Genomic DNA, 144,179 nt, shown 5'->3' with positions numbered 1-144,179 from the left:
TGCCTGCCCCGCACGCGTTTGGAGGCGCCTTTATCGACTGCGGCCTCTTAGGTTTGCCTTTGTCGGCCTCCTGTGGCCGCACACTGCGTACCCGCAGCGCGGAGAACCCCGGGCAACGCGCACTGAGCACTAAAGTATATTATTTAAAAGCTAATATATAATTTTTTATTTATATGTAGCCTGTATTTTTTTTTGTGAAATTTAGTTACACAGCGCGCGCGCGCATCGTAAAAATTCACTCATTTTTTTCATAACACGCCTAAAAAAGTATAACTTCAAAAAAAAAATTTCAGAAATTCAGTTGTAAGTAAAGATTTTTCATGCATTTTATAGAACAAATTTCATATTTTACTGTATGAATTCTGTTTTCATGCAAATTTCTGGGAGATACTTCTTGGCTTTCATGGGGGTATAGCTTCATATTTTGTTGAGGTCGATAGTTCCAGCATTTTTAAGTGATAAAGTAGCGAGCCGTGACTTAGTTTTCCACGTTTTGGCAACTGACGAGTCTCACTGTTAAATGTTAGTATATTTGGTGCATCAAAAGACGTATAATTAAGCCAATATAGAAGTTTAACTTCAATTCATACATATTGGTGTTCGGTTAGCCATTTTCCTGTACATCATCGGCGAGTTAAGTATTAACTTCGCAAAGTACATACATATTAAAATTAAAATAAAAAATCAAATTAAATAAAACAAACTTTATCTTTTAGACTATCATCAAGTAATAGAGCGATTTTCATTGCTAATTTTTACAAATAATCAATAAAATTACGTACGAAAAGTTTTAATTTAAATATTAAATTCAAATTTAATGAACTCCTTTGCTCTTTAGCGAGTTCATCAAAATCATTTATCTAAAGCACAATTTTAAATAAATAGTATTTTTAATCAGTATTTCGTGTACATTATATTAAAATGTTTGTTATAATCATCATGTTTCAACGGGAGCCTAAGGTGCCTTCCAACTCACTAGTTTCATATAAAATTATGCTGTGAGGGAAAAATAAAATAAAAGCAAAAGAAAAAATACATTCCTAGTTATTATCGGGAGATTTATTTCGGTCACACACACACACACACACACACACACACACACATATATATATATATATAAAATCTGCGTGTGTGTGTGTGTGTGTGTGTGCGCGCGCGTGTGCGTGTGCGCGTGCGTGTGCGTGTGCGCGTGCTGCTATGTTTTGTAAGTAAAGTAAGTTTTACTGGATATAAATAAAAAATTAATATAAATTTTCCTTCTTAATATTTGCATTCAAAAACTGAAAAAAGGTAATATTGATTATTTGTAACTAAACAGTAAATCAAAATGGAGTTAAAACAAATAAAAAATTAGTTATTTGTAAAAAAAAAAAAGCTGTATTCCAGTATAAGATATTTTTAGGAACATGCACATCAGCTGATTCAATATAAATTATTTCAAATACTATAGAGCTATGGAGTTCTGTAGTGTTTGGTTATTCTAAAACCAAATAATGAGAATAAACGTTGTGTTCTTAGAGAACACAACATGGAGAATTCATAAATAGCATCTCAATAAAAGGGGCTTGTATTGGCATGCGTCCTTTTTTAAATGTTTTTCCAGTGTGAACATTTTAGTGGCCACGCTGATATGCATTTTTGTTTCTGTAAAAAGGCACTCTCGACACTTAGGGACTTCCCCATGCTGCTTCGCAGACCAGGGACTCCCCATTCACACAGCTGCAGGCTGACCTATTATCTCGTTAAAGAGGGGAGGGGGATTCCTATCGTTGTCATTTTAACAGATAATGATGCTAGTCTCCATCCGCGAGATCCGTAACTTTTACTCTGTGAATCATAAAGCATTAAATATATAGTACGCAGGTTTTTAAAGCATTTTTTTTTAACATTTACAATTTATCACAGCGTTTTTTTTTTTTTTTTTAAATATATTGGTATCTCAGGTTATTAAAATTTCCCAGCATTCGGTTATTTATTACCTTAGCACATTTTTGACTAAGAAAAGGTTATGGTTATGAAATACGTAAACGTCTCAACGATTACGTTAACTATGCTGTCCAACCTAATTCGATTTGGATTTTTGAATGATTAGGCAAGAAAATAGAGTAATTAAGAACTACCGTTTTACGATATTTGCTAGTAGGCTTTGGCAGGCTAGCCTATGGTTCGAAAGGCCTAGTAGTCGTGAAATTTAACGTTTGAATTTACACTGCTTATGCAAAATTATAATCAAAACACAAAATTCACCAAATCCAAATATGATTGTCAATATTATTATTATTATTATTATGTCATCGTTACATTAGCAACTACTGTTAGAAATTTTCACCTACAATTTTGAAGAACGTTGGTTACAAATTATCCAGGGATCATCGTAAATTTACGGTTAACTTCATAAGTTTACAAGTGTTGATTTCACTAACTTTTAACATGAATCAACAATAATAATCTTATTATTTTAAAAAACGTTCAAAAACTCTTTGTGTTTACATCAAAATCTTTCTTTTGTTCTTCCGCGTGTGTGTTTACCTTGTTTACAACGGAACACAGAACTCTGAAGTTGATCACAGCGCTGTTTCTAAGTAGTATATAACCTAATTCCTTTTGTTAGAACCTCTTTGACTGCCTGTTTGCTTTCTAATTCTTTATCTTTTTGGGAGGAACGGTAGATTTTTTTAGTATTTTAGGATTTCTAATACATCTCTCCTCTCTCTCTCTCTCTCTCTCTCTCTCTCTCTCTCTCTCTCTCTCTCTCTCTCTTCCCCACCCCCCTCATTTTTAGCGTACGCACTTGTAAAATTAATTTTGGCATTTGATGTAAGAATACATAAAAATAAGGTTGGAAAAACATAGCAAGAATTTCAGAAATGCTCATTTTACTGTTTTGCAATCGCTATGAAATCTATAACGATGTCAATGATAGATAATGATGATCTTTAACGTAAAGATTATTTTTACAGTTCTAATGAATGAATGATTGCTCAGGTGAGTCAGTTGTGCAGAATGTTAAGGAGATGGCAGATTTACTCCTACATATTTTTACGAACGCAAGAGTCATACCGCGATGCGCGCCAAGTTCGGAGCTGGCTGGCGGCACCGCACGGCCACTGACGTCACGCACCATCCATTGATGTAAGCCATCCTATGCGTGCCTGGCCAGATTACATGGGTCGTCGCTACCCCTTCCCCCCACCGGATCCATGCAACATTCTGCCTCAGCGCTGTTATCTATTTCGGAGTGGCCTTAAGGATTTCGCGGGCCGCCGCGCGGAGCAGCATGAATTGACGCCGCCCTTCTGGACTGTTCGGGCGTCGGGTCGGTCCGGGATGACGCGACTCGTCATAAGCCGCTCTCGTCCCCTCGAGAAGGACGCCCCTAGGTAATTAAGCCGTAACACCGACCTCCGCGGCAGTTCCGAGCGAGTCCCGCGACGAGTTTCGCGAGGAATGTGGCGAGAGTTCTGCGAGGAAATCGGTGGAGTCCGGCGACGGAGTTTTGGTGACCGAGTGCCGCAACAGTGAGTGCCGTGAGGAGTGCGAACTGCGGATCTTGCAAACATTGAGTGACTTGATAAACATTTTTAAGTGCCAGTGGTTTGTGTTTAGTACAATTATTAGTAATTAATAAAACTGTATCTTAATTGGGCTATCCATTAAGAACCCAGTTCTCCCCTCATTGATAAATCATAACAATATAAAATTTCTGAAGTAAAATGTGTTTATATAAAAATGATTCAATACAATACAGACTAGCTAGTTGAGCTAAAATTTTAAGAAAGTTTTCTTTATTTTAAAATTTAATTATGGAATTTATTTTGTTATGTCAACAAATTTATATCTTTCTTGATTTATTTCATAGGTATTAAAGCTATTTCTATTTTATATCCGGTAAGGTTGAGTGGCCGTTTACAACCTCTTATATATAAGATATATTCATATAAAGTTATAAACATATAAGAGAATACAACAAAGTTCAAAATTTACTTTGTATGTAATCGGTGACAAAATAAAGAAAATCCAGGTGGATGACCAGCTAGAACTTTGCAGTTAATAATGTTAATATGAAATAAATGCTTACTCTGAGAGAATTAAGTAAATAAAATATTACATTTAAGCGAATGATTAACTAAGCGCATCTAACATAAATATCATTATCAGGAAAATAATTTTTTTGTGATTTACCATATTTTATTTTAACAGTTAAATAACACATTTCACCTATCGGAGGGCTGTATACAAAAATATGGCTCTAGAAGCCATATTTATATCCTTGCCGAATCTGCATTTAGCTAGGTTTTTTTTATCTTTGCTGATGTAGCCCTCAGAAAATTACTGGTATAGTGAGTAGGTCTAAACATTGTGAATATACATCAGCATTCTTTGCCGTCGTCCGGGTTCTCGTGTTCGAGGCCGGGTGTGTATCCTAATGGGAAACTGGCTCTTATTGAAATTGTGTTCCGGGAGGGCTCCAGGTTAGCTTAGCATCTAACCAAATTTGTGTTTCGTGGGTGCGTTGCCCCTGTGTGGCTCGCTGGACTGTCGGCGAAGTTCGTGGTTGGAGGGGCCCCTATCTGATCTCACATCACAGGCCCTGTGCAGCATAATACACTGATTCCTAGCTGGGGTAGGGAAGATCAATACAATAACGAACACGAACTCGAGATTTATACTGTCGCTGACACTTCGCGCACGGAGGGTGCAGAGTGGTCGTTTAATCAGGTGAACGATTACAGTCGCAAATTACACTGACATTACACTTGCACGGAGTACAAGGAATTACCCTACCAAATTACTCTTGATTCAATATGAGTGCTCTGACGCACTGGCACTAGTTAAGCCCTCACGCCAGCAGAGGTTAAGGGGGAATTTGATTGGAGGCGGCCAATCCCAAAAATTGCTAATTTGGCAGCGCCCTTATTCACCTGTGTGAACTGCAGCCCTCAGTTAAATTAGATACAAAGTTTACATGTAGTTGTCGTCGGTGCCTGTGCACTCGACGTTGAATAAAAGTTCCTTGGTAGAGGGAGTCGCTCCGTGCCATAAGGCGAACTACCCCGTTTAATGTCTCATGCGGGGAGTTTAAAGTTAAGCGGCTGGGTTAGCCCTACACCATAAAAGGACCAGGGACGCACGGGGAGTTAACGTAAACGAAGAAAATAGGTTTGGGTTGTATGACTATAATTACCAGAAGTACTGTTCAGTGTGGACTAAGGATGATGGTTCCCCGTGGAACGCACGTCCGCCCCGGTCCGCGAGTCGCTCGGTACTGGCGTTTGGCCTTGGTGCGAGGGAAGGTCTCAGCGTTCTCTCGCGCCAAAGTTTCTATAGTTCTGTTATTCGAAAATTATTTTAATAATAAGAAGCTGAGAGCAGCTCTAAATTCATACATTAATTATTCGTAAATAATCTGATTGGCAGATGCTCTTTAATAATTATGGTTAATTTACGTAAATTAAGTTTAAATGTTAAGAGTCACACCAGAGACTGTTTCTCTCTTGCTGACTGCTCCAGAGGCTGGTTAAAAATAAAAAGGGGGAGGTAATACTTACGTAACACAACACTATAGTTAATTAAGGCTGAAAGCCGCAAAAGAGGCACTCACAAACTTATTATGGTAAGTTCACACGTGAGTGACTCGGGCACTCCTGCGTCGCACTTTCCTTGGGCATGGGTTTTAATTAATAGTGGAGTTACTATTAAATTATTTTTGATTGTTAATGAACTGTGGTCGAGGTGTTTAATTAATTAGACACGGCCCTTGGTTCTACTTTGGCATCGGAGGCTCACCTGACTCGGGTGGGCCATGGCTAGGGATGTGTTCCATTAGCAGGGTCGGATACTGGCGGGTGCAGGTCGAGCTTTAGGTGGCCTTAGGCTGGACGATGTCAAACGCCCCCCCCCCCCCCTTGAGCAGCCGGACCTTGCGCCGCTAGTGGTGCCGCAACATGGGGCACCCCTAGCTTCAGCAGCAGCATCATCCCGGCAGTGTTCGCGGTGGCTGCAGCTGGTATGCTCTGTGCTCTGGCCCCAGGTCGTCCCACGTCGAACACCCGGGTGGTGGTCCGTTGGCGAGGTCCTTTGGTGCCTTCCTCCGGTTGTAGTCGGCCATGTATCCTGGTGGTCGGCGGGTCCTTCGTGGTCGGCCACCGAGGTCGTCTCCCGGGTTGGGAGGTCTGCTGTGAGGCTCGGATACGCCGGGTATCTTGCTCTCCGGTGCTTTGTATGGCGTGGATTGGTACGGCCTCCTCTCCCGTTCTGGTATGCCGGGTGGGTTTGGATAAGAGGCCTCCTTGTCTTCGTCGTCCGGTTCCGTCACCTCTGGGGTTGCATCGGCATTGTCAGTTTCTGCGGTTGCGCCGGGACTGTGGGAAAGCTCGGTGATCGAGAGTATCCACAGTCTGTCTCCCTGCGGTTCCGGTTGCGTTGCGGATTCATCGGTGTCCGGGTCGGAGGGCCACTCGATGATGGTGTCCTGGGACTCATCCTGCCCTGCCATCTCCTGGTCGCATGTGCAATCGGGTGCCAGGTTACTCGGCTTTCTCTCGTGAGGGGTATTTAAGACGTATCCCTCAAGATGTCATGGTGGCTGTCTGCGTCGGAGCGGCTGGGCCCTAAGGGCATCCCCAGACTCATCCTCGGGGGGTGGTGTCCTGGTGGGCTCGTGGTTTCCCGTCCTTGCCGTTTGTTCGACATGTTCGTGAACATGAGCGTGTGTGGTCATTCATATTCGGTCCGGCATCGTGCCGGGGTGGTATCAGGAGGGTGCCTTCTGCTGGTGTCCCATCTTTGACATGTTTTCGGAGGCCCGAAGGCCAACGTACCCGCCTTCTGCCCCTCCCAAATGTGCGCCCTTTAAGGGTAGATTGGGAGTCTGCTTTCATATCTGTATAGTCCAGGGCCCCTTCCTACTGAAACTACCAGATCCAGAAAACATGTCCCCTCCACCACTATGGGACCCATAGTGGCTTCTTAGGAACCTGTTGACTGAAATCCCCACATGGGGCTATATGCAGGTAAGGGTTCAAGTCAGGCGCATTCACAGTCCAGCAAAACCAACACCATAATATATATATATATATAAGTCCATTACATGTCCTTTATATGCCATTATATATTGATTATATGTCCATTACATGTTATTTATATATTGATTATATTCCTTATATTGATTATATATCCATTATATACCCATATACAAATTACCAGACATGCTTCAGCACCTGCTACCCATCAGTCATCCAGGTATTGCCATAGATTGAGAACCATCCACTGGGGCCAGGTCCCCCATTAGGGCCCTGACTAACCAGTAGGTAGTCAATGATCCTGTGCGTGCCTTATCCAGGAGTACATAATCCAAGTATCTCAGTAGTAGTTGAATACTACTCCGCTGACAGTTGCAAGGGAGAATGCTCACGGAGCCAGTGTCTCAATTACGTCTGCCACTTGAAGTCTCACTATGACTCTCCGAGCAAATTCACGGAAGAGAACCCAACTCTCTTTCCGTGCCACCACATTTGCTAGGTCATAGTCTCACCCAATCAGACCCAGGTGGAACTTCAGCTGTTCACGAAGATCCTCAACTTTTTCACAATCATGCAGCACATGTCTGACATCATCCACTGTGTGGCAGTGCCCACACAGCGGATTCTCTGCTAGACCAAATTGGTGTAGTTTGGCCTTGAAGTTACCATGCCCAGTTAGAAGTTGAACCATGGCTCGCATCAGTTCTATATGCTTGCACTGAAGTCGATCTTGTACATTCGGGAAGATCTCATAGGTATGCCTACCTTTTTCACTTGCTTCCCACTTGCGCTGCCACTGCCCCATGGTCACTTCCCTGAGCCTTATGTGGTCCTCCGGCCTGAGGGTGCCCGCAGCTTTCAGGGCAGCAAGCTGCCCTTTTTCAGCCATGAGCAGATCCAGAGGGATCACCCCAGCGAGAACCTGCAGAGCGTCATTGGATACAGTACGGTAGGCCCCGGTAACCGCAAGAAGGGCAGCACGCTGCGCCGACTGCAGTTTCCTCCTCATGTGTACCAATCCTGAACGATGCCACCATGCAACTGCACCATAGGTCATGATTGGGATGAACACCCCCCTGTACAGACATGCCAGCGTGGGCGACGATAGGCCCCGGTTGGTCGGGGACAATCCTCGGAGGCGATGAAACATCACCACAGCCTTTTGGGAAACGTACTCTAAATGCTTAGCAAATAATAGCCGATCATCCAGTAAGACTTCCAGATACTTATGAGTGGTGGTAAATTTCAGGCGCTCACCCCCCAGGCTCACATGTGGGTAGTGAGCCCAGTCTCGGCTAAACTTGCCCTTTAGCATCATGCATATGGACTTTCCCGATGAGAACCGAAGTTTCACCGAGTCAGCCCAGGATGAAATCTGCCCCAAGATCTCATTACATCGACACTCAAGAGCAGCCCTGGAACAACCTGAGACGAGAATAAGTCCATCATCGGCATACCCAAAGATCTCGCAACCCTCAGGCAGCCGGATCCGGAGGAATTCATCGAACAGTATGTTCCACAACAAGGGTCCAAGCACGGAGCCCTGGGGGCAGCCCTTTGACAAAGTCTTTTCTACTTCCGCATTCCGCAATTCCACCACAGCTATGCGGTTGCGAAAGTAGTCACACAACAAGGAGTAGAGGTTCTGAGGACACTCCAGCTCTCTCAGCCAGCTGAGGATCCCTGGCCACCACGCTGTGTCAAAGGCACTGGCGATGTCCAGGAATATCCCCATCAGGTATTTTTCCGTACATCACTCCACACTGCTGAGGAGGTCATGCAGAGCGCTTTCCGTTCCAACACCAGATCGAAAGCCGTACTGACGGATGTGCAGTCCCCCCACTTGCTCAAGGTGGTGGGTGAGCCGCCTGTTAACTAACTTTTCGAGGACTTTCCCCAGGACTGGCAGTAGTGTAGTAGTAGTAGGCCACGAGGGTTTGCTGTGCCAATTGTAAGCGAGAGAACCTCACTGATCTTGATCATGAGGATACTGCCCGCACATGCCCAACTCTGGTCAAGATGACCGCCTTAGAGGCTTCTCGCATAGATTATGGTTAGGTGTGCACAACTTAATATGCGGGGTTCTTCGGTTGTCTCGGCTGAGCTTGAAGCTGTATGCTGTGAAAATAAGATTGACATTGCGTTGGTGCAGGAGCCGTACTCTGTTGGCGGAAATCTGCCAGGCCTGACAGGAAGAAAGGTATTTATAGAAGAACACCCTCAGGCAGCGATAATAGTCTGGAATGAATCCTTAGATATGCTGGTATGTGGCCACCTCTCGGGTAAATATCATATAGTGGTGCAGTTGACTGGGTCTGCACGAGAAGAGATACCTGGTCTCCTCCTACTTCAAGTTTTCAGACGATGTCCAAGTTCACCTGGACCATTGGGATAGGATACTTAGAAGTATCGGAAATAAGCGAGTAATACTATGTGCAGATGCCAATGCTATATCAGAGTTGTGGCACTCACCCTTAGTAGATCGGAATGGAGAGGAGGTAGACAGGTTTCTCTTGGCACACGGTTTGCATATCGTAAACCAGCCTGGGAGGATGGCCACATATGTCTCGGCCCAAGGAAGCGAGACATTTATTGATGTAACAGCATGCACGGAACGTGCCTGGGGAGTGATTACAAATTGGGAGGTAACAGACCATACCTCAAGTGACCATAGAATGATTCAATTCTATGTAGACCTTTTTCCTACTAATACTGCTACTGATACTGTCCCTAGGACCTGTTACATCCACAAGGGCACAAATTGGAAACAATTTGATGATGTACTCCTGCAGAAGATGCTGGAGTATCAGGAGAGGCTGGAATCTGACTCCGTTGATGTGAGAGCACAAGCAATTACGAAGATAATACAGGAGACTTCTGAAGCTGTGCTGAGGAAACGCAAAAACAACCGCGTTGGAAATCCCTGGTGGTCAAGCGAACTTGAAGGTGCACGTAAACGATTGAGGGCAGCTAGGTGTCGGCTGTCCTCTCTGCAAGGAGCATATCGTGAGGAGGGTTCGCGGCGGTATCGTCAGCTCCGCCATGAATATAACCACCGAGTAAGGGAAGTCACACTGGAGTCATGGAGAAATTTTGTGGAAACTGAAGGTAACAGGGACCCCTGGGGAATAGTATACAGAATAGCTGCTCAGAGACGGCGAGTGGCCAGTGCGATGCATGGATTGAACATAGATAACCAGTTCAGCACGGATATAGTGGAGAGTTCTGTTGAGATGATGGGAATGCTTCTCCCTGGCGACTCCCTTGTCGGAGAGAGCAACTCGCATACGCACACCAGAATGAACATCTTAGAACCATATCATGCGGAGGACACTCCTCCCTTTAACAGGGAAGAGCTTACGGATGCAGTCAATAATATGAAAAACAAAAAAGCCCCTGGTCACGATAAAATAACGTCAGAAATACTTAAGAGAGTCTACCCCAGGATTTCAGAACACCTATTGCAGTTATACAACAAATCCCTCGCTGAGGGAAAATTTCCGAAGACCTGGAAAAAGGGCATCCTTAGAGCCCTATACAAAGGTGATGGGAAGGACCCGGCTAATGCAAAATCATACCGGTCCCATCTTTGACAGACGTCGTTGTGGTCTCCTCTTCGGGTATCCTCTCTCCTGGCAGGGGGGCGAGGCGCAAGTCGTCTCGGTGCACCTTCTTGTCCCGCCTACCACCGGTGCGCACCAGGTAAGTGGTCCTCCCTAGCCATTGGCATACGAGGTAGGGGCTGCTCCACCTTGGGGCTAGTCCGGCGCAATAGTTGCGGGGTGCATTCGAGAGTGGGTGTACCCGGGCGAACACCAGTTTGCCGACCCACACTGCAGTTGGGGGATGGTCGGTCATAGGCGTGATCTCTTGGGCATAGCTTCTCTGATGCTGTCATGCCCTGTCGTTTCAGCATTTCATCATATGTCGTGGCTTTCCGCGTCTTCCGTCGGGTGAGGGACGCCATGTGTGGTCCACTCGCCTGGCAGGTGCAGATTGTGCCCTTGCACCATTTCTGTCGGCGTGAGGCCCATGGCCGCATTAGTGCGCCGTCGTACACAAAACAGTGTGTCAGGTACGTGCAAGTCCCATTGTGTGTGGTCCATTCCCAGGCGGATGCATAGTTGTGCCTTCAGTTCCTGGTTTCGCCGCTCGGTCGGGTTGGCCCTTGGATGGTAGGCGGGCATAGTGTGGTGTTATACCTCGTGGTCGCTCCACCAGGCCTTCCACTGGCGTCCCAGGAACTGACAGGCGTTGTCCGTTAGTATGGACTGGGGATAGCCCCAGCGCAATAGGAATACCCTTGTCAGGATGCTGATGAGCGTGAAGGTCCTGATGTTACTGCAGGGATACACCTCGGTCCACCGAGTGAACAAGTCAGTCACAACGAGAAAGAAGCATTTCCCTCAGGGGGTGCGGGGGTAGGGGCCTATCATGTCCAGCACTATTGTCTGAAAGGTGGTGGTGGGTTCCCTAGGCCACTGCTGCTCCTCCCCGTCTCGTCTGCATGCATTCCGCATCTGGCATACGCCACATTCTTGTATGTACTCCCGGATGTCGTGGTGTTATGCCAGGCCAAAGTTACTGGCGGCCCACTTCTCATCAGATCTGTCCCGGGGTGTCCGGCAAGATCGTGATCATGAAAGAATCTGAGCGTCGTTTCTCGAGCCAATGTTGGGACCTAGGTCCGCCAATCGTCGCGCTCGCCCTTGGTCCGTGACATCACTATCCCATCTTGCATGCACCTCGTTCCGCGATCGGCTGCAGTATGGTGATGTCTCCTGCGCTTGACACACGCGTCGGTACAAGTCGGCGGCAGTGTTGGGCGGTCTCTCGTCGTCATTTGCATCGGCCGTAATGTGGGTGCATGTTGAGTCGGCTTGTCCTTGCTTGTTTGGCGTGTCGGGGGGTAGCATCTCGTCCCAATCATCCTCATCCAGTAGTTCAGTTTGCTTGTCAGGCTCTCGCGACAGTAAGTCGGGCAGCTGATTCTCGGCGAAGGGAATGTGTTCCACTTCGAAATCGAATGATTGTAGGATCAGCGCCCACCGGATCAGCTTTTCTTTTCTACCCTACATCGTATGTAGCCATGTGAGGCACCGGTTGTCCATCCTCAAAGTGAAGTTCCTCCCTTCGAGGTGGGGCCGGTATTTTATCATGGCCCAGATCCCTGCTAGACACTCATGCTCCTTACTGTGGTATCGGCATTCGGCCGACCCAAGCTTCACACGAGCGTAATCTACGACGTCACGGTTGCTGTTCGGGCCTACATGGAAAAGCACCGTGCCCACCCCGAGGGCACTTGCGTCGGTCTGTAAGTGAAGGCGGCGCTCAGAATCTAACCGTGCGATCGTGTGACACCGGGTGAAGGCGGTCTTGACTTCCTCGAATGCAGGTTAGGTGTAAATTTTTCACGTTATTTTCTGCCCCACGTTGGGCGCCAAATGCCGTCGTCCGGGGTCTCGGGCTCGAGTCCCGGTGTGGCTCCTAGTGGGAAAAAGGCGGTTCTTGATCTGTGTTGTCCGGGTGGGCGCCAGACTAGCTCGTTTCTAGTCGTGAATTTGGGGTCGTGGATGTATGTGCCCCTGCGTGGCCCACTAGGGCCGGCGGCGGTGTTGCGTGAGATGATTTTAAATAAGAGACGTGGAGTTGAGGTGGTGGTGTCGTACCTTTTATTCAGAGGAGCGAGTCGTACACAATACAACACTCTACAGAGGTCCCCGGGGGGTTTTTACTTGTTATTCCGTGGCGCCTTATTGTTTGTGTTCCGCGTTACGTGGCCTCGGATGCTGTTATGTCTCAGACGTCTCACTGGGTACGTAGGTAACGTAATTTCGTAACACAAAGGCGGGACACAAAATACACTGAATTAAGGGGGCGCGTACAGGTTACGTGGCACTCGTTACTCGGGTAACGTAAGTTAGCAATACAAAATACGGGATACAAAAATACACTGAATTAAGGGGGTGCGCACAAGTTACGTGGCACTCGTTATTCGGGTAACGTACGTTAGCAATACAAAACACGGAATACAAAAATACACTGGATTAAGGGGGCGCGCACAAGTTACGTGGCACTCGTTACTCGGGTAACGTAAGTTAGCAGTACAAAATACGGGATACAAAAATACACTGAATTAAGGGGCGGGCGATTGGAGACGGCCAATCCCGTATGCAAATGTCTCGGTGCGGGTGTTGTGCCCACTGTGGTGAAACACGCACCGCGATTAAGTTTGTCCAAGTTCCCTTGCGGGTTTGTGGTCAGCGCCGTGCGCGTGACCTTAAACAAAGTTCTGTACGTTGCGGGAGACGGCCCGTGCCGTATGCTGAAGAGCAGCCCCGTTGACCAAGTGTGGTGCGGGGTGTCCTTAAGTTGATGCGGCCGGATTAGGTCCGGGACCGAAAAAAGGGACCAGGTACTCACGGAGAGGTTAAGTAATAAAAGGGGTTTGGTTAATTAGTGACTATATTTACCGGACGTTACTTTCAATGTAGACAAAGGATGTTGCCTCTCCGTGGGACGTAGGTCCGCCCCGGTCCATGAGCTGCGCTGAGCTGCCGAACTGGCATGGCGTCCGAGGGAGGCTCGGCCTCTCTCGCGCCAGGCGTGACCTCATTACGCTAGACTCCAAACGGGTGTGTCTGGAAGAGATTTTATTGTCGCTAAAATCCTCATTTAATGTTTCAGGAGGAATGGGTACGGTTCTTCTCTTGTCTACTCAGGTTTCCGCGGCTTTGTCTTTAATTGCTGTTCGGGTCGCCTGACTCGGGTGGGCCATGGCCAGGGGTGTGTTCCGTTAGCGGGAGCGTATACTGGCGGGTGCAGGTCGGGCTCTGGGGTGGTCGTCGGCCAGACGACGTCAACATTAAGGGGGGGGGGGAATTTTTATACAGTGTTTCTTGGTTCAGCAAATCATTTTTGAATGTGAACATAAATATTTTTATAAGCACTGCAAGTAATTACAAAATGATAACTTTTGTGGACAATTTCGTGGCAATTATTTTAGGTAAGAATTTTTTTATTATTTGGGAACAATATATGTATTTATAAAAAAATGAGGTTATCTGTAAAGTCGGTTTACGGACGATAATTTTACTTGGCAACGTCATAAGGAAACATTGATGAAAAATTCCATACTAATTAATTTTCAAATATTATTTTGGGTTTTTGAAAATTTAATTTAAATAATTTGTTATATATAATTAAGAACGATTAGTTATAGAAAAAACTGAGATCAAATCAATGTCAATAAATTGTTAATTTGAATTGACGAAATTGGACAAATAAATCAAATTATTTTTAATTGCTGCTTTTAAATAGCACGTCTTAACCTGTTTGATATTACATACAGGATGTAACAAAATTCATGTTACAACGCTTGAGGGTAGAAAACTCTTAATATTTGCAACCATTTTTGCCAATAAACATGTTGCCGGAAACGGGTAGTTAAGCCCCTGTAGCCCCAGAAAGAGTCAGCGTAGGCAACCCGTTGTCTAGTGTTATGTTGTGGATGTGCGGGCGTTCGAGTAGAGAAATAACCTTTTTAATCGTGGCACAGTTTTTACTTTCACTCTGAAATCAATCACAGCTTCGCCTTTGTTTCACAACATTGAAATTGTTTTATACGTTTTAACAACGTGACAGCCTAAAGCAACGGCTCAAAAACACGCCCACCTTGAGTGACACAGAGGTGGCAACGGCGAATCATGTTTTCACGGATACGCTGGAGCATGTGTGGAGTCGACCTTATGATTTCGAACGCTTCAATGATTCGCTGTGTAAACTCTTCTACCGTTTCTACTGGCGTAGCTTGGATAAGCCCTTTTACGTAACCCCACAGAAAGAAATCTAACGGGGTTAGGTCCCGTGACCTTGGTGGCCATGCGACAGGGCCCGCTCGTCCAATCCATCGGTTTGGAAATGTTTGGTTTAAATACTCTCGCACTTGCAGGGAAAAATGAGGTGGTGCTCCGTCATGTTGGTACCACATCACACGTCGGACATGCAATGGAACCTTTTCAAGAAGACCTGGTAGTTCATTCTGAAGGAAGTGGAGGTATCCGGCACCGGTAAGTCGTGGCGGAAGAAAAAAAGGCCCGATGAGTACGCCGTCAACAATACCAGCCCACACATTAACTGAAAAACGTTCCTGGCGAGCTGTAACACACGTTGCATGCGGATTGACATCATTCCAAACATGACTGCTGTGCGAATTGAGAATAGCATCTTGAGTGAACTTGGCTTCATCGCTGAATTAAACCGCTAACTCGGGGTTCCTCAATACTCTTCGAATGTACCATCGAGAAAAGGTCATGCGAAAAGGATAGTCCGCTGGACCCATGTGTTGCACTTTTTGAAGGTGGTACGAGTACAAGAGTTGCTCATGAAGAACTCGCCAAACAGCCATTTTGTCAGCGTCCATATCGGAACCTTCTGCCCTTGTCCTTGTATCTGGACTCTCCTCAAATCTCTGAAGTACATCATCAAAACTGGGAGTACGAACCTTGCGTGGAGCACCAGCATTTGGTCTTGTGACGGCACAAGTACCAGTATCACGCATTCGCTGAGTAAGTCTTGCAAACATGGTGTGAGCTGGAATCCTACGACCCGGATATCATTCTTTGTACAGACGACGGGCGACTCGTCCATTTTGTCTAGCTTCCCCGTAAACAAGCAGCATGTTCGTGTACTCACTAAACGTGTACTCCATTGAGCTCCACTAAAACGTCGCCCTTTTCAGAACTACAGCGAAAGAAATGACACCACGAGTTTGCTTGTACGACAGAACAGTCAAACGACAGACCACCAGTGATATCAAAACACACTGCGACACTACGATGTCACGCTGCGCAGTGCTATGGCACGGCAAGAACGTAAGAAAAGAGGTGATGGCGCCACCAATGGAAGTAAAAAGGGGCGGGGGTCAGCATTCGACATCGTACAGTCCTCTCGAGCGTTGCCCGGCGTCGTAAACACGTAATTCACCACAGTATCGTCTGTCTCACACAAAGCCCAATGGGTTTCCTACGCTGACTCTTTCTGGGGCTACAGGGGCTTAACTACGCGTTTCCGGCAACATGTTTATTGGCAAAAATAATGGCTGCGAATAATAAGACCTTTCTACCCTCAAGCGTTGTAACATGAATTTTGATACATTCTGTATATAATTTTTTCTCGCATGGTGGTTGGCCGGTTCTTTCACGCTCGGCTCAGGTGGAACGTGACAATGAGTCATGCTTTTTCGTGCATGCAGCCAGCGTTGATCAATTTATAAGACGTTATCATGTCAAAAATCTTTCAGGAAACATATTTTCTGTTATTACTTATATCATAATTCTTGTGTGGGTTCTTATTGATGTACCTATGTTTCTTTTTTTTTCTGCATGGTAGGAATGTTGAGAAGGTTTGCATCATAGGGAGAGGTAAAAGGATAACCTTTGTTTTCACAATTAATTGTAATTGATCGAAATTCATATATAAATGAACTCATTTCCAGAGCTTTTCAATCACTGAATAGATGTACTTTTTTACGAATAAATGTGCATAGCCTATAAAAGCCTAACACACTAGTTCTAATCCAATAAAAACATGACACATTTTTGCAATATTTATTGTTAAAAAAGAATTAGTTTATATGGAAACTATGTAATACCTATTACTTATCACAAAACACGACAAACATGTATCAAATTTCTGCACAGCGAAAGTTTCCATATTTTTCCAATACTGTAGGTTGACGTCGTCCGTCCGAAGGCCATAAAGCCCGGCCTCCACCCGCCAGTATTAAACCCCGCTAACGGAACGCAACCCTAGCCCAGGTCACGTGAGTCAAGCGAGCCGACGACGGTGAGTGTTTAAATAGATTACGCCCGTATGCCAACTCCACCAAACAACTCTTATGCTTCATTAATTACGGGGAGTAATTAAGTGATTTTTAATTATCAAAACAACCCTTAAGAGTGAAAGTGCGTCGTAGGGGTGCAGCGGTTTTCCCCGTGGGAAACCACAATTAATAAACGTTCGGAACATCCCTTGCGGCCTTCCGCCAATAATTAACAACAGCATAAATCAACCTAATTAACCTCCCCGTTTTCACCTGCAAATAGCCACTGGAGTAGTCAACTAGTGACAGACAGTCTCCAGCTTGACTTTCTATTTTCAAATATTATTAATCTCAATTTTATTATGTATTATTATTATAGGCCTTCCGCCAACTAATTCAGACAGATGTCATTAAGTTACGAGGGTTCTAGAAATAATAATGTCTAATTATAATTATAAATTTGGAATAACGGCACATTAGAAAGTTCGGCGCGTCATGACGCTTCCTCCCCCCCCAAGCCGGCACAAAGCGGCAGTAGAGTTTTACTCACGGGCCGGGGCGGACACGTGATCCTGCGGGGAGACTTCAACTTTTGTGCTACTGATCTCTTCATGCTGGTAAATATTATAATTCATTAAAACCTCTTTTTTCCTCTCCCCGCGTGCCCCCATTACCTTTCCGGTGCAGGGCTTAACCCGGCCGCGTTAATTTTTGCTCGTCGCGCAACAACGGTTCGCGACGCAGTCACCTTACGGTCCGGGCCGACTCCCGCGAACAGAACTTAATTTAATTCGTCGAGCAGACGCCTGCCGGCTACAAACGTAAAGACTTTTCTTTTAATATTACTTTCGTGGGCCCGCGACTCACACAGGTGAGCCCGGGCACGAAGCTAGTTCCAGTTTATCACGGGAGTGGCCGTTAACCCACTCAAACTCTTCGACGACCCCCAAGCTCATGTAGGGATCTTATTTGCAAGTGCCGCAACGTAACACGTAATTAATTATTCAGTGCGAGTGTGTGTAGTGTCAGCGTATTTGTCCAGTGTAATTGTATAACTTGTGCCCATCCACACTTTGTGAGATGCGGGATTAAAAAATCAGCACCTAATTAACGTGTTCTTTATTTCATAGACGTCCCCTGAGCAGTTAGGAAACAGTCCTCTACACTGTTTAGGGCCAGTGCGTATTAAAAGCAGAGACTCCCTTCCACCATCAACAGCCGCCGATCCTAGTGGAACACGCAGGGGCAAAAACCCACGACCACCTCGGTTAATACTCAAATTAACCTGGCGCCCGCCGGAGATTTCATCAAGAGCCACTAAAACCACTAGGACCGTCCCGAGTCTCGATCACGAGACCGCGGGTGACGGCAAGGTACAATGTTAAGTAAATAAACAATTGTAACTACCTAAATGGAAGTTAATATTTAAGAAAGTGACATTGTTAATCACAGAAACTTATGTAATATTATTTGACATTAAATTGTAGTTTAATTGCAAACTATTTCACGTCATGAACACGTGAATTTTAAAGGTTGGAATGACACTCGTGCTGCAATTTTCAAATACAGTAAATTGGAAATATATTAAACCCATGGCATATGAGTTATGTAAATGCTTTTGTTTCCTCTAGGAATAAATAATTAAATTTCAATTAAATAACCTACGACTTGGTGATAGGCCTAACTAGAGTATCGTGTCGCTTATTTTTTTTGGAATATACATCACATAATATAACGAGGTGAATAAGTTATTGCTGGTTTTAAATGTAACTAACCTAATTTAACTAGCCATCTGCAATATTTTACAAAATTAAAATGTATTTAACTTAACTTAACCAACCATCCACATGGTTTTAAAGTATTTTAAAACCACAACATAGCCTTCATTTTCATCAAATCGAAGTTCCAAACAACAAACTCTCAGATCTCTGTCGAAATTATGATTCCGCCAGCAAACGAGGTGAAAGAATAATTCCGATCGTAGTTTGACTTTTTCCATTACTTAATTCCATTAGCTAGTTTTCAAGAATGGGGTTTAGCAAAGCTCTGTGGAAATGAAGTCATGGCAAGCGGAATTATTCCGACAGCGTCAAAAATAAGCCTTCTTGAAAAACATTATTGGCAGCTCTGGCCATGTCTTTATAGAATACGCTCCAACAGCGGTGGACGATACTGGGACATGGACTTAGCACGTAGCCTACTGCCCACAGCATATCATTTTACCACAATACATATTTTTAAGCATAGGCGCCGACTATGGGGGGGCAGGAGGGGCGGTTGCCCCCCCACTGAACAGATAAGAGGGGCGTCGCCCCTCCTCGTTGGTCACAAAAATTATTAGTTACATTCTTGAAGTGTAACATAACTAGAACTTTCAGAATAATTTTAAGGTAAGGTGATTGTCAATCAATGTTTACGTTTTACGACTCATGGTGGTCACGCTATAGACATGGTGCATATCACATGGGCTCCGATTACGACCACAGGATCACTGCGTTGGCAGGATGTGCTGCTATCGGGTGTCACTTATCGGCATAATTTGTGCTCGGACGTTTTACCGCCTTTCACATGCTATCAGGTGTCACTTTCGCTTTCGGTATCTTTTGCTTTCAAATGTTACAACCCTTTACGTTCACGACTGCTATCAGTTGGAACATCAATTTATTTTGTTTTTAAATGTTGCCTTCCCTGCGGTTTGTATTTACCGATGCCGAGTATTTCAATGTTTTTATTGTGAGTGAAAACATGCCAATGTGCACGTTAGAATTTATAAAGTTTTAAGGTGTGTAATATAATTGACTTATTCACTTTAACTGTGGTGCATTATGTGGAAGTACATAAAAAAACTGCCCAGTGATAAAACTGTACAACACACAGATCTGACTGTTACCGACAGCAATCAGCAGACAACTTCTGCCTCATCAACAAAGGAGAAGGAAGAAGCACAAGTTCCTGTTACTGGTGAAGGTGGTGAAGAACGAAAAAAGACTTTCGGAACAAAAAAAGAAGGTAATCGACATTTTATTAGAGACTGGGAAAATAAATTTGCTTGGCTTGAATATGACAATAATAAGGATAAGGTATTTTGTAAAATATGTAAAACTATTTACTCTCAGAATAAGTGTGTGAATAAAACTTTTAGTGCAGCTTTTGTGGAACTAGGATTCTGCAATTGGAAAAAAGCGATTGAGAAATTCAATGAACATGAGAAGTCTCGGTTTCACAGGGAATGCACGGAGGCAGATTTTCATTCTCAAGCTGGTACTAATGTGCTCAAACAATTGTCCACAAAAAAAGCTAAAGAAATGGATGAGGCCCGAATTGCTTTGGGTAAAATTATAGGCAGTGTGCGGTTTCTAGCAACTCAAGGATTGGCAATTCGGGGTCACAATGACGAGTCATCAAATATCCTGAAACTACTGAAATTAAGAGCTGAGGACAGCATGGAACTAGATGCTTGGTTACAAAGAGATGGTTATAAATGGATTTCTCACGACATCGTTAACGAAATATTGTCTATTTTGTCACATGCAGTGGTGAATAAGCTTGTTTTCGAGATTAAAGAGAACCAACATTTTTCATTGATAGTCGATGAAACAACTGACTGTACAACTAAGGAACAAGTGTCATTTTGTGTACGAACAGTAGATACAAATCTTGAAATTCAAGAACTTTTTTTAGGATTCTACGAAACCCCCGACACTACAGCTCAAACCTTATTCAACATAACAAACGATGTTCTAGTTCGTCTTCAGTTACCAGTGTCGGACCTCAGAGGTCAGTGTTTTGATGGAGCCAGTAATGTAGCAGGTGTTCATTCAGGTCTGCAGAAGAAAATTAGAGAATTAGAAAATCGAGCCTTATTTGTCCATTGTCAAGCTCACTCTCTTAATCTAGTTACTCAAGATAGCATCAAGAATGTTCCAACTGCTAGAGATGCAATGAACTTACTGCGTGAGATTATTGGGTTTATTAAGCATTCCCCAAAACGCCTTGAGTGGTTTAAAAGGTTTCAAGAAGAACACAGCAAGAATTTAAGGCCACTATGTCCTACAAGATGGGTTATGCGTTACTGTTCTCTTCAGACTCTTTTGTCTAACTACAGTAATGTTATAGCCTTTCTAGACGAATTTTCTAGTCAAGATTCCAGCGAGGCTGCCACCAAAGCTTCCGGATTTCTCAGATATCTGGAAAAATCAGATACACTGGTAATGCTTGAACTGTTGTGTTTAATTTTCCAGCATCTTTCTGCCGCAAACAAATCATTACAAGGCAAAATGCTGCATATGAAAGATTCGTGCCACATTCTGTGTGTTTTGGAGGACACAGTAAAACAGCTGCGAGAGCAGTTTGATGCATTTTGGTCAAAAGTTGATCACAACTCAAAGGCTTTGAATTTAGAGCCTCCACGAGAAAATAGAAAAAGAAAATTGCCAGCAAGATATGATGGTCCTACTCCACCTCATGAATTCACTCCTAAAGAAAATTATAGGCAGATATACATTGAAGTCATGGATAATATACTATCAGGTCTCAAAACCAGATTTGATGTTGAAGCAAGGAAATTGCTGACCTCTGTGGAACATTTTCTTTTGACCCCTTCTTTTCCAGCTGACGAAGTTGTAGCATTTTATGGAAACGACTTCAACAGCAAACGGCTAGAAATGCATCGCGATATGTTCCATGATGTCCTGAAGGGGCAAAATTTAAAATCCCCTGCAAACTTCAAAGATGTGGTTGACATCTTAAAATCTGATGGTATGCAGCATATGAAAGACTATTTTGATGAACTTCACAAGCTTGTACGAATCATCATGGTTATTCCAATTACTACATGTGAAAGTGAACGATCATTTTCGATGCTACGTAGATTAAAAAACTACTTAAGATCTACTATGACAGAGGCGAGATTGAACCATATAGCCCTTCTGAATGCCCATTCAAGTACTGCCAATTGTTTGGATTTGAATGAAATCGCGACATCTTTCATTTTGAAGAATCCGATTCGGCAAAACACATTTTCGTGTAAGTGATGACTGTTCTTACTGTATTTACAAATCAAACTTTTTATGTTATTTACATGTGTTTTTGGTGTAATGGAATAATTTCAAATTAACAAGCCAACACTTGTTGAGATCCGAACTTTAATGAATGAATGTTGGTAATTGTGTGTTACCTGCTATGTTGTAAATAAATTGTAGCTTGTTCTTAATGCATTTTCCATTCTACACCCACTGACTCAAAATTATGGTAAATTATTATCAAGTCTAAATGAGAATGTTCAAATTTTATTATGGATATGGTTTTTATACTTCAAAAACGTGTCATTATATCGAATTTGTAACTTAAAATTACAACTTATGACGAAAATGGTTGGAAAGTAAGCCTATTTAATTTATGCATGCAACAATCACACACGACAGTGAAAGATAGATACAGCAATAGCATATCACTAAAAGTGCCCCACAATATGAGACTTGCCCCTTGCCCCCCCTCTGAAAACTAGAAGTCGGCGCCTATGTTTTTAAGTGTGAATTTTTGCACTTTTAAGGGGCCCGCCTCATCAGGGGTGTATGTGTGTTAGTGTGGCGGGATGATAAGCGCGACGCTCGCTGGTGCTTCTAGCGCGGTATAGCCTCTAAGCGCAAGTCTCTGAACTGGCGCGCATTCGTCTCGTCGTCACAGGATAACTGTGAAATTTGAGCGGTGACCGTAACATTATATGGCGGAGAAATGAAGATAAAGGTGTTATGCAAGCCCCTTAAGTGCTTTCAAGAATCTGTACTGATTGTTTTATGCCAAAAAATTACTCTGAAAAACCGCGTTTTAGGCATTTTAACGCTTCTAAAAATACAGTTTAAAAACTTAATCCGAAATTAAAAGTACTTTTCGGTCCTCAGCGAACTCTTAAATGCTATTCGTAAATAGGCCTCACTCCGATATCTTGAGTAGTTTTGAAATCGCGTTGTTTTTCCTGAAGCTCTGCACACTGTATGTGTGCCCAGGTAGGCGGGCCCCTTAAGATACCTATTTATATGGGCTTCTATCGCATCAAACTCACATTTTGTTGAGGAAATTTTTAATTAATCATGTCTCGTGGATAATCCTTGGTCTCAACTATGCGAAAGACAAAAAGTGTCAAAACAACAGTACTAACAGAAAGCCGGTGCAATAGTTAAAAAAGTCACAAAAACATTCGGTTGCCTTTGGAAAGTATTTTGTGATTATTGTGCAGTTTGGTACAGCTGTGGGGAAGTTACTTTCCTTGTGTTAATATTTTGTTTATAATTCGGTAATTCACCGGTTTTGTTGTTGAACGTACTATATAAACAGCGACTCTAAAGAAATATTCTCGTTGCGGCGTGGATGTTTGGAGAGGCTCGTTTCTTTGTTTTTAATTCTAGTGGCCAGGTTTAACGGTTTAAGGCTTGTTGGCAATAAGGCTGATACAGAAGTGGTAAGTATTCAAGACTTTATATAGCATGCTTCTGTACGTTTTGATAAACTTTAGTTTAAGTTATTACATTTATTTGTTGAGTATCTGGGAAAAAAGATCAAAGTTTGTATTTTTCTAAGAATTATGTTTTTTTTAATAAATTATGTTCTGAACTCTGGTTGTGTTACGTTACAGATAACTAACATCTGCACTCATACCTATAGGAATAAGTGGATGGGGCTATTCGTTAGTCTTTCGAAGTTAACAATAAAATTTTGAAACACATTTAAGGAAACATCCTGGCAGATGTATTTATATTACAATACTTATTACACCATCATATTTTTGGATTTATAATACATATGTAAGAAATGCAAGGCTTGATGCTGCTGCTTGACTGTAAAGCTGTTTGAAAATTCAATGTTTGGTTTCTATTGTTTATTCATGTACCTATATAAAAAAAAGACCAAAAAAGTACTTAGTTCAGACTAGGGTTCTAACAACCCAGATTACAGCCTTCCTCATGCTATCCAGTAATAATAATTTGTTATAAATTTTGGTCATCTTTCAAGTTAGATGTAAAGTTTTTGTTCTTTCGAAGTTATTGTGAAAATATTTCTCCGGGTTTATTGTTTTTATTTTCAAAATTCATCAGTTTATTTTTGAAGTAATTTTTTTGCTGGCTTCTTTGTGTGGGAAGGTGTGTTGACGTAATTCGCCTTCGTTTTTCCACGGCCGAGGCTTTGTTTCACACGCTAGGCGTGTGAGTCACGGTCATGGGAGTGGGAGAGAGAGACAAAATCGCTGCGTCGTGGGAACAGAATTAAGCATTTCGTGGACGCTTCTGTTGCTACGAGCTGTGATTGGCTGAAAATTACGTCAGCGAGCCCAGGACACTGCCCTCACAAAGGGAAGGAAGGTTGTAAAAGGTTGTCATTGTCTGAGCACCGTGCCAAGAGGTCGTGGTCGGGCGATGGCTCACATAATTTAGCAATGTTATTTAGAAGTACCTACAACTTTGCGGCTACGGTCCGGGCAACGCCTTACAACCTTTTTTTTTTTCTTTCGGACATATAAATTAATTTGTATTTTTTGACCGTAGTCGTAGGCAAAGCCCACAGCGAGGCAACAAAGGGTTTTGTCCAGCCGTCGCTGCCCGGGACTTATTCGGGCAATATAATGTAATTTGTAATAAGTTTACGTGTTTTTCTCCTTTATGGAGGTACTGTTTAAATTTTGTTGTGTGCTCTATTGTACGGAATATAGTGTGATTTTTACATAAATAAATACAACAATGAATGTAAATATTTGGTAAGTACACAGTCTTATGATGTGTCATTTGACAAGTAAGTGTTTACATGTGGGATTGTTAGTTTTTTTAGGCAAACACACATATTTAGTAAAAATGCTAATAATTTACAGTATAAAAATTATGACCGTTAAAGCCCACTGGAAATTTTATATTAAAAAATGTGACGTCCAAAGTTATTTACAAAAATAATGCATAGGCAAACAAGGATTATGTTTAACTATTCTTATAGTTTACATTTCTTCTCATATATCTAAACATTTCATTACCTAATACTTTTTTTCTGTTAGGCCTAGGTTACATTTTATGTCTATCAGTAAGAAAGTGCATTGGTTTAACCTGGAAAGAGCTAGGATAAGTTAAGAGAGAAAATAAGATATTCCTCTAGTGAAATGATACAAAAAAGGTTTGGGTTTTTTTTCTCAAAGTGCCAGTTGGCTTTGTGAAAAGACTAATCATTGCAGATTAGTGAAATTTTTCTGTTCAAGAAAAGTATGTAAATTGTACTTATTTAATTTGAATACTAGGACAAATTAAGATATAAAATATGAAATTAAAGAACATGTTTTAATGGTAAGACAGATAACTAAAAATGGTGGTATTTCCTTGTTACTGTATTTGAATCAAATGGAAATACTGTGGCCTACTTTTCCCTTACTCTCCTGAACTCACCACATTACTTGCTGTCACCTCCTCCTCCTCCGAACTATTCCAATCCCCTATTGTCCTTATGACCACTTCTGTTTGTATTTATTTTTTTCTTCCCCTGCGTAGAAAGAGAGCAAGTAGCGGATCTAGACTTTGTGAGCCCCTAATATTTTGGAGAGGGCTGTTACTGCGTGTCTAAGGTGTGAGGAGTATCCCCTGAGAAAATCAAATTTTGTAATACAAACTATTAAAACAATGATTTTAACTTAAATTTTGATGATGGTTTTGTAATTTATCTTAACTTTAATGGGGGTGAGGAGGGTTTATGCTGCCACATAATATAAAATAACAAAACAATTTTCATTAAGACCCTGTCGCACTGTCAAATATTTTTTTGTCTAACTGTATTCGACAATAGAGTTGGAAGGAAAGTATTGGACAGAAAATGGCATCCAAGTTTATTTTTGGTCTGAGCTATCAAAAACTTTTCAATTTTAATCTCATTTTCAAATGAAATAATGCATCATGGTGCTGGATGGAATTTTTGAATTGGTTGTGTATGCTATATGTGCAGTTATAATTTTTTTAAGATGTATGTATATTTAACTTATAATAATATTTGTTACAGTTATTTTTTTAAAGATGTAGAAACATAATTTCCTTTTTACACTTATATTATTTAACATAAAACTTTTATATTAACATTTTTTAGTTATTTCACTTTTATAACCTCTGTAATCACCCATGTGTTATCGCCATGTTAAAGATTCGTTGTGACTGAAACAAATGTAATTTTAGTTTTTGATGGACAGATTGTGATTGACTGGTTGCATCTAACATCTAAGATATTTTAGAACTTATCCTATATGTTAAATATTTGATAGAAACTCAATTCATCCAACTTTTCTAACAAACATAGCTGCGCCAGTGATGTTTTTGGTGACGACATATCCCTTCAACTTTATTTAACACAAAATATTAGAAGGTGTTGGAAGCGAAAATTTTACAGTGTGACAGGACCTTTATGAAAAAGTGTTTTTTGAACAATAGTTTGTGAGGATTAGTTACAAATTTTCTCCAACAACTACTGCTTTTGGCTCGGGGTTTAGTTTAAATTTCTGTTTAGGGGGGGGGGGGGGGGGCAGCTGACCCCCATTGCACCCCTTTTGGAAAAAACCCTTCTGTCCTTCCTTCAGGAGCCCGCATGTAACATTGTGGCTAACTAAGAGACTGCAGCCACATAGAGAATAGTTTAGCATCTGGTAAGTCGACAGTGTGTTTGCATCCTGTTAGCTGCAATCATTTTAATGGGATGTGGCATTTATTCCCCCATATTTAAATTTTTGCTTTATTACTAAACCAATGACTGCAATCCCTATTGTTTATTGCTGTCTGCTTGTGAGATTGTGTCAAAGATGAGAATATTTTCACAGTAATTTTTATACATTTTTGGCAGCACCAAATTTGTGTTCTTTCTTAATTTAGGTTTTTATTAAATTTACTGTAATCATAACTGAGATGTCATCAAAATCTGTACCTACTATAATAAAACTGTAGAACCATCATGTCTGTAATTTGGAAATATTTGGTAAAAGCTTATTGCAGATGATGTAGGGAGTGTAATAGAATACAATAACACTATTTTTAAAAACTTTGTCTGTCTGAACATGCTACTCTCCCAAACTACTAGTTGAATTTTCATGGGGTTTTACAGGTAACTTGTAGCTTGGTGCAACATATAGGCTTACTAGCTGCCCGATCCGGCTTCGCACAGTTGTATTAATTGGGGGGGGGGGGGGGGGGAAATGAGACCAAATCTCTTATTTACAGTTATAATAAATGAAATAAAATGAAAATTAATTAATTTTGACAAAAATTTAATACAATGCTTTGTAATGTACCGAAGAAAAAACGAATAGCACCGATGGTTTCCCGACTCTCGAGCACGCAACGTTGTCATGGAGATGAAGTGCCCACTGTTTCCCGGGCTTAAACACCAATCAACATTGATGATCAGTTTATTATTAATAATAAATTTTTAAGACCATTGATCGAAATAAAAACTACCCTATCTCTCAAGTTGGAAAAAATTACACATAAATGCCCATTTTCATCGAAATCAGTTGACTTGGTGAAGGGGACCTTTTTAGAAATCAGATGTAGTTAGTAATTGTCTTCTTAATTTGAATAATTTATATCACTTTCAAATCCCGACCGACTTTGTTCTACCAGTGTATAGTTATTTACCTGTATATATCTAAAAATTGGTGGTCTGTATTTAATGAGTGATGAGGACTACACTAACAATGAAATAGTCGTTGCCATGGAGACGAATGAAGCATCAACAATGCTACAGCCGTTGCCGTGGTGATTTTCTGCCAACTCATACATACATCACATTAGAAAACTAAAATTATAAGATTAAGACCATTAATCGAAATAAAAACTATCCTATCTCTCAAGTTGGAAAATATTACACCTAAATGCCAATTTTCATCGAAATCGGTTAAGTGGTTTAGGAGTCCATTGAGGACAAACATTGTGACACGAGATTTATATATATTAAGATAAGATATTATCAAAAATCAGCTTTTGGAAAGAAAAAAAAAGATATCTTACTTTAAAGTTTTAGGAGTCTTCTCAGCTTAGTACAGTTTATAGAAAAGTCAAAAGATGGAGCTTCATTAGTTGATTTTTAAAAGGCACTCACAGATGTTTTTGAATGTTTACCTCAGTGACACAATCATCACGGCTTATTACATGACAAACCAATATATAGCATTGTTAGTTTTTTTTTTTTTTTTTACTTCAGTGACAGAAGTATTTTTGTAAGTTTAAGGCCAAGATCCATAGTTTTGCAGGCACGAGGGAAATTATTTATCCCATGAATAGCACTGTCGGTAAAAAAAAAAATGTAAATTACAGCATTATAAAATCAAGCTTTGATTTTTGCAATTGTGGTAGAAAAAAATTTATAAAAAATTTATTTGTTACTAAATTTTAATTAAGAAATTTTTAAAACTAAGTATTTCTAATTTATAAGAACTGTACACGGTCTTTATTTTACATACAAATCAAATTGAGTATCCTTTACAATTCCTGTAGGCCAAAACTGAAACATTACGTACATAATTTAAATAATTTTAGTTTAAAACTTGTTATTTAACGGACGCGTGTAGCTTTTGAAATGGACGAATGATGTGTTAGTTCAGCATTACGCCGCTAGATGTCAGGCACGATGAGTTTAGAGTTTGCCCGCTAGATGTCCCAACTATCGCAGAGGAGTTGTTGCGGGAATAAAATTTATTTTAAACGTTCGACTTCAAAACTGGTTTCGGTGACAGTAAGTCATTGTGTTTTGAAGATAGAAAGAAGCCAATTGACGAAAACTCTTCCATTTCCTTCGAACTATATTGAGCAATGAAAAATTTATTTCCTAATATTTCACAGATGTGATTTAACGATACTCTGTAGAACTTTAATTGTAAACATTTTATTAACTATCATGGCAAAATTTATTGTTTTTATAATAATAGTCATATTGCGTGAATCAAACGTGACCTATTATATAATATACATTCAAAATATATTATACATAATAAAATTAGGTATATTTTCTGAAAGAAGCACTAGCAAAACTGTGTCATACCAATGTAGCAGTTGTGCGCTTACAAGCGTGCAGTGTTTGCTAACACATTTTAATTATTTGGCTTCAAAATCGCATAAATATCTTTTCTTTATTTTACTTTTGACAGCAACACGCGTCCTCTTTCGTCCCATGGTCCGCTCTGTATCAGGTCACGCAATATTTTGAATGTTATTGTAATTTTGGCCATTTAAAATTTGTGATTTTTGTGTAGTAAAGTATTTTTTAATTTTTATAATTTAATTTTTTTTATATTTGGTTGGTTTTCTAATGGTATATACCTTCCTTTATTTCCTTTAATAAACTCATCTTTTACTACTGGAATCTTTCCATAATATCAATACAAATTTTCCCGGGGGAGGACCCCTCACCCCCCGCTTCAATAGGGGGGGATCGATGATTCTTTATAAAAAGGTATATTGCCCCCCCTTTGGAAATTTAGTTGTTGCGCCCCTGGATTCAAGGCTATTGATGATGAATCAATAGGAATTTTTTGTAAAGCATCTAAAACGATTTGACACGATTAATCAAAATATAATGTTGAATAAAAACATTATTTTAACTGGGAATAGTTTAAAAACACACCAATTATTTCAGTTTTATCTTAATGACATCAAGCATATAGTACCCATTCTGCTCAGCCTGAATGATGTAGGTCCACATTGTCAATTCTGATATCTAAACAGCAAATATCGGGGTTGCCCAAGGAAGCATTGTCCTGTCCTATTACTGAATAGGGTACGTGAATGTTGCGGAAGAATCAGTAAAAACGTGTATCTCATTAGCTTTGCGGATGACGCCCACATAATTCCTTAAAAAAAAAAAACAAATATTCTCAAATGTACGAAAGTTTGTTTCAGAGAAACGTTTTAGATACTAGTTAGATTTTCGATCAATTGTATCATATTTGGTAGTGAATTTAGTAAGGTAGTTAAGAAATGTTCTATTCTTTAGCCACTGTTTTTTTAATATCCCTTACAGTATTTGTTGGTTGTATAAAGTATTATTTCAGACGAAAGTTGTAGATACTATTTATTAAGTTAGCAGAAAATAAGAATGTATTTTATATTTCATGTGGCAAGAATATTATAATTTTTGTTTGTATTTCAATTCTAATCGTTTGAACTCCGTGCAACAATGTTTAGACTTATCAAAAATCGCTTCATAAACCTTTTTTAGAACACATCTAAAGTTTACAAACAATTTGAACTGATTTGATGGCGTGCCTGCTAAGAAAGTGAAGAAATTTTTTTGTCCTCTAAGCCAGTTTTATTTAACCTTGCAGTTATTTTGACAAAAGTTTTTCAGTATAAATTTATAGAGATATATAATAACTCTTCATACGGATGCGGGGGTTATAACAATTTACCTATTCAAAAAAAAAACCCTTCCCCATTTCTGCCCCATTGGTCAGATATTTCCATTAACAAACTCGACCAAGATTTCTCTCTTTTTTTTTTTATTAATTTGGAAATGCTTTGTGCAAAATTGCGTAGTTATTGTATTCATAAAAATTTATGTATGTTTTATATATATATATATATATATATAATGTTTTGAGATGATGATTTTGGGGACACTGAACTATGTAACGGAAAACTTTGTAGAATTTTTCCGGAAGTCACACAGTGGTAACTGCTACAATAGGAAGTCTTTCTCCGAAATCTACCTAACTATAAAAAAAATATTACTTTTATGTCAATGATTTAAAGACTAGCAAATTCATGCCAATACAATTGCTTACGAACAGCATTTTTATAATCACTCTATTAATTGCGGCAAAAATTTTTAGAGTTATAAACAAATTCAAATAAAAAAAATGAACAGTAAGTATTTAAATGAATAAACCACCTCAGTCACTACCGAAGAGTAGTTAAGATTCATCCTGTTCCTTGTATTTTTATCTTTGTATCCATTTTATATATGAAAACAACATGAAAAAAATACTTCATTATCGATCCAGAAACAACCAAAAAATACACATGCAGAGAACCGCAAAAAAAATACTGCTTTAGCATCAGTGGTGGGAAGTCATTCTGACGGCGGCTTACATGGAGGAAGGATCGGTCGCCATTTTTATTTTTATCACTCACCGGGTTCGAACCGAGGACTCCGAGCTTCATTTTGTAAGTGCGTTTTAAAATAATATTTTATTAAATTTTGATTAATTTTTTTATAAATTTTAAATCTTTTCTTGTTAAAATCTGAAAATAAATACGGATTTTCAAGATGATGGTAGTGATCTCAATCCAAGATGGCTAAGTGATATTATTTATTTTTTATTTTTTATAAATTTTAAAAACGATGAATTTTTTTGACAATAGTTACAGTTTTTCAAGATGGCGGTCGTAACAAAAATCGCAAAGATCTATAATTCAAGATGTCGGGTCTAACGAAAAGTGCTACAATGGCGTTATACACATCCAATATGGCGGGCATAACGAAACGTGCAACATTTCTAGAATCCAATATGGTGGCCGTAACAATATTTGCAACGGTGTGTTTAAATATTTTTTATTTAAATTTTGCTAATTAAATTATTTTATAAATTTTAAAGTTTTTCCCGATTTTCTAGCATAAAAATTACGTATTTTCAAAATGGTAGGCGTAGTGATAATTGCAACAGTTACGACATAATTCACAATGGCGGTGATGTCATCCTAATTGTCAAGGTCATGACCTCGGCGGTTTTTAAGCCGCTTTTAGGAATTTACAAGCCGTTGACATATTTGAGGACTAAAACGGAAAATTTTCCCTCAAACGGGAATTTTTCCCTCGAATTATGAATTTTTTTAACAGGAATTTTGAGTCATTTTTGAGGAATTTTGACACTAAAAATGGCCACCGTGACGTCAGAGCAATCGGTCTCATACGTTTATGCTCGTATGTATTGTTGATTAAAAAGTGAGAATGTATAATTTGCAGGGCCCATAGCATAATTATGTGTACCAGTTGCCGAAAATGTAATGTAATAATACTTGTACATCTAAGAAAAATTATAATATTTCTCATTAATTTGCAATGAATGTGTAATTATTTTTCTACAAAATTTTTCTAATACATTACTATTTAATAAATAATTTGTCCTCCAATTGTTTTATTTTCATTTGTCCAAAGACATTTCATTATATACTGTGCTGAAACATGACTGTCCCACGCACAGAAAGTGTTTTGTTTTATTTAAATAACATTTTTAATTATTATTATTATTATTATTTGTTGAAATTTTTATGTTTTGTTCTATTGTTGTGTGTTTGGACGTATCTGCAACTACCATACTCTATGGTGTAGTCTGAGTGACTCCAAAGCTCAATTAGCAAGACCCCTCTAGGGAGCAATGGACTTAAACGGCAAATTGAACTTTTTATACATAATTTGCATAACAAAACTTTCATTGTTGAAAAATCATATTTTAAATTTAAGGCATTTCAGTGTATTAATTTGTATTGTTAATTGTCTGTGTTTGATTTTGACGTGATAATTAAGTCAACAATCTTAGTGTCTCGGCCAATCAGAGGCCATGTTACTTAAGATAAGCGTCATTACTGAATTAACGGTAAGAGTCTTAGAACAACGACGATGATGGCTACATAGCCCGGGTTTAAATCCCCTCAAAAATCAACAGAATTTAATAGCTGGGTAGATCATCCTACTACTAGGATGTTTGAAAACGTCGTATAAACATATATTACATGTTGTTTAATTAGGGCACGTCCAAATTGACGTGTATTTAGGAGTGATTTACCGTGAGTAAAATACCGACTCATGATGCTATCCTAATTGAACTGTTTTTCTACTTACAAGTATCGTAATATTGCCAACGGACTTATAAACATTGCATTTTATTGCTGAGCACGTTAAAGTATCTATTGAGACGAACATTTTATTAAAACAATTACGTATCTTGTTCTACACTTGATTTAGTTCTTACACCTAGAGGTGAACTGAGACAGAGCTCTCACGATGCTTTACCGCGATTATCTATTGAGTTCAGCCACGGTATATCAAAATTAACTTTAATCACGAACACAACAAATAAACATTATTTTTCTCACGCTAATTTCTGATTATAAATTGAGATTTCAACAGGCATATTTAATTTGAACTATATGAACTTTTGTTTTGGTTTCATCATGTGTGCAACATAACTCCAGTAATTTCAGAAAATATGAATGGTATACCACTGGTCCAACCATAAATTAGTTATATTTTTTTTGATAAAATAATATTTGTGTTAACCATATGTTACCCTGTTGTTATTTTACTGTGCATATGTATGTTTTCCCTATGATTTCAATTTGTCTGTTGTTTAGTCTCATGCCCTTTGAAGATTTAAAGTGTGAGAATATTTAATCTTTCTCTTATGTACCACACTACATTAGCCTTGTCATAGTAAGGAAATTAAGTAGTACATAAGTGTGGCGCCCAGATATCAATTTTAAAAATAATCAAAGAATATATATATTCGACAGAGCAACAAATAGCCAAAGAGAACTATTTATTATTTAAATCTTATTACACTAAGAGCCTTTTAACAGAGTGTAGGAGAGTGTATGAAATATAGTAAATATTATTATTAAAAATAGAAATAGTGTGGGATATTTAAGTCTGTAACATTGGCCGCATTGTGGACTTGAGACTAGTTGGAAAAAGATGGCCGCATAGCTTGATCAAATGTAACTGTAGTTGGTGATTTATGAAATAAAAATGTAACACTTGCCGACGAGGATGGGATGTGCCGGAAAGAATAATCCGTTTATTCAGCGTTGTTAAAATGGGAGGTTTCAAAGTGGAAAATTTTGTTTGCAGCGAGGATTCGTGGGAATCGTACGCTGAGCGGCTGGAACAGTGTTTTATTGCCAATGGCGTCAGTGATAAAGAAGAGGACCAAGCGAAGCGGCGCGCAATTTTGATATCGTCATTAGGCAAAGAAACATATGAAGTCTTACGTAATTTGTGCGAACCAAAGAAACCTCAGGACGTGAGTTACAGGGAACTTTTGAAGTTGTTGAGTGATCATTATTCTCCCAAGCCATCGGTCATAGCTGAACGGCAAAATTTCCACAAGCGTGTGCAACAAGATAGTGAAACAATTTCTGACTTTGTGGTTGGGTTACGGAAATCAACCAGGTATTGTAATTTTGGGACGTTTTTAGACTTGGCTTTGCGTGACCAATTTTTGGTCGGGGTTAGAGATAAACATATAACACATAGGTTATACTTGGAATCAGAAGACATCACGTTTGAGAATGCCGTAGCACTTGCAGCTGCGTATGAAGCGGCTATGGATAATGCATCTTTAGGTGTGGCAGATTTGAAGGTTAGTGAGGTACCTTGTCAGACGCCTCCAGTGACCGAGGCCGTAAATGTAGTCAAGTTTAGGCCCAGGAAGGTAGATGAAAAAGGGTTAGGAACAATGAAATGCTTTTGCTGTGGTAGGGCTAACCATGTGGTGAAAGACTGTAAATTTAAGAGTTATAGGTGCAACAATTGTAAACAGTTGGGTCATTTGCAGCGTATGTGTCCAAATCAAGCAATGTCAAAGAAGGGTGAGTCGAGAGCACACAACTTTGTGGTACATCATGGTGCAGAGAACCAAGTTGGCCTCGTAGATCGGTGGGAAAGTGAGTTCACATCAGTGTTTTGTATATCAACTGGAACAAAACCAAAGCCATGGGTAATACCTGTTTTGGTTGGGGAAGTACAATTAGACATGGAAGTGGACAGCGGTGCTGCTATATCCGCTATATCAGAACATACTTACAAACAATTGTTTGCAACCCATCCCTTGAGGCCTACCAATGTCAGATTGAAGTCTTATACAAATGAGGTGATGAGTCCGTGTGGTACGTTGAGGGTGCCTGTGAACGTAAAGGGACAGCCTGAGTCTGCAGAATTAGATCTTTTTATTGTACCAAATGGTGGTCCACCCTTGCTAGGGAGAGACTGGTATGATGCTTTACATTTACCACGACCGCACTTGTATCATATCGAGACATCAGAGAAGCAAAAGTGGGAGTTGTTTAACAGCTTGGTAAGGCGATATCCACTGGTTTTTGATGAGGGTCTGGGAACATTTACTGGTGGGCAGGTCTCCTTACGACTAAAGGAAAATGTCCCTCCTGTGTTTTTGCCTGCCAGGACCCTTGCGTTCGCACTAAAAAGCAAGGTGGACACGGAGCTAGACAGACTGTTAGGGCTGCACATTCTGCACCCCGTAACATTCAGTAAATGGGCTACACCGATTGTGCCAGTGGCAAAAAGTGATGGCAGTGTACGCATATGTGCTGATTTTAAAATAACTGTAAATCCTGGATTAGTAGCAGAGTATTACCCACTACCCAGGGTGGAAGAGCTGTTTGCAAAGTTGAAGGGTGGTGAGGAATTTTCTACAGTCGATTTGTCTCAGGCATTCCAGCAGTTAAAGTTAGATGAGGCATCTCAAGAATTGTGCACAATCAATACACACAGGGGTCTTTTCAGATACAGCAGACTACCATTCAGAATTGTGTCCTGTCCGGCCATTTTTCAGCGTACAATGGAGCAGGTCCTTCAGGGCCTAGACGGACTGGTTTTCTTTCAAGATGACGTTCTGGTTACTGGTCCGACAAGGGAGCAGCACTGGAAAAATCTGGGTACAGTATTCCAGCGTCTAGACAAATATGGTCTCAAGGTAAATATGAAGAAGTGTAAAATCCTTCAGCCTTCAGTAACATTTTTGGGTCACACTATTGACAAAGAGGGGCTACATACTTGCGGCGATAAGGTCAGTGCAGTTGTGGGTGCACCAGTTCCGCAAGACCTTAAGCAGCTGCGTGCATGGCTGGGGTTGGTAAACTATTATGCTCGGTTCTTACCTAACCTCTCTACAATCCTCGCACCCTTGCATGGGCTTTTGAAGAAAGGATGTCGTTGGAGTTGGACCTCGCAGTGCGATGTTGCCTTCAAGCAGCTTAAGAATTTAATTGTTTCATCTACTGTACTGGTCCACTATGACCCTGAGTTGCCTATCAAGATGGCGTGTGATGCTTCCCCATATGGCCTCGGGGCGGTGATCAGTCATGTGTATCTGGACGGCTCGGAGAAGCCAATTGCGTTTGCTTCTCGTACATTGTCAGAAGCCGAGAAGAACTATTCGCAGTTAGATAGGGAAGCCTTGGCAATTGTTTTTGGCGTCAAGAAATTCTGCCAGTATGTGTATGGGCGGAAGTTCTGCCTGGTTACCGATCACCAGCCCCTAACGCACATATTTGGCAACCATTGCGGCATTCCTCAATTAGCTGCAAATCGCCTACAGCGCTGGGCTGTTTTGTTGCAAGGATTTGACTATGAGGTACAGTATGTGAGAGGTTCAGCAAACTCCAATGCAGATGCCCTTTCCAGGCTGCCGTTGCACCGGGTAGAGGTTTCAGAAGAGTTTTCATATCTGCACGTTGCAAAGGCTGAGTTTTTACCAGTGACGGCACAAGCCATTAGGATTGCTACAGAGCGTGACCAGGTTTTGAGCAAAGTATTGTTGTGCGTTCGTGATGGCTGGCCGTCAGAGGTTGAAGAGGCTTTGAAACCATTTTACACAAGAAGGCTGGAATTGATCCTTGAGCAGGGAGTGCTGATGTGGGGCCACAGAGTGGTCGTGCCGTTGTCTCTACAGAGTAAAATTTTGCAGGAATACATTCCAGCCATTTTGGTGTGTGTAAAATGAAAGCTCTAGCACGGTCTTACGTTTGGTGGCCGAAGTTAAATGATACATTGGAAAAGGTCACAACATCGTGTGAGTCGTGTTTGCGGGAGAAGTCTATGCCTGATAAGTCTATCCTTCTGCCATGGGTATGGCCTGGCAAGCCGTGGCATAGAGTACATGTGGACATTGCTGGTCCCTTCCTGGGAAAGAACTTCTTGGTGTTAGTGGACAGCTACTCTAAGTGGCCTGAAGTGTGTGAACTCACAAGTACTAGCAGCACAGCCGTTATCAACAAATTGCGTGGGTGGTTTGCAACGCATGGCCTCCCGGAGCGGCTTGTATCAGATAATGGCCCCCAGTTTGCATTGGAAGAGTTTCAACATTTCTGCCGTCAGAATGCCATAAGACACACATTTTCCCCACCATACCACCCAGCAACCAACGGGCAAGCTGAGAACATGGTCAAGACGTTCAAGCAGAAGATCAAAGCCATTCTCCACTCTGGGGTGTCAATGGAGGTGGCACTCCCTAGGTTCCTTCTGAGCTGCCGGACGACACCTCATGCTGTTACTGGAGAGTGTCCCAGCAGTTTGATGTGTGGCAGGGTATTGCGAAATAGACTCTTCCCTGGTTACGCCTTCCGTAGCAGCCACGGTTGCTACCCACCAACCACCTCCTGCTTCTTCACCTCGGTGCAGGTCGGACACTTTTGCGCCTGGCAGTGCAGTGACTTTTCGAGTCTATGGGCGCGGAGAGAACAAGTAGGACCGAGGCATCATAGTTGACCAACTGGGTCCGCTCACTTACAGGGTAAATGGTATTGGAGGAGGTGTTTTCCATCGTCATCTGGATCAGATCAGATTATTTTCCCCATTTCAGACATTTGTGCCACCCTTCGACCAGCATGGCGTAGACAGTGACACGAGTACTTGGGCTGCAGTAGCGCCTCAGGTTGCAAGAACTCCCTCAGAGTCAGTCACTGCCAAGGGCCGTGATACTGTTGGAAAAGTAAAGCGTGTTACACCAGGGATGGTTACTGGTGCGAATGGTAGTGCCTTCTTCAAGCGGTTCAGTCCAGCTACAATGGTCAGTGAGAGTTGTGAAATAGGAAGGGGGAAGAGTGTGCTTGACAGTGACAGCGGTACGGACCAACAGGTTTTAGGAAACAGCAGTACGTCATATGCAGGCAGAATGGAGGACGAGCAATTCAAAGGATTTCCTGTAGAGGCGTCTTCACTCGGCAACAGCACTGTTAAGGATCGTAGGTACCCGATGAGAGACAGAGTACCAAAGAAGGTTACTGATGTATAGTGTGTTATCTGCAGTGTAGGACATTTGTTGGCAACAATGTATTCGTTTGTTGTACTCTTTGTAACATAGGCGGGAGTGACTGGTTTGTGTTCTCTAGTGTATTTGTACTCTCTTTTTAGTATTGGTTTATATACCTATTCTTCTTCCAAATGGTTATGTGGGGGAAAAGTGTGGGATATTTAAGTATGTAACATTGGCAGCATTGTGGACTTGAGGCTAGTTGGAAAAAGATGGTCGCATAGCTTGATCAAATGTAACTGTAGTTGGTGATTTATGAAATAAAAATGTAACAAATAGTAAAAAAAGTAAACTCTATCTCTAATAACAAACAACACTAACAACATTCTTCATACTATTTACAGAGTGGCAACCCAACTAGTGGGGCCCGATTTGTTTGTGTCAAATCTGATAGGTTTGTTTACATGCAAGTATTTAATTGAACTTTCAAGTGCGCAGGATATTTGTTGTAATTGTTAATTGTAGTCTTGTTAGAGGTCTTACATAATGGCTCAGCAGACATACAATCTAAGAAGTAGGGCCAACAGTATGTGTGAAGAGTGTCCCACGACTCACAGCTCTGACAGTGACACATCGACGGCCATGGAGGACTGTAGTTCACCAGAAACAAGAGTAATGGATGTACCTACACACTCACACACGCAGCATAGTGACAGGTTAGGGCGGCCAGTGTCACCTTTTCCCGCAGGGGGGGTAACACAAGAACATGACAAGACAACAACTGCACCGGGAACATCCACATTGAGTCCTGACATGACACTAATGCTACAACAGGTGTTGCAACAGCTCACAAAACAAACCGAGCAATCTGAGAATAGGATAATGTCCCAACTCGCAATACAAACCGAGCAATCTGAGAACAGGATTATGTCTCGACTGTCCAGTCAGGCCGAACATACAGAGCAATCTGATAATAGGATAATGTCCCAACTCTCCAAGCAGGCAGAGCAGATGGAGGCAAAGCTAGACATCACTTGTTCCAGTGTACAAAGTCTGGAACATAGCATAGAGGAGAAGCTAGTGCAACAACAGAGAGAGATTAATCAGGCAGTGGAGAAGGTGACTCAGACAGTTGAGCGGGTATGGGAGTTGGAAACACAACTACTAGCCATTCGCGAGAATGTGACCCTAGAACAACATGGTCTGAGGGAGTTTTGTCATCGCAGTCAGGTCTGCATGAGGGACGAGCTGCATGGGCAGACTCGACGACTAGAAGTCAGGCTGGATGACATAGAGGTGGCGACCTCTAACTTACGAGATTGCCTGCAGAATCTGACTGTAAGTCAGAGTCGTACACCTGACACAACTGGTGGTACACAGCGAGAGGTAACTGAAGTGCCACCTACAGGTACAGGTAAACAGCTGTACACTACACCTGGGTGCAGTTATGACACCCACCCTGCAGAATCACTACCCAGGCAGTCTGTAGAGACTAGGGCAACAGTTCAGCCTAGAGCAACTACAACAACAGAGCGCCATCTGGACCCGGTAGCTCTTATGCACCATCCAGCAAAGCTGTGGGCAGAGGCCATGCCTACTTTCGCAGGCAGAGCAAATGAGAGTCCTATGAGGTTCCTCAGAAAATTCGAGGAATATGTGGCCATGTTTAACCTCACCGACGGAGAGATTCTGAAATGTCTGAACAACGCGTTAAAGGGTCAAGCATTCTATTGGTGGGTGCTGACCAGCACCAACACCCACAGTTTCACCCAGTTCAGGGAGCTGTTCAGACTGCAATTCTGGAACATCAGAATCCAGAGTAATCTGAGGGCACAACTCCACACCGAGAAATACGACCCAAGGAAGGGCACATCTCTGGAGGCACATTTATCCACCATGTACGACAAGACCAGGTATTTGGACCTCCCTATGACCAATGAGTTTGTGGCTGCCATGTTAACACAGCTGCCGCTGAAATACCAGAAGCAGTTGTCTGGCCTACACTACCGTGATGTCACTGAGTTCCGTGACCGGCTGCTCAACTACGATAAGCTCGAGAAGCTGGATCGAGTGGCACCCAGGACAGAGGAGGCAGACCGAGCACCACCTCACCAGAAGCAGCACCAGGTCAACCCTTACTGGCAAGGACGTGAGGGGAAACAGAAACCGGAGCGCCAGGCCGCAGTCAACTACATGAGCTGGCAAGCAAGGGGGGAAGCACCTCGTGGTAACGGCGGGCCCTACCACAACCGATACAGAGGGGCACCCTACAACAGGAAGCGTACCTGGTGGCCCAGCAACAAGGGATACCACAGTGGTGAAGAGGGGGCAGAACGAGCCAGGAAGAGTGCCCGTTATGAAGAGAGAAGGCGGTCCTATTCGCCGGAGCAACTGCCACCCAGGGAGTCCCGCAACTACAGTCGTCGTGCCTCATCCGATGACGAGAGAGAGTATCACTACAACCAGCATCGTAGGATGAAGGAGAAACAGTACCACGACCAATGCGAAGATTCCCGCCTGCCATACTACCAAAGCCCCAAGACGACAGACAGCGGTGGAGGCAAGGCCCACTACAGCCACCCGTCTGAGCAACCGGCGTCGCCCAACAGAACGTTTCGCCAGAGCCAACAACCTGGAACGACCAATCAGCATGGAGCACGTCCATGCTATCTACTAGAAAACCCTGTTGCGGCAGAGTTTAAGTCCGCAGTACAGGAAGCAGCAGGTACCAGTACATGGTACAATAACAACAGAAATGTGCCAGACTCGCAGGATGCGCGAGTGTCAAAGGGCACATTAAACTAGAAAGGGTTTCTGTAGGATCGCCCCGCACCGAAACCGGACCTCCAGACTCAGGGGTGAATAATGTGACATGTATTTATAGCTGTATAAGCTACTCCAAGTTTATGTGTACCGTAATGCTGAGAGATAATGAAAGGGATTTCTTGTACAAAGAGACCAACAAGGGCGTAGTACCGCAATTCCACACGGTCTGCCCACAAATTAACCTAAACATATATGGGCAAGAAGAGGCTGCACTTATTGACAGTGGAGCAGAGGTGACCTGTATCAGTGAGGAGCTGGTATGTTTCCTAGAACGCATTGGCATGAAGGTACCAAAAATTCCAGTACCTGCCATCAAAATTATTGGTGTTACTTCTAGAGCCAGTCCTATTGTGAACAGGCAAGTGCTCATAACAGTCTATGGACTTGGAAAACCCAAGGAGTTGACAGCACTAGTGGTAAAGGGATTAGCAAAACCACTGGAGTAACAGCTGAGAGCAGTCTGTATGTGATGGCTAACACAAGAGCCGTATAATCCCCGTGTTTATAGTGTGTTATGTTGTTATGTATATGGTACGCCAGGAGAGGCGTAATATAGCCGTTGAGTATACCCTTGCGTAAGAGCGGAAGTGTAATTCCCGCCAGTGTCCTGTGACGAGGTGAAGTGACATGCCACCCGCACTGGGATTTTGAGTAGCCAGTGAAGCTATTATGGGTATAAATTATTTATGAGGTATTTGAGTATTTTACGGCTAATGTATTCTTCGATTTGGGTACTGACCCACTAACACTAACACATATTGGGAAGTACTAGACTCGCCTTATTTACTGTGAAGAGCTATGTAATTATCTAGCAAGAAGACATGAGTGTAACTGTGTTCGACAAAATACATGTGAGATGTTATTTCACCTAGCTGTGTACACATGTGTAAACACTGGCATGCAAAGCACTTCTACAAGCGCAAAACACTTTGCAACTACAAGCAAAATTATTCTAGGTTACCTTGTTATGGGTTATTCCAGTTGATATTTCGTTGCACTGAGACACTTTTTCTTGCAGAGATCACAATTTAAAATGAAAGAGATATATTATTTTTTTGGTTTGATATGAGAAAACTAATGAAATTTGGAGTAATCCTTTTTCTGATGTTTTAGGTTGGTATCACTTGGCAATACTGATTAGAAAAGTATGCATCTATTTCGTATACAAATCCAATCTATTAGTAGTGTTGAATTTAATTAGGTTTTATGCCTATATTTGTTGTTAAAGAAAAAAAAGGGGTATGCTAATCTGCTATGAAATGATAACAAGAAATTTGCAGAAAACATCTATACGAAGTTTTATTGTGAAAGGGCCCTATACAGAAAATTTATAAATTTTCACTATATGAAGCACTCGATTTTTCGAAGTTTGTTATTATGTATTTTTTTCCTTGAGGAAGAATCTTGATATAGGCTGACCTGAAAAACACTGTGTAGAATCCTATGTCGCGAGATGACACGCTCTTGCAGTGAGTGTCCACAGGCCTCAGTATAAACAAACTTCAAGCTATACAATTCTCCCAGCAAAAGAGAAAAATTTTCAAGAAAATATAATTATTTTGTTTGTCTTAAAAATACTAATTCAGCTCTGAGAAAAGAGAAAATTAAAAATTTACTACTCAGCAGGAGCAGTTGCAAGCTATCCTGAAGAACACATGTTTTGTTTACAATTGATAAGATAGCATGTCGCTATCTACACCGAGGCTAGGAGCCTCAGACACATTACAAGGCTCAATTCCTATAAGGAATATATTCGTGAAAAATGAACGTGAATTTCCGACCCAGTGAAGCCTGCTGCGGGTCGTTAAAACACGATGAAAATGAAAGTGGAATGAAAGAGCACTGAACAGCTGATCTGCTCCGATAGTCGCCAGAGTGAAATCGGAGACCACCAGTCAGATAAAAGGGTTCAAGTTACTCACTCGCCGAGAGGACTGAGAAAAAGATGAAAAAAATAAAAAAGAAAAGACAAGAGAATTCGCCTGCTGCTGTAATAAAAGAGGCGGATGAAAATGAAACAAGAAAAGAAACATATAGTGTGATTTCTTTCACACAGCCTTGTCACCTAGCTAAAAACACTTTGTTTAGCTAAAAACATTTTTTTTGTTTAAAGAATGCATTTAAAATCTTATTAAAATCAGGCTATCATAATAACAGCCTATAACACTGTATATAAATGTAATGTAAGTGTTATGATATGATATTGTGAATTGTAAATTTTTGTGAATTGTTGATGAAATGTAGATGTAAGATATACATGATGTTGATATGTTAGGTGAATTGTGAAGCATATAGGCAGCTTTATGCTTAGACTGCATGTAAATGGACATTGGAAAATCACATCCTAACAATATGAGAAATGTATTAATCTACCAATTAATTTATGCAAAGTTGAAATAATTTGAATTTAAACATTTTATGAAATATGTTATTCATGTTTTATGAGCTTATTGTTGATTAAGCTAATATATTATTCTTGTTAATAGGTTCCGAACCGAGAGTTATTTATATAATTTGATTTGTTATTGTTACCTATAAGCATAAATATTTTAAGTATATTTGGTTGGCTAGTGGTATGCATGCTTTAAGAATAGAAGTTGATAGGCCTGCATACACTCGTGCTTGCAAGTGCATGATCACACATGTTATAATTGATAAACTTTGATTTACGAACGAGAGGTTTAAGTTAAGTGAGTGCAGTGATTACACTCGACAATAGGAGCAAACAGAGATGCGAATTCCTTCGGAAGTGTACCTAACAATGACGTGTGCTGCAATTGAAGTGCTGGCGCCGCGGTGCTCCACCGCGTCACGCACTGGGCCAGGACCAGGGCGGCAGGTTCCGTCGCTCCGAGACGACTACCCCAGCGGGAGCAGGTGGCGGTGATCCCGTCTGCTGCTCCGTCGCCGCTGCGCGCCTGTGACGTCAGCCGACATCCCGCGCTAATTTGGTCGGCAGAGCTGTCCAAGGGCAGTAGGATCACCACCCGGTTATATGGTCCCAGGTTCGCCTTCCACAGGATGCAGCCAGCACCACGGATGGAGGCCGATCCACTGCTACAGTGATGACCTGGATAAAGTCCCATTGTTATGCAACATGTACATTTCCTCACATTTCCCTTGTGATTGCGACGAATACTTACTGTGAGTATTGTCCTCCGAGTGCTACTGCATCCAACTTAGTTGCAGGACTGACGACGCCGAGAATTTCTACAAGATTGCAAGTTTTCCCGCGAAAATGCACCGACGACCAGCTCAGGTCTGAACTCTGTGACGGAGTGCCGCGTACTGAGGGAATAGTCCACGAATCAGGAGGAGGGGTGCGGGACAGGTGTCCTTTCTCGCACCTAAGTTTTTTTTTCTTCTCCCTTTTTCTTTCGTCATTTTGTGGTGTCGCGCGAGTCGTTGCCTGGCAACTAACTTTTTTTATTTAACTCAAGCAGCGAGTTTCCAACTGAAAAGCACACCGTGTCTTGTTTGAAATTTTGAAAACTGCAACACACTATGCTTATCAAGGGCGGCAATTCTGTGGTGAAACATGACTGTCCCACGCACAGAAAGTGTTTTGTTCTATTGTTGTGTGTTTGGACGTATCTGCAACTACCATACTCTATGGTGTAGTCTGAGTGACTCCAAAGCTCAATTAGCAAGACCCCTCTAGGGAGCAATGGACTTAAACGGCAAATTGAACTTTTTATACATAATTTGCATAACAAAACTTTCATTGTTGAAAAATCATATTTTAAATTTAAGGCATTTCAGTGTATTAATTTGTATTGTTAATTGTCTGTGTTTGATTTTGACGTGATAATTAAGTCAACAATCTTAGTGTCTCGGCCAATCAGAGGCCATGTTACTTAAGATAAGCGTCATTACTGAATTAACGGTAAGAGTCTTAGAACAACGACGATGATGGCTACATAGCCCGGGTTTAAATCCCCTCAAAAATCAACAGAATTTAATAGCTGGGTAGATCATCCTACTACTAGGATGTTTGAAAACGTCGTATAAACATATATTACATGTTATTTAATTAGGGCACGTCCAAATTGACGTGTATTTAGGAGTGATTTACCGTGAGTAAAATACCGACTCATGATGCTATCCTAATTGAACTGTTTTTCTACTTACAAGTATCGTAATATTGCCAACGGACTTATAAACATTGCATTTTATTGCTGAGCACGTTAAAGTATCTATTGAGATGAACATTTTATTAAAACAATTACGTATCTTGTTCTACACTTGATTTAGTTCTTACACCTAGAGGTGAACTGAGACAGAGCTCTCACGATGCTTTACCGCGATTATCTATTGAGTTCAGCCGCGGTATATCAAAATTAACTTTAATCACGAACACAACAAATAAACATTATTTTTCTCACGCTAATTTCTGATTATAAATTGAGATTTCAACAGGCATATTTAATTTGAACTATATGAACTTTTGTTTTGGTTTCATCATGTGTGCAACATAACTCCAGTAATTTCAGAAAATATGAATGGTATACCACTGGTCCAACCATAAATTAGTTATATTTTTATTTGATAAAATAATATTTGTGTTAACCATATGTTACCCTGTTGTTATTTTACTGTGCATATGTATGTTTTCCCTATGATTTCAATTTGTCTGTTGTTTAGTCTCATGCCCTTTGAAGATTTAAAGTGTGAGAATATTTAATCTTTCTCTTATGTACCACACTACATTAGCCTTGTCATAGTAAGGAAATTAAGTAGTACATAAGTGTGGCGCCCAGATATCAATTTTAAAAATAATCAAAGAATATATATATTCGACAGAGCAACAAATAGCCAAAGAGAACTATTTATTATTTAAATCTTATTACACTAAGAGCCTTTTAACAGAGTGTAGGAGAGTGTATGAAATATAGTAAATATTATTATTAAAAATAGTAATAGTAAAAAAAGTAAACTCTATCTCTAATAACAAGCAACACTAACAACATTCTTCATACTATTTACAATACTAAGCTTACTGATTTTTACTGTTTCTCGATTTTTCTTTTTTATGCAATTTTAAAATGTAAATTTGGCATGCAGCAAGTACAATTTCTAAAACGTGAGTATAAGTTACTATAAAACTACGTCCATTACTTATATTTATTGTACTAGAATTCCTCGCTCCAAATCACTTGGACTCTGGCTGATTTTCGTGTATTACATCAGTGGTCGTAATTTATGCACGCCTTTTTCCTAGATCTGAAGCAGTGTTTTGCATGTGTTAACGTGTCGATTGTTTTTTTAGCGATTTGGGAAGGGGGGAATTACTACTCTTCGCGTATCACTTTATCTAGCCACCTCTGAAATATTATTTTGTTACCTATGACGATTAGCCTACTCCCTTCATATGTTCATTCAGACACTTCTGACTGGGTAGCGAAGGCGGTTTGTGGTAAAGGTCTGTGACCCTTTCAGAGTTAAATTTTAATTATAGAAAAATTAATATTAATTACAACATATGTTATTTCATGCCTGTCCGACCTGCAGTATATAAATACCTACAAGGAGAACTACCAGTGATGGTTGACGTCACCCGTAGGGATAGCATGAAGGCGCTCTCCATTTCGTCAGACGCGACAGCCAATATTTATGTTGCAATAATAAATTACTACACGAGACCATATTTTGTAAATTTTAATTACGTGTTTTAAAAGAAAGAATTTTGACGAATGCCAGGGTCATTGAGCAACTAATGACATAGATTTCAAACATCATACATGATAAATAAAAATGAAGGGGTCATCGAAAGCCACAAGCTGCAGGTCGGCTAAAAGCAAACCAAAAAATGCTTCAGCTCTATCCTCATCTATACATACTTACATGCATAATACATTCAAACAACTAAAATTAATGCAATAAGCTGCAATATTTTGTGGACATATATTCACCTACAAATATAAATTTATTGTATAAAAAGGTCATTTTTATATTGTACAGAAAACTATAAATTTTAATCATATATCAAAAAATACCACTTTACAACAGAAAGTCACGTAATTAGATGTTCAATCATATATCTGTGGCAAAATGTGTAAAGCAAGAAAACCTGTAACAGCGCAAACCCTTTTTCGTACAGTATATAACAAGACATTTTTTTTTTACGGGAAGGAAAACTGCATTACTGGCCAACCTCACTGATTGTAGTGGTCAGCTGTGTACGAGAGTTCTTGTGTCATCTCAAGGATTAGCCTATTTAGTATAAGCATGTCAAACTAGTCGAATATGTTATAATAAATAACTAAAAACTTGATCTTGCGTAACTTGCAGAAGAGACGAAATCTAACAGTTTCGCCACCAACCCACCGCGGTAAAATGTACAATATGTTTATCGTATAAATGAAGTGTTCTTTATATTTGTTTGCATATGTATGCACAAAATTAAGATGTATTATAATTCTGCTGGGTTGCATACGGTTACTTACGGGTTTAGAACTGAAATATACTGAAAATAGTAATATTTATCCTCTTATGCGCTGAGGGTCGAGCGGTCGAAGTCTGGGGAAAATTGACAGAGAAAACCGAGCGGAAATCTTACCTCTCTCTGAGGCAGGCAGTTGGCTGGCTTCCCCCACCCCCCTTTCAAGGCTCGTTGAAGAACATGACACCCCGCTGGGCGATAAGGAATTCTAAGAAAAGCGCGTTCTTTTCTCCTACTCCTCCACCACCACCCCCTCATCACTCCATAGCTCATCCATACAGCTAGTGCTCTCTATCGAGAATTTTGGAACCACGTGTGTGTGTTCTTTGCGCGCTCGGGAGAAACTCAGGATCTTAGTCTTAAGTCATGACAGAATTAAGCCAATCTATGAATACCAACAAACATAGAATTTATTTGGCTAGGATATTCTAATTTTCTGATTTTGCTTTGTATTTTGAATATTAAAAACTTAACAAAATTGCTTTGCTTCTTTAAATAGGTTTTATTTATATTTGACTGCTTGGCTAGAAATAAATTTAATGCATTACAGCCTACTCCAAATACTTATGTGAATTTGTGCATTTAAATATGTTGTGTGTCAAATTTCTATTTTATTATTATTGATTTGAACAAAAACGAGCATTTGCGGAGTATTGTTTGTAAACAAACGTATATTTCATTGTTTGCATCAGCTAAATTTCATAGTTGAATTTGCAAATCGTAAACCAATGTTGTATCGTGCAAGGACGACGAGAGAAAGAGAGAGAGTGTGTGTGTGTGTACGTGCGCGCACACGTGCATGTGTGTGGTTTTTTTTAAAACAAAATCAGATTTTTAAAAAAAATTTCTAGAATTTGTGTGGCTATTAAGGAAGCTTCAAATAAATAAATGTATGACAGGTTCTTTGAATTTGTCAAACATATATATTACTGTAATATTCAACTTATTATTTGAGGGGGAAAATTGAGCTTTTATGATTGGATATATTTTTTAATATTTGGCCATGTGTTTCACTAAGGAACCTCCAAAATCTTATTGCACAACATGTGTATAAAGAGTTTAAATGATATTGTAGGGGGAGGAGAGGATGGGGACCAGTTTAACTCATAGCATCTGGATTGTAAAGCAGATGTGAAAAGTAAAGTTGCTAGTTGCCTGTCCGTGTTAAAAAACTCAGACTTTCCTCTTAGTCATTACCTACATGCTAATATTTTTTAGATTATATTGAGTGCCTGATACAGGAAATTTTTCTTTGAGGAAGGGGATGGTGGTTTGAGAAAAAAAAATAGAAAAAATTAATTACATTTTGAACAACTGTTTTGCAAATTTTTTCCCAACTTTGTGAGGGGGAAGATATATCCCAAATCTCCCCCCCCCCCTTCCCCAACCCACCACTGATTATATTCAAGCTCTGGATGGCCTTATCAGTTGTGATTACTCAAACTTATGTGGTAGCCTTACTTTAGCACCGTAACTGATAACCTCAAGATAAACGTAAAAGAAAATTTGTTTAAAAGATAAATGTTTTCTTTGTGTATCTGCTATTAATGCTTCGTAGAATGGATGGCTCTCTCAAAACAAAGACGTTCATGAATGTGATGGTGGTTGATAACACGAGTTTCATTAGGTCATTCCGGCTCTAGTTGCTAGCTGCCATTCCAACAGGTTAGACTAAGGATTTGGTTAAAAGAAAACATTGTTGAACTTTGTTTTTGGTAACCATTAATTAGGTATTAGAATTTTTTATCTCTTATTTTTGCTTAAGTTTTTGAATTAACAAACTAGAAGTTAGAATTGTTACTTCATTAGTTATTACTCTAGAGCAAAAATTTATATCTACATTCAAGAATTTTTTGTGTTTTTAATTCATCGTTGTTAAAAATTATCATTTTGCTATGTTGGGCATAATATGAAAGTAGGTAATAAAATTATTAGTTTGGTTTTTACTTTAACGTAATTTCTTATTTTGTGTTTCAGCCAATATGGATGAAGCTACGTCAAATAAAATATTTGGTCAGTTAGATACTTCACTTCAGTATCTTAATAAAAACTTCATATCTCTGAAGGATCAAGAGAGAAAAACTTGTGTTGAACACTTCAAAAAGGTAAATATATATATTTTTTATGCATTATGTTTAATTTGGTTTAAAGTTACAGAATTAGTACTGTGCAGTAACAAAGATGGGTCCCACCACAAATTTTATTTTCCTAGTGTGGCAATGCCCAGCATTTAATAAAATAAATAATGACAGTATTTTTATATAATTTTCTCAAATTAAATTATTTTTTTTTGGATTGGGGAAACAGGTTTGAAAAGGATAGCCCAATTAACAAACTAGAGTTTTATTTTTTAGCTAATATTTATGTTATTAATTAAATTACAACACTTAAAATGTCTGCTTGCAAATTAATCACTTTTTCATCAAGTCCACAATTTACTCTCCCCACTGGAGCTCGGTTCGACAGTGGCTCTCACTACTGCCCGTCTCTTACCATGCACCTCTGTCCCGAAACACTGCCTTGCACAACTCACTTGTCAGTCATGCACACACAACACAGTCCCAAATGCTTCATTTCCCAATGTATCAATCTTCACACATGAAGCCTGCCGCTCACCCTCTTCGTTTCTCTGCCTTGTAGACCGCTCCGAGGATCGGCTGGTATCTCCATCAGCCTCTGTTTCTCTCACACTACTTAGCCCTCTGAAGTATTGCGCTAACAGAATTCCCGGGTTAACTGTTGAAGCTCTGAGAACAATGGCGTCCTAGTTACTCTCCTGACACAGACAGAGCTCTGGGAACGTGGCGAACCCTCGAGAGATGAAGAAAATCTACGGGGAGGGGGGCTCAATTGCAAAGCACTGGGGAAGTGGAAGGAGAAGGGAAGTAGCGAGGCACCGCTGCTAATCGAATGAGGCGTTGATGTCACCGGGGGTTGTCGGTGCGTTAGAGAAACATTAATTATGAAGGGTGCCACTGTGGCTAAGGTGCAAGGACCCAGATGAGACTCCTCAGGGATGACGTCGCCCGTGTGGGGACATGACTTGAACCCCGTACACTACCTACAGAATAATTAACCTGGACCAGCTCTCAGCGACGGGCACGCTATGAAATAACGTTGTGGCTCTTATGGCGTCCCACACGCCTACCTGGAGTGCACACGTGGTCAAACAGAAAAAAGGAAAAGTCCGATAACGTTGTGATTTATTATAATCTACACGGTACACTTTCCGCGTGAGTGCATTACATAAAGAATTACAAAATAGATTTAAACTGTTGAAAAGCCTTGCGGCCCGACTGGTTTACGGGCTGTCCGGCCACCACGTGGTCGTATGTTATGTTCGTGTTGCTTTCTGAATTCCTTACGGATTATAACGTAATTAATTAAACAGCAGACACCCGAGGTAGACTTCGAAGATAACGAAAACGATTAAGAAAAATTATAAGAACAGAATTACTGGGCCAGTATAACGAAGTTGAATTCCTCGGAGTGCAGAGCGCATCCTACCACGGGTGGTGATGCGAACCGACTGGGGTGAGCGATGGCCACCGGGGTGGCAGGACAATGGCGTTGCCCGCCAAGACTGATAGTACCGTTATTCTGAGCCGTATCGCGCCGTGGCATATTTAATAAAACCAATTAAACTACAAAAAACCCTTTAACATTATACCCTGGCGGTTCATGAACCGCAACCACGTTATAATTGATTTACACAACACATAATTAAATAAAATTACAGTTACTGGGTGGCCTTCGGCAAATCTGAGTGTAGCGGCCCTTTGGCATTTTTGCAGAGAGGAAACAAATGAATTACAGTGTTAGGCCCTAACATTAATTAAATACAATAATAATACTTAGCTATAAATTAGAAGGGTACAAAGCACTGGCTCAACTCTGCCTCCTGCCGGGCGTTCACACATGCACATACGCACACGTCGGCCGCGGGAGATTTGAATGTACTGGACGGAAGAAAGAGGGGGAGAAGGGTGGTGGCATATCGGGCTAGAAAGGCCGCAGGCCCGAACGATGTCAGCGTGTAGCAATAGTGGAAGAATGGGTGCTACCTGCATCACACCCTACTACAGGCTGGTGCGTGAGCTGGCTGACCGGCCAACCTCGTCACTAGAGTCCTCATAACAGTATCTATGTACATACTTAGTTTGTACTCTGTATCTTTAATAGTGTTTCACATCAATCAGTGTATGTTTTAAAAAAAAATAATATATTTTGAAATCAAAACTAAAGGTAACTTTAAATACTGTTGCTAATTGATCTTGTTTGTTGCTGCTAAATTTGATTTCTTTTGTTTAGGTTTTGGATAAATTAGTTCTTGAAATGAAGAGACAAGATGTTCTTTTCTCAGCATTATTTGAAAGAGTGTGTGGCGCAGGAAGTTACTTTGATGGGCTAAGAGTTGCAACAGCTAACGAGTTTGATATGGACGTGGTTATGAGACTACCAATCAACTACAGTGAAATGATTGTGAGTATTCACTTGCTATGTTTTGTCAAAGGCTCTGTATTTTACCCTATGAAATATTCTTACTGGAATGATGATAATGTTTTAGATTGAAAATGAAGATGTACAACCTGCGTTTGTAAAAGTGAAGATCACAAAAGTGCTTGATTTATTAAGGCAACATCCACGCTGGACCTCTGATTACAGGTAGAAGTTTATCATGATTTATAGTATTGCAGGACAACCTTTGTGATTGTTGCCTGGGGAGGACTTTGTTTTGAATCCCAATCAATTCATTCTGAATTTTATTTTATTCCAGAATTGCTATTGTAGGCTTTAATCTGGGTATGATGCCTGGCAGGGCTAAACCCGGAATTTTCACAGGTGTGAAACTTGGCAGATATTGCTGTGGCCTATGGGTCCTGTCGGGGTACTGCTGTTTCCCACAACAAATTTATTTTGTTGCTGCTCCCATGCCCATCTCATCTCACTTTGTGCATTCTACAGGCTGGACGAAACAACAGGTCTGTCCCTCACGTAGGGCAGTTGGCTCCTGTGAGTGTTGCCCCATTCCATCCATGTAGACCCTGCCTCTTATGGGAAACTACATGTAGATTTTTATTATTTTCATTTTTAGGCCTTACTATCAGGCCATGGTCACCAATTTTCCTGACGTGTTGTAGGCTTTGTTACCACCCACCACCTCCGGCTAGCTCAAATTTGGTGATGAGTGGAACGTACAGGTTGCAGGTCACGAAGAAAGAACAGGGTGGCCAGCCAACTGGGAAATCGGGAAATGCGGGAAATAGCCAGGATTTCTTTAAAAAAACCAGGAATACCTGGAACCAACCAGGAATTTTTATTAGAACCGGGAATTTTTTTTATGAAGTAATGATTGCAATAACATACGGCTGTTAAAAGCCTATGATGGAGAAACTTGAACGTGAGCACGTTCACCACCCGTCGAAGCACGACAGTATGCTAGTGAGCTATATTTTGTGAAAGTTAATTTGTTCATATTGCATTTAAAAACTTTTGTAGTACGTAAGAAACCGTTAACAATTCAGACTTCCATACTTATTATGTTTCTGTATTCAAAAGCAACAGCATTTTGGCTGAAAATGTTGTTGTAGGGTGATAGTAATTTCTCGCACTGCATGTTGGTAGCACTAGTTTTGTATATATATATATATAATTTTTTTTACTTTGCGCTCATGTTGTTGCGTCACAGTATCACGGATACTTTTCTCAAGTTTTTTAAAAGTTTAGTTGTGCAGGACATTGTTTTGAATTTTTTAATCTAACATGTAATTTGCGCAGACTATCAAAATGTCAAAGAGTTCAGTCACCACATACAATGACAAATATACGGAAGAGTTTGAATGGGTGGAGAAAGATCCAAAGTGCAGGACAAACGCCATTTACAATTTGTGTAATGTTAAAATCAATATCGGTAGCATGGAAAGAACAGCATTAGCCAGCTACGCAAGAGGGGCAAAACACGTGCGTTTGGTGTCAAGTAAGAAAAATAATTTGCCACTGGATTATTTTGTTAAGAAAAGAGAAACATATGTGATTTCTACAACAGCAGGTAGTTCGTCTGTGCCATGTCCAAGTACATCAGATGGGTCACAATCAAATCCAGAAGTTTCAGGTATGACAAAATATTTGCTTAATGAAGATGCGGCAAAAGTGGAAATTGTATGGTGTATAGCAACTGTAATGAATCACTTATCATTTCGTAGTGCTGTATCTCTGGCATCATCACTGCCCCTCATTTTTCCTGACAGCAGTGTTGCCAGTAAAATGCAGATGCAAAGAACTAAATTAGCCTATACAATCGTTCATGGTATTGCACCATATTTCAGAGATAAACTTACGAACTCCCTCGAAGTGTGTGACCATATAGTTATTGGATTTGACGAGAGTTTAAATAAAGTTTCTCAAAGGCAGCAGATGGATATTCATGTGAAATTTTTGAATGAAACTAAATCTGAGGTTACTAGCAGATACTTAACTTCTGCATTCCTGAATCGTATATGTGCCAGTGATCTGTTGAATTCTCTTCAGGAATTATTGGGATCTCAGCTTCTTAAAAAAACTATACAAATTTCGATGGATGGTCCTAATGTTAACTTGAAAGTTGTTAGAGATCTTGAAGCTGCTTTGCATGATGGGAGTGCGGATGCACCACATTTACTTAATTTGGGTACATGTGGCCTGCATACATTACATAATGCATTTAGGGTTGGATTTGCTGCAACTGGCTGGAAGCTAGTACAGTTTTTGCGTGCTCTATACAATTTGTTCAAAAACTCTCCTTCCAGAAGAGGAGACTTCATTTGGTACTCAAAGTCAAATAGATTCCCCTTGAAATTTTGTGCGGTTAGGTGGGTGGAAAATGTTAAAGTCGCTTCCAGAGCTCAGGAAATACTACTAGATTTTGTTACATATGCTGATGGCTTAACCAAAGAGAAAAAAGTCCCTAATTGTGAAAGTTTCAAAACTGTGTCAGTTATTACAAGACAAATTATTAGGACCAAAGCTGGCTTTCTTCAGTGCTATGGCTACTGAAGTGGAACCCTTTTTAAAGAAATTCCAAAGTGATGTCCCATTGGTTCTGTTCCTTCACAGTGCTCTCCATTCAATGTTTAAATCAATCATGGAAAAGATTTGTAAAAGAAGATGTGCTTAAGAAGAAAGAGCTCTCAAAGATTGATTTATCAGCCAGTGAAACCCTTATCCCTGCAATGAATATTGATTTGGGTTTTGCTACAAGAGATGCTTTAAGGAAATTGAAATCTCATGTGAAAGACATAGACTTACTTCTCTTCAAACAAAATTGTGCAAAATTTTACAAATACTTTGCTATCAAGATTCTCTTAAAGTCACCTCTGGCATACAAATTAGCTAAGTCTGTAACCTGTCTGGATCCACTCGTCATTGCTAGTAGTAGCGCATTGGCACAACAGAGAATGGTCAACCTTCTTGAAATACTTGTTGAAAAAGGATGGATCAGTGGATTATTTGCAGAGAAAGTAAAAAGTGACTTCCAAAAAAATCTGTAATTTGCCAAAAATTCAAGAATGTGTTAAATCATACATAAGAAGTAATTCACGTTTGGACCATTTCTGGATGACAGCAGTTGGATTGAGTGAGCTCTTTCCAAATTTTATATCACTTGTAAAAATTGTGTTTATCTTATCTCACGGTAATGTAGAGAGGGGCTTTTCAATCAATGCTGAGTGTGTGTAGAAAATCAGCTTGAAGAAAGCTTAATAGCTTTGCAACAAGTGTATGACTATGTGTCATTTCTGGGCAGTATAAATAATCTTCTGATACATAAAAGTCTTATCCATTCTTGTAAAAATGCTCATTCAAGATACAAAGAACATTTAGAATTGAAGAAAAAAAGAATGCAAGAAGAAATTACCAATGCTTAAGTCAAGAAACAAAAGGTTTTGGAGATCAAGGAACTGGAGGCAAAAAAGGCCAAACTACTTGCTGATGCAGTAAATATGGCTGCTTAATTGAAGCTGAAATTGCAATGAAAAAACAGTAAAAGGTATGCATATTTTGTGTAAATAAGTTGAGTTCGGCAAATATTAAATTGTTTTAATGGTTGTGTTATATATAGGGCTACTTATTAACTAATTAATTGTAATACGTAGGCTATACAGTACTGTTGTTTAGTTTTGGTGAAGTGATATAAAAATTTTTGTTGGTGGTAGTTTTGTTTTAAGCAAGTTCATTGATTTAATTTTTAAGCCTATAGTTAAGTTGTCTATTGTTTAGCGCCAATAAAACATATTGTGTGTGCTTTGTGTAACAAAAATGCAAATTGTATGCAAATATTGATAAAAACAACCCTTGAAAAATCCTGAAAAAAAAACAGGAATTTTATTATCCCAAAAGAGTGGCCACCCTGAAGAAGAAATTTATAAACAATGTTCAATGTATTGCCTGTTTTATTTATTTATGTAAATTTTACACTATATTCCGGACAGAGAGCACTAAAAAAGTTAAACTATTCATCAAAAATATATAATACACGGAGCCATCAACCGGCCACGGCCTGCTCGGCCCGCCGCCCGAACAATGACCGCTCGGCACGGTGATCGGACAATGACTAACTTTACAACCTTCCTTCCCTTTGTGAGGGCAGTGTCCTGGACTTGCTGACGTAATTCTCAGCCAATCACGGCGCATGGTAACAGAGGCTTCCAAGAAATGCTACTTCTGTTCCCACGACACAGCGATTTTGTCTCTCTCTCCCACTCCCGTGACCGTGACCGTGACTCACACGCCTGGCGTGTGAAACAAGCCTCGGCCGTGGAAAAACGAAGAAGAATCACGTTAGCACGCCTTCCCACACAAAGAAGCCAGAAAAAAAAATTACTTCAAAAATAAACTGATGAATTTTGAAAATAAAAACAATAAACCCGGAGAAATATTTTCACAATAACTTCAAAAGAAAAAAAAAACAACTTTACATTTAACCTGAAATATGACCAAAATTTATAACAAATGATTATTACTGGATTGCATGAGGAAGGCTGTAATCTGGGTTGTTACAGCTTATACTTTTGTTTGTGGACCTCATCGAGAGACAGCCATTTTTTTTTTAGTTATTAACAGCTATAATACTAAACCAAGTCTTTGTTTGGTGGTTGGATTATTTTGGCAATCACTGTGGCAATGGTTTTGAAAAATAGTAGAAGTCTTAAAGTATTCAACCAAATCCCTGTGGAGAGTGATACAAACTAATTATAGAATCACCCATGCCCGAATTAAGACTCGGATCCATGATCATAACATAATTTTTTTCTATATAACATGCTATTGGTATGCTATAGGTTGAAAGCAAATCAAGAAGTGTATTTTTAATTTTGTCTTATTTTACAAAAAAATTGGATTTATTAGCATTTGCTTCAGTTGGTTTCTGATTGTTTTTTGATTGTTCAGTAGAGTAAGAATTATATAGTGTTACAAAAACATATTTATGTACCTAACTTTTTCCCACACTTTGTTAGTTTCTATATATTGTTTAGGTCACATGGCTATGCAGAGACTTAAAGTGACGAGTCTTCCAAGATTATATTTGACTCCGAACCACTTGCGTACTGACTCAGTGCTCATGCGTTAGTCATGCCAGGGTGTTGGATTGAAACTCAGCCCTCTCCACAAGGGAACCCCTTTGACCTTTAGTGAAAGGCTTCCTAGGTATGTATAGAAACAAAGAGTAAGGAGAAACTCCAAAACTGTTTTGTTTAAACTCAAATAAATCCTGATGCGGTTATCTTGATTAAATAGGTATTGATGTTTGTAAACAGTTACATGTATCTATAACAGTGACCCTGTATGTTTTTGTTATATCTTAGAATGCTAATATTGTTTTATTATTTTCAAGGGGACTTGATTACTGGCGGGACAGTGATGGTTATCTGCTTCAGACAAAATTCAGAACATGGATGGAAGGTGTTGTTCAAAAGACATTAAATACCCTTCCAAAAGTAGAGAATAATCGTTCTGAACTGACAATTGTACAGAATGATTCTAATGGTGGAGAAGATGTAGAAGTGAAATACTCTGTGAGTATGTTTATATAGTGTTTGGAAATTTCCTTGCCTCAGTGTCTTGCTGAAAGTAATGTTTAAAATATTGAATCTATTTAAACTCTTATTGTGATAAATTCACATTTTTATGAGAATGATTACGAATCAAACCTAATGCTAATGGCTATGTTAATGTTGATGAAAGGAAACAGCATTGGCCATTATTAATGTATAAGTTACGTATTTGTTTGCTTTCCTTTGATGCATTAATACAGTAGTCTACCTTATCTTTATTTATTAATAATTAGAATTGAAAATGTTATTTTTTTTTTTCACATCACACAGAGTTTTTTCGGAAATGTAACACACTCAATAGCAAGCTTTTTTGCGAGTAGCTTACTACTAGTTTCTTTATGTTACATATAGTATCTTAACTTATTTACCATGTTGCTGTTAGGGAAACTAGATGATGTAAGGTTGGTAGTGGTGAAGGTGAAAAGGACTGCATGTAATGGAATAGGAAAAAAAACCACCTGTACATGTATCATTTATTAACACTACATGGCGCAGTCAGCAAATTAAGTATGGATTTATTTGTCGAACCCCTCAAAAAGCTTCATCACGATGGTGATATTGTCAGCAATTGGCTGCAGTGGAAGAAGAAATTGGAGAACTACCATGAAGCAGTCGGTGAGGAGGGTTTTTCCGTTTGCCGACATCTCGACAAATAACATTGTTGATAAACTTAATGGGTCATGATTCAGAGGACATTTACGAAAATTTTAAGTTTGGTACTGAAGAACATCGAGACCTAAAAACTGTGCTGAGCAAATTTAATGCTTTTTTTGGCTCAATATAATCTTATGTATTAAAGGCACCTTCTTTATATGCTTACTGTGGGGAGGTCAATCATATGTGGCAGAATTGAACAAGAAGAAGTTGGAAAATTATGAGTTTGGCACATCACATTGTATGTGGTACAGCAGACAGAGCACCTACTAAAAGAGCACGACCTAACATTAGTACAGGCATTTGACTTATAGAAGAGCAGAAATCACAGATAAACACCTGGAAACATTTCAAAATGAAGCGGTGGCAGGCTTATAGATAACCTACACAAGTCATTGTCCAGTAACAACCCAGCAGAGTGTCCAGGACGACTTGGTCTGCATACATGGAAACAAGGAGCAATGGTAGTTTCAGTGTTCTCGATGCGGGAGAAAACACAAACTCGGGTGAGTCCAGCGTATGGTGCAAAGTGTAACAATTACAATGGCACTAATCACTTTGCCAAGATATGTTGCTACAAGAAGAAAATTAGAGAAGTGCGTTAAATGTCCCCAACTTTGTCTTCCCGATCTGGAGACATGATTGTTGCTGAAGTTAATTGTGTTGAATGTGTAGTTCTATTGAAACTCCTCTAGCATATAGTGAACAGGAAATGTGTGCTTATTTGGTCTCTAGTAATGGGAATGAGTCAGAATGGACAGCCAACGTTAAGGCGATTGGTGCATGGAAAATATTACGACAAAACTAATTTAACTGTACATATTTATTTTTGATGCTTCTTTTTAAGACATAATATACCTAGGATCTTTTTTAATAAACTTTTTTTACTGAGTTATGTCATTTTAAATGCATTTATTTTTATTCCTAGCCAGAATTATTTAGAAAACACATAATTATGTTAAACTTAAGTATAGTTCAAGAAGCGAGAGTACAAATAGGTTTCTGCACCTATAAAAGTAAGAAATTTTTTTTTTTCATCGTCTAAATTACAGTTTAATATTGACAATTTCCATTGATCATTGCTGGACTACTTCAGGAGCGATTTAAAGAATAAATTTAAATGAAAATGAAAACATAATTGGCAGAACACTATTGAGTTATGTATATATTTTCATATCCTTTTGTTTTTGATACAATACGACTCAAAACACGCCCTCTGGAGTGGCCGTTCTAGTGCTGCGTGTAAAACTCGCCGCCGGGAAGAATGTCCCCGCGACGTGGCGCTGAGGGCGGCGCTTGTCGGATCCAGGTGGTCCGGCGGAGCTCCGGCCGGCTGGCGCTGCCTGCGGGAGGGGAGGGGGAAGAATGGGGTGTAGAGGGAGGACGAGAGAGGAGGCCGAAGAAACGAAGGGTCTGTCAAGGTCGCGCTTCATAGTGGAGTCTTATCTTCACTCAAGCAAGGAAACTGTCTCTGTACAGAAAAATTCTTACAGCGAAATTCTTTTTAGCGGTTATGTTTCGACTTGAAGTTGAATACTGACACGGTGATTATTCTTTGTGGTGGTTGTTTACACCTATGAATAAATTTTTACCCTCCAGATTAATATGTTTTGACAGCATAGAACATCAGTTGTGTATTCCGGTTAGATAGGGTATGCTATATGCACACTAGAATGACAGATCTAAATTTAACCAAAAAAATAGATTTTATATGTATTAAAATTTATTTAGAACATCAAATCAACACTAGGCTATTCCAGTTATATGAAATAAAAAAAAATTGAAATGTTAGCTAGCGATGCCAGAATGTCAGGTACACTAATTAAAAATGTCCTTTTATAATATTACATTGCACAGAACACTGAAACCTTAATACTTCAAATGTTTGTTTACAGATTTATTATTCTGTGCTACGTTATTTAAATTTATATTTTTAATTTATTTTTGGTCTTGAACTATATTTCTGACATTGTTACAGACGTTTGGACTTTTCTCTATGTAATTATTAAGTAATTGCGGCTTTTGGAATTACGTTTTTCACGGCCAGTAATTGCCCGAGGTTTCGGCGGAACTTTCAAAAAGTGCCTCGAGCCTATTGTTGTAAAAGTTACGCTACTAAAAAGAAGCTTGGTTTTGGCCGTTTTGGTGCGTGCAGCTCCGCGTCAGGACGTTCCTAACGCGGGCCTACCATAAGTTATGTTACGTGTGCGGTAATAATAGTATGTATAAAAAGGTCATCATCAGACTGCTGATGGTATGTTAAGTTGCGAACGGGAATACGCGATTTTAAAGTTATTAACGTCAGAAGATATCATTAGTCCAGGTATGGCCATTTTGTTATTACTCTATCACTAACGCTGTACTGACGCCCTGCAACTTTTTAACATTGCCGATTGATATTATGACTTTGTTGATGTTGCTGGGATAAACTAAAACCAGCCGCTATTAAATATTATATTTACTAAATTAATTAGTCTCTCAGTATTATTAATGGCATGATCATTTGAACATACAATGCACAACTATCTTAGTGGTCTTGAGTCTATAGGTCTTATGTTTTATCGGACAATTGATTTAATTTATGAGTTAGTGAATTTTTCGAACCGTAAATCCATTTTTGAACTCTACGTGAAACATTGACATTTGCGAAGTCGTGCCCATGTACCTGGCAACGATAGATAAAAAAAATCGGAGTGATATTTGGTTCAATGGAATTACTGTATTGAGGGATACGTGGTATTTGTTTATTCGTCTGTAAGTAATAAATCAGTCTTAAAATCAGTTAATTATTTTGTCTTCCTCTTTCGTATTCTAATTGAGATAAATATCAGATAAGCATGTGTTACTTGTATCATGACATCTAGGTATTATTTATCAGTAATTAATATTTTACTTTATTTTTTGTTAACTAATGTGCATAGGGCAGTGCACTAGACATCACTACCTGTGTGTAGCGTTGCGTTACACTTTTTAACGCATTAGATTTCACAAAAAATGATAAATCCAAAATTTCGTTTAAAAGTATAAATATCAGCGATCTATTTAATTAATGTCCAGTATAACTCAGTCAGTAAAACACTCGAAAATATATATAGGACCTGTTAACCTAAATATTTGTTAACAGTTAAACTGAACCAAGATGTGTTAGAGTGGTTTTTTTTTCATATATTAGAGGTATGGGACATCAAAATACGCATCTGTCGCCCATTGACTTTAAATACAGAATTATAAACTACATATTGTGAAAACATTCTGCAACAGTTTTTGCTGAACGGAAAAACACGGATGAGAAGACAGACGAAATGTGTTTGGTAAGTGATTTTTCATCAAATGAAATGGAACAGGGCAGTGCTTATCAGAATGAAAGTACAGAACTACTTTTGTGCAAGAAAATGCATTTTACAAAGACATTTCAAGAGAAATCACCTTTAAATGAAATAGATCTTGCTGACATGGAAGAAATAGACTTAGATTTAGAGGCCAGGCCCCTTTCAAGTGACGATATTTCTCTTGAAGGGCTGAAATATGTTTCTTGCTATATAGCTCACCATTTCAGAAATAAATATCCTGACCTTGGCACTACGGATTTCAATTCGGAGGACGATAGCTGGATACATGTACAATCAAAGGGTAACTTAAAATGTCCCACTAATGAATTTTTTGAATTAATAAAGATAGCTGAAATGTGTTTTGATAATGTTAATGGCAACAATTTGTGCAAAAAAGAGTGGATTTTTGAATCACTAACTAAAATTATTTGCGGAACTACTGAAAATAAATATCCAGAAGAAGTTGTATACTGTTTTGTCAGGACAAGAACGTATATGCGTATCAAGTATTTGAACAGGAAATATTTTAACGAACAAGACCAAAAATGCAAAGAAAGAAATAAGATGAGGAAAACTACCCTCTAAGATTTTTCAGTGTGATAGTGTCCACTTTCCTTCGCCATAATATGTATGTTCATAATTTATTTACGATGTTTTTCAACTACTATATTTAAGAAAAGCATTTATTGTGAATATCGCAGCAATTATGTAGGGCTTAAGGTATTTATTGTATTCCAAATATTGAGTAAGTCATTTTTATTGCCTTTATTAAAAGTAATATATATGTTAACAATGTAACAAAATTGCGATATTTTTGTATTGCTATTGCAATTTCGTTTCTTGTAAACATTATTGTAGACTTTTTCATATTGAAATTAAATTTGCTATAGGGTTGTGTGTATTTTAATTTTAAAGTTATAAGATTTTTTATATGTTGTTTACTGTTTACAAACATTTGAAAAATATTTCCTTAACCATATTTCCATTTCCATGGCAATAGTCTTGTTAGCTTTTCGGGTAACTCTTCAACATGGATGATAAGATGGTGCGACATCTAAAACATATCACACCACCTTTACATAACTATAAAACTAAGAGGTATTTTCTTTACATAATATTAAAGCACAATGTTTCCTTGTGGCGTAGGTGATTTAGAATTTCCATTTATCTATAAAAATGCGCTTTCGAAATGTTTTTTAACACACAGTGTTTCGGAAGGTTTTTGAAGAAGCAAATTGACTACGTGTTTTATTTTTTTGCAACTGAATTTGGCCACGTGCATGAAATATAATTAATCTGAAGGAAGTGCAATGGTTTAAAGTATTGATGTTGAAGATTTGAAAAGATTTATTGAAATAGTGTGAGAGAACGAGCGAGTTGAGTGAGAAGATGTGCGGGAATGGCAGAGGTTAGCTCTCAGCCACATGTCGTGCGCAGTTGCGGACAAAAAAATAATCCATTCCGCCTCCCCATTGCGAAGGATGAGTGAAAGAGAAACCTGCTAAACCTTCCCCTCCTCCGGGCACGATAGAACCGTATCGGCTGTGTGTTAGAGGGAGAGCGAGTTACAACCTTCGAGGTTCTGTTACTTTCTCATAGATGGCAGGCCGCAGAGCGACCGCCAGCAACACCCTTCCCGTCTGAAGGCCATCTCGCCACTGACAAGCTGGAACTAAGCTCCTGACCTCCCTACATAGTAATGGTCACCCACATAGGCATCTAGACTCTTTAGTGATCATATGATACAAAATTCATTGGTTTCAGACCTGTGACCGTTTTTTACCGTGCACCAATCGCCTTAATGTAATGCATGATCATTTTATTAGATTATAGTTGGATACTGGAACCCAGACTAACATAATATCACAAATTATGTTAAAGAGACTTAGAATCAGCTACAAATAACTGTTGAGTCCAAATGTGCTACTAGTTAACCATTTGGGAAGAACATAACTTTTCTTGGCAAATGCTATCTGAAATGCATGTACAATGGCAGAGTAAGGGTTCTAGAATTTTATGTAATGGCGAAAGACAAGTCGTTGCCCATTTTGGGTCTTTCAGCTTGTGTAAGGAAAGTAGATTCAGTCGCAGGTAAGGGATTGGATCCCAATCTTTCTGAGCTTATCAGTTAATACTCTAACATTGACAAACTTTGATTAAATCGAAAACGCTGGCAGAGCAGCAATGCGACCTGTGCACCTAGGTCAATAGCCGGAATCCATCTAAAGATATCTGGATGCGACCGGCTATATTGGTGCTGGGTTACAGTTTGTGCCGAACCATAGAATGCTGGATTAAAGATTAAAGACATTTCACTGTACTTGTTTCATTTAACCTTGAGACATGTTGTAGTTTATGAAATTTTTTAATGTGGTTTTTTTTTTGTCGTGTTCCTGTCAGATATTATTCAAAAAGTCAGGTCCAGCCATGACCCTGAATATTTCCATGCCAGGAAATCTTCCCAATGTGGATGTGGATTTGGTGCCTGTGTTGGAGTTCAAACATCCTCAGTGGCCTCCAAAGCCAGTCAAGGAGCTGGGTGCAGACATGGCAAAAAAAGTAAGGACTAACTGCATATACAATATGAGGCAAAATGTGTGTGCCATTTTTGAAGGGCTATTAAAAAAGCAAAAGCAACTTACAGAAATTAGGTTTATTTTATTGGAACAGTATATATCCCTATTTTTTTTAATCAAATACTGAAGATTCTATCAGGATGGTGGCCATCAGCAGTGATGCATTGGTGAAGGTGATTTCGGACCTCTTCGACTGCTTTTCGGCACATTTCAAGGGGTGTAGCAGTGCTTTCCCTGAATTCTCATTTTCAGTTCTTTTAATGTGTGAGAACGATGTTTGAAAACTTTTTCGTTGAGATAACCCCACAGGAAGAAGTCACAAACATTCAAATTCTGTCAGCACGGGCCCCAGATTTGAATGTTTGTGACTTCTTCCAGTTGGCTTACCTGAAGGCAAAGGTTTTCAATAATCGTCCTCATACTTTGGAAACACTAAAGTTGCGAATTCGGGAGTGTGCCGAAATGTGCCGAAAAGCAGTTGAAGAGTTATGAAATTCCCGTCATCAATTCAATTACTAACCTAATAATAATGCTTTACAAAAAACATAAAACATTAACTTAAAAAATGAACTTTAGAGTTACAGAATTGAGTGAAGTTAATTAAATACAGTACTTCAAAAGTTCTGTCCTGTTATATTTTAAAGAAATTTTTAATATCCGTGGTAACTAATTGATTATCGTAAAGTCAGCAACAGAAATAGACCGTGCTGAAGCTTGCAACTTACAGTTCTTGCAGATTAATTTTTTTTGGTAGGATGTTGGATAATACAAAAAAATGTTGGATGGATGAGATTCTACAGTACATTATTTTATTGAATAGGGGTCAATCATAATTCTAAGCTGTTTCTTACTTTGGTTTTCCTTTCGAAGGATAAGAAAACAGAAAATATACTATAATCAACAAATAAATAAGTATAAGTCAACATTAGGTGATGAATATACTTAACTGTAAATTGTTCTTTCAGATTGGTAAGTAATTTCACTAATATGCTGTTACAGTTACATAAGTAATTTCCTTGCTGATAAGTTTTTTTATTCTTTCATTCTTTCCCACAGAGACCTGCATGGTTTATTGTCCCCAAGCCAAAAAATTCCCCCTCGTTCAAGGATTATTTCTGGCGGCTTGCTTTCCACGATCAGGAGCGGGAGATGCTGCATAGCAAAGCATGTTTGAAGCCAGTCTGCAGACTACTAAAGGTAATGGAATAAAGATTGTTGAGGCATGTTTTTAAGTTTTGTTATATTTGGCCTATCATTTTACTTGATATTAGAAAATGTGTTTGCTTCTTTTATGGAAGGTAGTACAGGTTTTGGTAAGATTGATAAAAAAAATAAATTGTCTTGTTGCTATGTTATTCAGTTTGTGTACATGTTCATAAAGTAATTTTAACATTAATATGCATTTTAAATGAACATGGTTATATTATTCTTGACTTTGCTTGTACAGTAGAGTTTTTTTGATTCAAAACCTAAGGTAATAAAAAATAATTTTTAAAATGTTTCTTACCATTTGTAGCAATTTCGAAACCATTCATATTCTTTCACTTCTAAAAGTTTCACACTTTTTTTTTTATTCTAACATTATCACCATTTCAACACTCATCCTTTCAAGTCAAACATTTTGTCTGGAGTAATGCACTTTTTGAAGCACACATCATTCCATCCATCTTCAAATGGGCCGAGAAATAACTTGACGAGACAGATGCCTTGTTTCAACTATAAACTGTACACATCATCTCGACAGAACAACTTATTGACTGTTGATTGCAGCACTGACAGCAGATGCAAGTAGCGCTACCTTAGCTAGTAGTGAGGAAAATTCAAATATATACACTGTCTTAGACAGTATGTCTCAGTCGCAATATACACACACATCAGAAAATGCCCGGGCACACAAAACTAGGCCAAAAGCTGCACCACTGCACTGTTGACATCAAGGCGACACATAACTGACGTGTGGTGACTGAGGAAGTCTAGTAATGTAACGGCACGGGAACGGATGTGAAAACTTCTTTCCATTTAACTGCCATATGCTTTCTGTTTAGCCACACGGTTGATTGCATTTGGTTTGTAGGTGTGCATAATAGCTAGAGCCCATGAAAAATGGTAAATAAAACTGCCTGATTTCGGTAAATAAAGTATAGGATTTCGGTGCTATATTTCGATAAAAAAAAGTATTTCGGTGGTATATTTTGGTAAAAAAATTTTTTTTATTTGTTAAATGAGTGCATTTGTTCTACTAATTATTTAATTTCATGATACACACACAAAGCTGTACATGATACTTGATACAGCAATAACTATATTCCTGCGTAAGCCTTACAGAAGTGGAATTAGTAGATTATATACACATTACTTAAATTTATATCACAAATAGTGTCTAGAATTTTACAGTCTGTGTTTATATATTTAAACATTTTTAGTATTAAATAGGCCTATGCTATGTTCCTGCACAAAATTTTATAGAATTAATTATTTTCTGTCAGGATAATTGGCCACTTTGGCCAAATAGTTTGGTAAACATGTAAGAAAGGGTTCCCTAAAAAATTAGTTAAATACAATGATTATAGTACATGTAAAATTTCAGGCTCAAAATTTTTTTTTAGTTTATTATAATTTTGTTTTACTACACATTTTCCAGCCTCTTTCCCATAAAATTGTGTTTATTAGGACGTTAGAACCGTAACACATTTCCTTGACCTACCTTTCATGTATTCATTTAACCATTCCCTCATAACTGGGTGATCTAGCTTCTCTAGGGCATTATTTGCAGAAACAAATGCACACACTGTATCGCTTGCAAATTTGACTTTAATTTCCTTTGCTCGTTTATGGAGAACAATATTATCCTCGAGTGTCACTTGCCTTTTGACTCCACAACCTGATGATGACATTCGACTTTTTTTCTTCTCTAAATGAGATGCTCACTGTTTGCAGTGTTTTTCACAAGTATCTTTCCTTTTCCAATCTACTACCGTATTGCAAAATTTACACATCATTATCCGCTTTTCTTTATTAAAAACAATGAATCCTTCATGCTCGTATTATTTAGCTTGTTCAAACACTGATACGACCTTAGTATTGTGAAGTATCAAGTAAACCAAGTTAACTTCAAACAAAACAAACCGCAACTACCTATTTTCGTTCACATTTAACTATTTACATGGAACGTAGGATCTTTTCAAACCTCATTTGGTCATTTCACATGACTGGCGTATTGCGACGTTAAAATCCCATAACCTTTCTGTTATTATTTACAAGCAATACAACAACGGAACAGAGATAAGTATCTCTGCAACGGAAAAGAATATGGCTAAACGGCTAACTTCATCCACATCCCGCTAGGAACGCTGATAAATGGTTGCAGCTTTCAGACCAAGTGTTTGGTATTTTTTTGCTTCAACTTATCTATAGCGCATCTCATAATAAAGATGGCTTACAATGTTTTGGTTTACTAAATGAATACGTTTTGCAGCAAAAGTATTATTGTGAAACTTAATATTCATATCGCGTTAAAATTCTGACATTTCGCGGATATTTCGTGAAACAACAAGAATATAGCGAATAGTAATGAATTTCGCGTCATCGCCAGTTATTTTGTGAAAACAAAATGCTGTAAAATCAAAAAAAGCATTTGGAAACACATTTGTAAGTGCTTAGAATGTAGTTCCAAAATCGTTAGCAAAATTTCGTGATTTCGTCATTAACGAAATTCGAGTACCTCTAATAATAGCAAATTGAAATTTTTCCACTAATTGGACAATAAATATTTAAAAAATGGCTGCCAGGTTCTGTAGTTTTCTAACTTGAAAGAAATTTTTATTTCTTAACTTTAGAATAGCATTTTGTGGTAAATGCTACTTATTCCCAACTTGCTCTTCATTCTCTTGGAATTTTTTTTACGCTCCGTTCTAATTTAATTCCTGAAAATTTTTTGTAATAAGTTTGTTTATCTATTTTATCATACACTCGTCCACCTACAGATATTTTGGTTCTCTCGGCCTTTTTCCATCTTTCCCAACCAAATCCGTAGCATAGACAAAAATGGGTTAATATCTTAAAATCCTTGCCAATTTTGAAAAACATGTTTGTCCCTTTTTCGAATTTTTCATGACAGCAATTTTCTCTGTTAGTGTTGCATGTGCAGGTTTAGTTAGCAATACAACTATGACATGTAACTTTCTAAAAAATGAACACAACATGAAAAATCTAAAGTTGAACTCATCTTTTACGATAGAGAAAGCACACCCGATCTGAACCGAGAATGTCGGCAGACTGAAATGTGGTGAAGAATCTATGAACAGCCTCACTGTATGTAACCTACATAAGAGTTATATGAATCACCTGATTAGAGTAAATAAATAACGGGGATTGGGATGGCAGATAACTACACTTCTTCGCTCGCTGCTGCGTGCTGCGTGTCTATCAACAAGGATAGTAGAGATGTGTTTGGACAGATTTATGGGTGGATAGTTCATTACTGTGTCACAAAACAAATCTCACAGCTTTGTACAGTCCCCTTTCCACCTGTAGTGAAAAGAGAAATTTGTTGTCTTTGCAGAAATTCAGCAAGTTTTATTAGACGTATTGGAAATTTTACTTTGAAATATCAAAACAAATGTTGAACTAAACACAATTTGTTCACATTAAGAAGATACAATTTTAGGAACCAACAAGTATATTTTTACTATCTAAAATTTTTAAATACACCAATCCTCACTTAGCACGTCTTCAAATGGCACAAATTTATTTAGCGTGATGTTAATTTTACTGCCCCAGTCTTGAATAGGACGTATGTTAATTAATTTAGCACAAAATCTCCACAGGAAAAAAAAAATCGGGCATGATGCCACGAAGTCTGCTTCAACAGATATACCAAGGCATACAGTTAGTTATACAAGGGGGGAGATTTGCGCGCGCAGGTCTGACTACGCTATCGGCTGTTGTACAAACATCAGCTATTATAAGTTCAGTTGCAGCTATTGAGTGTAAAGGACCAAATGTTTTTCCGTCCGTGCGTATGCCGCTGGGCTGCACAGTTGTCGCCCGGCCATAGACCGGGTCATGATGAACTTGTTATACACCAAAGACTGCCGGACTAGCTCAGATATTTTACGTTTTGGTCTTCGAAGGGTAATTCACAGGATACACTTGCATATTCGGATGCTGAAAAAGTGAGGTTATGTTTCCCTCAGAAAATTATTTATGAGCGATTGTTGAATTTCAATGATGTCTCTTGTACTCAAAATGTTTTTTACTGTTTATTTACTTATACCTTACGAATTCATGAGACATTTGCTGCCATCTTGCGACTACAACATTTACAAGTTGAAATAGTATTTTCCTTTCCCACAACAAATAAGCTTCATTAATTTGAATCACACGCTGACTGGCCGAAAATTGAATAATAAAACAGTTCAAAGTTAAGTCCCGCTAAGTCCCGCAGTCGCACTCAACTTTCAACTTTCGGTACAATGCCGAAGGACAATGTCCTCGGAAACAATGACGAATTTTACTAAGTCCTGTTTTGGGTGATTACCGATGACTGTAGTCACTAAATTTTAATCATGTCCAAAAATAATGAAAATAAGGTTGATTATAAACCGGTGACACCCGGACCACAGCCGCGAAATTTATTCTTTAATACTTCATAATAATAAGGTTTTGAGCCACTTAATCAACTAGCCACCTCCTCAGTCGCTGTTCAGTAAATGACTAACAAATCAAAATGACAAACTGGTCTCAGGAGAGACCAAGGATTGCACCATGATATAACTTTCGGCCAATCACAGCACAGTATCAAAAACTCCCTCCAACACCAGCCAATCACAGAACAAATTACAATACATGAAAAAACCCTGTACACACATAACTCGGGGCTTCCCTTGATCTGTCTCTTTTCAAATCCACATCTAAATCGGGGACTCCCAGAATATTTTCTCACGCTAGATGCTCTGTCTCTGTCTTACACCAGATGCATCATTATCGTTTTATCACCTCAGCGTCACTATGCAGACGCACGCCTTTCTTTCTCACTCTTAACTGCCACGCAACTGGCTCACATAATTGCATCATACCACGGACAAAATTACAAAAGAAAAATACATTACAGTGCATTTGCACATTTAAACAAAATATTTAAAGCTTAAAAACCATTTTAAAACAAATAAAAACGTAATTATTTAGGTAGAATTCAGTAAATTTACAGTTACATGGCTGTTTCATAACAAAGCAAATAGGCTTAAACAATACACAAATATTAGAAATGGTAATTAATTGAGAGAGTACATTAATAAAACATAAGCAAACATAAATATTAACCTGGAAAACAATTATAAACGGTAAAATATTATCATCAAAGTTATTTGAAAAGATTCATTGTAAGTTTCAACGATTTATCACATGTACTTCAGTTAGGTTATGATGTCTGAAAATGATTTAAACAACTTACATACTGTATTACTGTTAAAACATATTATTCATAAAAACTTAAAAGAAAAATTGGGGAAGGCACTGTCCTGCAATGCTACAAACTTCAGTCTAGCCAGTGGTAGGGAACTCTAGAGCGTAATGCATCATGTTCAGGTATTTGAGACAAACCAGAAGTATTACAGCATGCAGAATGTCATAAAAGCCACAGTTGTGTTATTCGCACTTTAGTTTTAAGCAAGTTAACTGTGTGCACAATTGTACATATCATAAATAAGGACTTTATCAAACGTTTATATAAGTCTAATGCTGTTGGTTGTACTATCGGGAATGTATTTGACATTAGATACCGGAACAGAAGTGAATAGATATTCATATAGAAAAGGATGTTAAATGAATGATGTAATGAAAAAAAAAATCATGACCATACAGGATTGGTGTGAACCAAGCCGTTATATGCAAATAAGCACTTTAATTTTGAAGTATATAACCATTTATTACCCACTAGCTGACCCGGCGAACTTTGTTCCGCCTTAGAGGCAATAAATGAGCAGATTTTGGATTTTATTAAATTCAATTTTTTATTAAGATAAAAGCAATACTTAAACTTTTTTTTAATTTTTGAGGTTAGGTGTCTATTTTCTTCGGTGATTGTTGTTTGGACATTGATGCTGAAGGTTATATTTTACTTTCAAGAGAATTTTGTAATTTAGTGAAAATTACTCAACTTTTTTGAACTTTTTAAATGTTAGGATTAAAAAGGTTTTTTTTTTGTAATAGTGAAACATATTTCAATAAAGCATGTTTTCAGTTTTTTAAGCTACATCGGATGTCATAATTTTTAAATAGGTACTGATGATTCCAGTCACGCAATAAAAAAAAATTACCATATTTTCTTTTCTTTGAAATGATCTTTGATACTTAAGGACATAACGCAAGCGAAGCCGCGGGTAAAAGCTAGTATTTCAATAAAGCATGTTTTCAGTTTTTTAAGCTAAATTGGATGTTAGATTTTTTAAATACTGATGATTCCAGTCACGCAATAAAAAAAACAATTACCATATTTTATTTTATTTGAAATGATCTTTGATACTTAAGGACATAACGCGAGAGAAGCCGCGGGTAAAAGCTAGTAATACATAAGAATAAGTATAGTATATTATTATTCTACTGTATTGTATGTAAGTACAAAAATAAATAAATACCTTGAATTTCGGATTAAATCCTCGTTCTTCAATAATGTCTGCCCCAAATGAGGTCACTTCGAAACAACTATTGTATTTTTGGGTGTTTGCTAGAAAATGTCGTGATTCGGGTGTTTCGCCACGAAGCAATGAATGCAATGGCTCAGGTGGCAGAGTCAATAATGGCAATTTCACTTTCCCACTAAGGCAGCACAATCCTGGCGTTTCTCCGGAAAACTTCAATGCGCCACAAAACTAGCAAACAACGTCCATTGGCCCTATGCGAACGCTAGTATGCGAGCAGTAATCAGTGCTGCAATCGTATTGAACGCTGCTTGATTGAAATCAGTACTTGATCAATTTCTTCTTGTGCGTCAAAAATTATCTAGTAGTTGATCTCTGAGGTTTACTCGACGATTTCGCATTGCCAACCGAGCCGTTACACGGGCTGCCTCGCTTTGCTCTTGTGATTGAGAAGCATGAAGTCGAGCCACACTAACGCGGCGCTCTCCACGTGCAATTTCTTGTTCTTCCTCAGTCCTTTCATTCGCAATGTTTCGAATCCTAGTTGCATTACGGCCTTGTCGGGACAGATTTGATCGTCTTGGTCGTGGCATGGTATTGTTAATGATAATATCAGCACGATAAGCCAATAGAAACTAGAAAAAAATACATTAACCGGTCAACTTTAAAATTTTACATTGTCAATTTTTCAACCATACTTAACCATAGACAACATTACGTTGAGCTGTCAGTTGTGTTTTGTTAATTGTCAAATTTTCAACCATACTTAACCATAGACAACATTACGTTTAGCTGTCAGTTGTGTTTTGTTATTCCATGTCAGTTGCATTTTGCTATACCATTTTTAACAAATGAACGGCTAGACTGATGTTTTGACTGATAAATTTTTCGCTTTGCTTTCAGTTGCGTTTTGTGATACCACTTTTTTTTACACGCTTTATATTAGCTTCACCTGTATGTTTGTTTGTTTGTATGTTTGTATGTTTGTATGTTTGTAACCAACTCCTTTTGGATGCGATTTTGACCCACTTTAAACGGCCAGATTTCATTCAAACTTTGTAGATTTATCGAGGACTGATGACAATATACTAATTTGATAAGATTATTCCATTATTAAATTTGCAAAATAAGATTTTCGTCAATTTATATAATTTCACAATATTTAGTATGCTTTGTTTATATCGCGCCAAAGACAAATTGAAAGAAAAGAGTTCGCACATTGTAAATAAAACCATTTCGCTCATGTGCGAACTCTTTTCTTTCAGTTTGTCTTTGGCGCGATATAAACAAAGTCTACTAAATATTGTGACATTTAATTAAATGAAAAGTGACATTTAATTAAATGAAAAGTGAGAGTGGGTTATGATTATTGTGAACAATATACTTTCTTGATTTTCTATTTTTTAGTTTGGTTTTCTATATAAAGCGTGGTTTTTTTAGTTTTATATACTTTTTTTCCCCCGGGAACAGGATAAAAAGTATCCTATGTCCGTCTCCTGGTTCTAAGCTACCTCCCTACCAATTTTCAGCCAAATCGGTTCAGCCGTTCTTGAGTTATAAATGGTGTAACTAACACGACTTTCTTTTATATATATAGATTATGTGGTGTTGTATTTGTCATACAAAGTATTCAATGGTAGTTTTATAAAGATAAATAGTGTGACATATTAATCATTGATTGGTGTTCAACACATTTATATTACGTAAAGAATTTTTCCCTACACATTTTGGAACACATTAAGTAAATTAGTCTTGCTTCAGAATACGCGATTTTTAATAACCTGAAAATTTTTTAGGAACTCTTTAGTTGTGCTAAGTGAGGGATTGGTGTACAGAAGTTTGAATTAGACCAGTTCTATAGTACCTTTAGGGTAAGAGACATAGTAATAGCTAGGGGCTGGAAATATTATCTCTTGTTTTAGATGCTATTTTTTTTTGTTGCTAATTTGAACTTTTAGATACTATTTTTTCTAACTACCAACATAAATACTAGTTTCGCTCATTTTCTAAATAATTACTGTTCCCCCCCTCCCCCCCCCCCCCCCGCGTAATAAGTTTAAAATGTCATTAATTTGTAAAAATTTCCTTTTTAAAATGCCACATGACTGCTACATATTTTTGATGGTTTTAAAAATTATTTTACACTTTTTCACACTTAAAAAAAACCTAGTCTTGACTGACTCACCTTATATTTTTGTACTTAGCAGTTTGTCTAGGACACATGCCCATGTATAATTAAGATTTTTTTTAATTTGTCACTTAAAACACAACCCATCCATCATCTTTGCCACAGATTTTCTGATTTCACAGACAAAAGGTGTGTGATTGTCTAATAACATGAAAACAAAACAGGCTGCACTCTCTTGCATTTTTCTTTAGCGAGAGTATGAAGTAAATTACAGTAGTGCTACAGGTACTTAGCGTTTTTCCAAATGTTGCACTTGAACATTGTAGTGATTTTCTAGTAATTGTTCTCTACACTAGTTTTCATGACCATGATGCAGCCAAGTTACATGTATCCAAAATAACTAAAAATTTAAGCCACATGTAATTAATCTGGTTGAATTGAATAATATTGTATGAATTAAATCTGAGACTTAATATTTGCTAGCATATTGCACTATTAATTTTTTTTAAAAGTAAAATTAGGTTTATTTTTTTTGTGGTTTCGTTCTGGGTAATCATGGGGGAAAAAAATTTTGGACAAAAATTGGACTAGAGTGTTATTTGTAGATATTTTTATAGATTATTGTTTAGTTTACAAATATTTAGAATGTAAATATTAAGTTTTAAATAAGTTGCATTAAAAATACTAATTTTACAATAATAGATACTTATTTTGGAAATCAAAGCTGCATATTTTTCCATTAACAACCCCCTAGTATGTAATAGCACACTTGAGCATTTTTATAAAAAAAAGATAAGGGATAATCGAGTATCGATACTAGAGGGTACTTTGAAGTAGTTTATAATTGATAAGTTTTTTTTGCAGAAATTCCGTGATTCAAGAGGAATATGCCTTGTTGCCAGTTATTATATTAAAACACTATTTTTATGGGAAGTGCATGAAAATAAAGACCCAGAGTTATGGAAGACAGGTATCGCAAAGCTGTTTTTTCATGTAAGTATTCTTAATTATTTTGGTTTATAAATAGTAATATAAAATATGTTTCGTTGACTATTTTTACAATGTTGAAAACTAGAAGAAGGGGTAATACAGTAGAACCCTGGACTCAAGCTATGTAATCAAATTTAATGTTAGCACCACTGATGCTTAACCAAGACAACAATTTTTCTTCAACTTTGTTGTCTTTAAAGACACACTGCCACATTTCTGTAAAATTGTCTCGCGGTTCATGTCGATGATGTTTAGAGTGTAAATGCCTATGTCCAATTGGGATTCCTACATATGAATGAAATAAATTGAACTCTTATCAGCATTAGAAGACTTTTTGACGTGAAAACATTAGGGATAAACCTGGAATCGGAACCGTCGATTCTCAAGCTGTAAGGAGGAATGTAACATATAAAGAATCATTTCATATTTATTAATTTGGATGTAAATTAGATTCACATAAATAGATATTCTTGCCACAAATGAGTATTTTCCAGACAGTAAGCTGACAATGTTCACGCAATTTACCTAGCACTAATACTTACATAAAAATTGCTGTACCTATATTATTTTAAGGTTAGATCACAACCACAATCACCTATATTTATGTATAACACTACCAACCAAAGTTAGATTTCTGTACTTGCGGGGAAAATATTTGAAACTCATTTCTATATAACAGCTTTATTTCATAAATACAACATTAATTTAACTTTTCTCTCCACTCATTAAATAATGTATTTCACTTCCAATGTCAAAGAGCAACCATGATGCCATGTTGAAGTAAATAATTTAACGCAGACTGGCTAACCATGTTATTCAGAATAAACTTTTTTTTTAGTATTCTGTATACTAAAACTAATATCACTTAATATTTTTGTTACTTTTATATAAATATTTTTCACTTAAAGGAAGTTAGTTACAAATTGGATTTGCTCATATATAAAGTCATTAAATTGAATGCCAAAGAAATTTTGGGCATAGCATGTTGCTTCGTGTGTGTAAACAAATTTTTGTACAAAATTCACCGTTTTCACGTTTTGTGTTGAGTTTCATTTGACATTTCCGAGGGTTGCTTACATTATTAAATCTATGTATTAAATTTATGATAATACATAGTCTATGCCGTAAACTCTTGAACTGCTAAAAATAGTGTTGTTTTCAATCTAGTTAATGTAGGGAATCATGTTTAAAGAGCAGTGCCTTGTTTAGAAATGGTTGGTTTACTAGTTTGGCACATGTACACTACTGAAAACATTAAAATCGAGAGACAGAAAAATCAATTTCCCGCTCGACATTTCGTAAAAAAAAAACCAGGATCCCACTTAACTAGTGCTAACATTTCAGTGTGTCACTTTACCCATAGTTGTATACCCTAGAAGTACTCATATTTCACCTTCACTGCTTTTCATTGTGCCATGCCTGTAAGAATGGGCTATACCGCTACATCACTTGTTAATATACAGTCTTCATTAAAAGTATCTTTTGTCTTCATTCAGCCAAATTATTGGTTTATAGATGTTACAGAAACTTCATCAGAGTCTGAAAGATGGTTACATCTACTATTTCTGGGACAAACGATACAACTTGCTCGAAGGGATGACTAAAGTTCAGTTGGAAAACTATGCTGGTAACCTTGCCAATGTGATGAAGAATTTAAAGAAAAGGGCGTTATCAGAACCAGAAAATATTGACACTTCGGCACTGGCAGAATATTTATGTAAGTACACAAGTCATGTGTAACTAGCTAACTTTAAGGATATTTACATTGTGTTTGTTAAAATTAAACAGTTTCAATTTGAAAATTTTCCTTTGAAAAAAAATTTTGAAATAAAAATTTTAATTTATTAAAATTATGTAAATGTATTTAAATATTAAGAATAAAGAACTGAAACCATATTAACTTAACACATTATAACAGGCCTGCCATTTTTACGGATTTTATCCGTTTTCACTGATATTTGAAGCTTAAAACAGACTAACGGATAAACGGCGACATTCACGGATATTTACGACGCTTCGCCGATATTTTCATATTTGAATTTTGTTCGTGTAAATATTTACATTCAACTACCAATTTGAAGTTGTCAAACCATACAATCATCCAACAGTAAAGCAAACACTCATATTAGGTGTAGCGCCATGGAACTTCCAATTGTTTAACCACAAACCAAAAACATATACCTACTCCCAAATATTGTTTCATGAAGTACAATATCTATGGTTTTGGGGGAAATGTTTTTTGTTTGTTGAGTTAAATGCTAAGAAGTGTCATGGCGTCAGTAAACATGGGAATTTTTTGCCATTACAATGTTTTAGGTGCGGCATTTGTTTACAAACTTCTTACATGATTTAAGTAGTAGTTTTGTTCTTAGCTGATTGTGATGGAGAATAACGAAAGGCTTCGCCGGACAGGTCACTTTATAAACAGCTTTATCGAAAAGAATGGGAGCAAGAATTGAAATGGTTGAGGCGTGGCAAAACGGAATTTTCCGCCGTTTGTTCGACTTGCAACTCGGAACTGAATGTGACAAAGGGCAGCTTGAAGGATCTTCGGCGGCACGAAAATACGCAAGTTCATGCAAAAAACCAACCAGCTGCTGATCAGAGTTGTTCTTTGACTAGTTGTGTAACCAAACCAAACAAAATAATTGATGCGGAACTGTTATGGGCGAACTTCGTTTGTGAAATCAATTTATCTGTGAAACTCAGTGATAATTTCACGAAACTTGTCCCGCAAATGTTTCCAGATAGCGAAATTGCAAGAAAATTTCTTTGTTCTCGCACTAAAACTAGCCAGATAATTATTCAATCTTTGGTTACATCAGCTGCAGATTATGTTACCTATGCAATGAAAACACAATTTTTCTTACTGATGATTGATGAATCAACTGATGTTATAATCACTAGGCAGGTTGTAGTGTTAGCAAGGTTCTTTTCATCAGATTGTTGAAACTCATCTGTACAAAGTAATGGTTTTGAGTGGTGCTGCAACTGGAGAAAATCTCTTTGCTTTGGTGAACTCATTTGAAGAGGATGTTATTCCCTGGAAAAATTTTTTAAGTATGTCAGCTGATGGAGCAAAGGTGATGGTTGGATAATTCAATTCAATGCTATCCAGGATGAAACAAAAACAATGAAATGTATGGTTCTTACATTGCACATGCCACGTGGCTCACCTAGCAGCATCTCATGCCTGCAGTGAGCTGCCAGACGTGTGTGAACAGTTATCTAAAGATGTCTATGTGCACTTCAAAATCTCAGGAAAGCGGAAAGATGAATTCAAGGATATTCAGGAAATGTTGGAAATGGAGACCCACAACATTCTTCGACCTTGTTTCACAAGATGGCTGGCTCTCCTACAGTGTGTGGAGCGCTTGTTAGAGCAGTGGCCTGCACTGATAAAGTATTTTTATAATTTGGATGGGAAAGAAAGCAAATCAGATTCTGTTTATCACATTGCCAGTACTTTACACTCAGATTTGGATAAACTTTACTTTTTTTTCCTTCAAGCTGTACTGCCAAGATTTTCCAAATTCAACACTTTGTTTCAGCAAGAAAGACCATACATCCATAAACTCTATCCTGAAATGTGTGTGCTGCTCAGGCAATTTGTTGCAAGCTATGTGAAATTTTCAATAATTCAGGAATGTGGTATCACTAAAGTAGACGATAAGCGTGAAAACCAACAGCAAGATGAAGGAATTTTAATTGGTCACAAAATCAGAGATTTCTTGGAATCCTGTAATTTAGCCACCGAACAGAAAAAAGATTTTTTTGGGAATTTCAGAAAATGTTATCAGACAGGAACTAAAGAGCTGTATCGCCTCCTGCCTCTTGAGGATGATGTGTTAAAAAATATTACGATTTTTGATCCCTGCAACAAGCCATCAGGAGACTGGCACAAAGTAGAGACAGGTTTCCGAATGTCATCGGGCCAGATGACATGGACAGACTGAATGATGAGTTAATATCTTATTCATTATGGGAACCGGTACCAGCCTTACCAAAACAGGAAATAGATTCCTTCTGGCAGTGTCTCTCAGCGCAGGCAAAATGATGTGGTAGTTTCCCCTGTGCTCTCAAAACTTGCAAAAACCTTGTTAATACTACCCCACAGCAATGCTGCTGTGGAAAGGGTTTTCAGCAATCTCAATATGGTTAAAACTGTTCACAGATCGTCAATGGAATCGCCAATGTTATATGTGCTGTTGCATTGCATAATGAGAACATCTGCAGGTCTGGCTTTCAAGCCCACTGACGAGATGCGGAAAAGAGCATAAAACATGTAAAAGCAGTTAATGTTGTGAAATACATTTGTTTTTTAAACTAGTAAATAACTTCAGTTGTATGGATGTATTTATGGTTTGTAAATAAGGAAAGCACCAAAGCCTATACTGAAGAGAAACTTTTTAAATTACTTTTCATTTTATTGTGATACCAACTATTAGTTTTTGAATGTAAGTGGCAAATCTTAACAATTATTTACATTCATTTGATTTTTTTTTTTAAATTATGTTTTGGAATGCAATGTACATTTAAAATAACCGCGAAAAATAAATTATGTCAATTACGTCTATAAATTTTACAGGATTTTAAAATGCTGTAAAGAGGATTTAGGAACCTAATTTGGTGGCAGGCCTGCATTATAACATGTAAATGAATGTCATCTGCAATACAAAAGCATTGAGGTTAAGTTACATAACCTCTAGTTATTTTTATTTCAATTCAGTCCCAAAACGGTAGTGGTTGAATCTTGCCCACAATTGAAATACAATACAAACTTATACACATTAATTAAGGCCCTTTCTACAATGACATGGTAGACGGATCTCACGGAACAAAGTTTCTACAAGAGTATTCAGATGGACACAGGCCCATACGGATTCACTTAGCTATTTCTACTAAAATTCACTACAAATTTGACACACAAATAAATTACAATTAGGCATTGGCATTTAACTTAAATTCTTATATTTGGATCTTCTTGTGGTTGATTCACAGTATGTTTTAACTAGGACTTAACAGTTAATTATACAAAAAGTACACACACACATATATATACATATTTAAATTTCATAATTACGTTGTTTTAAAACTTTATAAAAGTAGAACATAAATATTAAATACACCAATCCCTCACTTTGCATGACTAATGCATTCCTAAAAATGTTTGTGTTATTCAAATTCGCTTATTCTGAAGCATTAGTCTCCATACATAGCAAGGCTAATTTACGTAATGTGTTCCAAAATGTGTAGGGAAATATTCTTTACGTAATATAAATTAATTGAATAACACTCAACAATAAATATGTCACACCATTTATCTTTATAAGCCTACCATTGAATACTTTGCATGACAAATATGACACCGTGTAACTGGAGAGAGGTGGTTATGTACGTACTTATTGTCAGTCAGATGGTTGGCTTCCCCACCCGGACTTGACCAACTCACGTCACATACCTTTCTACTAACTTCCCAAACCATCACTGCACTGATAGTGAAACCGATATTACCGTTTAGATATTTACAATTTAATTTTTCAAAAATTAAAGTGCTTAGTTCACACCAATCTTGTCAGGCCTATATTTTTTTTTTTCGTTGCACCGTTCCTAAAAACATTTTCCATGTGAATCATCTATTCACTTCTTTTCCGGTATCTAATGTCAAATTTATTCCCGCTAGGATAACCTACAGCATCAGACTTATATAAACATTTTGACAGTCCTCATTTTGTACGATTGTATGCACAGTGAACTTGCTTAAAGTGCAACCAACATAAGCGTGGCCTTCATGACAAATTGCACGCCATAATACTTCTAGTTTTGTCTCAAATACTTTAACACGTTGCATTATTACACTCTCACTTGGAAGCCATGATTCCAATATGATTCTAACTGCAGGTGCTTGCGTACGTATAGTTGCTGGCAGGCGAATAGGCAGACGTTGCTTTGTGTTTGGTCATGCGAGTTACTTGCCATTGGCTAAACTGAAGTTCATAACGGCCCGGTCTATGGCCGGGCGACAATGTTATGGCCCGGTGGCATACATGAAGATGTAAAATATTTGGTCCTTTACACTCAATAGAAGCAACTGAACTTGCCATAGCTGATATTTGGAGGATAGCTGATAGCGTAGTCAAACCTGCGTGTGCATCTCTTCCCCCCTTGTATAGCTTAACTGTATGCCAAGGTACATCTCTTGTTTACCGAGTTGAAGCAGACTTCGTGGCATTATGCCCGACTTTTTTTTTGCCCGAGGTGATTTCATGCTAATTGAAATTTATATACATTCTATTCAAGACTGGGGCAATAAAATTAACATCGCTGTAAATGAATTCGCACATTTTGAAGACGTGCTAAGTGAGGATATGGTGTATTGCCATTCATTGGTGTCAAACATCTTTGCGATTCCAATTATGTAAAAAATTTTGTTTGTATGCAAATTTGAACAAATATTAAATGAGTAAATTTTATTTCATTATGTTGTAGACTGCAGAAAATTACAAAAAAAAAGCTTGGTCAGACCATTTCATGTGGCAAGAAAAAATTATTGCTACATAATTGTTTGTGATCACAGTATTTGTTTATCAGTGTAATGTTGTGTTAAAATGTTCAATACAATTGCATGCACCTGCCGTTAAGTTATCTGATAGATTTGATTTATATTAGCTTGTGAGCATTCGATATACGTGTAATGTATAATATTCAACAAATAAATTATTCTTTTCTTTACAGTAACCAAAAGTGAATTGGAGAAATATACCGAGGGGCAGACCAGCATGTTGGGTACTAGAGAAGCAAGTTCTCAGAGATCACTCACAAGAAGTAACACCAATTCAACACCGAACAAAGTACAAAATGGAAGAGTTAATTTGGAGCAGAAGGATAGCACAGATAATCAAGCATCCACGTTGGTGGAAATGAAAAGAATGATGAGTCAAATGCATAACATTGTTCTGCAATCTAACGCAACGGTTGTTCAGATACTGAAACGAGTTGAGCAGCTTGAAGAAAAGATTGACAGCCAGCTTGCAAAGATTGTACATTTGGATGATCAAATAAAACAGATTCAGCAAAGTAGGCTTCCACTGACTGGTGGACAACAGACAGTGAATGATTTCCTGAAATTGAACACACAAAAGTACTGAAAAAGGTTTTACATAAACTACAAGAACTGACAGTGGCAGAAGTTTCAATACGGTTTAGTAATGTCAAACAACTTAAGTCCAAAGCTAGATCTTCCAAAAACATTGTAATTTCATGTTGGAAATTGTTCATCATAGAGAAAAAATTGAATATGTTGCCAATTAATTTATGGAGAAAAAAATGGTCTAGTACATTTTTTAAAAACTCGATTGTAATTTTTACCAAAAATTTCTGCATCTTAAACCATCAAATGTTATCTTAGTTCTTGTGCACTAAGAGAAAACTGCACACCAGTTCAGAACCTTGCACTTAGCTTAAAGGATATACTACACTATAAGCACGAGCAAGCATTGCACTTATCCCGCATCACTAACACAAATACACTCCTGCCTCTTGGGCCTACATTAAGGAACAATCACAGCATTTGCCTGGAGTGATTTCAGGAAGAACAAAAATCAGGATGTATCAGGAGTCTAGCCCAGGTCCTCTGGAATGGAGACCCATTTCTTACCTTTGAGCCAATTTTCTTCATATTCCTCTTAGCAGCATTATTTTTATATATTTATAATATGTATATATATGATAACTTAAAATTTTACACACATATTGGGGAATAATCAAATAGCACTTTTTATTACCAAATATGGTTTCAATTTTATGGTGCTTGGTTTTTAATGTCGACTTCTTGCTACAACCAGATTGCCTTAATGTACAAACTGTTGGTAGGAAGGTTCATTTTTTTCCAAATGATATTCTAGAATTGCTACGATATTTAGCACACCATAATTTATCAATTATTTTTCATATATATTTTCTTTTTTTTTTATTTTGCAGGTGATCAAAATTAGGTTAGGCATTAAAAAATAGTGTGTGCGGTGTACACTGAATAATGTATTTGTATAACTCTTGTATCACTACTGTGTATTGTACCATTTCATAATTTTTAGAAGTAAAGAAAATACATATGTATTTTTAAGTATGTCAAATTTATAATAAAGATATTTTTAAAAAAAAAATTCTAATATCCACAATGCCTTTACTCCATTATGCATTGCTTAGACAGTGTTCAAATTGGTGAGTTGGTTAATTAAATTTTTTTTTTGAAAGTAGTGATAGTTGAATCCTCACTATTGTACTAAATGTGTCTTCCACTGGATAGCTCAAGATAATTACTGAAATTTTACAAACATGTCAAATTACTTGGATATATGGTATTGCTTTATGTTACTGTTAAAAATGATTTCAAGAAAGTTACAGCTGTAAGCCAACATTTTGTATATAGTTCAACTTTTATGCAGAGTCCCGCTATTCCGAAAATCCACCTTTTCCGAACAGAGTTAAGTTTAACTTAAAAACAGGAGAAATTAAATTAAAAAGACATTTATAAAAAAAAGTACATTTATTGTTATACAAAGAAGTTAAATAGACATACATACAACTTATACTTGATGAAAACGCCTGAATTGGAATGAAAGCTGGTTACTCACAGCACATGTCGGCTCCATTTACATATACAATTCTGTATAATTATTTTTAATCACTGCTAAACAAAAAAATAACTAATTTATACGCACAAGAAGTAAAACATCAATTATTTTTTCTGACGAGCACTAAATCGACTTGACACATTGCGGCATGAACGTATCATTTGGTGTTGATGAAGCGTGTTGTTCGATGTAGTGTAAGGCGAGGTCAAGAACATTTGCAGTGTCTGTGTGTGTGATATGAGTTAAATTTTAAGCGTTCACCTCCTTGCTTTCCTCTGAGTTGATCTGAGCTGATGAGCCTTGCACTATACAAAGAAGTTAAATAGACATACATACAACTTATGCTTGATGAAAACGCTTGAATTGAAATGAAAGCTGGTTACTCACAGCACATGTCGGCTCCATTTACATATACAATTCTGTATAATTATTTTTAATCACTGCTAAACAAAAAAATAACTAATTTATACACACAAGAAGTAAAACATCAATTATTTTTTTCTGACGAGCACTAAATCGACTTGACACATTGCGGCATGAACGTATCATTTGGTGTTGATGAAGCGTGTTGTTCGATGTAGTGTAAGGCGAGGTCAAGAACATTTGCAGTGTCTGTGTGTGTGATATGAGTTAAATTTTAAGCGTTCACCTCCTTGCTTTCCTCCGAGTTGATCTGAGCTGATGAGCCTTGCACTATTGCTACGATGTCTTCGTCTCCGCGAAGCGAGACTTTTGGTAGGCAAAGCCTTAAAATTCAGTCCGGTTTCATTCGCGTTGTAAACTTGCTGCTGTTAGCAGTTTTGGGATGAACAAGGTCTTTAAATTATTTTAGGTAGTGGGCAACTGCTACATTGTCAGCTGACAGCTTCTCCCCAGCAATCTTGAGCTGTCCTTTCTTCCAATGATCCAAAAAACCACAGCTAGCTGAAAATGAGGAGTCACCATCCATAAGCTTGTTTAGTTGAAATACCTTTCTGTCTTTCTTGAGTGAACCACAAGAATAAGGCCTCATCAAGTGTTTCATATGAAGAGAGCTATGAAGAGAGCGTCATTTTTTTGCCATTTCAAGATTTTTTTTCATTTGAAGCAGAACAAAACTGCTCAATTTTAACATGATTTTTTTTTCAGTCACTAATCGTTGCTTTTCTGACACCATATTCGAGTGATAATTAAGTAGCACTTTCTCCCTTGTCCATTTTATTTTAACATAAGTTTTTCTTTTAAAGTACACGTAGAACGACTTCATTTACTTGCCATGTTTAAGGTTTAACAGATTTTTTTTTCAGTCACTAATCGTTGCTTTTCTGACACCATATTCGAGTGATAATTAAGTAGCACTTTCTCCCTTGTCCATTTTATTTTAACATAAGTTTTTCTTTTAAAGTACACGTAGAACGACTTGCCATGTTTAAGGTTTAACAGCTGACATCAAGGACTAAGAAAATAAATAAAAAAGGCACAGTGACTCAGTAAAGTAACTCAACACTCACGGAACAAAGCTTTACAATAAATCTGTAATAAGCGCACACAGTTCATCAAACTCCGCTAAAGTAAACACTGACCCAGATACAACTAGACAGTGCTCAGTGCAGTGAGTCATGTGTTTGAACACGGGAGGGAGATAAATAGGTAGGGCGTCTGCGCTGAGTCGTCAAAGGTCCCCTTCCCTTCCGAGTTTCACTGAACCTGTTCACGAGCTGATTAACACTGTATAGAGCACACTCGCAGATATCCCCACACTTAATTTATGCTATAACAAGTCAATACGTTGATATTATTCATGAAATCCACCCATTCCGAATTTCCGCTAAAACAAACAGTGTTCAGTTCCAATTAGTTCGTAAGAGCAGTACTTTACTGTACTTAAAAACTAAATTATGGTTGCAAAACAAGTGAAAACATAAACAAATATAAAAATATCATCAGTGTGTCCGAAACTGCAATTTCAAATATTCAGAGTGTAACAAATCCAACAGCATACATTATGTGACAACATTAGGTCGAAATGAAGGGCGGTTCGTGAGTGTGTATTAGCGGAAGGGCAGTGACCTTCAACCAGAGTAAACAAAGCCCCCATCCTCCTTCCCGCAAAGGCTTACGCATTCCTCTCATCTCTGTTCCCAACTATGATGAGTCAAGACAGTGCGTCACATGCAACTGCTGTGTCACCTGTTACTGCGCAGCCCTGTGTTTTGTGAGCCCTTGTGAGTGGTGTGTAGTGTGATTTTTTACATTCTGTGCTTGTTACTGCTGTTGGTCATCATGACAAGCAAGCGTAAACATAACTCGTATACATTAAAAGAAAAACTGGAAGTGCTGAAAAGACTTGACAAAGGTGAAAGTACCACTTTGTTATCGAAAGAATTCGGTGTCGGCAAAGCAACCATTTCCGATTGGAAAAAGAACAGAGGTAAAATTGAGCAGTTTTGTACTACCACAAGTGAAAAAATTATTGAAAAACGTAGCAAAACGACAGTGTCTTCTTACGAAAAATTGGACGAAGCACTTTTTTTATGGTTTACCCAAGAAAGACAAAAAGGAATCCCTATCACTGGCCCTCTGATTCAAGAAAAAGCGCTTCAGTTGAACACGCTCATAGATGGTGACGCATCATTTACGGCTAGTTGCGGTTTCTTAGACCGATGAAAGAAACGATATGGAATCAGGCAGCTTACAATAACTGGTGAGAAACTGTCAGCGAACAACGAAGCAGCTATTGAATACCTTGAGGAGTTCAAAGATATAATTTCTTCCTACTCGCCACAGCAAGTTTATAACGTCGATGAGACGGGACTTAAAGCATTGCCTACCAAAAGTCTTGCATTACAAGAGGAACAATCTGCACCAGGGTTTAAAAAGGATAAACAACACCTAACTGTGTTAGCCTGCAGCAACGCTTCTGCCACAAATAAGCTTCCACTGATGGTTCTTGCCAAATCTGCAAAACCACGCTGTTTTAAAAACATGAACACACTCCCTGTATTTTACAGAAACCAAAAGAAAGCTTGGATGGATCGTGTCTTGTTCCAAGACTGGTTTGAAAAACAATTTGTGCCAAAAGTAAAGGCTTTTAACAAAGTAAATGGATTGCCTCCTAGTGCTTTGTTACTCATAGACAATGCTCCGGCACATCCTGAATAAATGCAACTTGTTTGCAGTGATATCAAAGCCATTTTTCTCCCACCAAACGTCACTTCAATTTTGCAACCAATGGACCAAGGAGTTTTGCAGGCTTTGAAACAGAATGACAGAAAAATGCTACTTCGTAGTCTTCTTGAAGAGAATGAAGAACTGGCAATCTTGCATAAACTAAAGAAAATCACCAAAAAAGATGTCATTTACTGGGTAGCAGAAGCTTGGGAGAAAACAAAAGGAATCTTTACAGAAATCATGGAAAAATTTCTGGCCTGATTTAGAGTTTGTGTAAACGGTCTTCCCCCGCCAAAATAAAAGTTTGAACTTCTTCAGCTAGTGAAACAAATTGTACCAGGTTGCGAAAATGCAGAAAAGTGCATTGAAAAGTGGATGGCCATTGACGACTGTGGCCACAGATGAAGATATCGTAGCAGCTGTGCAGGGAACGTCAACTGATCTCGATGCAGACAACAGTGAGGAGGAAGGGAATGCGCCGACTGATGTTGTTTCTCATACTGCCGCAGCCAGTGCCCTTTATCTGGCTTTGCGCTACGTCGAGCAACATGCCGATGCAACCCTAACAGATGTTATGCTTATGCGGCATTGGCAAAACATTGCATCTTCAAGCCGATTTAGTGCATAGCGTCAAAGGAAGATTACTGACTTTGCCTCTTAGATAATGGTTTGCTTTTTTACATTTTGTTTTGTGTCAATCCTGTACAGAACATGAATTCTACATATAGTATGTAAGTAACAGGGTTCATACACGTCCTGGATAAACCTGGAATTTCAAAAAACTGTTTCCAGTACTGGAAATGTCCTGGAATTCGCAAATAATTGTAAATTGTCCTGGAAATTTTATCAGTATCCTTGAAATTTTATTTAGCACACACTGTGTTACAGTAAAACACTTGATTAAATAACTTAAGTTTCCTTTAACTGAAGTAAATTCTCCGTCCGTGCAGCATGTATTGTAATCAAATATAAATTCATAGATAACCTGTCGTGAAGTAGACGTTCATCTATAAACTAAAAAGGCGTAATATACGAACTTGCACTTTAAAGCGGTTTTTTTTCATTGTAATACTCTTAGCAAAAAATCACAGTTTCCTTCTTGTCACAAATCATAAAAATATATTTACAGCTGCAAAGCTTTCAAGTTGATATTTTCCTTTTTTTTCCCATGAATCCAAAGGTATTAAATAAGTGTTTATATACGCCACATTCTCCACGTAAATGATTTTATCTTTATTTACTTTCACATTCGGCCCGATATAGTAAGTAATATTCTTATGTTCTCCAAAATTACGTTCCAAAGTTGATCTCGGTGACATTAATTTTAGTCATGAATTTGAGTTACTATAGAGCATCCCACTCATAGATCGCAGTGTGGAAGTAAATGGGTGCATTCTCTCTCTCTCTCTAACACACGCCGATTGCCGTTAGCGCTGTCCTTGTTTCTTCATGCGTTGTTGCCAAATATCAAACAAAATTAAAATTTTAATTTTTGGACCAAGGTTTTTTTCATATTGTATAACATCGAAATATGCATCATGCAATGCTTATTTTGAATACTTAACAATATTTTAAGTGTCCGAAAAAATTAAAAAACATGACTTATTCACTGTGAACTGTTTTGAAGTATTCAGAGATGTTTCACATAAAAAAAAACCTACACGTGTATTTCATTCAGATTTTTTTTATTAATAAATTAATGCCTTAGGATGCCACCGAACAAATGTTAAGACAAAAAATGTACAGGTTTCACTTAAATAATTTTTTTAATATATTGTAATGCATTTTTTCACAAACTGACACGTCAAAAAGTTGACCAGCGGAAAATTTCTTTTCTATTAAAGATAGATGGGGGACGAAAGCGTGAAAAATGTTCACAATGAATTGAATTAGTTTTCAAAAGCAGCTCCATTTCATTGCCTCTACAGTTTCGGTGGAAATATCTGTTAAAGATGTGTCTTATCAGTACAAGAGCGCGCTGCAATAGAGGTTTCTCTCACAAGCTGCTGTCGTAAGAGGAAACAGGGTCGTGTGTTTAGATAAGTGGGGTCCTGTCCTGCAAGCAATTTCAAATACATGGCTTCCTTAGTCAACTATGTATTTCCTTAGACACACATTTCTGAAAACCTGCCTGCCAGTTAGTATCGCGTCTCGCGACGAAGCAACGCGTTGTGTCCGGTGACTCGTTACAGTTATAATTTTGACAAATTATATATTAACATATGTGATTTTATTTTATACATTTATTTTTATTACGTACATATAAAATATTGAAGATAGAACACCGAAAAGAAATTATATCGGTAGGCTACGCTGGAGGGAGCGCAAGATTGTGTTGAATGTATTTGAGTATTTTTCAAAAAATATGAGTGTGTGCAATGCAATTAAGGAAGCTTCCAAAGCAACCGGCTGTTCCGAACGAACCATTTACAACATAAGAACGGAACTGCAGCAACATGGTACCCTAAGTACGCCTGGTAAGGTAAAATCAAAAAGGAAAGAAACAGAAAAATTGCCGAAAACAAACTTACGATGGCATTGCGCAGAGTGGGCTACGGCGGATCGTTCACACATTTTTGTTTACTAACATTCCTCCCACTTTAAATGTCATTTTAGCAAAAGTGAATAGTGACCAATCACTGCCAGATTTCTCTCTTACCACCCTGCATAGGTTCCTTCACGACATTGGGTTTGAGTATTTAAGAAGAGGAAACAAGGCAGCATTCATAGAACGTGACGTCATAATTCGGTGGCTGCATACCTACTTGAGAGAAGTAAAAAGATTTAGGGATTTAGGAAAACCAGTTATCTATACAGATGAATCTTGGGTAAATGTGGGGCTCAGTGTGGAAAAGGCATGGAAAGATACAACAGTGAAGAGTGCTCGGCAGGCAGCCATTGAAGGCCTTAGTTCAGGCCTTAAACCTCCTACAGGACGAGGTGCACGTTTTGCATTAGTGCATGCAGGTAATGAGGACGGTTTTGTTCAAAATTCTGCTCTTACTTTCTTGTGCAAAAAGAACACGCTGACGCTCATGAAATGACTGCAGATGGGTATGAAAAGTGGTTTGCCGAACAACTTTTGCCAAACACTCCAGAGGGATCTGTTATTGTTTTGGATAATGCGTCATACCATAGCAGGATGTGTGAACCGATTCGCGTGCAACGTTGGCGTGTGGGGGATATAAGAAACAGGGTGGCCACTCACCGGGAAAACCAGGATTTATCAGGGAAATCACGTTGATCGGGAATTATCAGGGAATTTTTTTTAAAACCGGGAATTTTTTGTGTCCTGTATATTTCCGCAGAGCTGCCAACCATTACGGATTTTCTGTAATTATTACGGATTCAACACGGAATTACGGAACATCGCTGGTTTATTACGGAAACGAGGCTTTGTGCTGCATGGTAACGGAAAAAAAAATTCCGTTTCTGATGTGCGTGTTTCGTGAACGTAGTTCGAATACATCACGTGATTGCGCAGATAACGGAATTAATAAATGTGCGCATGTACTGTCGAAATAAGTAGATTAATTCTTGTGATTTGTAATATAAATTGTATGGTATTACGTCCTTTGTACGATACAACTAGTACATATTCTCTGACTTATCGTTTGTTAGCTACTTACATCACGATAATTTTTGTACGGTACTTTGGCTAACCTGTGTTGTTTTATTTACTTTCTTGAAAGCCATTTTTTTCATCAATGTGTTTTTGTCGTGTCTACAGACGTGAAACCTTTTTATGTTGTTCAATAGTGTTGTGTCTTCAGTACCGGTTGTAGAAATGAAGCGTGTGACAGAAAACAATGTGTATCTGGGGCAAAAAAAGAGAATGTTATTCTTCAGAACTTTTGACCAAACTATTCAAAAGAATGGCCATGCTTGTCATTTTAAAATGTTTCGGAACGCCACGCGTTTTGTAATGTATGCACGTGTGACTTTTCGATTGCACATGGTGGAAGGGATGACTGTAGACGGCATATTGAATCAAAGAAACATGCAAAACATTTTAAAGCCGTGACGAGCAATAAATCTATATCGTCGTTTTTGGCTACATCTGAAGAAACTAAAGTAACAAACGCAGAGTTATTGTTTACAAGTTTTCTGGTAGAACACAATTTACCGATAGCAGTAGCCGATCATTCCGGTAATTTGTATAGAGCTATGTTTCCGGACTCAAAAATTTCACAGAAATACAGCTGTGCGAGAACAAAAACATCTGCCTTAGTGGAGTATATGGCTGGTGAAACTAAAAGTGAAATTGTTGAATCTTTAGTAAGTGGACCATTTGCTTTAGCTATCGATGGGAGTACTGATTGTAATGCAGTGAAGATTTATCCATTAGTTTCATTTTTAAAACACTGTACTGTTATCACTTGTTGAGAGTACAGACAACACATGATATGGTATTTTCTCTGTGCTGAATAAGGTATTTGAACGTTTTGGAATTTCTTGGAAAAATTGTGTAGCGTTTGCATGTGACAATGCCAATACTATGATTGGCACAAACAAAGATGTGGTGTCATTTGTTAAAGAAAAACATCCCGATATTGTTGTGCAAGGCTGCTCATGTCACCTCATTTATCTAGCTGCTAAAAAAGCCAGTGCACAGCTAACAATTAGCATTGAGACATTTTTGGTTAATATTTTCTATTACTTGGAAAAAAGTTCAAAATGCCAGAATCATCTCAAAGTGTATCAAGAGGTATGTGAGGCAAAGTCACACAAAATCTTGAAATATGTTAGCACACGTTGGCTCTCTCTCCTAGATTCAGTTGACAGAGTGCTGGAACAATGGGAGGCACTAAAGCTATTATTTTGTAGTGATCCTGAAAAGAGTCTTCAACTTCACAGTATGAAAATGTAAAATCTCTAATGCAGGATCCACTTACGAAACTTTACTGTTATTTTCTTAGCAGTTCACTTCCTGTTTTCAACCAAGTAAATTTATTTCTCCAACAGGATGCTCCTGTGATACATGTATTGCGGAGAAAACATTTTGGTTTATTGACAATTTGCTTGTTTGCTTTATCATTATCATCATTATCATTTATCATTATCATAAATGAAAACTGTAGTGTGCATTTGAAATTGCTGCAATTTGTAACAAGATATGCTAGTGTGTATTTAATTAATTTTTATTTGTTATTTGTGAAGAGCCATAAAACAAAACACAGACTGCAGGTCATTGAAAGGGATGCTATAATGTAAAGTGACATTTAAAATGTATTATGTTATTTAACTAACTTCCGTATGTATATAATGAAGAAAATACAGCAGGGTGCTAAAATGTGAGTAATCTCTTTCTATAATATTATATTATTTCATCAAAAGTATGTTTTTTTTTTTTGTAATTGTAAATATCAGGGAAATTTTGAATTTTTAATCAGGGAAATCAGGGAAAAATCAGGGAATATTTTTGGTGACTGTGAATGGCCACCATGAGAAAGTGGCTCACGGAGAAAAGCATTCCTTATGATGTCAGTATGATTAAGCGGGAATTGCTACACATAGTAGGACGAGAAAGGCACAAGTACAAGAAATACAAACTTGAAGAAATAGCCAAATGCGTAGGTCAAACTGTACTTTGCTTGCTCCTGTATCATCGCGAGCTAAACCCTATTGAAATGGTATGGGCCCAAGTGAAATCGTTCGTAAGACTGCATAACACAACTTTCAAGGCACATGATATGGAGTCCTTAATAACAAAGTATCAAATGAAAACTGGAAAAATTATGTACAAACTGTGAAAAACATGGAAGAAGAGCTGTGGAGAGCTGACGAACTTCAAGATGACGAGGAAATATTTTTGATAAGTTTAGCCTCGTCCAATTAATCCCAGTCATCTCCATCGCCCCACCCCATTCTTCTGGTCAGCTCTGTGCTACTCTTATGGAAGGGGTAACAACATTGGTCAGCGGTAGCGATAGTGATTAAAAGGTATGTGATGTTATTAATATCTTAATCAAGTTAACATTACATTTATCGTATAAATTCCTATGAACTAAATGTGTGTGAACAGATTCTTGTTGTAAGTTAAAGTTAAAAAAAATTTCCTTATCGGCACAGCCTAAAGGCGCAGGAAGATTTTGATGATTAAATTTCTTTACATTAGAAAAAAAGGGATTTTTATATGCTTAAACCCATATTTTTTCCTTCCCTTTGCAGTAATGGTTGCTACAAAAATATTTTAATTGAATCATGAACATAATATGTAAAATGTATGAAATAAATATGATAGATCATGGTACAAAATTTTGAATTATTTTTCTATCCTTCTCAACACCAAGCATCTTATCAAACATTGTTTTAGACAAAGTTTTGGAAAATAATTATGATATTTACAAACAATTTAAACAGATTTGATAAGGTGTCTACTAAGGCAGTCATGTTTTTTTTTTGTCTGGTGAAAATTTTTTTCAAACTCGTGCAATTATGGCTGGTCGTATCAAAAATTTATTTAGAAAACATTTTTTGGCATTAGGTACTCAGAGTTATCATACGTTAAAACGGATGTGATATTATTCATATTATGGGAGTTATTGCGATTTTTCTGTTTTTCAAAAAATCTTCCCCATTTCGACCCAATTGTTCAGATTTTTACCATAACTTACTCGACCGAGAATTTCCATTACCGTATTTTATTTATCATTTTAGACATGACTTGTCCAAAAATACGGCATTTATCGGGCCCATGAAAATGTGATATATATTGAGGGCTACTCTGCTGTGGATCCCGACAGTCTCTGATGGAACTGGGCGCCACCACGTGTAAGGGCACGTGGACCCCGGCTAAACCTCTCTCTCAGGGTGTGACGTGACCCGAGCGAGGCGAGTTACCAGCCCTATTTCTGTTGCTTGGAGTATTGACTGACCCTGCCTAGCCCGATCTTAAGGCGCCGGGTACGCCTCACACCTAGCTATAGTAAGGAAGTACCACGTGGTCAGTAAAGAATACTCACAGTACTAGATTTTATGCCTTTTATTCCTTCCGCCCGATCTCACATACATGATTACGTTACACTGTTAAAATGCCGAGGCACGGACCAGATTAGATGAAGTTAGCTCACTCTCGTGGCTACACACAAAGTCTCTACGTAGGAAGATTAGTGAAAGCCTCTAAGCGAGAAATACGATTAGTTAAACAGCCCGCCGGTTGAGAGACGCCCCGGGGATAAAATGAAAAGGTTTTTGGAGATTACTTTACATGCCAGAATTACTCGATCAAAGTTTAGCAAGAGATGAAGTCCCTGGGTTGCAGACGCGTGCGCTCCCGACCGGTGGTGATGACTGACTCACTCGAGCGCAGCGTCGCTTGCGCTAATATCGTGCACCAGCGATTGCGCCACGCTCGGGCAGGGTTACTCAGCGGCCTCGTGCCTCGACGGTGGAAGAACACAGCAGAAAGTTCTTATACACTAAGGTGGCTCTTTCGAGACCTTTCTAGCCTTGTCCAAGTCTGTGCCTGTTCAGGTTCGCCCGGGCAGCGTCCCTAACTCTGAAACACAGCGACACAAGTGACACTGATGACACACCCAGCACTGGGACTAGAGAATAAGAATTATAAAGGAGTGTATATAAAATAAATTCAGAAAAGGGGCGTCGCACTGACTCGAAATGCCTCCTTGCAGTCTGGCACGCAGTTTTAACACACACTTCCACACACGCCCATGTCCGTCGGTGGTGGACAAAAAAAGGGGGGGGGGGGGGGAACGAAAAAGAGAGGAAGGGAACGACGTCTGGCCAGGCTCAAGGGGGCGGAGCCCCGGTTGACGTCAATTGCCCCCCTCCGAAACAGCCTGGCATGGCGACGCTTCCCTCCGCTTGCACCGGCTTTGGTCACCCTCATTCCGTGCGCCGTCACCCCCTCCCCTGACTGGCGGGGGGCGTGGCCGGAGATTGTACCGTGGTGCGGGTGTGGGCACTTCCGTCGCGGCGTCCACCGACCCGCCCGCTTCTCTCTCGTCATCAGTCGGCTCTTCCACCCTCACACTGAACGTGGAGTCCGCTAGAGAATAGTGGAGGGGCCATAGCGGTTCTTCCGGTGATCCGGGTCTACTCTCTGCCTCATCCGGTTCCCATATGAGTGGTTGTGGCCCAGCTTGGCCTCCTAACCCTCCGCCCATGTCATTGAGGAACCCCCTAAATGGAGAGACCTCGCCTTCCGAGTCCTCTAACATCTGTCGCGGCCGGGTCCCCGCCGCCGCAGCAGGTGCCTCCAGCCTTGCCTCTACTTCCGGTAAACCTCTAAACCCGCCCCCTTCAGTGTCCGTCGGGGTTGACATAATCGGCCATGCGGCTTCTCCGCTCTCCGTCTCTCCTGTTTCCTCTACCCCCTCCGCCCCCTCTCGAAGCGCCGCCACTCCGCTCGCTGTCTTTTTCCCCTCCTCCGCCTCCTCTGGCCGCGCCTCCCCTCCGTCCTTCGGCCCCTCCGTCCCTTCAGCCCCCTCTGCAGCCAATGGCCGCGCCGCTACCCCCGCTCTCCGTCTTCCCCGTCTTATCAGTCTCTTCCGCCTCATGCGCTATTCTGATATCGTCCCTATGGTATTTGGCGGCCCACTCTGAGGGCAGTTTGATGGTGACCATCGTAGGGCCCGCCCTAATGACAGGTACGGGGCCTATCCATTTGGGCGCTAGCCCGGCACAGTAGTTCCGGTGCCCGGCGGAAAGCGGGTGCAGCCTTGCATACACCATTTGCCCTGGGTTCAGGTCGGGGGGTGGGTGTGGGGTTTCCGGCGTGCGTTGCGTCTGATATGCTGTCTGGTGCCGCCGCGCCGCGTCACGCGCCTCTGACAGCCGCTCCTGCCTGCGCTCGTGCGTTTCTACTTCCTGCCCCGCCTCCCGCTGCTGCCTCACGTGATATTCCCCGGGGAGGGGAAGGTTCCGCCCCTGCACCATGTTGGCGGGTGTCTCTCCTGTTGCCGCGTTCACACGCCGCCGGAGGCAGTAAAGTATCTGGGGAATGTGGGTATCCCATTGCGAGTGGTCGTCAGCGAGACGGAGGCGTAGCTGCGCCTTGATCTCTTGGTTTCTCCGTTCTGTCGGGTTGGCGCGGGGGTGGTATACGGGGGTGGTGTGTAAAATCACCCTCCACTTCTTCCCCAGCTGGGTCCACGTCCGACCAGTGAATTGTGTGGCATTGTCGGTTAGAATCACCCTAGGGTAGCTCCACCTAGGAAAAAATTCCGTCTCTAGGACTCGCGCGATGGTGCCGGCGCGGGCATTGGAGAGCGGGTACGCCTCTACCCAGCGGGTAAAGCAGTCGGTGACGACTAGAAGGAACTTTTTCCCCTTGGCTGAGCGCGGGTAGGGCCCCATCAGGTCCAGTGCGACCGTGTGAAACGGCTCCGTCGGCTGCCTCGGTACTTGCTGGGCTGTCCCGTCTGACCGGCGCGTCTTACGGCGCTGACAATGCCGACATCTGCGCACGCTGTCTCTCACAAACTTCGCCACCCCGGGCCAGTGGAACAGTCCTCGGACGTCACGAAGTGTCTGGTCCGCCCCTGGGTGTCCGGCTAGCCCGGCGCCTGGTGGCAGTGTCGGCGTGGTGTCGGGGATAACCGCGCAAACGGCCGCATATGGCGTGGGTGTTTGAGCCTGGTTAGTCTGGCGAGCGCTAGTGGGCGGCAACAGCTCCTCCCAATCTGCGTCATCTCGGGCGATGGCAGTGCTGTCCGGGTCGCGTGACAGCTCGTCCGCTTGCTCATTCTGTCTCCCGGGCACATGCTCTACCTCAAAGTCTAGCGACTGCAGCAACATGGCCCACCGCGTCAGCTTGGATCGTCTGCCCTGCATCGTAGCCAACCACTTCAAACTCTGGCTGTCTGTGCGCAACGTAAACTTCTGTCCTTCCAAGTGCGGCCGATAGCGTCTAAGGGCCCAGACTACCCCCAGACATTCCCTCTCGTTGACGCTGTATCGCCTCTCCACGTCACCGAACTTTGCGCTGGTTTATTCTATGACTCGTGGCGCCCCTTCTTCATCGAGTTGTAAAAGTATTGCCCCTATCCCTTCCTCACTTGCGTCCGTCTGCACGATCAAGGTCTTGGCCGGGTCGAGGCGCGCTAGTAAGTGACAGTTGGCAAACCTGCGTTTCAGCTCGTCGAAAGCCTTCTGGGTCTCGGCGGTCCACCTGAACGGCCGCTTGGGTGACAGTTGGTCCGTCAGGGGGGCGGCTACAATGGAAAACTCCGGGATGAAAGCTCGAAGCCAATTGGCTAGGCCGAGGAATTTTTGTAGCTGTTTGCGTGTGCGCGGGGGCTCTTTGTCTAGGATGACGCGCAGTTGTTCCTCCGTCGGTCTGTTACCCTCCGCGTTGACAACTAACCCCAGAAAGCCCAGCTCGGTAGTTCCTAGATGACATTTCTCTCTGTTGCAAGTTAGGCTGTGGGTAGCTAGTCGTTCTAATACTAGCGCTAAATGGTGTGCGTGTTCCTCCCACGTTTGTGACCATATGATTATATCATCTAAGTATGCCGCAGCGAACTTGCCGGAGTAGTTATCCAGGACTTTCGTCATCATTCCTTGGAAAGTAGCGGGGGCGTCTTGTAGGCCGAATGGCATCGCACAGAATTGGAATCGGCGTCCGTCTGGTGAGGTGAAAGCTGTTTTAGGCCTGTCTTCCGGTTTTATAGGCACTTGCCAATAGCCCGATTTTAGATCCAGAGATGAAAAGATTTTTGCGTTACCCAGCCCTGCTAGGGTGTCAGCTATGCTCAAGAGGGGTGGTGGTGCGTTTATAGTGATTTTGTTGATGGGTTTAAAGTAAACGCAAAAGTGTAACTTCCCGTCCTCCGCCAAAACTATTTGGAAGTTATAGGGACTCTCGCTGGGCTCGATTATCCTGTCTTGGAGCATTTCTTGGATCTGTTCAAGGATGGCCTGCTTACCTACGTGTCCGTAACTGCCAGGTGGGATGAACATGGGCTCATGAGGATAAGTCGGGATGGCATGTTCAGCTAGGGTGGTACGTGTTAACGGGTCGGCGGCCGCGAACACACTGCACTGCTGATCTAGGGTGTTTTGAATGCGGTCACGGACTTCCGGGGGGACCCCGTGGCGGAATTCGTCGAGACTGACCTTGGTTACTTTGGGTGGTATGGGCTGCCCCAGTCCGTAGACGCTCCGTCGTCCCCGGGTGCCGACGTGCACGCACCCGGCCCGGACGTCGATGTAGGCGTGCTGTTCGGAGAGCCATGGGAGCCCCAGGATGACATCCTCCCGCAGCTGCTCCACCACCACGGCTGTCGTTGTTGACAGCTGGTACCGCACGTACACCTCCAACGTCGTGACGCCCTGGGTGTGACAGGCGTCCCCTGTCGTGGCCAGGTGCAGGCGCCCTTCCCTGGGTTCGAACTTGGCGGGGTCAACCACCCGCGTCGTGACGCAGTTATAGCTGGCGGCGGTGTCAACGAGCGCGTGAACAGCGTGCCCGTTGACGACCACCGGGATTCGCAGAAGGTTGGCTTCCGCCGCGCCCACGTGGCCCAGGAGTGGCCCTGTCGTTGTTGTTGTTGGTGGTGCGGGGGAGGAGAACTGCTTTAGCTCGCCTCCCCCTGTCGCCCGTTTCCCGCCTGCTGACGCGCTGCGAAGTCCGGCCGGTATTTGTTGCGCACTGGGCAGTCTTCGTGCCAATGAAACGTGCCTGCCGGGCACGTGTGGCACTGTGGTGGTGGGCCGGCGCCGATGGCGCGCGTCCGCCACGCTGGTGGAGGTTGGCTGCCCTGGCCGGCCCCGCCGCGTCTCGTGTTGCCGTCAGGGTCGGGCGTGACGTAGGGCACCAGCGCCCTAGCGTCTGCTGTGGTCGTGGTCTCGGCCTTAGCGGTAGCTGACGTAGTTATTTTGGTCGGTCTCGCGGCTTTCAAGTCCAGCTCCACGGCGCGGGCGTACTGGATGAACTCTTCCGCCGTCAGTTGCGTCACCGCGCGTAAGTGGGGGCGGATCTCCGGGCGCATCAGCTCAACCACATGTTCCAACATCTCCGTGGGTTCGCTGTCAGGGAACAACCGCTTGTATAGCCGCACCTTCTTCACGACGAAAGCTTCCGCCGTCTCCGTCTGGTGTTGTTCGAGACAGTAAAGTTCAGCGCGCGCCCTCATATCCGCCTTCACGTCTGCGAATCGCGCTTCGAAACGTCTCGTGAAGTCTGGCCACGGCATATCGTACTCATGCACGATCTGCCACCACGTCTTCGCGTCCCCTCTGAGTGTGTTCCCCACGCGGTCCGCCCACTCGTTTTCCGGCACTCCATACCGGTCCAGCCGCCCCCGGCACGTGGTTAAGAACTTCCGCGGGTCGTCACTGGTCCTGCCGGCGAACTCGGGGAGCTCCACGTGGCCTACTAGCGTGAGTCTAGCCCGTGGTTGGTCCGGGATGCGGTCCGTCGGTCCGCTGGTGTCTTGCGCCGTCTGTCTCACGTGTTGGCACCACTGACACGTGTACCACTCGTCTCGTAGTGATGTCACCTCGGGCTTAGTCAGACACTTGGTGTGTTTAAATGCTCGACAGTACCTACACCATCCTCCCTCCCGTGCCTCCCCGTCACATTCCATACTCGTGCATTTCCTGTATTCCAGTCCGTGATGTTTCGCCCGCACTGTTAGTCCCTGCACACATGGCCCGTCATACTGTCCCAAGCATACACACGTGTCCGTCCACGAGACCCCTGCTGCCCCGCCCATCTGACGTCGTGCGCAAACGGCACAGTACATGGCATTTAGTTGAAACAGTTCGCTTGCCTGGATAGGGTCCGGTCCGGGGTTCTGTCCGTGGTTGTCCGACATGGTGATGTGTGGTGGTGAGACAGGTGGGCGTCTCTCTTCTCCTCGCTACGCGGTTGGCGGTACTCACACACACACACCGTCTGGGCAGCTGTTTTCGCCCGGGATGCGATCACGCGGCCGCTCGCTGGGAGTTCCGTGGGCTGTGCGCGCTCTTGACCTGGTCACGTGTCACGTGGCCGGCCGGTCCGTTATCTTCCAGGCTCCCGTGTTTCGGTGCACAACCGCGTAACTCACACGCTCTGGTCTCCGCGGAAGAGGTAACTCGCCCCGCGCTCTTGGGCGCCAATTGAGGGCTACTCGGCTGTGGATCCCGACAGTCTCTGATGGAACTGGGCGCCACCACATGTAAGGGCGCGTGGACACCGGCTAAACCTCTCTCTCAGGGTGTGACGTGACCCGAGCGAGGCGAGTTACCAGCCCTATTTCTGTTGCTTGGAGTATTGACTGACCCTGCGTAGCCCGATCTTAAGGCGCCGGGTACGCCTCACACCTAGCTATAGTAAGGAAGTACCACGTGGTCAGTAAAGAATACTCACAGTACTAGATTTTATGCCTTTTATTCCTTCCGCCCGATCTCACATACATGATTACGTTACACTGTTTAAATGCCGAGGCACGGACCAGATTAGATGAAGTTAGCTCACTCTCGTGGCTACACACAAAGTCTCTACGTAGGAAGATTAGTGAAAGCCTCTAAGCGAGAAATACGATTAGTTAAACAGCCCGCCGGTTGAGAGACGCCCCGGGGATAAAATGAAAAGGTTTTTGGAGATTACTTTACATGCCAGAATTACTCGATCAAAGTTTAGCAAGAGATGAAGTCCCCGGGTTGCAGACGCGTGCGCTCCCGACCGGTGGTGATGACGGACTCACTCGAGCGCAGCGTCGCTCGCGCTAATATCGTGCGCCAGCGATTGCGCCACGCCCGGGCAGGGTTACTCAGCGGCCTCGTGCCTCGACGGTGGAAGAACACAGCAGAAAGTTCTTATACACTAAGGTGGCTCTTTCGAGACCTTTCTAGCCTTGTCCAAGTCTGTGCCTGTTCGGGTTCGCCCGGGCAGCGTCCCTAACTCCGAACAACAGCGACACAAGTGACACTGATGACACACCCAGCACTGGGACTAGAGAATAAGAATTATAAAGGAGTGTATTTAAAATAAATTCAGAAAAGGGGTGTCGCACTGACTCGAAATGCCTCCTTGCAGTCTGGCACGCAGTTTTAACACACACTTCCACACACGCCCATGTCCGTCGGTGGTGGACAAAAAAGGGGGGCGGGGAACGAAAAGAGAGGAAGGGAACGACGTCTGGCCAGGCTCAAGGGGGCGGAGCCCCGGTTGACGTCAATATATATATATATATATATGGGATTTTTAGAACCTGAAAGAAAATTATAAGAAATTTTCATCTACAATAGGTACGTAGTTTTTATTTGAATTTTACATAAAAGTGGCATTATTACAAATGTATATGTATAATAGTATAAAATATTATAAATTACGATATTTCTTAAAATGCTTCTTGTTCGATCCGAATTACAAAGACACACATCTCCTGAAATTCGTAATAGAGATTTGGCAACAGCGCGCGCCATAAGCCGTGTACTTCAATCTAAGAGTGGGACAGGCTATAGCTGGTAGTGTTATCCGTAGGCCACAGCAATGGACAGCCTAAGTTTCACCCCCATAGATCGACATGCCCGAACAGTTCCGAAGTACGTCGCTCGATCGGGTAACTTCGGTAGTAGAAAAGCGCGGGCTATAGCTACAGCTTTAAAACGTGAACGATATCGTTTTTTGATCTAGCAAGATATAAATTGCAAAATTGTACCAAAAGTGATAAAGATAACACTATTCCGGGATATGTAGACAGTGAAATCAGTTATAACAATTTCTTTGATGCCTTAAAAAGTGCAGGTTACTCGTTCTCAGTTATAAGTAGTGCAGCACAGGAGCAATTCAAAATATTAGATTTAATTTTCTATAGAAGACGAAGCAAGCAACATTAAAATGTTTATCTTGCTTGCTTCAAATCCTCAACCCTTATATCTGTCAATGAAGGAAATTAATTGAGCTTTCAGCTTGGTGACCTCTAGATCATTACAAAAAAATGAAGGGCTATAAAATGCTAATGATATGACAGAATGTATGGGTGAAGTAACGTAAGAACTCTGAGAAAACCAACTAACCACTGCAATGTTTGCTATGTCCCCCACTATCAAAAGATCCATTAATGACCCTGCTGAGAATCAAACTCAGATCACTTTGGTGACAGAAAAGTGAGCACTTAAACACAGAGACCTAATGTTTGCCTCTAATGACCACATTTATAAGACCACAAACCAAATGCTTATTACCTTTTCCACCATTAATTTAATTACCTTACCTTTACAGATCGTGAGCAGCAGGTAATGACCAGTATATTGAATGAAGTCTTTGAGATTAAGGGCTTCTTATGTGTAGGAATGTTTGCAATTTTTGAAACAGCCCTTTTCAGAATTTTATTATTCTACTACTGTTAAAAGTCTCTTCTCTAGAAATTTGCTTTGTTCTCTGTTACTAATTATTATTAATGTAGGGCATCCTCCATCCATTGCATACCTTTAGTGAACATATTAACATATTATATTTTATTATATTTTTATTCTCCTCACTGGTTCTGTATGTTCAACTACAGCTGATACAGTTGTGTCTTTATATTTTGAATTATTTATTTGTTTATTTATTTCCATAGTTTTCCAGGGCAAACAATGCAAAACTTCAATAGCATTTATCCAAAAATTGGAAGTAAATCATATTTTGAAGGTTTGCTATGTAACAAATCATTAGGTATTTAAAAATTTATTGTAATGTTTAAATTCAAGAAAAGTTTTCTGATGAAAAAGTTTTCTGAGAAAAATAAACATTTATGGAAGCTTACTGTAACACCAAAAATGAAGTATTATGTTACTGATATCATTTGTGTTTGATATAATTAATTATTAGTGTTAAAAGTGCATTTGCAGTGCTAATTTCTGATCCCGTTCACATACAAGCATAAGTGTGATAACTAAAATGAAGTATGACGATTTAAGAGTTAAATGTTATGTTTACTCTCTTTCCCTAACTGTTTGATGAATATTTTAAGTGCAAATGTGCAGTTTGTAGTTCTTATGTTAGATCTAATTCATATTATACAGGCTAATGTGCATTGTTTTATGAAGAATAGTGTTGTAACAAACTGTCATATTAAATTGTTTTGTTCCAAAATAGAGCAATGCTCTTTGGAACATTGCAGAAAATAAAATTTTAATAATTACAAAGTCTAGCACAAATATTAATGTAAATCAGGCCTATGTGATTACAATCTTATGGCATTAAAGGTCTAGTAAGCCTACCTACATTTGTATTTTAAATAATCCAAGTTCATAAACATTTAAAGAAATTGCTGCAAATATTTCAGTTCAATGAACTGATTCAAATAATAAATTACAGGTTGAAAGATAATCTAGTAATGAAGCCAATAGTATTATTAATTAAAATCTTGTGTGTAATCTCAGAAGTCAGAGAAGTTGAACCTTCATGCAAAACCCAGAGCTGGTAGGCAATAATTTTTTTAATTTATAAATCATTTTCGGGATTTTTTTTTTATCAAAGATTGATTAATTTACATTGATTGGTACCAAACATATACAAGAACTTCAGAATACAGATTTTCCTTCATATCGAAATATTGTTCTTTAAAAAAATTATTTTCTTTTATTGATAATACACTTATTGGAATTGGCTCTAGAATATAATAGTGAATAATCTGTACTTGTCTATGATTTTTTTTTATGTAAGTGTATATAGTAGTGTTTTTTTTAATGGTTGTTGGCTAGTGTTATGTATGTACGTGCACTATATGCAAATGGTAGTTCTGATAGTATATGTTCATAATAACTAATATACTGATATCAGACTAGCTCAAAATTGGTCTATATTGTACATATATGAATACTTTATAAGATATGTATTGAAATATTATTTGAGTTAAGGAAAATTGTTACTGTAGAATGTAGATGATTGATTGATCATTGAAAAAAAAATTCCTTCTGACAACCATTAATAATTTTTACTGCTTTTTATTAATCTTCATAAAAATTCACAAGTCACCATGGTTACCATCTTCCAGCCACAAAACAAATATTATCAGTAATTTTAAAATACATCAATAAATATTATCAGTGATTTTAAAATACATCAATAAATATTATCAGTGATTTTAAAATACATCAAATAAACTCTCTCGCTGCATTCATGAAATCATTGCTTATTTACATTGGCCAGCCACAGAGTAGATAAAAAAAAAGCTGTTCTCCACAAGCCTGAAACAAAAAAGAAATCAAAGTTAAATGATTTATATTGTACTAAAGAGAAATGAAACTGATAAATAAATGTATCAAAGAAAAAAGTTATGCATACCAGAATGATAAATTAATTTCAAAACCATTTTAGTTAGAAATTTGATACATTCAATATTTTGGTAAATTCTCATTTATGTACTACAATTAACATTTTTCTTTGTCCTTTCAAACAGTAATTTTTTTCCAAATACTTTTTGACAAAAACTCATTTATGTGAAAAAAAATTATATGAAAAACATAATTCTATTGCTCTTGTGCCCATTATTGCAGAAAAACTAGGTATTTAACAATCCAAGTAACTACACAATTTTAGAAGTATGTTTCTCAGGGCCTCAAGTGATGTAATTGCTTGTTATTAGCTTAAGCAAATCTAGGCTTTGACTCAAGCAAAATGTTTACAAAAAGAATTAATTTCACGTAATGCATGTTACATGAGCAGTTCATTTTTTTTTTTTTTTTTTTTTTTTTTTTTTTTTTTTTTTTTAAATTTCAAACCAAAGTCTTTGGGGAGAGTATTAGTAGGTACCAAAATTTGTAAGATTCTATATATATCCTATATGCTCATATTTTAGTTGTATCAACAAAATGCCTACACGAGAAAAGATGTCAGCATGTTATTTTGCAGCAGTCGATGGCATTACTTCATAGTACAGTTGTGAAATCACTACAAAATGTGTTGGATGTATATTGCAATGATTTACAATTATTATCGTAATCGCATAACTGCAGAGTTCAGAGGGTGTTAGAAAATTAAAATATACCACACATTGTTTTTTTTTGTTTCTAATAATATTAGTTTATATTCCTACAAAGATGGATTCAGAAATTTCCTAGAGTAACAACTTTTCCACACAAACCAAATTTGATAAATAGTAATTCTTAGTACTATGTACTTCGCCAAATAAATTATTTTTAAAGTCTAGGTAAACTTACCTAAAGAATAATAGCTTACACCATTTTACAGTAGTTATAAAGAAGTTACCTTTCCCTAACCATTTTCATGATTTAACAGCACTTATGTAACTAACCTAACCAAGTATTGCAACTGTGAACTACAGTATAACCCTGTAATTGTTTTCAAGTGAGCATGCGAAAAAAACATAAGCAGTCGATGAAAATTTAGCCATTCCAGTGTTTTTACATTTTACCAATGGACTCATTAAGAAAATATAATGTTAAAAACCATTGATCAGTACCCTTGATGCTTGAATTTGCTTAACCAATCTAACAATTATACAACTTTGTTGTGCATCAATAAAGTAAATCAATCATCAATACAGTAAACGTCTTCGATTATACTGCGCTAATTCCCAAAGATATTTTTAAAAAATTGAAATAAATTGTTTAACAGTAGTTTAATGTTAAAGCAGGTAAGTATAAACAATACAAAATTTGTAAAATCATGTGAATGGTTGGTTAGCTAAATTTAAAAAAAGGTAATTTTCTTTTGTTGCTGCTTATCCATAAAAAAAATTATAAAATTTTGAAAATACCTTTTCAGACACTAAAAACCTTCCTCTATTAAAACTGTAAACAGCTTTTCTTAATTTATACTGGTTTTCAAGAAATCACATTTTGCACACTAGATAGCTTATGCAGTGAAGCAGCTGTAGCCATTTTTCCCTCTAATTGCATTGCAGATCCTGTGGTTTTCCATATATATAAGAATTTATATATTTTATATTTGAATATTATAACCTGATGAAACGTAAATAATAGTTTTAAAAAAGTTACGAGTCTCTAATGTATATCCAAACCAAAACGCCAACCCTTGACAGGGATTTTTTATAGCAGTATGGAGGCGCAAAGTGCAGATTAGTTACCTGCAATAGCATGTAACCTGACGTTATAAAAGGAATCATTTATTACAAAATGAAAATTTATTTTATATGTCAGGTTATGTGTTGTCTCACGTAAAAAATCAGAATTTTGCACCTATCAACTGCTAAAAAATATCGCTCTCAAGGACTGATGCTTTGGGTTTGGAATGCACAATAAGGAGTCACATAACTTTTTTAAAGTGTTAATATACGTTACTGCATTGCAATATCCAAATAAAAAATATACAATTTGTGTATGAAAAACAACAGGATCTGCAACTCAATTAAAGAACAACATGGTTACAGGCCCTTTACTGCACAGGTAATGTAATGTAACCTATAAACAGTGATTTCTCAAAAACCAGTCTGAATTTAGAAAAACTTTTTTCAGAGTAAATACAGGTACATATTTAAAGTTAAAAAAAAAGTAGTTTATTTTGCATACAAAAAGCAGCAACGTGAGATAATAACCTAAAAAAACACTGTAAAATGTATATTGGTTGGTTAGATAATGTTAGTAACATCCAACCGTTCAATTGATTTTACAGAATTTTTAATTGGCGCTATCCTAAGCTAACCAAATGTAAATTCCACTGTACTTAGAATCAGTGTACGTATAATGTTACTAACCTAACAAATTTCACTGTATTTTTAATCCAGCTAACCCAAGGGCAGTATCTCAATATTACAGATTTGTAATAAATAATCCTAACATATCCGCATGTTAAACATGATAAACTACTTGCAGTATCAAACAACCCTCATAGAGAATAATAATTTTAAACATGTCAGGAAGTAAAAAACACTTTAGGAATTTATAATTTTTCCTGCAATACCCCAAATTATATTAAGTGCACTCACCTGAATGTAATTCAGCTCTGGTAACAATTATTTAAAATATTTTTACTTAAATGCGGTTAACTGCTACACACCACCAGAAAACATTTCTTATGATTTTAAACGTTGTGCGCTCATGAACATAAGATGAAATCTCCACACGCTACCTAAAATTTAAAAAAGATAAGCCTAAAGTGTACAAAAATTTATATAAGAAATGATTACTTGCCAAGAATAACACAAGCAATGTTAACTTGTAAACGGACAAAACATATCTCCTAACAAATCAAACAGAAATAGCTCAATTACTTACCTGAAAATCTCATAATTAGTAACAAGGAAATATTTGTGTACATGTGTTTTACTCTTAAAAAAATATAAAATAACATTAGTCAACAATTTTTTGATCAATAATGCAATGTTTGTTTTGAACGTACAAATAAAAAAAACCCGAACATGTACGAACCAGCCCGAAGGGCATGTCGATCTATGGGGGTGAAACTTAGGCTGTCCCACAGCAATAGACTTGCGCATAATAGTTCGCGACCGGGAGCGCTCCTTTTAGTTCGCAGCTCCTTGGCGAACTAGGTCGCTCTTTTAGTTCGTCCGCTGCCATCTCGAATTCAAAAAAGACAGGTCACAGATAGTTCGTTCGCTTTGCTACCGCTACTGCAGGCGATCTTCTTTGTATGTTATAATAGTTATTTTTTATAATGATCAGTGTTGTGAACGCCTAGATTATTATCCTTTTTTGGGTTATTATACATCAAATTGGGTAAAATGGCGTATATAACAGTTATTTTTTTATTCTTCACTTAAAATACACTATAATCGAAAAATTTTAATTTATAAAAGGATTTATTTTAAAGCTAGTTTAAGAAATATTATTTATGAAATGCGTTTATTTTAGTGAATAAAATACCGTTTTATAAATATACAAATTTTATTTTTTTAAGAAATAATCAACAAAAAATGCGTTATTATGTACTGGCTACAAAGTTACGTAAATTATTAAGAAAAAAAGACCAATTACTCTTCTAATTTGTTACCTTACAATTAGACATAGAAAAACTAATAAAAACTCTTAAGTAAGATTGTATGCTAATATTGCTTAAGAATGTGTGTGTTCATTAGGACCTATATATAATCCACTAAATTTAGCAAGTTCAACAACACTTAACGTACACTATAATCGAAAAATTTTAATTTCTAAAATAATTTATTTATTAGCTAGTTTAAGAAATATTATTTATGAAATGTGTTTATTTTAGTGAATAAAGTACCGTTCTATGCCTATAAAAATACAAATTTTAATTTTTTTTTAAGTTTTAGAAATAATCAACAAAAAATTGTTTGTCTGTAAAGTCGGTTTATGGATGACAGTTTAACGTTACATCATAACAAAACATTGATGAAATGATAGCATACTTTTATGAATAAAATTTAATCATTGTTATTGAATTATCACTATTTTGTATTTATACAAATAAGGAGTGAAATGAAATCTACAATTTAATTGATAAATTTACTTTTATTTGCACTCATTAATTCAAATATGTTTATTACTTTAACTAAGAGATTATTTTAACTATAAATTTTATACATGTTTGCTATTTAACTTCTTTCAATCTGTGTTATTCTGTTAAGGATAGGACGGTGATAAGAAAAGTAGGAAACGAATGGGAGTGTTTCAAGTTTAATGTGCCTCGAAAAAGTCCAATCGATTGTTGTTCCAATCGAGTGGAAGAGAGATAGATGCGGCGGAAGCGTACAATGAGCGTAACGGGACACAGCGTCACATGACAATGTGCGCAACGGGACACTTTTTCGTGCGTGCAGCCGGCGTTCATCGATTTATTAGACGTCACGTCAAAAATAAGTTTATTTAACAATGGTTTTATATGTCAAAATTTTAATATTAAAGTTGTCATCAGCTTTCAAAATTATTTTATGAATATTGAAATCATTTTGTAAACACTGATATAACTACCTAATGTAATTATGTCTGACTTGTTCTCAGTATACACCACGGTTTCCCCACCGCGAAGTTACAGTGCTCGGACACGAGTATAAAGCTATCTGAAAATGTTTCATTGCAGTAAACATTTGCAGCGATCAAGAGTCAACATTTTTGTAGTCAGTATCCATTAAGCCCTTTTCACAATACCGCGATGCTACGCGACGCGACGCGATGTGACGTGACGTCATACCAAACCAGCCAATCACAACTACATCGCCCGCGATGCGCGACAGCTCACTTGGCGACGAGGCTGTTTCGTCGCTTCGGCGATGTCGCTAATGACGTCAGAAATAACAGCCAATCAGAAACAAGATTGTGGTAAAGAAGAAGTAGTACTGAAAACAAGAGGTAAGAAACGATGTATTGATGCATATAAGTAATGTTAGTAAACAACACGTGGATTTTGTTCAATTTAAATGAGTATTGAAGAGCGTCTGATTGATGAAGTGTAGAAAAAAAAACATGTTTGTACGATGTTTCTAGTAACAAACATTGTAATCAGATGGAGAAAAATAATGCTTGGCTAGAAATATATTATGGGCTTCGCGATTCCTATTCATAATGAAATGATTCTACCAGTCAGTCAGTGTACAAATCTAATAACAACATTCTGAATATTACCGCCAAAAAAGTTTGTTTACAACCATGTTGTAAAATATCCCCAGCAGAGTGCAGGGGCAGGCTGGTTCGGTTTTTTTCGCCAGCTGCATGGCGATCGCGTCGCGCTATTTTGAAGTGCACTAGCTGGCGACATATATTTACGTCGCTGCCTTCGCTACATCGCGTCACCAGATCGCGTCGCATCGCGGTATTGTGAAAAGGCCTTTAGACGTCTGAAATTTCAGCTATCCGACCCGAGCAGATAACGATAGCCAGCCAAAAAGACCAGCGACAAAGCTGTAATTAATACTCGAAAGGGAGAACGAGTGTAGACTTTTGATAAGATCCAGATCATGTGCACAGAACTAAAAGAAGGAGATCGGAAAAAGAACGAACTAATGAACTGAGGAGCGAGGGATCTGGGAACTAGTTCGCGTAGTTCGTCTGTGGGAGCGCTCTTCCGAACTAGTTCGTTCGCGAACTACACTAGTGATGGGCAGAACGAATCTTTTGACCGAATCGGTTCTTTTGGATCAGTTCCGTGAGATGATTCGTTCAGAACGATTCGTTCATCTCGGTCAATTCGTTCTTTTCTGTGTATGGGATCTGGCTCTTTTATCAGGTGTCGTAACTCGTTCATCCTTTAGAGTATTATGTACGTGTTTTTGTATTTGAATTTGAACATTGCTTTCCGTAGCCAGTGAATCACAGTTGCGTATATGAAACAAGATTATTTATATTTTATTAGTTTTTAAGTTACAAATATTAATATATATATAGGCTATTTACACTCTAGTGACAGTAAAGTGTTTACATGTAGACCAACACATTTAGAGAAAAAAGACAAAAATTTAATACTACTGCAATTCAGTATGAAGAGAAACAAATGAAGTACATTAATTAACCCAAAAATGGTAAGTGTGAACATTTGTAGTTACTTTCCCTGTTATTTTTAATTCATACGTTTTTTTTTGTTTTTTTTAGTTTTTTATTTCCAAATTTGTGTATGTGAATGTGAAAAAGCAATTTTGAACCACTACTTAACAGTTGACATTTTCAGGTATAGATACTTTTCATGTTACCCTATTTTATTTGATCAGTTATCGTTTGCTCTTGTGAACATGCGCACGCTGTGATTACTAATTCTTCAGACTCCTGACGTCATGAATCATTTTACGAACGAATCAGACCGGGCGCGTGACCGGTTCTCTCATCTCGTTCTCTCGTTCTCTCGTTCTCTCGTTCTCTCCGCGTTTTCGTTCTTCCGAATCTTACAAGGTACCGGCTCTCAAAGAGCCGGTTCTTTACATCGCGAACGAATCGCAAGATTTCGTTCTCTCAAAGATTCGTTCTTTTTGAACGAATCGTTAACGAACGACCCATCACTAAACTACACAAGTCTACACAGCAACAAAAAAAAAAAAAATGGCTGTGATGACTGGCGTAAAATGGTTTACACCGGCGGACTTTTATTTATGTAATTAACATGAATCAAAGTTGTTTATATTAAAGTGTAACTTTGTATCTTTGCATTTATGTGATGTTTAACAAACGTAAATATGTTGATAAGCCATTGCTTAATTAACCGCAAAAATGTTAAGTGATTTTTACTGGTAGTGTTTCTATGCAGCGTTAATATTTTCACCAGATTTTCTTGGCGTGAGTTTATTAAATATGAGTGCCTCTGCTCGAAAGTGTAGTTTCAGGATAGAATGGTTGTCAGACCCCAAATATAAACAGTGGTTAGAAGAGAATAAAACAGATTGAAATGTGTTTTTCTGTAAAGTATGTAAAAAGGATGTTGATATTGCAAATATGGGTGCATCAGCATTACAGAGTCATATGAAATCAGGAAAACATGTAAAAATGATTGAAATTACATACAACTAAGTCAGTAGGGGATTATTTTAAAATTCCCAATGCATCCACAGTAAAGGAAAATGCTGTTGCAAGTTCATCTCAAAATTGCATTCATAGTGAGCTAGAGTCTACCGTTTGTGATGTGTCAAAAAAAGAACCAAGTACAGTAGAGCACCCCTCAACCGTAATTCCCACAAACAGAACTCCCGATTTCGGGAACTAATTTTCCAGAAAAATTAAAACATTACAAAACATCAGCAAAATATTTCCGCACTGGAACGAGGCGTTTTTGCTTTTGCCTGACTGTACATGTTTTGTAGGCGCGCGCGCACGTCTGTCAGAGAGCTAATTATAGCCAGTCTTTCCCGCGCATTGCGTAAATACACCGCTGATTTTCGCGTCGGACGTGAATTACTATAAAGATGTTTATGCTATAAGTAGTTTTATTGTTTCACTATGTCAAGTAAACTGAAAATTCTTGTCGGCCCGAGAGTATGTACTCCCACTACACACGCTGACACACATGATAGCGAGTAAAATTTACTTCCAATGTGTGATGCTTTCAGTTTGTAGACAATAATTTAGAGTACAAATATGTATTATGTACATATTTATACGTTAATATATGGTTAAACTGTCTACATTTAACTGTATTTCTCTATCTCTGCGTTTTTAAACGAGATGCTTGAAGTGTTATTCTTGTGTATGTGGAATGTAAACTGTGCGTGGCAGTGACTATACACTATCCAGGAAGTGTAAATCACTAGCACTTCAACACAGAAGTAACACAACACTGTAACTGTAGTCCTACTACCTCCCCCGAACCCTCTTCATCCTCTTCGCTCACGCACGCACCCACCCAGAGATAAGAAACACCCACTTGCCAGCTTGCTAGAATGAAGGTAATTCAACCAGTTCTGAGTTTTACGACCCGGCACGTTTTGAAAACAGTACGTATGTAGATCTACATATTTTTTATTGTATGGTTTTATAACTGTGGAAAATATTTAAAGTATAACTTTGGCTATATATATCTAGGGATGGGACGAATCCACATTTTGGTCGAATTCGAATCCTCAGTGTTTGTCATCGAATCTCGAATCCCAGTCCCACACTAAACTTCACATGTTATTAAAAAAAATCACACATTTATTTTAAAAAATTACATAGGCCTATGTATTAAAAAAAATCACATGTGTATTTATAAAATTATAAAATAAGTGCATAGTGTATACTCCTGATATAAAATAGAGACAAATAACCTCAAAAACCACATGTCTAATTCTCAGTTAAATCAATCCTTCCTATGTTTTCAATAAAATACGTTTGTATAACAGACACCATTTAAAAAAAGTTACGTTTTTTTCTGCAATGTTATATTATTGAAAGTTGTAAATGATAGAGTAGTTATGCTAATTGACAAAATGCAGCGTAGTTTATCTTATGTTTGTGCCATTTCCGTTACCTTTATAATATAGTTTAGGTATACCTACAATTTTCTAGAGCTGGACGATCCTCAGTTCTCTGGTTTCGAACCGAGCCGAACCTCATACAGAAATAATTGTTTTCAATTAAAATGAACCGATGACCAGCATTTTGGTCTTTAACTGAGTGGTGAGAAAGATTCTCCAGCCATATGTAAAATTATTAAAACATTATATAGCTTAGCTTATATATATACCAACTTTTAATTCGGGAAGAAGTTACATCTAAATTTCAAAAAGACTATATTCCTTTTTAAGTGTACACTAACCTTCATTTAAAAAAAATATTATAAAGATGACGAACATTCAGCATAAGGCCACATAACATATTTTTGTGTTAGACATACCCTAACATTTTTAATAAGTAAAACTTTTTAATAGGACATAAAAAAAAGATGAATGTGAATTAAGTTACCTATCTACATATTTTTGTGGTAGACATAACCTAACATTTTTAATAAGTAAAACTTTTTAATAGGACATCAAAAAAAGGCGAATGTGAATTAAGTTACCTATCTACATTACAAAACCCGCTGTCCGCAGTTGCTGTTTTCTTGGTAGAAAGCTGCTCGTTAGAAGAAACTTTAGACGGTTTTTTTGGGGTGGTTCTGGGTCATCCGGGTCGTCATTATCTTTTCTCCATTTGGAAAACTTAAAACGACGTTAGCCTGCTCATCGCAAATCACCTCAAGAACAATAATATTGTAAACGTAACGTAAAAAGTGTGGTTATAGAAATTTGCGTCGGAAAAAAGAAAACACGAGAAGTAATGATGGCTGCCGCGACTACGCTAGTCAACTTAGTACCGTACTGTAACATTTACTGGACCAGTACTTTTAATACACAAGATTAAATTAATATTTTCATTACCTGACTGTTATAACCAAAAAGGCCAAAGAAAATAAATACATCCCAGTAATTTAAAATACGTAATTTACGTAATCATTTCCTACCGCATTTGTCTTGTGTAAACTTGATCACGTTAGTTTTGCCGAAATACGAGAGTTCTCGTACATGCGCTTTAGTTTAACGTATGGGGTACGCACTTTTTGGTGATTTTACAACACTTCTCGTACACGCACTATAGTTAAAGGTATAATATACAATACCTTTGGCATTTATACAATAGTTTATATTACGTAGTACGAGAAATGCATACAAAATTCTCTAAAGTAAACAAAAAACAAAGCGCGCCCATATGAAAAAATGCTATGCGAGTTATGCGACGATTAATAATTTTATTTTTATTTTGTCTGCGCTTGAAACTGTTGAGGCGACGATTATGCGATAAAAGTCGGAATATTACAAGTAATAGAATTTTGTTGAGCTGTTTTTTGAATGGTCTCAAATGGGGGTTAGAAAATTAGAAAAACATATTTTTTTTAAACGATCGTTCGGTTTTTCGAATATATTTTAAGAGGTTTCGAGGGTTCGGTTCGGTTCGAAATACTTCGCCCAGCACTACAATTATCAATTACTACCTAAAACTCTTAAAAACCCACCTCGAATCCCACCTCGGATCCTACGAATCCTCGAATCCATAGGATTCGGTATATTCGACGAATCCAAGATTCGAAAATCCCATCCCTAAATATATACATATATAAGTTAATATGTGCAGCATGTAATGGCTTTTTTCTTTGCCTCCCTACCGCAACTCCCCTTACCCGGAATATACCTCCCCCCAATGATTCCGGTTGAGGGGTGCTCTACTGTACTTTATTGAATCATGTTCTTGCTGAATCCACACTCAAAGCAGAGATTTTGTGGACACTTAATGTTGTAATGAACCACATGTCATTCAACTCTTGCAAAGACAACAATATACTTTTTGCTGCTATGTTCCCAGACAGTCATATTGCAGCAAAATATTCTTGTGGAGCAAACAAGAATGCCTATTTGTGTTTTGGTATAGCTCCATACATCAAGGATAGGCTTGTTCACTGTGTTCGTAAGTCAGAATTCTTTGTGGTGTGTTTTGATGGAAGTGTTAATAAAGTTCTCCAACGAGATCAACTGGATATTATCATTAGATTCTGGGATGTAAGCTCTCAGCTAGTGTGCACAAGGTATATTGGTTCACAGTTTCTGGGGCATGCTAGAGCCGATGATGTAAGAAATGCTTTAGAAAAAGGAATGGAAGAGGTAAACTCTATGAATATAATGCAAATTGGTATAGATGGACCTAATGTGAATTTCAAAGCTTACAAAGATTATATTTGCCAAAGGAAAGACCAATATCCAGACTATCCACTGCTAATTGATGTTGGTACATGTAGTATGCACACTGGTTGCAGTGGAGAAAACAGGTTGGGATATTGCCAGTATTTTGCGATGTTTGTGGCAAATATTCAAAGATTTGCCTGCAAGAAGAAGTGAATTTGTACAGAATAATGAAAAACTCAGTTGTTTCCATTAAAGTTTTGTTCAACTAGGTGGGTAGAGGATGATGTTTCAGAACGGGCTATTGATATTTGGCAAGTTACAGCATTTGTCGATTCTTACAAAGGTTAACCCAAATCTGTTCTGTATACAAAGTCTTTTCAGACTGTTCAGAAGGCTACTAAAGATCCACTGATGGTTGCCAAATTGTCTTTCTTTTCCTTTAATGGAAGTCAGATACAACCATACCTCAAGTGCTACCAACTGATTCTCCCTTGATTCCTTTCCAAGCTTCTGACACAATAGAATTGTTGTATGGACTAATGTCATTATTCATAAAGAAGGAAATTTTAGATAAGGCAAACAATGATGTAGATTTGTGTGCACTTGATCCTAATAGCAAGGATAACACAGTGTTTACCAAGAGTATCGAAACTGGTTTTGCAACAAGAAAACTACTTATTATGTGTGTTACACAAAAGAAAGTCACAGACAAGGATGTTTTAGTGTTCAAATCTGAATGTCTACAGTTATTGAAAGTATTGGTTAACCACTTAAACATGTAAACCCGAATTAACTCGGGTTATATAAAGTGGTAATTTTATGCTAACCCGAGTATACTCGTGACACATTTCACTTTGCTGTCCTTTGTTATGTATCCCCAATATTTCCGTCGTGTTTCTTCGCTATTGTAGTTTACTTTTTTCCGTGTAGATTGCGCCACATATCGACTATCTGTGTACACTTCAAGCTTTGTAACAGAGATGGCAGCTTTGTGCTCTTGCCGACACGCAAGATGATAAGCGTGTTCATGAAACATTCGTAACTTACACCTGTTTGTTTACAAATATTTAGTTTATCATTTCCTTGACAGGGTGCAGTTTCTATTTAGATTTCATTACCTTACCGTGCACAGTGCAGTGATCAGAGACAAAATGTTTTTTCGCGAGTTTTGCGACACTCAAGTAGACAATTTTTTCGATTTCATGTTCGTATTTCATAAATAATTGTATGAATATATTGACGTCGTCCGGGCCTGCGGCCCCTTTGAGCCCAATATGACACCGCACAACCACAATCTCTATTCAAACCTCCCGCTCGTGCGTGCGTGTGTGCGTGTGTTTCTTGCCCAGCAAGAGGGCGCTTAGATGCAGTGCGCCGCACCCCTAAATGTGTTAATTGATATTGTAACCCTTTTTCTTTCATTCTTTTGCCCCAGTGTTTTGTACTCATGTATTTCTTTAATTTAAATATTATGTTAATTATAAAACTATAGACGTTGCCCGGGCGGACCCGAATAGGCACGGACTTGGACGAGGGTAGGAATGTTTTATATAAATTCTCAATAACTACGTAAACATTAATGTACTTTAAATTGCCAGTAATTTTTATATATTTATTAATGTAATTTATGATTTACTTAACTTTCGCCGGGGCACGGAATCGCAGAATGTTGTAACGGTAATTGTGTTCGGCGCGAAGGGCGCCATGTTGCCACCTGCAAACCATGATCTCATCCCAGTCGTTCTCTCCCGCCAGCCGAGGGCGGTCGTGTCGCTGCCTTGAGGCGACCACGTGCGTGGCTCGCCTCCTCACCTAAGCCGATTCGTGCCTCTGGCGTTTTCTCAGTTGTACCAGTGAAGGAACGTGTACGGATATAAATCGTGAGTAAAATAAATCAATTAACTGTGTTACGTGTCTTTGTGTTCGGGGGGGACCACGTGGGACCCCAACCTGGCCGGCGGCGTGTGGGACGCCCTGAGAACCCACTGCGTATTAGAAGCGTGCCCGACGCTGAGAGCGGGCTTAGGTAGGGACGAGAGCAGCGCGTTTAATATCTAGAGGGCCAATATCTCGCCACACACGGGCCACGTAACGCCCTGGGTTATGGTCTCCAGCCGGGTCCACGTGCCCACTCACGTGGTGGCGCCCACTAACTTTCCCCGATAATTTCACCACAACACTGTACGCCCTCAAATGGCACCCAAGAGCGTGGGGCGAGATATTCAACGTGTCGTGAATACCAGGCCCACACGAGTTAGCGCGAGTTAGGCGGTTGTGCACCGGAGCGCGAGAGACAACGGTACCGAGCGGCCACGTGACCAGACGAGCGCGCGCGCTTCCAAGAATTCGCAGCGAGCAGCCAGGTGGCTGCATTCCTGGCAACAACAACACACTCCGAGCGCAGTGAGTTACCGCAGTACTGATGTGGATTCGTGAGTAGTTCGTGAGAACGTGGACGTGAGGACTGTTCGTGTGAAGAGTACCACGTGGGTAAATATGTACGCAGACGAATGTATCGGGTGTTACTTCCCCTGCCCGAGTTGGGATTTGCATGGCAGGACCGCCGCCGGATATGAGTGTGGCTACTGCATGGAGTACCGCATACACGGCGTGACGAAATGTGGAGCTAGGTCGTGTCCCGGAGGTAGTAGCGAGGGATACCGCTGCCAGGAATGTGCCGGCCCTTGGCATCGTGGCTGTATCGGCAAACGTGAATGGACAATACTGCGCAAGTTTTTCATCTTCACGTGCGCACGATGCACCGCCTACCTAGCCACCCAGGCGCAGTACGAGGCAGAGACGCAGGAAAATTCTCCACGACACGCCTCGACGCGTCCCGAAACGCCGACGTCACTCACGCCGACGCCGATCACGCCGACACCGACTCCGATCACGCCGAAGCCAACCACGCCGAAAACGCCGACGCAGCACGTGTCAAGGACGCCGCCCGTTGCCGGAACGTCACCGCATCACCAAGCCGACTCCTCACGCACGACGCCGACACCAGCACCACGAAGGTACGTCCTGACGTCACCCGCACCGCCACGTGTTACGCTACCGACGCCTACCGCCCTGACAAAGACGCCCGTCGTCCTGACGCCGACGTCCGCCGTGCCGAAGCTCATCGACTTAACGTCTTCCGACACAAGTCCGATGACGCAATCACCTGCAAGACCACGTTTCGTCGACACGACACTACTTATCCCGACGCCGACGCTCGCCGTCCCGACGCCGACAATTCCGCTCCCGTCACATCCTGTCCTGGAGCCGCCAACCCCGGCACCTCTCGTCGACCTGATGTCTCCCGACATTGGTCCAAACGCATCATCGCCAGCAAGACCTCGTTTCGCCGACCTGACGCCACTCATCCCGACTATGATGATGCCTGACTCGCCGAGGCCGACCGAGCGATGCCCGACAACGACCGTCCCGCCGCAGTCTGCGACGCCGTCCAGCACCCGCCTCGTGTCGGAGACACCTCCCGACGCCGGAATAACCTCGCCACCGCACCGAACCGCCGTCCCGACGCCACCAAGGTCATTTCCGGCGAAACCCGCATCGTCTCCGCCACACGACTCGCCACGGACGCCTCCAGACTCGACGCCGACACTTCGTGTCACCTTGTCGCCACCACCTGGCTTCGACGTCATCATGCCGTCGTCACCGCCACCCGAGTGCGCAGTCGCAAACAGGACGCTTTGCGACACGATGTCCAGGGCCCTGACGCCGAGACGCCTGACCGCTGCCCCGCCGCCTGGGTTCGCTTCTCTGTGCCCGCCCGGATTTGCCCCTCTGTGTCCGCCTGGCTTCGAGGCACAGCCGGTTGTACCTGCCCGAGTGAGACAGACGCGCGCGACGCCGACGCCGCCTACGTGCCCACCTGACGCGACGCCAGGAACGGCCGAGACGCCACGACGCCCGATTCCGACGCCGATCGCCGCAATACCGGAACACCGGTCAAGTGCCCTCCCGCCCGAGACGCCACCAAAATGTCGCAAGTTGTCAAACTTTGGGACGCCGCACCGTGAAGAGTCGCCTGAGCTCCCTGCATCCGCCTGTCGCGACGCAGGTCGACGCCTGGACGCCCGACCGTCCCACCACCGAACGTGACCACCACCCGGACTTCAACACCTGTCACCCGTCTGTCACGACAGGCCGCGATGCGCCCGCCTGTAGGCGAGGCTGAGCCGGGCCGTGCCGAGCGCCGCCCGCGCTTGCTGCCGGCCTGCCACAAGCCGCCTGACCTTGGTCGCCGCCGCCCCTGCCGGCCGGCGCCCTGGCCACCGCCGCGCTGTCACTCGCAGCAGCCGCATCAGCCACAGCAGACGCAGATTTGGGGCTCGGGACAACTGGTGGGTCACCACCCACAAGGTTAGTCAGCCAGCGCCCATTCTGCCCGTGTGTATTGTCCTTCATAGTGTAAATATTTCTCACCCGCCATCATGTAAACATTGCTCGTCCTTCCATCGTGTAAACATTGCCACCTGCCCGCACAAACGTAAACATCAACATTGCCACGTGGGAGTGCACGACGTAAACAGTACAGGCAACGCCCCCCATCCATCTGTCAAACGGCGCTGTCATATCGGCCTACTTTCGGAGGAGGCAATTGACGTCGTCCGGGCCTGCGGCGCCTTTGAGCCCGATATGACACCGCCCAACCACCATCTCTATTCAAACCTCCCGCTCGTGCGTGCGTGTGTGCGTGTTTCTTGCCCAGCAAGAGGGCGCTTAGATGCAGTGCGCCGCACCCCTAAATGTGTTAATTGATATTGTAACCCTTTTTCTTTCATTCTTTTGCCCCAGTGTTTTGTACTCATGTATTCCTTTAATTTAAATATTATGTTAATTATAAAACTATAGACGTTGCCCGGGCGGACCCGAATAGGCACGGACTTGGACGAGGGTAGGAATGTTTTATATAAATTCTCAATAACTACGTAAACATTAATGTACTTTAAATTGCCAGTAATTTTTATATATTTATTAATGTAATTTATGATTTACTTAACTTTCGCCGGGGCACGGAATCACAGAATGTTGTAACGGTAATTGTGTTCGGCGCGAAGGGCGCCATGTTGCCACCTGCAAACCATGATCTCATCCCAGTCGTTCTCTCCCGCCAGCCGAGGGCGGTCGTGTCGCTGCCTTGAGGCGACCACGTGCGTGGCTCGCCTCCTCACCTAAGCCGATTCGTGCCTCGGGCGTTTTCTCAGTTGTACCAGTGAAGGAACGTGTACGGATATAAATCGTGAGTAAAATAAATCAATTAACTGTGTTACGTGTCTTTGTGTTCGGGGGGGACCACGTGGGACCTCAACCTGGCCGGCGGCGTGTGGCACGCCCTGAGAACCCACTGCGTATTAGAAGCGTGCCCGACGCTGAGAGCGGGCTTAGGTAGGGACGAGAGCAGCGCGTTTAATATCTAGAGGGCCAATATCTCGCCACATACGGGCCACATAACGCCCTGGGTTAGGGTCTCCAGCCGGGTCCACGTGCCCACTCACGTGGTGGCGCCCACTAACTTTCCCCGATAATTTCACCACAACACCGTACGCCCTCAATATCAACTGAATATTTTTATCTTGTGTTAGTTTTGCCGTGGATATTGTTATACTTTTTGCGATGTTTTCTTTTGTATTCGGGTACGAATGTAAAATGTAATTTGTGAATTTCTTTCAGTGATTTTTATTTTGTTTTGAAATGGAAACAGACGAGTTAGTGGATATTGAAGGATCGGATTTAGAAGATGATGTAGAAGAAAGTGCAAGTGATACGGTGTACACAAGTTCTGACACTGGTTCCGACAGTGAAGATTCGGAAAGTGACAATGTTCTTCAGTCTGCACGTCAGTGGTGCAAAATCAACACTGTTCCTTCATCACTGGCACCCCCAAACTATGCATTCCATGGTAATCCTGCAGTGAATTTCGTAGTAAGTGAGGATGCTGACATACTTTTGTTTTTCCACCAGTTTTTTGACGATGACCTTGTGAAACTTATTACTGACGAGAGAAATAGATATGCTAATCAGTGTCAATTGAACTCACCTGGTAATTCAAATCGGGTGTGGCAACCTGTGCAATGTGATGAAATGCTGGTTTTTTTGCTCTGAATATTTTGCAAAGTATAGTAAAAAAAAAACGAACTGACACAGTACTGGTCAAAAAATCCACTAATTTCGACTCCATTTTTTCCACAGTGTATGTCTTCAAGAAGGTTTTTACAGATAAAACAATATTTACATTTTTCCAACAATGAAGACTACAATCCAGACAATCACCCTATTCCTAAGCTGAATAAAATTTGGCCTGTTTACGACATTCTGGTTGAAAAGTTTTGTAACATGTGTATGCCTTGTCAGCACATCATAATATACGAAAGCCTGCTTCTCTATAAAGGCCGTTTGGGATGGGTTCAGTACATTCCTTTGAAAAGAGCCAGGTATGGTATAAAAACGTACCTTCTGTGTGAATCTAAGTCTGGAACTTCATAATTTACACAGGGAAAGGCACTGTGCTTGGGAATGAGTTCACTGATTTACCAGTATCCTCGCAAGTTGTGATGAATCTCATCAAGCCTCTACTCAACAAAGGCTATTGCCTAACAATGGACAATTTTTATAATTCGCCACAGTTAGCCGACTTGTTGATTTCGCACAAAACAGACGTTTATGGGACATTGAGACCAACGAGAAAAGATATCCCCAAGGCCTTGCGAGAGACAAAATTGCGTAAAGGGGAAATAACCGGCTACCAGCGTGGAAAGGTGTGTGTAATGAAATGGAAAGACAAAAAAGATATCTGCTTGATTTCAACTGTACATAACACTGAAATGGTGAAGGTCACAAAAAAAGGCGAAGATAAATTGAAACCAAAAGTGGTAGTTGCTTACAATGATACCATGGGAGGAGTAGATTGTGTAGATCAATATCTGTCAGACTATACCGTTCCGAGGAAAAGAGACAAGAAATACTACAGGAAAATTTTTTTCCACCTTCTAGATCTTTCACTGTGGAATTAATTTGTATTGTACAGGAAATCTGGAGGAAGTAAGTCAGCGCTGCAGTATCGGATGGAGCTAGTGAAACTAACCATGGAGAAATGCCACCATCCTGAATACGCAGCCAAACATGGTCGACCTGGGAAAACACCTCCACCAATGAGGCTAACAGGGTGCCATTTTCCTAAAACATTGCCTCCAACCGAGAAAAAGTCTAATCCAACACGACAATGTGGAATGTGCAGTAGAGTTCGTGATGGAAAGGGCAAAAGAATTCAAAGGGAAACAAGATATTTCTGCCCAGACTGTAATGTGCCTCTGTGCGTTACTCTTTGTTTTAGAGTGTACCACACTACATCATATATATAGAATGCTATAGCACGTAGCTTTTACCTAAAACAACAATAGCGTGTGGGTAAGAATTTACATTTTGCTTTAGACAGTTTTGCATGTAGGTAATTTTCATTGGATTTGTTTTTATTGTTTTTTATCGTGTTCATTATAAAGTGTATCCATTACGAGCAAAATTATTTTAAAATATAACATTTATTTGTGGTTTTCTATAGCAAGGGTATGCATAAAATATAATGTGTATTATATAAAACTCTATTCATGTACTTTATTTTCGTATTATAAAAAGTATTATACATATGGAACATTTTTATGGTTTTTTTCCAGACTGTGTGTGACAAATAATGTGTACTTATGTTATGAATTGGTACCGTTGGCTGAAATAAACTTTGTTTCATGTATATTATTAATTGTATTGATCTTATTTAATATTTTGGCCATTTATTACTGGCATATGTAATTTTTGAATACATATAAATTTTGTTACTCTTCATTAGTGTATACTATTGTGAAAACTTTTTGCATCAAAATTTTGTACAGATTTTTTCCTAAAAATAATATGTTATAACTTAATACAAATATAATTAATTACTCGTAATTAAATCGACAAATATTACATGATTTGCATTTCCGCTGCAAGAAAAACATATTTATGCCGACATAATGACTGGCTGAGTTAACTCGGGATAAAACTGTGGTAAAATTATCGTCCTTCATATTTCATAAACAAACAAATTTAAAAAAAAAAGGCCAACTGTTTTTCGTTACATTTCTAAAGTACTTTTCAATTTTGTAATAAAAAAAATGATTTTTTCAGAACAGATTTTGAAAATGTTAATGGAATGTTAAGTGGTTTTAAAAGAATTCAAGATAAAAATCCATTGAAATAACCTGTAGTGCGATTTTCCAGGTGTCTTGACCCTAGAACTCTACTATGCAATGAAACTGAAACCACTGAAACATTTAAAAAGTTGCTTCAGCAGATTGAAAATAGAAAACTGATCAGTACAGGTGCGTGTGATGCAACTTTACTACAGTTCAAGTTGTTCCTCAGAGAAGTGTCACCAGATCCTTCACAGTTTACAAACTTTGATAGAAATAATCAAAGGTTAGATTCTTTTTTTGTAAATATTTCCTGGACAACTAACAGTATGCAGATTTTTGGAAAGTATTTAAACTTATTTTGACTGTCTCATGGCCAAGCATCTGTAGAATGTAGTTTCTCTGTCAACAGAGAAATGCTTGTGGAAAATTTAACAAAAAAAACTCTCGTAGCAATGAGGATTGTGTACGATGAATTTAAAGATAAAAAAGTAAGTGATGTTATTTTCAGTAAAGAACTGTTGGCAAATGCTAGATCATCAAGAATGCGCTATCAGCACTTCTTGGATGAACAGAAGAAACAAACATCTAGAGAGGAAAGTAGTAGAAAGAGGCCACACATGTTATAAACTGTCCAAGAACTGAAGAAGAAGATGCAGATTGAGAAATCAATTGATTCAATGAACAAAGAAGCTGATTCAATGGCATTACTTGCTGAGAAAAGAAATTATTTCACTCTTCTTTCAAAGTCCAACCAACGCATACAGGAAAAAATTATGTGAATCGGCAGCCGAAGTCGCAACGTTAAGTGAAGAGATTGAAAAACTGTCTAAGAACTGTTAAAAAAGGTAATAATTGTTTTGTTGTAGTTTAGAATCCTGGAAAAATATTGAAAAACAGAATTTTTATTATTATTAGTGTTTATCTTTGAATTAAGTGCTTGCCATTTTATCGATTACAACATAGTATCAAATAACAATTGTTATGTTTGAAAATCTGTGGAATGTCCTGGAATTGACCTTGAATTTATTTTTCTTTTTGTGTATGAACCTTGAGTAAATTCAAAAAATTTCAATACGTACATATGTATTTAAGTAGGCTACTATGTACGTAATCTTATTTTTTTCTCTTCTCGGTTAGACAGTGAAATAGATAAATTATAAGTTTCTTATGTACATATTAATAAACATACATCATTTCTTGAAAAAACTTTTCCTAGTCCTTAAATGTTCCAAAAATTAATTTTTTTGTCCCAGCCCTGTTCGGATTAGGCGGATTTTCGAATTAGATGGGTTCGGATTAGCGGGACTCTACTGTACTAATATATATGAAGACAAAACTAATCAGCCAATAAAGGTGTTTAATTTGCTGAAAATTGTCTTAAAACTCAATTGTTTGTGTATTTTTTACATATTCTCATTCCTAAACAGCTGTATTTTCAAATGTAGCTGCACTCATTCAGTAATTAAAATGAGTAAACATAATCTAAACAGTGGTTTTCGTAAGCTCAATGTTACTCAATCCAAACTTTTTGTTTACATTCTACTGGTACATAACTAAATATCAAACAGTATGCGATATATGTATGAAATGTGCAAGTCAAGTAGGCTAAGGGCCGGTTTTATGTCCTTCGGCTAAACCTTAGGCTAAAATGTAACTCCTCCATACCTTCTGTTAAATTTTACCATGGATGAACTGGTGGCTAGATAGTTAACCTTGTGCTAACAAGTATCAGAAAAGAGAATGGATAGCGAGGATGACTATATGAGAAAATCCAATAGTTTAGTGCAGGATAACCTAATTTAATACTGCTCACAAAATGCTTTTCATTCATTGAAGTTTGGTTAAAAAATTGTGTGATAAAGTAGGTAGGCCTATCATTGAGTTGTATAATTTTTTTATCCTAAAGGAAATATGTGTGTCTCTGTGTGTGTGTGTGTGTGTGTGTGTATATATATATATATATACATACATACACACACACACACATATATATATATTGATATATATTGATATATATTGATATATATATATATATATATATATATATATATATATATATATATATAAACTTACACGTGATGGCTTAAGAACATGTGTAATTGACTGCATTTAAAAATTTTAAATGAGTGTCATTTCAAATTATAAGATTTGTGTGTTCGTGAGATATAGCTTGACGTCGTCCGGGCCTGCGGCCCCTTTGAGCCCGATACGACACCGCCCAACCACCATCTATATTCAAACCTCCCGCTCGTGCGTGCGTGTGTGCGTGTGTGTCTAGCCCGGCAAGAGGGCGCTTAGCTGCAGTGCGCCGCACCCCTAATTTGCTACGTTTTAATATTATTTGTAAACCCTTTTTGTTTTCATCCATCTTTGCCCCAGTGTTGTGCAATTTACTTGTGTTTTCTGTAATTTAAATAGGTTACCTTAAATAACTATAGACGTTGCCCGGGCGGACCCGAACAGGCACGGACTTGGACGAGGATAGGAATGCTTTTATATGAATTATCATTAAATAAGTAAATAGTAACAAACTTTCCATTGTCAGTAATTTTTATATATTTTTAATGTTTATCTGTAATTTACTCAACTTTCGCCGGGGCACGGAGTCGTAGAATACAGTAACGGTAATTGTGTTGGCGCGAAGGGCGCCATGTTGCCACCTGCGAGCGATGAGCTCAGCCCAGTCCATCTTCATCACTGACCGAGAGCAGACGCGCCAGCACCCCGGGGACCTCAACCTTTGTTCATCACTGACCAAGTAATTTCTGTATCGTTAATTCTTTTTAAATCGCTTTCGTTCGTCATCCTCGGGGCAGCTCTCGGTCAGCGGGCTGTTTAATTGATTAATTGTCTCAGTCGAGTTTTTTTCATCACCGTGTAATAAGTATACTTTGCAGCATGGCCACGTGTGTGGACCATGCCCTCACCTAAACCGATTCGTGCCTCAGGCTTTTTAACCGTGTAATGTGTAACGTGTAACGGGCGTGTAGAGAGACGTGTTAGTGAAATTAAATCTGGAGAATAAATATAAAGTGAGTACTTATTTAATCACGTGGTGAGTGAGTCTAGGAGTGTGGCGTGCCCGACGCCTAGAGCGGGCCAGGTCTGGGTAGCTAGGATAGAAAGGGCTGGTAACTCGTCCCCACTTGGGCTACGTCACGCCCTGAGTGAGAGACTCCGCCGGGTCCACGTGCCCTTCCACGTGGTGGCGCCCATAGTTAACATCTCGAAATCACCGGCAATGCGCGATCAGCCCTCAAATGGCGCCCAAGAGCGTGGGGCGAGTTACATCTTCCGCGAAAACCAGACCTGTACGAGCGTGTGAGATAGGCGGTTGTTACGCGGAGCGCGCGGAACTAAAGTTCGCGCTGGAACTATTGTTCGCGCGGAGCGCATAGCGGGACTCTGGCGCGCCAGCCACGTGATCAGCCAAGCGCACGCTTCCAGGAATCCGCGCACAAACAACGGACTCCGAGCGCAGTAAGTAACACAGTGCTGATGTGTTCGTGAGGACTGTTCGTGTGCAGAGTACCACGTGCGTAGACATGTATCCGTATCCGGACGAGTGTATCGGGTGTTACTTTCCCCGCCCGAGTTGGGACTTGCATGGCAGGACCGCCGCCGGATACGAGTGTGGCTACTGTACGGAGTACCGCATACACGGCGTGACGAAATGTGGAGCTAGGTCGTGTCCCGGAGGTAGTAGCGAGGGATACCGCTGCCAGGAATGTGCCGGCCTGTGGCATCGTGGCTGTATCGGCGAACGTGAATGGACCGTACTGCGCAAGTTTTTTACCTTCACGTGCGCACGGTGCACTGCCTACCTAGCCACCCAGGCGCAGTACGAGGCAGAGACGCTGGAAAATCCTCCACGACACGCCTCGACGCTTCCCGAAACGCCGACGCCGCTCACGCCGACACCGACTCCGATCACGCCGACACCACTCACGCCGAAAAAGACGCCGCTCACGCCGACGCCAACCACGCCGAAAACGACTCCGCTCACGCCGACGCCAACCACGCCGGAAAAGACGCTGCTCGACTCGCCGACGCAGCCCGTGCCAAGGACGCCGCCCGTTGCCGGAACGTCACCGCCGCACCAAGCCGACTCCTCACGCACGACGCCGACCCCAGCACCACGAAGGTACGTCCTGACGTCACCCGCACCGCCACGTGTTACGTTACCGACGCCTACCGCTCTGACAAAGACGCCCGTCGTCCTGACGCCCACGCCCGTCGTCCCGACGCCGACGCCCGCCGTCCCGACGCCCGCCGTGCCGACGCTCATCGACTTGACGTCTCCCGACACAAGTCCGATCCCGCCGCCGCCTGCCACACTGCGTTTCGTCGACCCGACGCCACTTATCCCGACGCCGACGCTCGCCGTCCCGACGCCGACAATTCCGCTTCCGCCACCTCCTGTCCTGGAGCCGCCAACCTCGGCACCTCTCGTCGACCTGACGTCTCCCGACGCTGGTCCAAACGCATCATCGCCAGCAAGACCTCGTTTCGCCGACCTGACGCCACTCATCCCGACTATGATGACGCTTGACTCGCCGAAGCCAACCGAGCGACGCCCGACAACGACCGTCCCGCCGCAGTCTGATACGCCGTCCAGCACCCGCCTCGTGTCGGAGACACCTCCCGACGCCGGAATGACCTCGCCACCGCACCGAACCGCCGTCTCGACGCCACCAAGGTCATTTCCGGCGAAACCCGCATCGTCTCCGCCACACGACTCGCCACGGACGCCACCAGACTCGACGCCGACGCTTCGTGTCACCTTGTCGCCACCACCTGGCTTCGACGTCATCCGGCCGTCGTCACCGCTACCAGAGTGCGCAGTCGCAAACAGGACGCTTTGCGACACGATGTCCAGGGCCATGACGCCGAGACGCCTGAGCGCCGCCCCGCCGCCTGGATTTGCTCCTCTGTGCCCGCCTGGCTTCGAGGCACAGACGGATGAACCGGACCGAAAGAGACGGACGCGCGCGACGCCGACGCTGACGCCGCCTACATGCCCACCTGACACGACGCCAGAATCGACCGAGGCGCCACGACGCCCGATTCCGACGCCGATCGCCGCAGTACCGGAACACCGGTCAAGTGCCCTGCCGCACGAGACGCCACCCAAATGTCGCAAGTTGGCAACATTGGGACGCCGCACCGTGAAGAGTCGCCTGAGCTCCCTACATCCGCCTGTCGCGATGCAGGTCGACGCCACGACGCCGGGACGCCCGACCGTCCCACCACCGAACGTGACCACCACCCGGACTTCGACACCTGTCACCCGTCTGTCACGACGGGCCGCGAAGCGCCCGCCTGTCGGCGAGGCTGAGCAGGGCCGTGCCGAGCGCCGCCCGCGCTTGCTGCCCGCCTGCCACGAGCCGCCTGACCTTGGCCGCCGCCGCCCCTGCCGGCCGGCGCCCTGGCCACCGCCACGCTATCACACGCAGCAGCCGCCGCAGCCGCAGCTGACGCAGATTTGGGGCTCGGGACAACTGGTGGGTCACCACCCACAAGGTTAGTCAGCCAGCGCCCATTCTGTCCGTGTGTATCGTCCTCCATAGTATAAATATTGCTCAACTGTCATTTTGTAAACATTGCTCGCCGCCATCATGTAAACATTGCTCGCCCTTCCATCGTGTAAACATTGCTTGTCCGTCCGTCATGTCAACATTGCCACCTGCCCGCACAAACATAAACATCAACATTGCCACGTGGGAGTGCGCGACGTAAACACCACAGGCAACGCCCCCCAACCATCTGTCAAACGGCGCTGTCATATCGGCCTACTTTCGGAGGGGGCAATTGACGTCGTCCGGGCCTGCGGCCCCTTTGAGCCCGATACGACACCGCCCAACCACCATCTATATTCAAACCTCCCGCTCGTGCGTGCGTGTGTGCGTGTGTGTCTAGCCCGGCAAGAGGGCGCTTAGCTGCAGTGCGCCGCACCCCTAATTTGCTACGTTTTAATATTATTTGTAAACCCTTTTTGTTTTCATCCATCTTTGCCCCAGTGTTGTGCAATTTACTTGTGTTTTCTGTAATTTAAATAGGTTACCTTAAATAACTATAGACGTTGCCCGGGCGGACCCGAACAGGCACGGACTTGGACGAGGATAGGAATGCTTTTATATGAATTATCATTAAATAAGTAAATAGTAACAAACTTTCCATTGTCAGTAATTTTTATATATTTTTAATGTTTATCTGTAATTTACTCAACTTTCGCCGGGGCACGGAGTCGTAGAATACAGTAACGGTAATTGTGTTGGCGCGAAGGGCGCCATGTTGCCACCTGCGAGCGATGAGCTCAGCCCAGTCCATCTTCATCACTGACCGAGAGCAGACGCGCCAGCACCCCGGGGACCTCAACCTTTGTTCATCACTGACCAAGTAATTTCTGTATCGTTAATTCTTTTTAAATCGCTTTCGTTCGTCATCCTCGGGGCAGCTCTCGGTCAGCGGGCTGTTTAATTGATTAATTGTCTCAGTCGAGTTTTTTTCATCACCGTGTAATAAGTATACTTTGCAGCATGGCCACGTGTGTGGACCATGCCCTCACCTAAACCGATTCGTGCCTCAGGCTTTTTAACCGTGTAATGTGTAACGTGTAACGGGCGTGTAGAGAGACGTGTTAGTGAAATTAAATCTGGAGAATAAATATAAAGTGAGTACTTATTTAATCACGTGGTGAGTGAGTCTAGGAGTGTGGCGTGCCCGACGCCTAGAGCGGGCCAGGTCTGGGTAGCTAGGATAGAAAGGGCTGGTAACTCGTCCCCACTTGGGCTACGTCACGCCCTGAGTGAGAGACTCCGCCGGGTCCACGTGCCCTTCCACGTGGTGGCGCCCATAGTTAACATCTCGAAATCACCGGCAATGCGCGATCAGCCCTCAAGCTTATAAATTAACTGCCAGAACTTGTAGAAGCAGTCCTATTCCATAATTAAAATGCACTTCAAACAACCCCAGACATGGGTCAATTTCACCAGACTACAACTAAATTTGTAAATAAAGGTTAACCTTTATTCCTCTCCTTAAAAATCTACACTAACTCCTTGCTATGCAAGTAACATGTGCGGATATCACTAAAATGAAAATAGCACACCAATAAAACCTATGCCAATGAAATGAAAATTGACATGTAGTTTTCTGAGGCAGGGTCTACATGAAAGGATTATTAAATAAACAATATGACATAATTACGGTTAGTCTGTAACGAAAAATGTATTTTATCTATATCATTTTTGTGTTTAGACTTATTTCTGTTTGCTTTGTCTTAAATTAACCTATCAAAACCTAACAGATATTCTTAAATTCAAGAGTATAGTTGGTAACAAGAAAAAGAACATGATTATGCATCTTAAATTGTAGTTTTTTATTTTATGTAATTCTGTTGCCAGATAAAGTTTATGACTTTTTTTTGTTGCATCCGACATAATTACTAATCAGAATTCACAGTATCACACAAAATCCAAACTAACAGCTGACTGTCACGCTACAGAAGAGAGATGTGCAACATTTAAAAGACAAATGTAAACCAAATTCGTTTGTTTTATTACCAACACAAGTAGCGTAGCTAACCTTCGGCTAAATACCAATAGTAAAAAACTGTTCATTTTTCCAACCAGAGTTTAGCTAAACTGTCTTTTGGCTATCTTTCAGATTTAATGGGAGGTAAAACTGGCCCTTAGAGAAAGCTACATTAGCAGTGATTTGTGTATGCCTGAGTATGCATGATTGTGGTCTTGCAATACTTCGCAAGTTATAATTTTACTATTTGTATTCCATTTAACTAGATTGTGCCAATGAACCTTCAATTTTAAATACCACTCATTCTAGCAAAATTAACTACTTTTCAGTACAGCTGGCCAGTTTGTTCACAGTATCTCTCTGGAAGAGACATATACACAACCTTTCAGGGTAAAAAAAAACTGCGTCATATGACTTCATTTTCTGTAACTAGTGGAATTGTTAGTCTTACTTAAATAGTATACCATGCAATTTTATTAATGATTTGGATGATAAAATTATCATTTTCAATAAAATTTCTTTCCTAACACACATTAACATGACAAAGATACAATTTGACCAGTTATTAATTATTAAAGTACAGTAATGATGGCTGAAAACAATTCAAACTACAAACTTATTATCCAGAAAAATATTTTAAAAAATAAATAAAATTCCATCATTTATTACAAGCAGAAAAAAAAACCTCATGTTCAGCCAAATCACTCATTCAGCTTAAAGACTGTGACCACCTTGACTTAACATCACTAAGTTTTCTAGCATTCTTGTCTGCCCAACAAAGGAAGTCGCTTCCCGTGGCAATGATGCACTCTAGCAAGTTCTGTGCGTCACCGTGGGCCGTATGGTTGTCCTGTGATTTCCTGTTGAAGAAATACCTGTATATGTCTACCAGCTTGAAGCTGTTTGGTGTTCGTTTTCTGTTCGAAACATCCCTGATAATTTCGTTTTCAAGACATCCATGCTTGCCGTCACTCGTGGAGAGCGTCATAGCGGTCCGCCTTCTCTTGGCAGGAGAGTACATGACTGTCATGGCACCTACTTGCTGTGTAGAGTTCACATTGGTCACATTAAGCACCTGGGTTGACCCATTCACATCTTTGCAGTTTTTGAGTCTGGTGATCATAACTTGTGCAGTCAGGTTAACACTGACCGATTCGTTCTGCTGAACGATAGTTTTGCTGTCAATAAACTGTCTGTTAGGACCCAGGAGTGCTCGAAAACATTTAATTGAGTCTGCACACAGTATATGTTCAGGAAGCTTCTGGAACATTTAAAAAAACCAAAAGCTGCTAAAGACTAAATTGTGGTATAAAAATAATAATTTCACCAAATTACATTTACAACTAGCAGGCCACGCAAATAACTCAAACTGTTTTGTCCCATTTAAGAACTTTGTTCTTTCAACATCGTTTAACAATGTACAAAAATTTAATAAGGGTTTACTATGTTACATAAGTATTTTCAAAGTAAACACTGCGTAATTCATAAGGTTATGTTTACAAAAACTATTTCTGCCTGCTAATATGGTGTAGGGTTGGTGTACCTGCACTCTCATTCCTCCAATGCATTTTTTTCTAGTTAGTAATATTTAAATCATACCCTACTTATTTTAGTAATATTTCCTAAAATATTATTTATTTAGAGTATATTTTTAAAATAACAAAGGCCACTGAGTTCCATAATAATGAATTTATTTGATGTTCCTGATAAAAGCTTGGTACCAGAATATTTTTTATTTTTTGCAGTGTCAAGACTTTTCAACAGCCTGTGAGAAAACAAAATTTGTGCACATGCTCCATGATGGAGCACATGCTCCATGATGGACAAAAAGTTATTCGAAATTGTGCCAATTCTCAATGTGTATCCTAATGACAACAACTCTCTCTCATTTGGCAAACTTCTGCTAGGTGAACATGGATAGCAGCTCTTTCACTTGCCACAGCAATGAAATAGGAACTGGAAAATATATTATCAAAAATATACTGCAATTTCAAGCTTTGAATTTAAACATAAACATGTCACAACTGTAAGTATCTCATTAATTCAAAGTGACTAACATACCACACCAACAGAATGATTTACGTTAGATAAAAGGGAATCAAAATAATTAAATAAACTTGGAATTGCGTTACATTACCTCGGCAATTTAAGCAGTAAAATCCATTATATATGAATAAATAATGATAAAATTACTGGTTTAGGTCAGAGAGCATTTTAAACACTGCAATAGGGAGAAATGCTAGAAATGTAATCGCTGATGACTTAATTCCACTTATACGAGGGTTGTCTAAAAAGTTTCCGAACGCAACATGAAGATGGCAGCACTCGTCAACAACATTGGGAAATACGTTTAGTCATGTTTTGGAATATACTGTCTGAAATTTCAGCCTTTTTGAACGTAAATTGATTTTTTTAACCATCATTTTCGTGAGTCAATGCGCATATTTTTGTGAAAATGAAAAAAATGTGTATCGAAGTGTCATTAAATATTTGTTTTTGAAAGGCAATACGCCTACGCTAATTGAAGATGAGTTGGACGGTGTGCACTGTGACTCTGCACCATCATTTACCACAGGGATATTTCGGGCAGCTCAATTCAAACATGGCCACACCAGCTCGGGTGACAAACGTCTGCGACACCAAAAACCGCGAAGGGAGAATCAGCTCCAATAAATGCAAAGACTGTTCCTTTGGCCGGAGAAAAAACATTGATACTGTTTTCTAGGCTAGTCATGGAATTGTCTTAATAAATTATTTGGGAAAAAGAATAACATAACTACGCATCATTACTTGACAAGCTGAAGGCATAAATTGCAGAAAAATGTCACATTTGCAGAAACAAAAAAAATTTGTTTCACCAGAACAATGTACCAACTCACACCTCAACGGTTGCCATGGTGAAAATCTACGAACTGCGGTTTTAACTGCTTGACCACCCTCCTAACTCACCAGATCTAAACCCAATTGACATTTTTTTGTTCCCTAGGTTTATGCAGAGACTCACGCAAACAATTGTTAAAATACAACTGCTTGTCCAAAATGGCTGAAATTTTAGACAGTATATTCTAAAACATGACTAAACACATTCCCCAATTTTCATTGATGAGTGCTGCCATCTTCATGTTAAGGTCAGAAACTTTTCAGACAACACTAGTAACATATAGGTAGGGGCAGGCATTTTTCGCGAATAAATCTGAACGCCCTTTAGACTGCAACAAGGTATAACCGCAGCAGTGGTTTCTTCCTCGCGATTGGCGGCCGTCTCCGAGAGAAGTCGGCGCCTTGTTTGACCGAGCCACTCAGGACGCGTTTACTTCCGCAATGAATTACTCTGATTGGTGTTGTATCAATCGACATGTACCTGAAAGAAGTTCACCCAATCACGAAACACAGAAGATGCTACCGCGTTTTAACTTATAACTAGTCTCGGAATCTTTTTGCGAAATATGCACAGCAGCATAAAACCTAGTCACCAAAAAATAAAATTTATTTGAAATCATTTTTACCTGTTTGAATGCTTCAAGTTCTGCTTGCAAAATAGGAAAGTCGTAACTGTCCCCATTATGAGCAATCAAGCACACAGGTTGTGGAAGTCTGCATACAAAGTTTTCCAGAATGTTGAATGCGGTGCTGTCAAAAGGTTTCTGCCCTTGCAGCAAGTCATTATTCAGTCCTGCAAAATGCAACACCCAAAAATTCTGAGAAACACAAAAAGGAGTTACGGAAAGGTAGTAGATTCATTAAAAGAACTAACTATGCTTAGGTATTGCCTATTGAGTCTTTAAGAGAGACTTGATAAAGCAGTCTTGTTAAGGAGAAATGTTACTACAACACATTTGCAATATGTTCATATGTTTGCAAAAAAAACTTCAATTGAAGTACGGAATTTGATAAATACTTGGAAATTTACATATCAACAGATTTCTTGAAACTCTTTAAAAGTGTCACTGCTTTTAATACGAGGGTGAACCCAAAAAAATTTGATTTTTGTCATCAAAAATTTATTACCTTTTTTACAAAATTCCTTTAGTCACCTTCAAAGTACTCTCCATTAGAAGGATGCACAAAAGTCTTTTTTTCCCCACTGTTAGAAGCACCTCTGGAACTCTTCAACTTTGATATCCTCCAATGCCCTTTGCAAAGCTGTTGTTACCGCCTCCACATCATCAAAACACTTCCCTTTTAGATTTTTCTTTATTCTCGGGAACAGGAAAACGTTGCATGGGGCTAGGTATTGTGAATACATAGGGTGGGGAACAACAGACCACCCCTAAGAGGCCAAATAGCAGTTCACTTGTAAGCCGTGTGTGTTGGGGTGTTGTGATGAAAGAACCAATCACTTGATCGCCAAAGTTCCAGGTGTTTCCTCCGCAAATTTTCTCTCAAATATCTTAAAACTTCCAAATAAAAGTGCTGGTTAACAGACTGGCCAGAGGGAACAAATTCCTGGTGCACAATTCCACGAACATCAATAAAGACAATGATCATCGTCTTATCACTCAACCTCACTTTTCTTACTTATTTTGGTCTGGGGGAGTTGGGAGTCTTCCAAGGGCTTGATGGTTGCTTGGTTTCTGGGTCATACCCATAAAACCAACTCTCATCACCTGTAATGACTTTAGTCAAAAAGTTTGGATCACTTTCAATCTCTTTATTCAAGTCCTGGCTCAAATTCAATTGAATGTTTTTTGTATCCTGTTTGAGAAGGCGAGGAACAAATTTAGCAGTAACACACATAATTTGCAAATCCTCAGTCAAAATCCGCTGGCACGAGCTCAAAATAAACTCCTTTCTCTTATGAAATTTAGTCGATCGAGAAACAATGATTTTTTGGCGGATTTTTCCACGTTTTTATTGTTTAGAAATGTTGAACGGCACCCACAACAACATTGTCTTCAACACTCATCTCACCATGTTTAAAGTGCCCAAACCACTCAAAAACTTGTGTGCAGCTCATAGCATCCTCCTTGAAAGCCTGTTGAAGCATTTGGTAACTTCCGTTGCTGATTTTTCAAGCAGGAAACCAAATTTCAAACACACTCTTTGGTCTTTTAAATCTGCCATAACGGCTGCAGGCGGAACACAAGAACAGTAAGAGAAAAACAATACTGTGATCAAACGTTAACCTACAAACTGATGCCGTTTGTGCAGCTGTTTATTGAAGGTATCTACTAACCCCAACTAGTAGAAGGACTCTCCACTATATCTATGAATGGCAGCGCACTCTCAGTCTGTTTTTCTTTTTATTTGGGCCCCTCCTCGTATTATTATTGACCATTCCTTAGAAAGGATACATTTCCTCAAATAAAACAAATCCACAGGGCAAAATAACAGCACTGTAGCAATGTGCCATTCTGTCCAGGAGAGGTCCAAGGGCAGGGGTGATCCCCTTATAATAAAAAACTGGAGAAAGAAATAATCTACTAGAGTCTGCATCTGTACTTTGAAGATTGTTGAACTTTTTTTTCATGCATTTTTTATTGCTACTTTACCTAGTGTGTGTAATATTTTTAATTTTATCACACTTTAAAATTGTGGGGAAAACTTTGCGTCTGTAATGTATGTATTAAAATAAGCTTTAATGATTAAAAATTTTTCTAAATTTTGGACTGCCCATTTAACTGGGAGGTTAAACCTTCCAGTGATTTGCCGTTTCAAAAAATTTGATCTGGGCCCTGGGTCTGGACACTGGTTCAGCCGCCCTGTTGCAGAGAGCACTTCTGCAGTGGTTGCAGTGTTACAGCCAGGGAGTCACCACGTCTGCATGGTTACATGTTAGTGTGTGAAGCAGTTTAGTTTCTCACGCTAACTGTTGGCACCTAGCATTAACACATCTGACAGTAATAAAATTGAGGATATTCAAAATAACTTTATCAAAATTATAACTCTAAAAAAATATTTCCTCAACCTTTAACCCTTCTTTCAGAATGTAGAGCATATTTAGACACATTTTTGTTTATAATTATTTTCGTACTAAAATCAAAAGTAATTATATTTTAGTTGATACTGGTCTTTAGAGTGCACCAATTCAACAGCTGCTTAGTATCAGCCTTGCGTGGAGTCCACAATAATATTATCTACATATTAATTTCAAAGTCAAACAAATTGATTTGAATTTTTGTTAATTAAAACAAACCCTATAATTCCAGTGCCTTTTTATTAGCATTATAAACCCTATTACTTTAGTTATTCTTTATTTTTATTGATAGTTGTGGTATTGCACTGATGTTTTTGCTTGTCCATTGTCTTTATTAGAATCAAAATACTTATACTTAGCTTGTGCTCAATTATCTTTAATTTTGCTGCTATGTTATGTGTCAATTCTGTAATCAAGTATAAATAAAAATTAATTTCTTATTATTGGCTTAATTCATCTACACACAGAGTTTTCATGTTTATAATATAAAATGTTAACTCAACTCTTATAATGCAATTACTGTAGTTCTTTATAACTTCGGCAGAGAAACATTAAAATTTACAAGAATGTGTTTAGTTATAGGATTTACTAGCTCATAACAATTTTCCCAGATGACTTTTATTTCATATGGTTACTCACAGAGTAAACATAATTTATTTTGTCACTAACTCAAAATACTGAACATTTGATTTGTTTTGTCTAGTTCTCTTTACTCAACAAATATTTTAATAAAATACTATTCTTGGAGTCCATGATTACCCTAGAAAGGTTGTACCTATCAAATCGCCTTAAATATTTTATTTAGGTAGGTTGTCTGGTTCACCCCTTGGTATTGCAAGGATCAAGAGCACACCATCGAGATACCTCTTCCACAGAACGCTTGTCCTTGTGGATCATACTGCAGGTTTGTTAAAGGTAATGCAGGAGTTTCACCATCTGTCATGCTTTCTAGGCAGTAATCAGCAGCTTTAGGATTCTATGTGACTTTCTGAATGTCTAATTTTTTTTTGCAGAAGTGTCATTGTTTTATTATCATTCTAAGGAGGCTGCATTAATGCAAAATTAGTTTTCGCAGGTCCTGCGGTTTGTTCGGAATTTTGAACTTCAGATGCACATTCTTCAAGTTTTGCATTAACATTTATATTTGTTTGCTATTCTGTTTGTTATTTCTTGAATGAAGTTCTTTCTAATAATCCCGCTCATGAATTTTACCGGATAATGTTGGGAAATTGTGGAAACATTTCTTCAACGAGTGATGCATTGCCACTAATGGATCCATTATGTTTTGAATTACATTACCTGTTACGTGTGCATTGGTAGAAATACTTTCTGCCGATTGCACATTTGTAATGTTCATTTGTACATAAATTTGACCCTGTTTTATGGTATTTGTGTAAATTGTGTTCTCTTTTCTAGCATGTAATTGTAACTCACGCTCAAATTCATTTACACAACCATCTACTAACATTATTGTTACCTCACTTTTCCTGCGTCGTTCATATTTTCAGGGATTTTACACAACGTGACCTGTTTACAAGTTTTGTCATGCTTCACTAGAGCTTTCCTTACTTCTTCCCTTACTGCAGGAACAATGTTGCCACTACACTAATCCTCAGTTCCATACAATTATGCGCTTGTGTCAAGTCATTACAGAACTGTTCAGTCTCTGCTAAAAATTTACTTTACTAAGTAGCTGAGATTTGTACGATATTTTCCCGTCTCTCCTGGTTCTAAATTGTTCTTTTTTTTTCCCCTCACTTTCTCCTGTTCGACCTCTCTAGTATTTGCAAAATCTGTTCTATTTCTGGTACTAGCAACAAAAAAAATTTATTCGCAGAAAAGTTTGTTTCTACTATAAATTTTATCTTGAGATAGATAGCTGAATAAGGTCTCATTTGAAAGCCCCTGAAATTTTCTTTAAAATTATATGTACCATGATACGGTTACATATAGTTATTTATGTTAGATAAACCATTAATTTTTTTTTAATTTACAAAAGTTTTTTTTTTAATCTGGAAAAAATATTTATTTACTTGATGTTTTCTGACATGTACTGAAAATTTCAAAATGGGATCTCATTGGGATAGTTTAAAAGTATTAAGTAGTTTAATTTTAATGTGATTATCAATTTTACAGTTAGTTCTTGGTAGTGATTGTAATAATGTTTTTATCAATATGATTCATTATATTATAAACTGGCAGTGGATTCATTTAAGTGGAGCTATACTTTGCTTTTACTTGTTTGCTGATATTTTTCTAGGAGCACATGTACACTGCATGGTCTAGGTGGCATAGAGCAATGACAAAACATTTTTGCATGTTATGCAGATAAGTCATTGTAGAACTATTGTGACAGTAAGATGATGGAATGCTTCAACCCTTATAACTTCCAGTTTTTCTGTGTATTGTGTGTGTCTGCGGGTGTGTGTTCGTGTGTGTGTTTGTGTGTGTTCATGTGTGTGCATGAGTATGAGTGTGTGTGTGTGTGTGTGTATGTATGTGTGTATGTGTGTGTGTGTCTGTGCGCGCACGCGCAAAACCCATAGACTTTTAAGGGTAATTGTGTGCTGCCTATAGACGATGCATAGTTGAATTGTGGTGTTTTTTTTTTTAAACATGAGAAACTTTTAGGTTATGTTATAATTTAAGGAATTCCTAATTTATTGTGAGATGAAAATTTACATGATTTGTTACAAACATAAGATAACATTTAGGTCATGTTTAAATCTAGGGTTCTTAATTTATTGCGAGTACAGAATCTACATAAACAGAATGGAGAGACCAACATCAAAAACAAAGGTTAATTTGTTTTGTTGCAATCCACTCATTAAACTAGAACATGGTATCACAAGAAGAATTTGAGACTTGTGAGAAAAATTCAGTTCAAAGGTTGAAATTGGTGATAAAATTTGTGAGAATTTTCGCAAATTGTTGTCAAAAGACGAGAATGAATTGAAACCAACTGAGCCTCCCTCAGATGATACACCTGTCCCAGAAAATGTGTATTTCTACTCCTCAGAGTGGAAGCTCTGTCTTATTTGAACCAAAGACTGATGGTTATAAGCAAATCACCTTTAAAATAAAAAACAATTAGGAGAAAATAGCTATCCAGAAAAAAAGTAAATAAAGCAAGTGAAGCTTTCAGGTCTATCTAATGTTCTGCAGACCTGTACAACTTCTGGCAGTGATAAAACAACTTCCCTTTGTGATGAAATACTCAACCGGTTGAAAGAAAAGTTTCTGTCAACCAAAAACAATTATGTGTGAATGAAAATATTAACAACATTGACCTTTAACTGGACATGAAGTTGAAATTGGCATAGTGTAAATTCCCAGAATTGGCAAGTGAAAAACAAATAACTTACCAGGCTGTTTTACAAACCATGGTGTGTGATAATCCATCTGAGTATGCTTCTTCGGTGAGTGCTCAAACTGCCCAGAAACAGATGTTTTGAGAAATAGGTGAATGTTTTCAAGTATTTTCCGATGAAAATGTGACGTTCAAACAGTGGATTCTGATCGATAAGAACACCAGCTTAGAGACTTTTGACTAAACCATGTGAGGAATATATATATATAACTGATTTCCCTGAATCCCTTGAAAAACTTCTTGGGCACTCCTTTATAGCAAAGCATCATTCCTTAGTCACATTAAAGAAACAGTGCTAAACGAGAGCGAGTATTTAGTACTCTGTGATTTCAGTGAAAACTACACCTTTAGCTTACAAGATGCTGCTCAGGGATATCACTGGAATAATGCACAAACCATAATACATCCATTCCCTATCTACTCAAGGAGCAAAATAGACAGCAAACTGCAGCTCACAAGTTCGTAGTAAATTCCGATTGTACTTCTCATGACTCCACTAATGTTCATTGTTTCCAAATGTTACTATTAAAATTCATCAAGTCTGACTCTACTCCCATTTCCGTCTAAGATAAACTACTTGTCTGATGGATCCACAGCAAATTATAAGATAGCTAAATTTCATGAACCAGTGCTTTTATGAGGAAGACTTTGGTGACAGAGCAGAGTGACATTTCTTTGCAACCTCTCATGGGAAAAGTTAATGTGATGAGATTGGTGGCACTGAAAAGAGACTAGCAGCAAGGGCTAGTCTTCATCTTATTTACAATGAGCAAATTATGACACCCAGGCAGCTTTATGAGTGAGCCAAGGTCAACATCAATGCTATACACTTTGCCTACAGCACAACCCAGCAGCACAAGAGTGAGGAAATGTTAAACTGCACAGCTTTATCCCTGTGAGTAAGAGTAAAGTGTCCATTAAACAGTATTCGTTTCCAACGTCATCTAGGGAAGTAGAAATGACTACAGGATGTGATGACTGAACTAAACTTTACTGAAATAGCCTGATTGGTTTTATGATGTGCTGATACGGTGACATACATTCCTTTGAAGATGAGCAAGAAATCAAAAGTTTTCTTCACCCCCATGGTTCAGCTGCATCAAAATTGACATACCCTTCAACAACTGACATTCTTCAACTCCATCGGAGAGACATTGCAACAAGAGTAGACCCATTAACTGCAACTGGAAGAGTTTACACACTGACATAAAAAGAAAATGCAAACAAAAAACTATTGGCTGTAATGCAGCTGTGATTTAGGTATATAGAGGTACAAACTTCAAATCTTTCATTTTTTTATGTGCAAATTACTTTATAATGGGAACAGGATTGAGTTTAAAAATACAGAGCACATGCATTGTTTTAAAATAATGTTTATATATTATCCCAATAACATACCGTTATAAAACTTTCAAGATGTTACCAAAAGTTAGAAAAATAAAATTTACTTTTGGAATTTTTTAAAAAAACATAAACTGTTTTGAATAAAAAATGTAATTGTGTGCAATCCTATAATGATGCATATCATAAAAAAGATAATTTCAAGATCTTTCCAATGAGATCTTATGCAGGGTTGGTCCTAGGGCGGTGCGACCGCACAGAATAGCCGGGGAGGGGGGGGGGGGGGGGGAAATCAACTGACACGTGAGATGAACAACGGCAACAATCTGTCCCACGTGAAAATGGACGACATGAGGTACCCGCCCTCTGATGTCACTGTGTCATGTCACCAAATTCAAATGAATTCAAATTAATATGATTTTGTGTATGACAGATCTTTTAACATGGCTTATTCGGATTCCATTACTAGTGACTGTTTATTTACATTCTGTGTTCGACAGTTGACAGTGGCGCTTCATCCGGCCGTAACTTGAACTGCTTGGCTCCTCCTCATTTCAAGTCGTCCATTGCGGGGGAGTGGGGCGCGGGGTTAAATTTTGTCCGTCACTTGTTTCACAAGTCAAGCATTGTCTATTGAATTGTCAGGTCGTACAAACGTGCACAAGTGTATCTCTGTGTTATACAGTGTGTGTGTGGTTAACGGCTGAAAGTTACGTACTTAGATTATTATAGAAGAATTCAAAATAGAAAACCGAAGTATTGTTTATATAAGTTCCCTTCTAGTGTATTCTGTGGCACTGCGATAAAAGACATTTTCCACTTATCCACGAATGAAACCGCACTGCGAGATTACACATGTTGTCTTAGACATTGATTTAATGATTACACGTGTTTGTCGAATACGTTTCTCCTTGCAGCCCGATGTACTGCGCTTTTGTAGGGTATTACAGCACAAGAATTGTAGCTTTTGTACGGAGTGATGTACCTGTTACGTAGTAACTATTATTTAATCTTTACCTATTCTGCGTTTTGTATAAGGCGGTAAAGGTGTAGGTACTAGTTTGTTTTAATGGATTGTATATATGTATATCACACTTGTTACAGTTATTTCACTTATTTTATGTTCAATAACTATTAAAAAATAATTGTCTAAGGACCTGTTTTACTGCCTTTATTTAAGTGGAAATTAGCGTAACTGAGTTTTGATGTATTTTGAATGGAAATTAAATGAAAAATCAATCAGTTATACTAACTGCCAATTAAATAAAGGTGGTAAAAACAGGTCCATAATAAATTAAAAGTGCAAAAAACAGGTTTTTAAGTAGTCACTGAACTTAAAGGAAAAAGTTAATTCAATTATTTTATAACTGGCTTCTGCTGGCGATTTCGTTCGTGTGGGAATCAATTATCGTACATCAGAATTTAAGTCTTTAACTCAAGTACCGTCAATTGGGGTGAAGTTGACCATTTTTATGAAAGAAATATGTTTTGTTTGCCTGACAGTCTAGGCAATAAAGATAAAAAATTATGTGGTTATGTTTTAAAATCTAGGAGAGTTTCTCTTAAAAGAAGTGATCGTGGGACTGAAATTACAATTTTAGACAGAAATTTAGAAACAAATAAAAATGCTATATTTACTGTTTGAGGGGATAGTAGAGTAAGTAAACAATAAAAATTGCCAAATAAATAAAAATTTCTAAGGTAAACTAATTTTATTGAAACTGTGCAGTTTCTTTAGCATTTTGGGGTGAAGATGAACACATGGTCATTTTCACCCCAATGTCTAGAAATTTATGTCGAGAAGTGTCTTCTTCTATGTTGTTGTGATATCTACGCTTGTGTTTTGTGGTTTGTTATCTTCAGTTTCAGTAGGAACATTTCTACAATTGTACAATTATATTTTAGCAATATTATCTCTAACAGATTTCAATTGTTATTTTCAGTAGCTGTGGTAGTTTGGTCTACTTTTTACTATTATTGTAAGGTTTGCTTCACATATAAGTTAAGTGTTTTATTATACTAATAATGATGTTTTTTTTTTTTGGGAGGAGGGGGGTACCTCATAACATGTAGGTTCCGCTAAATTTTAGGAAATAACTTTCAGTCATATCACCCTGCCAACTTTTTGAAACTCCCATCAGTAAAACCTTTAGAATTGATAAAATTTGGCATAAATCATGTGCTGTAATTACTAAGTACTGGTAACCAATATCAATTTCTCGACTTTCCCATAACCTTATATTCGACCCAACAAAATCTTATACAAAACTACTGCAAAAATATATTTTCTAGTGCTGCTGTAATATCATTTTTTTTTTAAAAAAAATTGAGCAATAATGTTAATAACTACACAAACAACTTACACCGAGAACAATAAACCAAACATGAAGGTGGTCTTACCTTAAAAAAAATGTTGGACTGAGGGATAAATGATTCATGAATTTAATGTGAAAAAAAAAATTAATCCTTAGTGATCTACTTAGTTTGTAATGATGATTAAGTGGCCTTCTTTGCTGCTTGTAGAAAAACACTGCTGAAGTTTTGTTGATAACATGGTCCAGACCTCTTGTGTTTGAGAACAGAAATTGACTGGAGTGTTTCTTTTGACATAGATGATCTAAATTCTGCTGTTTTTTTTTTTACCAAGCTAAAGATACGTTCGAATTCCGCATTACTGTGTGGTATACTTAAAATGGAAAGCATTAACCTTGATATTCTGTCACATTTACACACCCCTTCAACTCCTTGTGTATGTAATAACTCTGTCCATTTTATATCAATCGACCATCTTTATCCACAACAGCCGAAATGTCATCAATCTGCACATTTGTAAATTGTTTATGGAGTTCATCTATTGCCAAAACAATATTTTCCTCTTTTTTCACAGGCAAGATAATGGGGAACAAGTTCACAAAGTAAAACACAGAGGAAAAATGTGCATTTTCAATTCCCTTCAATCGTACCACTTGAGCATGCTTTTAAACTTCACTCTTAAACAGAAACTTATCAATCATGTAATCACATGCAGTAATGAAATATTTCTTTACTGAGCTATAGAACACAGGTTTCTATTTGCTTTCGAGCACATTTATTAAAATTGTTGTGTGACACACTAGTTATTGTTGTTGTTCTTATATTTCTTGACGTGTCCTATACCATTTGTGCCAATGTTTGTATAGTCAATTGACGAAAATAAATAGGCCTAGATGATAAACACTGAGGATAAGTTAGATTCGAATCTGAAAAATTACCGGACCGTACCATAATTATCGTACATGCCTGAAACACCCCAGAAATTCCTTCGTGCAACAAAAGCCTAAGTCAAATCCTTAAATTAATGTGTATAAAAAACCAGAAAAAAAAATATATATTTGCATGTTCATGAACTAAGACGTGTTAATGAAATGGTTTGCAAGACAGTTCTTCAAAATTAAATAAAAATATTAATGTTTACTTAGGAAAAATAATATTCGAAACTGAGATTCAAATTTGAAAACAAGAATAATTTTGATATATAAAAAAAACTAGACAATGGTGCAACATTCGGCTTGGTGCAAACGTTTGAGGAGACACTTGGTTACACCACACAACCTTC

At 39.4% G+C, this 144,179-nt stretch overlaps 2 protein-coding genes and 1 long non-coding RNA gene across 7 annotated transcripts in view; 1 reads left to right on the top strand and 2 right to left on the bottom strand.

Moving 5' to 3' along the window:
- The first annotated feature begins 24,605 nt into the window (after positions 1–24,605).
- On the top strand, positions 24,606–93,530 carry LOC134546356 (uncharacterized). 4 transcript variants are annotated; one of them, XM_063389142.1, is made up of 11 exons: positions 24,606–48,767; positions 49,080–49,207; positions 51,414–51,584; positions 51,670–51,767; positions 56,612–56,783; positions 56,971–57,151; positions 63,574–63,732; positions 64,806–64,946; positions 74,379–74,507; positions 76,020–76,221; positions 81,240–93,530. In XM_063389142.1, exon 1 carries the CDS (start codon positions 33,659–33,661, stop codon positions 36,584–36,586), a length of 2,928 nt encoding a protein of 975 aa, XP_063245212.1. In that variant the 5' UTR covers positions 24,606–33,658; the 3' UTR covers positions 36,587–48,767; positions 49,080–49,207; positions 51,414–51,584; positions 51,670–51,767; positions 56,612–56,783; positions 56,971–57,151; positions 63,574–63,732; positions 64,806–64,946; positions 74,379–74,507; positions 76,020–76,221; positions 81,240–93,530. The 4 variants fall into 4 exon arrangements, with proteins under 4 accessions (XP_063245212.1, XP_063245211.1, XP_063245210.1 ...); XM_063389141.1 differs by lacking the exon at positions 56,612–56,783 and having other exon boundaries at positions 24,606–48,832; positions 81,240–93,529; XM_063389140.1 differs by lacking the exon at positions 56,612–56,783 and having other exon boundaries at positions 81,240–93,528.
- A 9,624-nt stretch (positions 93,531–103,154) lies between these two features.
- LOC134546347 (uncharacterized) lies at positions 103,155–106,919 on the bottom strand. The gene is made up of 2 exons (XR_010079143.1): positions 106,427–106,919; positions 103,155–106,280 (listed from the first exon to the last, which is right to left on the bottom strand). It is a non-coding gene; the product is annotated as an uncharacterized LOC134546347 (long non-coding RNA).
- Positions 106,920–129,777: 22,858 nt separating this feature from the next.
- Positions 129,778–144,179, bottom strand: part of LOC134546353 (uncharacterized) — a 19,338-nt gene continuing 4,936 nt past the window's right edge. The window contains exons 2-3 of one of the 2 annotated variants that reach the window (XM_063389138.1): positions 133,463–133,629; positions 129,778–131,214 (exon numbers count right to left, since the gene is read on the bottom strand). In XM_063389138.1, coding sequence (XP_063245208.1) covers positions 130,666–131,214; positions 133,463–133,629 — 716 coding nt within the window. In that variant the 3' untranslated portion in view covers positions 129,778–130,665. Of the gene's footprint in view, positions 131,218–133,462; positions 133,630–144,179 lie in introns of both variants that reach the window. The other variant, XM_063389137.1, reaches the window with a different exon arrangement.

The sequence above is a fragment of the Bacillus rossius genome, chromosome 1 (assembly GCF_032445375.1).
Source record: "Bacillus rossius redtenbacheri isolate Brsri chromosome 1, Brsri_v3, whole genome shotgun sequence".
NCBI lineage: Eukaryota > Metazoa > Arthropoda > Insecta > Phasmatodea > Bacillidae > Bacillus > Bacillus rossius.
Note: the sequence above shows the minus strand (reverse complement) of the source record. Positions and strands in the feature narration are given on the sequence as shown.

Coding starts and splice junctions, on each gene's coding strand:
- LOC134546356 (XM_063389142.1), top strand. CDS start 33,659: ATGGGAGGTTTCAAAGTGGAAAATTTTGTTTGCAGCGAGGATTCGTGG.